Source organism: Cervus elaphus, chromosome 25 (assembly GCF_910594005.1).
Source record: "Cervus elaphus chromosome 25, mCerEla1.1, whole genome shotgun sequence".
Lineage (NCBI taxonomy): Eukaryota > Metazoa > Chordata > Mammalia > Artiodactyla > Cervidae > Cervus > Cervus elaphus.
The window spans coordinates 56,411,358-56,555,536 of NC_057839.1; the positions used below are offsets into that span (position 1 = coordinate 56,411,358).

A 144,179-nucleotide genomic window follows, 5' to 3' on the forward strand; every position below is an offset into this window, starting at 1 on the left:
TCATCTGGAAACTCATGAGAATTTCTTTCTCTTATAAATTTTCTAAATCACCACTTGTTTATGATTCATCTTGCCAATCATTTTGAATCCTTTTAGAGAAGACTTTGTCTCATACGTCTTGGCAAGCTCAACACTGTCTTACATCTGGGAGGATGACAAGATATACCTATTGCCTGATGGCTTGTTTATTTGTGGAAGAAGGAAAAGGAAAGAGATGTAAAAGTAAAGGTAATAGACACAAAGTATGTGCTCTCTGCCAGGTACTTATTCTTCATGCTACTGCTTGCATTTTATATCATTTAATCTTCTCAGTATCTCATAAGATCGATTCTCTTATGACCCCCATTTTAGGAAAAGGAGCACATTCTCCAAGGAGAATTTGCTTCTCTGCCTCACTGCCCCTTCCCACTCACCCCAGGTCGAGTTCAGCATTGCCCGGAGCTTCCAATGAATTCTGTCCTACCTGAAAATCTGGTTCAACGGAAAGTGATTTATCAGCCTGTGTCTAAGCCAAGGGGCAAACACAAATAATTTGGCCTTACCTGTTCCCATTTAAAGATTTGTGGTAAAGGACAATAAAGATATCAATGTTAACAACAGGTAGAGAAACAAATTCAACTTTGAAGAGAATAAGATAGTAGAACACATATAGCATTTTGCATAAGGCAAAATACTTGGACTTACTAAATGCAATTTGTAGGATGACCTCAACTTTAAAAAAAAAAAAAAGCAAACACTATTTGATTGACAAATACCTGTGTATTTCCTGCAATGACTGATTTAAATATCAAAAACCCCAAAGCAATCACAGGTTTTGTTCACCTTGCTTCAGGCTACAACCTAAAAATGCCACCAAGGCCCTGAAACTATTCCGAAAAGCATAGTAGTGATCATTAACTATTTCCATCTCAAAAGCAGAACTATTCTCGGCTCTAAAAACCCACACAAGAAAGTGAAACTTCCAGCCGTGTATATATATGTGGCCTAAGAAGAGACTCTAACAAACTGCTTTAAATGAATTGATCTCTCTAGCCCTCCTTTAGGGAATATTTAGGACATTCATAACTTTTAAGGAAATTAATTATGAAGCAATGCATCCAGGAGTCTCCCTGTATTCACATAAAAAATTAATATTAATAGCAGTGTGTTCCCTTCTACAGCACCTGCCCCTGACTGTCCCAGTTAATTAAAGCTTAACTGTGGCCTTAGCCTTGGGCAATCCTTTGAATCACATACCCTACCCATGTCCTCTGTACCCAGAGACGTTGTGCTGACAGTTTTATTTCCCTAATGAACTGAAGCGATTGAAGCGAAGAATGCAAAACAAGCACCCTCTCGATTTGTCCTTTGGTAAAGATATAACCACTGTCTCTGACTGGCTCCAAAAAAAATTAAGAACCAGTAAGAGGACAGTGTTTAACAGGAATATTGTTTGAAGTGGGAAAAGCGGTCTTGAAAAGTCATTTTGGAGTCAAAATTTTAAATTTTTGCTGAGTGATATATGATGTTGTTAGAGTTTCATAGATGGTTAAACTGATTGTAAAGCTGCCTGAGAAAGAAAGGAAAGAAAAGAGGGAGAGTAGGAGGGACAGAGAGCCACAAAGCAAGCATTGCTGATGACTACGACTAGAATTTTCTCAGACTTTGTTGTCATATGGCTACAGTCAGCCCATCAGGGTAGCAGTCTATCTACTACCAGACAAGGTCAAGTCTATCTCCAAAATTCAAGAAGAAAGTCAGAAAAGATCATATCTGCAATAAAATCTAAGAATAAAAAAATGGGTAGAGAGAGAGAAATGGATCAACCCTATCCCTAACAGGAACCAAGTTACAAATGCCTTGTAAGTATTGCACCAATGGGTTTAGTATCACTTCAAATTCTACTTGAGGAAATGAAATAATAACCAAGGTCAATGAGAGCATCAGCTATATGGTACCCAGACAGAGTGAACTGAAAAATCAGTTTGACTGATCACCTGTTACCAGGTTCCATTGGTCAAAATTGGGTAGTATTTGCAGTAATTTTTAGTACTATTTTACAAATATTTTACAAATATTTACAAGATGCCCTCCTCTGGGACACAAGGTAAAATTATACTTCCTGGCACTCACATGGAGGGATGAGTCATGTGATTAGTCCTGGCCAATGAAGTTTTTTTAATATTTATTGATTTGGGCTTCTCAGGTGGCGCTAACGGTAAATAACCTGCCTGCCAGTGCAGGAGATACAAGACATACGGCTTTGATCCCTGGGTCAGGAAGATCCCTTGGAGGAGGGCATGCAACCCACTCCAGTATTCTTACCTGGAGAATCCCCAAGGGCAGAGGAGCCTGGTGGGCTACAGTCCATGGGGTCACAGAGAGTCAAGCACAACTGAAATGATTGAGCATGCATGCACACATTTATTTATTTGGCTGCACCCGGTCTTAGCTGAGGCAGGTGGGATCTTTAGTTACAACACATGAGATCTAGTTCCCTAACCAGGGATCAAACTCAGACCCCCTGCAATGGAAGAGTAGAGTCTCAGCCACTGGACCACCAGGGAAGTCTACAGTTAATGAATTCTGAGGTGTCTTTTAATCACCAGTGTGATATCCATCAGAACTCTTTCACATACATACCACAAGCAGCAACGTTCCATCAGCCTGGGTTGTGAAATGAGCTCAGCCGTGATATAGAGCAGAGCCTCCAACCAACCCACAGGGACATGCAGTGTGAGCAAGAGATAGACCTTTGTTGTTTGAAGCCACAGCAAAACCCAGTTCAGAGGTTCTCAGTCACTCCCAACCAGCAGAAGCAGCATCACTTGGACCCTGAACGAAATGCAAATTCTCAACCCTCCACCCAAGACCTACTGACTCAGAGGCTGGGGCACAGCCACCTGTGTTTACACCAGCTCTCTGGGTGATGTCGGTGCTAATAAAGCTGGAAAACCAAGCACCTACTAATTCATCCTTCTGGACACACAGCTTTCCAAAAGATCAATACTAGGTGATAGACTACAAACAAAGCAAGTCTTAGTCCAATTTCCGAAAAATATAGGAGTATTTACTAACCAGCAGGTGTCAAAAAACCATGAGATATATTCTCAAAGTTCAGGAAAGTCCCCTCCCTGCCCCCAACTCTCTACAAGTACCTTACATGGAAGTTTCACTCTCAGGCCAGTAGAAAGCTCATTTGTAGGCTGGACCATCCAAGTCCTGGTGTGACATCAGCGTTCTCCACAAAGCAGAGTGATGGAGGAGTAAGATGGCTCTAGACCTTGACCTCCACACTGACCACGGCAGCCCACTGGACTTCCGGGATCTCACGTCTTGTTCACTAAAGGTACTAGGACCCAGCCAACATTTCACTTACCTTGCAAATCACTCATTGCACCGGTGAAAAATTATTTCCTACATCCCAGTTGCTAATTGTTGAATTTCTCAGCAGAAATTTCCAGAGATTTGAAATGGTAAGTAATGGAAGAGTTAGTTCCTTGTTATGACACTTCAGATGCTAACTATTCACCCTAGGATATGGGTTCTGACTAAGGCATTTCAACTGCCTGTAAGAGTGTTAATCACTCAGTCGTGTCTGACACCTTTCGACCCTGTGGACTATAGCCCACCAGGCTCTTCTATCCATGGGATTCTCCAGGCAAGAAGACTGGAGTAGGTTGCCATTTCCTTCTCCAGGAGATCTTTCCCACCCAGGGATTGAATCTGGGTCTCCCACATTGCAGGCAGATTCTTTACCATCTGAGCCACAAGGGAAGCCCAACTGCCTGTAAGGTGTAGATTAAAGACAAATTTAACACAGGTGCATTGTTTGTACACTAGGAAACATTATAACAACAATTATGGATTCTTTGTGAGAGAAAAAACAAGGAATCTGAGTGTCAGGGTATCAAGAACCACTTGTTAAAAAAAACCACTTCTAACAGACAGGACTGCCTCGCTGAGTAGAAATATTTGTGGAATACAAAGGGCAATTTGTCAAGCTACTGTCACTTTTTGGCAACATCCATTGGTGTAATTCTAAGCTCATCAAGCAAGCCCCTATTATTCAGTCTCTTCACATGACCAGCATCCTGTCAGAAGTGAGTGTCCTGTATAAAAAGATAATTTCACTTACCCTACCAGATATCTTAAGATTGTACATTATAAACTGCCATCTGGCTTTTAAATCAGCAGATTGTGGGTTTGCTAGTGTGGTAGGCTCACTAATGTTTCCCCCTCCCCTCACCAAAGATGCCCAAGTCCTAATTCCAGAACCGGTGAACAGGTTGCCCTATGTGGAAAGAGAGATTTTGCAGATGTGGTGAAATGAACAATCTCCAAGTGAGAAAATTACCCTGGGTTATATGGATGGGTTCAATGTAATCACAATGGTCCTTACAAGAGGGAGCTGGGAGGGCCAATGTCAGAGAAGTTGATGTAATGATGGAAGAAGAGGTCAGACAGTTAGAGAGCATTGAGCATGCCACGAGGCTGGCTTTGTAGAAGCAGGAAGGGGCCAGGAGCCAAGGAACACAGGCCGTCTCTGGAGTTGGAAAGAGCGAGGAAACAGATGCTCCCCCAAAGTCTCCAGAAGGAGGCAGTCCTGCAGACACTTTGACTTTAGCCTGAAGTAAAGTGAAAGTTGCTCAGTTGTGTCCAACTCCTTGCGACCCCATGGACTGTACTGTCCATGGAATTCTTCAGGCCAGAATTCTGGAGTGGGCAGCCTTTCCCTTCTCCAGGAGATCTTCCCAACCCAGGGATCAAACCTGGGTCTCCCACATTGCAGGCAGATTCTTAAACAGCTGAGTCATCTTACAGCCTGAAGGAAAAAAGAAAAAGAATGTAGCAATCAATTCTATAATTCTGTCCTTTGAGCAGTCAGACATTCAGATGTAATGAAAGAACATATCATTTCTACAGAGTTTTCCTATCTTCAATTACCTATAGCAGAAAAGAAGCCCAGAATTTTAAAAAATTAGCCAAATCAGATAGAACACATTCCATACAGTAAATTTCCTCTGTCTCACCCACTTTGGCCACCTCATGAGAAGAGTTGACTCATTTGAAAAGACCCTGATGCTGGGAGGGATTGCAGGCAGGAGGAGAAGGGGACGACAGAGGATGAGATGGCTGGATGGCATCACCAACTCGAGGGACATGAGTTTGAGTAAACTCTGGGAGTTGGTGATGGACAGGGAGGCCTGGCGTGCTGCGATTCATGGGTTTGCAAAGAGTCGGACATGACTGAGCAACTGAACTGAACTGAACACCCCTAGAAGAGTATCCCTGGGCCTAATTGCTCTTATGTAAGATTAAGCAAGCTTAGTGATCTGATTTTCTAGCCCATGGTAAAATCCGAAGCCACAGGCTCAAAATTTGGAATGGGAGTGGATTGCTAAGAGACCTTGTATTTGCAGAAAGGGAGACACCACAACCTGATAACACAAATGAGACATAAAAATTCTTTAAAAAGAGACTCTGGAATTTAGAAAGAAAACAAAAAATGGCCTGGACCCATTTATTGAAGGATCGGCTAGACCTAAGCCTCAACTGGGGCTCTGGACACATAAATGCATTAAATCTGGTGTTTTTAATGATGAAGCTAAGTTATCAGTATGTCGTTCCATCATGGCTTCTATACAATGCTCAGTAAGGTAGTTATAAGTTTTATATTATAATATAAGTTATAAGTTATATATAAGTTATATATTTACAGTTATAAATATAATTAATTATACATTGAATAGGGTAAGATCCCTTAATATAATAACTCACTTAGTAGGAAACATTTCGTTCCCCAACTATGCCAAGTAAGTAAAGTGTTAAAATATCCTTAAATTTATTCCATGATAATTAGTAATACTGAGAAATCAGAAGTCCTCTTACTCTCTCTCCCCTTTTTATTTTTGACTCAAGAGTTTTAAAGATTGAGGAAATTCTAACACCAAAAGCAAGCCACCGCCCCCACCACTGCCCACCCCACCCCGCACCCAAATCATCACCTTTGTGGTACTGCCAGCAGCTTCACAGGAGACAATTTGAAAGAGTGACTTCACAAGCCAGATTTTACTCACCCTAGAATCTGGAGAATTTACCTGTCACGCTCTGTGAAAGAGGTCTGATTCTGCCAATGAAAGATGGGGAAAAGGTATAGCACAAAGCACTTCCATCTTCAATTCACATTTTCTGAGACTCTCAAGACTTGGAACCCAAGACTGAATCATCAATGGGATGCAGAGATGTCATTTAAAGTCAAGTTTTTAAAAGTCACTTGAAAAAACTTCTACCCAAGTGTAACTTCCTTGAAAGTTGCTAGCTTTCAAGCAGCTTTCAACCTGCTAAGCTAGGTTTGCAGAGGACCTGAGCCCTTCCCATCAAGAAAATAGTCATATTTTGGTCATCAACAGATCTCCAACACCTCTAGCACTGAGTTTCCTTGGGTGAGGATTAAGCCCATGATTTGGTAACCATCAGCCAGGTAGCACAGTGGTAAAGAATCTGTCTGCCAATGCAGGAGATGCAGGAAAATAAGGTTCAATCCGTGGGCCAGGAAGACCCTCTGGAGAAGGAAATGGCTACCCACTCCAGTATGCTTGCCTGGAGAATCCCATGGACAGAGGAACTTGGAGGGCTATAGTCCATAAGGTTGCAAAGAGTTGGACCCCACTGAGCATGCATGCACACACTTTGCATATTGTAGCAAATGGTGCTTTAGGTAAGTGCTTACTATTCCCCCAGGGCTCTGTTGGAGGAAGAAAATGGGTCGTTAAAAGGCACCGCGATAAACCAGAGTGAAAAGACCCGTCAGACAACACTGTGGATGGCTCCACAGTTCAGAATCTATCTAGTTTCTTATCTCCAGGCTATCTTATCTCCTTGAGCAGCAACAGTAAACCTGAAGCTGGGGGGGAAAAAAATGCTATTTCTCAAGCTTCGGACTCAGAGGAGAGTATGAGTGAAAAATCAGATATCAACTTTGTGTGGATATATACAGGAATTTTATTACATCATTTCTATTCAGGTTTACAGACTTCACCATCGCATCATGTCATCCCCCAAGATGATCCCAGGAAAGAAAGAAAAGTGAAAATGAAAGTCGTTCAGTCGTGTCCAACTCTTTGTGACCCCATGGACTGTAGCTCACCAGGCTCCTCTGTCCATGGAATTCTCTAGGCAAGAATGCTGGAGTGAATTGCCTTTTACTTCTCCAGGGGATCTTCCTGACCCAGGGATCAAATCCAGGTCTCCTGCATTGCAGGTGGATTCTTTACTATCCTACCTACCAGGAAAGCCCTGGTTAAGATCTTGGAGCGCCCCTTATACATGATTTCATTTGACAAAACAGTAGGTCCTTGTTGGTTATCTATTTTCAATATAGCATTGAAATCTATCCAATCTATCCCTCCCCCCACTCAACCCTCCCTGCCTCTTAACCATAAGTTCATTTTCTAAGTCTTTTTGGATTCTTCTTTGCAACCAGAAGTTCTGGTCACTGATAATCCATCAGTGAATAAGTGCCATATAGCCCTTGTCCTCAAATTGCAAGGAAATTGAGCAAGAAAACAGGAAATTATAAAATGTGAAGTGTACCCTGACAAGAGTAGGATCCCATAGGATCCTATGGGAGCCAACTCATTGGAAAAGACCCTGATGCTGGGAAAGATTGAGGGCAAGTGGAGAAGCGGATGACAGAGGATGAGATGATTGGATGGCATCATCAACTCAGTGGACATGAGTTTGAGCAAACTCAGGGAGATAGTGAAGGACAGGGAAGCCTGGCATGCTGCAGTCCATGGGGTCACAAAGAATCAGACATAACTTAGCAACTGAACAACAACATGGGAGTTTATAGGAGGGGCGGCATCAAATACAAGCTGAGAAGGATAAGTGGGAGTTATCAGCTGAAAGTGGAAGCCCAAGGTGCAGGGGGCATCCTCCAGGAAGCTAAAATTGCAGGAGCAGAGAACCAGTGATGAGAGTGTGAGCTGAGCGTTGGTACCACTGAAACCAGCTCAGGTCAGTTCCCTTCATGGACCACGCTGGAACTTTTCAAGTCGATCCAAAGTGTAGTGAGGAGTCTCTGAAGGGTTTGCAGAGTGCCAATATCATCCACAGGGTTTCAAAAAATATACCTCTGGTTGCTGTCTAATGGGCCATGGAAAGCTTGAGAAAAGAAGGCTTATTAGAAGGCTGTGAAATCTCTCATAGAAGACTCTCATAGCAACAAAGTGATGGGGAAACAGCCTGAGTGATAGGCTGCCTTCTCCTGAATTAGGCTCAGTGATGAAGGATCTGGTGTACGCCTATCAGATGTGTCAATCTGGCGTCCCTGCAGGTCAAATCCAGTGATAAATAAATGTCTTGGCTGCACAGTGATTTTTTTCATTGAAATGTAGTTGATTTACAATGTGTTAATTTCTGCCATACAGCAAAGTGATTCAGTTATATACATACATATTCTTTTTTTTATTATGGTTTATCACAGAATATTGACTGTAGTTCCCTGTGCTATACAGTAGGACCTTGATGCCTATTCGTTCTATATATAAAAGTTTGCACCTGTTAACCCCCAGCTCCCAGTCCATCCCTCTCATACCCTCCCTTCCCCTTTGACAATTACAAGTCTGTTCTCTATGTCTGTGAGCCTGTTTCTGTTTCATAAAAGTTCATGTGTGGCATAGTTTAGATTCCACATATAAAGGGACATCATATGATATTTGTCTTTCTCTTTTTGACTTACTTCACTTAGTATGACAAGCTCTAATTCCATCCCTGTTGCTGCAAATGGCATTATTTTGTTCTTTTTTATGACTATGTAGTATTCCATTGTATATATCTACCACATCTTCTTGATCCATTCATCTGTCAATGGACATTTAGGTGGTTTTCATGTCTTGGCTATTGTTACCATGATTTTTTTTTAACAAACTTAAATGTTTTTTTACAATTTTATTTTATTTTTTAAATTGACTTATTTATTTTAATGGGAATATAATTTACAACACTGTGATGGTTTTAGCCATACCTTAATATGAATTGGCCATAGGTATACACGTGTCCCCTCCATCCTGAGCCCTGACTCCCTCCACACCCTATTCCTCCGGGTTTTCACAGAGCACTGGCTTTGGGTGCCCTGCGTCATACATCAAACTTGCACTGGTTATCTGTTTTGCATGTGGTAACATATATGTTTCAGTGCTATGCTCGCAATAGATGCCTTTTTAAAGTAAGGCTTGCTCTCTCCATCACTCTCCATTTTCCTATAGTCAGCCCAAATTGCCCGTTTATGTTACCAGCATGGTGACAGTGGGCACTTGAGTTTGTGAACCTCTGAGATAAAACATGAGATTTATTTTTCCCATTCACTCTGTAAAATCATCATCATTCTTTTGGACATTTGGACCACCATTATGTGAGTGACCCTATAATGTACCAGGCAGGCATTTGGGGTTCAAAGAAGTATAAATTATTGCTCCTATCTCCCGGAGGTTCACTTTTTTGGAAAAGGTATAAAAAGACAATCAGCAAAAGACTTGAATAAAACTTTCCCTGGTGAAAGTATATGTTGAAAACAGGCTCCACATCATCAGTCATTAGAGAAAAGCAAATGAAAACCACAATGAGATGTCACTTCACACCCACCAGGATGGTTATAATCCAAAAAAAAGCAATCACAAGTGTTGATGAGGAGGATGTGGAAAAACTGGAATCCTCACACATGGCTAATGAGATGTGACATAGTACAGCCCCTCTGGAAAACAGTGTGTCTGTCAAAAGTTAAACATGAAGTTGCCATATGACCCAGCAATTCCCTCTTTGGAAATTATTCAAGAGAAATAAAAATATATGTCTACATGAGTGTTCCTAGCAGTACTTGTATTTCATAACAGCCGAAACAGTGGAAACAATCCAAATGATCATGAATTGGTAAATGGAAAAGCAAAATGTAGGCTATTTGTACAGGATATCTGCATGTGTTGTCCTGAAACGTAAATGAATGAAGTATTAATACAAACTGCAACACGATGAACCTCAAAAACACATGGTAAGTGAAAGAAGCCAGTTACAAAAGAGCACATATCATATAATTCCGTTTATTTGCAGAGTCTAAAAAGGGCAGATCTACAGGGACAGAAAGATCGTTAGTTGCCTAGGGCTGAAGGTGGGGACAAGGAATGCCTGTGAACAGACACTCAGGAGCTTTCTGAGATCACACAAATGTGCTAAAATTGAGTGGTGCTGATGGTCTCATGATTGCAAGTAGGGTATATTATACCTCCATAAATTCGTTTAAAAAAAGATAATCACATATGGTGAAACATGATAAATGCCAAATCAATGGTTTGAAAAAAAATGGTCTCCAAACTTCTAATATCATCTGATCTTGCATCCCTCTCATTAAAAAAGTGTCCATCATCAATTTATATGCATTTGTGTGCTTAGTCACTCAGTCATGTCCAACTCTTTGTGACCCCATGGACTGTAGCCCACCAGGCTCCTCTGTCCATGGAGATTCTCCAGTCAAGAATACTGGAGTGGGTTGCCCTGCCCTCCTCCAGGGGATCTTCTCAACCTAAGGATCAAACCCAGGTCTCCCACATTGCAGGCGGATTCTTTACCTTCTGAGCCACCAGGGAAGGCCTTATGTGCATTTATTTCTTAACAAATGATGAAGTAATGTGTTGATATACTGTATATATGGTAGAATATACCCCGAAAATAAAGCTAAAATAAGAAGGATTGAAAACACATAACCAGGTAATGTTTTAATACAAAATTATTGATTTGATCACAAGATTTTTAAAAAGAAAGGAAACTAGGGGTTAGAATTAGTGAACAAAGTGAATTCTAGAGTAAAAGCATGTGAGTGCCGGAAGCTGCCAAAATTGACTGGGGATTCTATGATGGACAAGACCATACATGCATAATAAACTCTCAGAATGTTCATCAACTGAAAATCATGTCCAAAGTGATGCTGTGTTTGCATAATGAACAATGAAACATCCATCGAAATAAATCCAGCTGTTCTGAGGACGGCAAATATTTAGGAACGTGGGACAGCAGGAGTGTTAATAACAAAAGTCAAAGAGGAGAGTTCAAAAGAAAATAACAGAGAAAGGAAGCTGCAGGAAGGATTCGTATGAAGAAGAAACTCCCTATGCAGTGTAAACTTTTGCTTCCAGGTGGGATGGATTTAGTCACATCACTCTGTCTAAACCACCTATTGTGACCAAAGTACAAAAACGAATGTGCCAAGTTTCTGTTTCAGGAAATTCACATCCTTAAGTAAGTTTCCTCCATCCATTGGTGTGTTCCTTTAACCTTTTCCTCTGAGGTTTCACAATGCAAAAATAATGATCTTTGTTGGCTTTGATGTGTACGACGTGGTTCTCACAGGGAGTTATAAACAATACATGAATATAACCAAGATAGAGGCTTCTTATTAGTGAGTTGTAAGAGACAGCTAAAGCTGGATGAGGATGTGAGGGCCAGGTCCTGAAGGGATTTAAAACAAAATTATGGAGTTTAGACTTTTTCTGTGTACTCATCCATCATGGGGGCCACTGAATGTTCTTGAACACAGGGCAAGTTGAGTTGTGCTGGCCATATTGGACTTGACAGAGTGCCATACACACTGTGGACAGGTGTGGGGAGAGATGAGAGGTGGTATTTTAATGTGTTAGAATTTTAACAATAATCATTCCAGTGCAGGCTGGAAATGAGGATCTAGATCAAGATGATGGCACTGAGAACAGAAGGAAGAAAATGAAGAAGGAGAAAGTGAAGAATTCCTAGATGGCTGATGGTGATGTTTGTGACGGGTGATAGAAGCAAGCTCCGATGCTGTAAAGAGCAATATTGCATAGGAATCTGGGATGTTAGGTCCATGAATCAAGGCAAATTGGAAGTGGTCAAACAGGGGACAGCAAGAGTGGACGTTGGCATGTTAGGAATCAGCGAACTAAAATGGACTGGAATGGGTGAATTTAACTCAGATGACCATTATATCTACTACTGTGGGCAGGAAATCACTGCAGATGGTAATTGCAGCCATGAAATTAAAAGATGCTTACTCCTTGGAAGGAAAGTTATGACCAACCTAGACAGCATATTAAAAAGCAGAGACATTACTTTGCCAACAAAGTTCCATCTAGTCAAGGCTATGGTTTTTCCAGTGGTCAAGTATGGATGTGAGAGTTGGACTGTGAAGAAAGCTGAGCACCGAAGAATTGATGCTTCTGAACTATGGTGTTGGAGAGGACTCTTGAGAGTCCCTTGGATTGCAAGAAGTTTCAACCAGTCCATCCTAAAGGAGACCAATCTTAGGTGTTAATTGGAAGGACTGATATTAAAGCTGAAACTATAATACTTTGGCCACCTGATATGAAGGGCTGACTCATTGGAAAAGACCCTGATGCTGGGAAAGGTTGAAGGCGGGAGGAGAAGGGGACATCAGAGTATGAGACAGTTGGATGGCATCACTGACTCAATGGATATGAGTTTGGGTGAACTCCAGGATTTGGTACGGTTCATGGGGTTGCAAAGAGTCGGACACGACTGAGCGACCGAACTGAACTGAACTGATGGTGATGTTGGAGTTTATAAATCCTGGTGCCAAAAACCCTCCAACACCAGGCCAGAGGGCAAATTCAAATGAAGTACACAAAGATACTCTATGAGCTCAGGTTCCACTGGGCACCTCTGAACTGGCCGTGTGGCTCAGAGCACTTTGGAGCAGGCTCAAGAGCCAACGGTGCTCTATCTTGTCTGGTTCAAAATGTTCCCACCTCTTCAGGCCTGCTTCACTGCTTCGCAGTGGACTATTAAAGAGACAGAGGAAAGGATTGTCATCGATTTTTTTTTTAAGTACTAAATAAAATCATCTTACTTTGAAAAGGGGTACTTCCTCTACATCCATACTTGAGGAATTTTTTAAAGAAGACTCAAGTAAGAATTAAAAGAGCCATAAAGTCCTTATCCAGTTGACTTGGGTATGTTGTGGTTGACAACTAACTCCAGCCTCCCTGGGAGAAACAAGGCCGTGATTTTCAGGAACTTGCTATCTACATGTTCTGATGCGCCTTGGAGGCTATAATCAAGTGACCAAAAGAGACACAATAATTTGTACATCTTGAGGGAAAAAAAAGTTAATAGTTCATCCATGTATTTCTATCATCACTACGGAATCATTCTGAAGGAAATAGACTTGGAAGTTTGCCCTAATTTTCTATTTTCTTATTTGCATATGTACTTACCTCCAAGGGCTTCCCCAGTAGCTCAGCTGGTAAAGAATCTGCCTGAAATGCAGGAGATCCCAGTTCGATTCCTGGATCAGGAAGATCCACTGGAGAAGGGATAGGCTACGAATTCCAGCCTTCTTCTGCCTTCTAGGTGGCTCAGCGGGTGAAGAATCCGCCTGCAATGTGGGAGACCTGGGTTTGATCCCTGGGCTGGGAAGATCCCCTGGAGAAGGGAATGGCTACCCACTCCAGTATTCTGGCCTGGAGAATTCCATAGATAGAGGTGCCTGGCAGGCTACAGTCCATGGGGTTGCACTGAGAGTCCATGGGGTTGACTGAGAGACTTTCACTTTACTTCTGAACTCAAGGTTTGGATTTTATTAGAGAACCAAGCTGAAAGAAAAAAGCAATGGAAGAAAGATACTGTTTTCTATATCATCTGGCATCAAATTTTAAGATCAAATTATCTACCAGATTTATTTTTTCACTTTCCAACATTTTCAAATTTTCATGTTGGTTGATGGCGATGGTCACTCAAATTGTAGAACTTCATCTGAGTAGCTTACTTGCTAGACATTTGGCTTCTTAGAGAGTCTGTTCTAAAGATCACAGCCATCAAAGTCACCTTTTACTCTCACTTCCCTTATGGAATTGCCTCTTGAGGGTGTCTAAAAGAAACATTTTCCTGCTCTAAAGATTAAGAGTAGAAACCACATCTTCTTATTTAGTTTGCTCATTATTTGGTCATTATTTAGTTTCCCTGGTTTTAAATGGGCAAAGCATTCATTCTTAGTGTCACCCCCATTTGCTGCAGGAAATAAAAAACAAAACTGAGCATCTGGTACATGGTCAGATGAAGCTGATGGTTTGTTTAATGTTTTCTGTTTTGAATTTTATTTATTTATTTATTTTTGGCTGCACTGGGTCTTTGCTGTTGCACGGGCTTATCTCTAGTTGCTGCGAGCAGGGGCTACTCTCTAGTTCTGGGGTGCAGGCTTCTCCGCGTAGTGGAGCATGGGCTCTAGGACACACAGGCTTCAGTAGCTGTGGTGTGCGGGCTCCACAGTTGCAGCTCCCAGGCTCTAGAGCACAGACTCAATAGCTGTGGTGCACAGGCTTAGTTGCTCCATGGCATGTGGGATCTTCCCAGACCAGGGATTGAACCCGTCTCCCACACTAGCAGGTGGATTCTTTACCAGTGAACTACCAGGGAAGCCCTGTTTAATGTTTTTGTTTACAGTAAAATAAAAAACCTCATCACAAAGGTTTGTATACCATCAGTATTCTAGACTACTTCAAGATAAGACATTAAACTCATGTTGAAATTGTCTTTCCCTAGGAGAAACTCAATATGCCAGCAAATTTGGAAAACTCAGCAGTGGCTATGGGACTGGAAAAGGTCAGTTTTCATTCCAATCCCAAAGAAAAGCAATGCCAAAGAATGCTCAAACTACCACACAATTGCACTCATCTCACACTCTAGCAAAGTAATGCTCTAAATTCTCCAAGCCAGGTTTCAGCAATATGTGAACCGTGAACTTTGAGATGTTCAAGCTGGTTTTAGAAAAGGCAGAGGAACCAGAGATCAAATTGCCAACATCCGCTGGATCATCAAAAAAGCAAGAGAGTTCCGGAAAAACATCTATTTCTGCTCTATTGACTATGCCAAAGCCTTTGACTGTGTGGATCACAATAAACTGTGGAAAATTCTGAAAGAGATGGGAATACTAGATCACCTGACTTGCCTCTTGAGAAATCTGTATGCAGGTCAGGAAGCAACAGTTAGAACTGGACATGGAAGAACAGACTGGTTCCAAATAGGAAAAGGAGTACTTCAAGGCTGTATATTGTCACCCTGCTTATTTAACTTATATGCAGAGTACATCATGCAAAATGCTGGGCTGGATGAAGCACAAGCTGGAATCAAGTTGGCTGGGAGAAATATCGATAACCTTAGATATGCAGATGACACCACCCTTATGGCAGAAAGCAAAGATGAACTAGAGAGCCTCTTGATGAAAGTGAAAGAGGAGAGTGAAAAAGTTGGCTTTAAGCTCAACATTCAGAAAACTAAGACCATGGCATCCGGTCCCATCACTTCATGGCAAATAGATGGGGAAACAGTGGCTGGCTTTATTTTGGGGGGCTTCAAAATCACTGCAGATGGTGATTGCAGCCATGAAATTAAAAGATGCTTACTCCTTGTAAGGAAAGTTATGACCAACCTAGACAGCATATTAAAAAGCAGAGACATTACTTTGCCAACAAAGTTCCATCTAGTCAAGGCTATGGTTTTTCCAGTAGTCATGTATGGATGCGAGAGTTGCACTATAAAGAAAGTGAGCGCCGAAGAATTAATGCTTTTGAACAGTGGAGTTGGAAAAGATTCTTGAGAGTCCCTTGGACTGCAAAGAGGTCCAACCAGTCCATCCTAAAGGAGATCAGTCCTGGGTGTTCATTGGAAGGACTGATGTTGAAGCTGAAACTCCAATACTTTGGCCACCTGGTGCAAAGATCTGACTCATTAAAAAAGACCTTCATGCTGGGAGGGATTGGGTGCAGGAGGAGAAGGGGATGGCAGAGGATGAGATGGTTGGATGGCATCACCAACTCAATGGACGTGAGTTCGGGTAAACTCTGGGAGTTGGTGATGGACAGAGAGGCCCAGCGTGTTGCAGTCCATGGGGTCGTAAAGAGTCGGACACAACTGAGCGACTGAACTAAACTGAGGAGAAAGTCATATTTTTGAATATTCTTCCCTCTGATCTTAAGGAATAATTTACAGGACACCTCCTTCTGGAAGTATGATCACCATACTACTGAGTGTACCCCGAAAGGGGAACCTAAAAACCTAAAAAGCAAGCCAGTCCCAAACTGGCTCTATTCTGGGGGGGGCTGTGCTGAACCCTGGTAATATGATAAAGTCTAGGGACATCCAAGCTGAAATCTAACAGGAAAACCTTTATCTAAAGCTGAGACCCCCAAAGGGAAATAAATATATCATGCACAAAAGGAGACCAAAACCAAAATGAAACAAAACAAAAACTATACATCCATCTCAAAGCTGGTGTTGGATGAATGAAAAAGAAACTTCTTTAGGATTTTATGATGGTAGTCTGGCCTTTAAATGAGTTTTCAGTCTAAATGTACACTGGCCATATGATCTAAAACATCTCACCAGAGAGTTTCATTAAAGTAGTCTCAGTTTCATTGCGAACAGAGTCAAGATACATCGTCTCCCAAAGATTCCAGTTCAAACCAAATCTCAAAGAATTGCCACTAATAAACTCCCAGGGGAAATGAGCAGCTCTCATTCAAACTTCAGGGAACACACAAGAAGCAGACATCTCAATGAAATTCGGCAAAAAGAGGAAACATCTGAAACGGACATACTAAATTTTAGCTACTGAAATTATTAGGCACAATATAGATAACTAATAGTTTTTGAAGGACATTTTTTGAAAGAAGTTTTAATATACAAGGAGGAAAGAGGCAAATTTTTTTTAAAAATCTCAAAGTGATAAATATTAGTAACTGAAATAAAAACTCAGCAAACATAAATATTTTATAATCTGAAGGAATTATTTTTAATGATTATTAAGTGTGATAATAATATACTGGGGAATGTCCTTATTTTGAAGCAATGCATGCCAAAGTATTTACGAATCAAAGCTGATGATATCTGCCACTTATTTTCCAAAGGTTCTAGAAAGAGAGACAAATAGGAAGACATATCAGTGGGTGGGTGCTTGAATGGATGCATGGAATAGAGAAATGAGGAGATAGAGGGCCAAGTGTTAGCTGAACAGATAGATAAATTGATGGGTGAATAAAGCAAAAATAGGGACATGTGAACAATTTGTTTAATCTAGCTGGGTGGATATACAGGAGTTCACTATTTTTTCTACCCTTCTGCATCTTGAAATTTTTCAAAACAGAAACTACAGGAAAAAGCAATCTATATAAATAAAACAAAGACCTCCTTCTCAGTCCTGGAGTCTTTTCTCCTTCTAAAATTCCCCAAGCCTTTCCTTTTTTCTCTTCACCTGAGGCTGCCCTATTCTCTTCTTCCCAGACAGCAGAGAAGAAAAATGCAGTTTCCTACCTTCTCAGTGGGCACTTCTAGAAAGCTGTTCTTTACAGGGAAATAGAACAAGGTTGTCTAAAATAAAATTTTTGTTAATAATGAAATGTAGATCCTTTCGTATTTATTGCCTTTGGAAATTTCCATGATGATTCTCTTTTATTATTTTATTTTATTGATTCAGACATAGTTGACATCTAATGTTATATAAGTTATAGGTGCACCACATAGTGATTCACAAATTTTAAAGGTTATACTCCTTCATTCTTCAGTGCTAAGTCTAGAACTCAGTGTCTTTCCCTCCTTACAAGAGGGCACATATGTATGTATACACACACACACCTTTTCTGCTACATCAAATTAAAGTCCAGCTGGCCCTATGAGAATTGAACAGAGAGCTGATGAAGCAGACCACACAGTATAGTGAGACCGATCCCTGGAAGGAGTTGAGAATTCCTTGATGTCCCCCCAAGGAAAACTAAAGCAAAATCGTGTCATTCTCAGACATTCACATAATTAAAATCATATACAATTAAGGCCAAAATGAAATCTTCCTCTTTGTGTTAAAAGTAGTTTGTTTAAGTTGTCCATTGGCTGCTCCTGCTGCACATGAATAAGTGATTGAAAAGATAAATTTTAACAGAAATCACAGTTTCGGTAGTTATTAGGCTAGCATGAAGCAAAGCAGCATCCTGCCTCTGAAAGAAGCTGATGGCTGCCGGGCAGAGAGAAAGAACAAAATCACCTAGTTTGGCCACAGGCAGTACAATGGCGTTCATATTCCTCATTTCAGTTTGCAGCTTGCATACTTGCCTGTATGCAAGCCTTCCACTTGTGACTTATCAGGAGAGGACCCGTTTCAGGAAGTGAGAGTCTGAACTTGACATCTCATCTCATCTAGAATGACAACTGCCTGGTTCCTAAACCACAAGTATTCATTTCCACAATTTGCGACCATCAACCCTGCGCATGCCAAAGCATTCTGGACAGGACCAACAGTAGCGGGCTGGTCTTCTGGCCCACAGCCTTTTCTGCTAAAACCAGGGACCTAATCAAATAGTAAGAAAATATGTGCCCTAAACCCTGAAACAAAAATGTGAATGCAAATTATATGAAAGGAAGGTTCTCTGGGAGCAGAGACGTGTAAATCTAGTTTGCGTATGGAAATCGAGGTTGCTTTGCTAGGCACATCATGCTGAAACAAAGCTTAACAATTTCTTTGACCCTGACTGGGAGATAGGAGACTATTAGTGACCCCCAATGACACAAGTTGACCTCAGCCTTGGGGAGGACATAGGGTGGAAGGAAGAGAATAAAGGAACTAAGGGTTTAGAGCGGGGGTTTAGAGCAAACTCTTTCTGGGAAGGGTCAGAATAGTATATTTTTAGGCTGCGTGGGCCACTGCGTTTCTGTGGCAGCTCCCTACCTCTGCCCCTTAGAGTGTGAAAGCTGCCAGAAGTGATCTGTAAATGAATGGGTGTGACCATGTTCCAGTGGAACTATTTACGGACACTGAAACCTGAATTCTTCATTATTTTTACACATTATGAAACGGCATTCCCTTTTTGAAAAATCATTTTCAAGTGTAAAAACCATTTCTATTCCATCCTTGATCATTTGCCAGGTTATGGCACTTTGTTCTAACAGTCTGAAAAGAGTAAGATAATAGGTCTGGGTCCCAAGGGTGGAGAAACCACACCTAGCAGTGTGCAAACACTTAAATCTTCTTGAATGAATGAATGTATAAGTAATACTGATCTATTGCCAATAGAATTAGGCAGTAAGGAGTTCATGATCTGATTAGTTTGCTTAATTGTATTTTATAGAAGTAACAGCCCAGAATGGATTTGAAATTTTAAAAAAAAAAAGCAAACAGAAACACATTTCTTTCATAGATAATTATTAAAGCTCTAGCTTGAACAACTTAAAATGTAAGTTAATTTTTCTCCGTGTGTTCTAGGTTTCAATTCTATTAAAAAAGAAAATCTGTCCTATTCGATTATTGCATCTATGAAACAATCTATTCAAATTAAATGATACAGATAATTTCAACATGGAAACTCAATCTAAAGCCTTTTGAAATGAAAAAAATTATTAAATATCATTCCCAAAGTTTCTCCCCAACTCTTCATATTCCACTTGTTGTAAGTCTTTCCAGGCTTCTAGTGGTAAAAACACTAGTGGTGGCCCTAGCAGTAAGAACCTACCCACCAATGCAAGAGACATAAGAGACGCAGGTTTGAGAAGAGCCCCTGGAGGCGGGCAGGGCAACTCACTCCAGTATATTATTGCCTGGAGAATCCCATGGACAGAGGAGCCTGGCAGGCTATAGTCCATGGGGTCTCAAAGAGTCAGACAAGACTGAAGTGACTTAGCACGCATGTACACATAACTCTTTCCATACATGAAAGATCATCAATTGGCAATATTTTCAATTTCACGAAAAATAACGGTTTCATCTTTTTTGTCTACTCTGCCATCTACACTGAACTTGTTCTTCTCATTATTGAAATTTAAAACTACTAATTAGAGCAAATCATTAGTACATGATCTCATAGTTTCACTTGAAGCAGGGCTTCTCAGAATACCTGGAAAACTTGTTAAAACACAGACTGCTGGGCCCACCCCTGGAGATTCGGATCCATTTCTCACAGGCTCCCAGGAGGCGCTGATGCTGTGGCCCTGTCGACCATATTTGGAAGAAGGAGCAAAAACACCAGGCTACTTTGTGAACTCAGAGGAAATATTAGTTCATTCAATTATTTTTATTTGGTAAATATTGAAAAATAAAATGTAACATCTTAAGAATATTTTTAAACAAATTCAGATTAAAATCCAAGATAGTTGAGAACCATCCGCTTTTAAGATGACTCTTGTGGATGATAAACTTGACACACTTTCTAGTATGTAGCTTTTTATACACAGTAGGTGTTTCATGAACGTTTGCAGAAAAGAAAGGAAATCAGGAGTGACAGAGAGCGTGTGGGGCCTCACCCAGGTCAAGAGAACAATTAGGAATGGAACTACTGTTATTTCAGATCATGAATGCTTTAATCTATTCTAGTATAATCATGAGCACTTCACTAAACCAGATTTTGCCAAATATGCTATCCCTTTCATTTGACCCTACTTTCAATTTAAAAATACTCCCAAATAATATTCTCAGATGGTTTACAGTATCACAAAATTAGCAGAGAACTCTCATTCTGAACTTTCCTATACATGTTCCCCAGGAGCACACCCCAAATTCTCTGTCCTTATGTGTGTTGCTTGGTCTCCAATTCAGTCTCTAGTAGCAGACATCCTCTCTGTCAATCTCCCAAAAGATTTAGTGAAGCATTCTGGATTTGTCCCATTTGTCAGTCTATTGTTAGGGTGTATGCAACCTGGCAAGCTCATGTCTTTATCATCGTCATTTCTTGGTAATATGCAAAATACTTCCTAGTTGAATATTTTATCTTAGACTATCTCAGATTGATCGTTAATCTAAGACATCTATTACCATTCTTCAGCTACATCTTGCATGTCTGTGCAACTTAAATAAACATTTAGCGTATGCTAATATAGGGTCAGCTTAATAGCCTGCCACACAGTAGCCACCTGGGCCATATTGCCATCATTCTTCCTGACATCTATGAATTACAACTCAAGGTTTCCAGGGATGAATTGAAGAGATTACTTTTCCATATTTTACTGCCTGCATATTTTACAGAAAAGAAAATTGAGGCCTAGAGAATTTAACTAATTTGTATGATGGAACGATACTTAGAAGCATTATAACCCAGTTCTTACTCTCATTCTGTTTATTTCATCAAAGAACCATGTCAAGTATATTCAGCCAGAGTCCATATAGGCAGGAAATAGGGCAGAGAGAAGGAAGGAAACTCTAGTTTTAGGGAAAAAGGGGAAAAGTTAAATACATATATAAGCCATTCTCTTCTCCAGGGTATCTTCCTGACTCAGGGACTGAACCCAGGTCTCCTGCATTGCAGGCAGATTCTTCACCATCTGAGCCACCCGGTATGTACCTAAATATATGTACCTAAATATATGTCATTATAAGTAGTATGACCCTGGAGGAGGGCATGGCAGCCCACTCCAGTATTCTTGCCTGGAGAATCCCACGGACAGAGGAGTCTGGTGGGCTACAGTCATAGGCTTGCAAAGAGTTGGGCATAAATAGGAGGAAACAAAATAAAAGAACAAGTATGGTGAAAAATAATCAGGCATATTTCAAGGAATAGAGGAAAAAGAAAGTAAATTATATTCTACCTGAAATTAATGCAGAAATGTTCCCAAAAGGGAAAAAGAACTAAAAGCAAGAAATTAGTCATATATTGGGTCACATTTATACAACAACCTTTAGATTGTTAAAAAAAATTCAACCTTGTTTTTGTTTTCACTGCAAAACAGTATGTGTCCCAGAATAGGTACTCAATAACTATTTGCTAAATTGAATTTAAATTACTCTAGTTTAGCAAGATTATTTCTTTTTCATAGTGCTCTGAGGGGAAAATCATTAGATGGATTTTTAACCCACCTTTTATAAATGATTCTATAGTGCTGGCCCACTTGAGGATTTTCCTTTGTTAGATTGTAATATTTTGTTTTTGGTCTGTTGTAATTTCCTTCTCTATTCTGGCACTAAAACTGCAAATAAGACAGACTCTCACTTGCCAGGTCCCTCCTGTCAAATTTCAAAGATCCCAGCAAACATGTTAAGGGTCTTCAAGCCAACTCTATTCAAAGAGCCAGCTGCACCCTGATTTTTGCTTGTCTGATATTGCAGCCCTTGTTCCCTTTCAACCATCCCAGGCAGAGAAGAGCATTTTTGCTTGGACTTCAATTCCATGTTTGTGTTTATCTAGAGTTTGTGGATATATTATTATAAACAAGAAAAATGTCTGGGGAACTTTAGAACTTCAGTTGGAGAAATCATCGCAATCAGAGCTTTCTCTGGTGGGTAGCCTTAAAGATCCACTGAAGATCCTATCAACCTTTAAGAATTTCATTTTTCTGGTACAGTGATAAATCTCCCTGAGAAGTTGACATCATGAATAAGCCAAACTTCATGAATGTACCATTTTCCAAATAAGGATTGTTGTCTCAAAAGTCCTAGAATATAACTTAGAACTCATTCCCACTCACATTTCACAAAATTATATATATAAGCAACAAAATTTCACATTTGAAGGAAATTTTCTTCTTTAAACTTATCCCATGATGGGGGGGCGGGGTGGGGTGCTGGCGGAGGGAGAGTGACTGACCTGATAACTTTCCTATCTCGGGTGATTTTCCATTTATTTAAATGCATAGGACTCTTTTCCTTTGCCACGCACATGTGCATAATAATTATAGTTTAGAATGGGTCAGAGAGGCCATCTGGTCCTAAATTCACTGACGAGAAAATTGAGGCCCAGGAGATTAAAATCCTCTCTTGAGAGGAAGAAAAGAGCCAGAATTAGAAATGAAATCTAATGCCTCCCAGATGATTCTTTCCTTTGCTCTAACAACACGTTACCCTTTTGCATTGTCATTTAACTTTTTGTTTACTATCTACCTCTCAACTACCTCGCCAACTATATTGACCTTAGTTTAGTTCCAAAGCTACTCAAGGAGCATCATTTTGTTCTGGATGTCATCCTAGATCTTGGAAGTAAAAAGTAAGTGACACCTATCTTTCACCCAAGAATGTTTGCCTGTGATGATGAATATTGAAGAAAATCAGGACCCAGTACTGATGTTCATTCATGCACTCCTTCACCAAATATGTATGGAGCACCTGTACTGTGACAGGTATTCTTTTTATATACAACAGTGAATAAAAATAATAAAAATTCTTGCTCTTGTAGATTAATATTCAATTGGAAGGAGAGGCAGGAGATTAACAAATAAATACATATGCCTGTGGGTGAAAAGTGCTATAAAGACAAACAACGGATGAGGGGGCCAAATGATGAAGGCCCTGTTATAAATGGGCCAGAAAGTCCTTTCTGATAAGATGACCTTTGAGCCAAGATCTCAAGTAAGTTAAACAAATTCAGCAGTTTTGCTGGTTTCCATTGGGCCTATCAGAAGGGTTACAGTTGGGAAGGAAAAGGTGTGACCATAAGAGGTATAGAAAATTAGGGTCCTTTGGTTTTATTCTAGGTTTAATCTTTTTATTTTTTTTTTCATTTATTTTTATTAGTTGGAGGCTAATAACTTTACAATATTGTAGTGGGTTTTGTCATACACTGACATGAATCAGCCATGGATTTACATGTATTCCCCATCCCGATCCCCCCTCCCACCTCCCTCTCCACCCGATTCCTCTGGGTCTTCCCAGTGCACCAGGCCTGAGCACTTGTCTCATGCATCCAGCCTGGGCTGGTGATCTGTTCCACCCTAAGTCATTCATTGAGATGAAATCCACTTAACATAGAATGAACTATTTGATGTGTACAATCGGGTGGTATTTTATGTGTTCACACGTTGTACAACCATCACCTCCATTTCTGAAAGACTGTCATCACCACCAAAGAAAACTCCATTTGCATTAGCAGTCAGTCTCCACTCCCAGAAGCTCCAGGTAACCCCCTCCATCGACTTCTTGTTCCTCTAGATTTATCTTCTGGATACTTCATGCAAAGGGAGTCGTGCTGTCAACTACAAATTGGCACCTGCCATCCAGCCTCTACAAGGGTTAAATCATGGGCTGCTGCAGCTGCTGACCTTCACCACCCCCTGAAAGGAGTTCGGGGTGGAGAGCAGAAACGAGGCTCTCTGTGCTCAGGGTAGTGGCAGCAGGGACTGGCAGAACAAGTCTTCAGACAGTTAGATATTTTCCAGTGAACCAGTGAAGTTGCTCAGTCATGTCCAGCTCTTTGCGATCCCATGGACTGTAGCCTATCAGGCTCCTCCATCCATGGACTTTTCCAGGCAAATGTACTGGAGTGGGTTGTCATTTCCTTCTCCAGGGGACTTTCCCGACCCAGGGATAAAACCCAGGTCTCCCGCATTGCAGGCAGACGCTTTACCATCTGAGCTACCAGGGAAGCTTGGGAGCTGATTTTATGAGCATAATTCTTGTATCTCCTCATATCTAGAAAAGCACTAAAATCCTTCATGGTGATGACTGCTTCTCATGACTAGCAGAAACCTTCTAAAAAATATATATATATATGTATATATATATGAGCTTGACTGCATGTATTCCCCCTTCAACAAAATCACATATGTATTGACCTGTCCCCCTACATCTTTGGAGCAGTTTCTCAGAGCTATCTGAAATTCTGTGTCCCAGGCCGCAGTCCTCAATTTGCCCCCAAATAAAACTGAACTCGCAACTCTCACATTGTGCTTTTTTTAAGTCAACAGTACAATATGTGAAACATTTTGTCTTGGGCTTTTTCTCTGGGCAACATGTTTACAAAGTTCATCCACATGGTGGCACGTGTCAGTACTTCATCCTGTTATGGCTCAATAATTTTCCATTGATTGTATAAGCCACAGTTTATAGACTATCCACAGACCAGTATTGGGCTGTTTCTACCTTTGGGCTATTGTGAATAATGCTCCAAGGAAACTTTTGTACAAGTATTTGAGCACCTATTTTCCGATTCACTATTGCATTGCCCCTTTTTAATCCATTTCTGAATCTGTTCACAAATCATCTTTGAAACTGAAAAATGTTTAAAATGATGCCACAGTGGTGATGGAACAAGTATACTTGAAGCCTCTAAATGAATGCCTGGTATATACTGCTGCTGCTGCTAAGTCGCTTCAGTCGTGTCTGACTCTGTGTGACCCCATAGACGGCAGTCTGTCAGGCTCCCCTGTCCCTGGGATTCTCCAGGCAAGAACACTGGAGTGGGTTGCCATTTCCTTCTCCAATGCTTGAAAGTGAAAAGTGAAAGTGAAGTCACTCAGTTGTGCCCGACTCTTAGTAACCCCATGGACTGCAGCCCACTAGGCTCTTCCATCCATGGGATTTTCCAGGCAAGAGTACTGGAGTGGGGTGCCATTGCCTTCTCCGGCCTGGTATATAAGAGGACTTCAATAAATGGCAGTTGTTATAATTAAAATGGATAACGAACAGGGACCTACCATATAGCACATGGGACTCTGCTCCATGTTATGTGCAGCCTGGATGGGAGGGGAGTCTGGGGGATGAGGGATACATGTATATGTCTATGTATGGCTGAGTCCCTTCTCTGCTCACCTGAAGCTATCACAACATTGTTAATCGGCTATGCTGTGCTGTGCTTAGTCACTCAGTCGTGTCTGACTCTTTGCCACCCAGCAGACTGTAGCCCTCCAGGCTCCTCTGTCCATGGGGATTCTCCAGGCAAGAATACTGGAGTGGGTTGCCATGCACTCTTCCAGGGGATCTTCCCAACCCATGGATTGAACTCAGGTCTCTCGAATTACAGGCAGATTTTTTTTATCACCTGAGCCATTAGGGAAGCCCAAGAATACTGGAGTGGGTAGCTTATCCCTTCTCCCAGGGTCTTCCCAACCCAGGAATCAAACCAAGGTCTCCTACATTGCAGGTGGATTCTTTACTAGCTTGCATCTACACCCCAAAACAAAAGTTTGAAATATATATATATATATATATGGAAGATGTTATTTTCAATAGTAAGAATTAAAAGAACACAATGTTAAATAGCACACAGTGAGTGCAAATGTCCCAGAGAATTTTCCCAATCTGGAGGGTAGAAGTCACTAGAGAACCAGATTCTTGTGGAGAGTCAAGCTTTTTACAGCCTATCCCTACACTCTTCAGTGACCTCATCTACTTCTCAGTAGTTGGAGAAATGGGCTAGAATTTTTCTCAGCATTCAAGTCATTTATCTGCCATATTCTAAGCTGTTCACTAGTCTCCAGATTTGCCAGTGGACTTCCTCTGGGTTTTGCCCTGTAGTTACACAAACCTGGTTGTGAAAAACAAATGGAAAGAGATTGCTGTGTTTCTGATTGTGTTCCTTGGCATGAAGTGAATCTCTAATTTATTTATTTAACACGCTACTGCTGACATCATTGCCTAAAGCATATAAAGCGGGTCTGATTCCAGCTTGTTTGCCACCCACACTCAACACCATTTACATGAATTGTGACAATAGAAATTCCATTTTTATCTAGAGCACTGCTCAAATAGTCACTCAATCTTTTGAAGGGCTAGGACTTTGGAGATGCTCTAGAATTTAGGTGGTCTTGAGATATTCCTAGTCCTTCTGTGACTTGTTTTGACCACCAAGAACATAATCTTTTCTTTATTCTACTTCCTCATTATATTAAGGTTAGTTTATCTGATGCTATGTACTTCACCAAAGGTTGCAACACTGAGTCTATATTTTTGCTTACCTAGTCCAGTCAATTCCTTCAACATGGTTATGAATTGTACAAGTCATTTAACATCAATTTTTCCTTCTCTTTTTAAAATTTCATCTAAAGTTTCTTTTATATATTGTTGCTGTTTAGTTGCTAAGTTGTGTTCAACTCTTCCCAAACCCATGGACTGTAGCCAGCCAGGCTCCTCTGTCCATGCAGTTTTTCAGGCAAGAATACTGGAGCAAGTTGTCATTTCCTTCTCCAGGGGATCTTCCTGACCCGGAGATTGAACCTGCATCCCTTGCATTAGCAGGCAGATTCTTTACCACTGAGCCAACAGGTAAACCCAAAAAGGGCATGTTCTCTCCCCACTGGGGAATCAAACCTCAGTCTTGAGTGACAGGCTGGGATACTCACCACCATACTAACAAGGACAACCTTTTGCGCACTACAATGTTAATAATGTCAAATAACGAAAATTGTGACAATTGAACTGACTCTGTAATTTGTAGTTCCTGGCCAAAGTCAACTTAATATCCTCACAGGAGTGGCAATTTTAAGAAAACCAGGTCCTTCTTAAGCAAATAAAAGAGTCCTCTTTACAATAACCAAGATCCCTGTTCCTACATTTGTACTTAGAGCTCCTCTACTTACAGAAATCACTACTGGTTCTGTTTTCAGTCACTCTATAGCTGTCTACCTTTTCCAAGTACCATACTGCAGACAGAAGGAAGCTTTCAGAAAATTCTCTACAAACATTAAAAGAAAAACACAGCAACAAGATGCCTTCACTGTTTCAGGGCTGAGTGACCCAACAGACTTATCATCATAGCTGGGGCCAAACACCAAATAAAACAAATATCATTGTAAGCAAAATTTCTCTGCAAGAGAAATATTTTGCAACTTTGAAGCTCTCTTGTCATTGACTCAGTAAACTATACCAGGCAGACAGACAACGGTGCAAAATGAGTTTCTGATGCTACAATCTCCACCTTCCTGCTAGAATGTCTTTAAGAACAAGGATTTGTATCTCTGGTGCCTGGTGATTACTGTAGTGATGCTAAATGAATTTGGAAATGAATAGGTACTTAATTCATGTTAGTTGTTGGGCAAATAGGTTCAAAAAATTCCTCCTCCTATATGTACATGTATATGTATATCTGATTTATTTTGCTGTATACTTGAAGCTAACACAATATTGTAAATCAACTATATGCCAATACATTTTTCTTCTTAAAAAATAAATAAAATATAGTAATTTTCAGTAAGAGAAAAATCCTCTTCCTAGACCTTGAAAACTCAAGGAATAGACAGTGGGTAAGTATTGCCAATTCTGTTAGAAGTATATTAATCCTTTATTTGTAAGTATTGAATAAATTGTTCTGGAATAATAAACCCAATCATTTTATAAGAAAGAACCATTTTTATTTATTTTAAACTTGCCCCACTATCTGTCTTTCTCCTCCACTGGACAATAAATTGTTTCATGGAAAAAACTCTATCTTACTCATGTATATAACTATAGCAGCTAACATGGTACCTATCATTAGTTTCATAATAATTTCTAGGATTTCCAGTTCCATAATAATTTCTATTACTGTTAAATTGAATCCTTAAGAGGTTAATTATGGAATAAATCAGTAAGATGGGATGAATGCCCCACTCCTAAAAGCAATGACCCCTAGACTGAGGGTTCTGCCCAGAGGCAAACATGGTCCCATTGAACCTATTGTTGAGGAAACTCTCTTCCATCTAGTATTGATATAAGTGCAAGGGAGAGGGCCTGGGTTTTGGCCAGCAGCGGCCAGTGGATTTTGGCCACCCTGATTTAGAAATGCCGTAAGTCTTTCCCAAGTCCTGTCTCCGCGGTGCGCCAGCTCAGAGACATTATGCCCTGTGTTGATTTCTCTATGGAATTGAGGTTTCTAGATGAAATTCCACTGCTTTCCCTTGAAATGTAAATACATTTCCTTAAGTGCAAGAGCATCTGTTAGGAATCTTTCATCATAAGGTTAGGATTTCTGAGACAGAGGATGTTGCCTACAGAAAGGTTTTCTATACAAACCCACACCTTCCACCATTCCCAGCTTGCTGTTTTGGACCACTCTCAAGGCAGTCTAGTCCCTGTGGGAGTCCTGAAAGTGGTAAGGGCTTCAGAGAAAAAGGGTCCCCAAGATGTGGGGGAAATTCCTTTGGAAATGTGAATGAGTGAATTTTCCAAAAGTTGTGGTATAGTAGAAAGAACACTGGGAGAAAGAATGGAAGAAAGGGAGGACAGGAAAGAGGGGGAGAGTGCCCAGAAGTCTGATGCTCATGGAAACCTTATGAGCAAGGCAAGTCAGGGGGCTTATGTTCACTCTACTAGTGAGGTGACTGAGCCTCAGAAAGGCTGTTTGGTCTAACTCTCACAAGGACTGGAGCTGAGGCTTGAACTCAAGTCTCCTGATTCCTGGTTCTGTAGTCTTTCTGCTACAGAAACTACAGTATCTTCCTTCCTTCATCTTCCTTAGAGTTGTGCCTACTGAAAATTTCTGTGAAACATTGATTCACACCTGGATGAAAGGGCATGAGTACAAGGACTTGTGCCCTGAGGTGTCTGTGATCAAGAAGTTTGCCAGCTCATCAGGAGGAGAGTGATGAAATCAGTTATCCCAGGGGTTCCCTGAGCGTGTGAGACGACTTGATATGGCATCATCCCAAGACATATTGTTAAGTGTAAAATAAACCTGATTTTTTTTTTAATTGGAGTATAACTTGTTTACAATGTTAGTTTCTGCTATACAATGAAGTGAATCAGCTTTATACAAAAAACCCTTCCCTGTTAGGCCTCCCTCCCACCCACCTTCCATCCCACCCATCTAGGTCATCACAGAGCACTGTGCTATGTATCAGCCTGTACAGTGCCAACCCAAGGTTCCCCAGGGACAGGGCTTCTCAATCAAGAAAGGAAAAGTCCTATGGCCTCCCCTCTGCCCCACTGGAATCCACAGTCACTCGCCTGCCTCACCCTCCGGCTTAATTAAGGTGCAGGGCTATGAAAGCCAACTCCAGAGTGCTCCTAGAGCAGTTCTCTGCAGAACTCTGGGCTGTGTCTCCAGAGCGAGAAATCCTCTAGCTAGGACACCTGGGAGGAGCCCCAGAGGAGTCCGCTCCTCCAGGGAGCAATTTACTCCGGCTAGAAGCCACAGAGTAATAATAAGAAAAGAGGACCCGTCAGCAAGAAAACCTGGCGGCAGATAAACAACTCAGAGCTGTATGTAAGACGGAGCAAAGTAAGCGTCTGGCAGGCTTCAGCAGAAAGCCTGGGGGGCAGCAGCAGAAGTGGGGGGTGGGGGGTTTTCTGCAGAAGTGGGGGTCACAGAAATCATGTCTCAGCTGGAAAAAGTGACATTGCAATGGGGACCTTGAGCCAGTGGCTCAAGCAACTAATTGGCTGCTTAGCAGAGTGATGGTGGAGTCTTTGAAATCCTCAGAACTGCAAGGCTGGTGTGGATGTGACGATTCAAGGCTGAGAGAGGTCCAAAGAGAAGCCAGGTGAGTATACCCGTGGCGAACAAGGGCCCCCCTGGGGATGGCACTGCAAGCGCCAGGCAGTGGGACTCTGCGATGACCACCATCGTGGAGGTGATGAGCATCCTCAGGGACCCCTGAGAGTTCACACCAAGGGAATGAAATGTTTTGCTTTCCTCTCCTCCCTTCAACCTGTGTAATTCAACTAATTTGGCATGAAGCTTAGTGCCACAAAGTCATCTCAAAGCTGATAAAAGATCCCTGAATTAGCCTGAGAATTTTATTACCCAAGGCTAAATCGGGGGGATACAAAGCTAACATCTTTACGGCTGAGCCAGCAGGGAAGCCCTTGGTCACCTCCATACACATCAGATCTTTTTGTGTGCACTTCAAGGGTTCTTGAGAAATGTTGGCAGAGATTCCTAAAATTAATTTTCAATTCTTCTGCCCTTATCACTTCAGTAGAATATAATTTGTACAAACTTTTATTTTTTATCGAGGTATAATAGACAAAACATTATATACATTTCAGGTGTATAGCATAATTATTTGATATTTTATATATTGTGAAAAATTACCACAATGTCTAGTTAACATCCGTCACCACATATAGTTACAGAACTTTTGTGTGTGTGATGAGAACTAAACATATTTTAAACAAGAAAAAAAAAGGAGTTTTTCAAATTCAAAAAGATACATGCACCTCTATGTTCATAGCAGCACTAATTACAATAACCAAGACATGGAAACAACCTAAATGTCCACTGACAGATGAATGGATAAAGAAGTTATGGTATCTATATACAATAGGATACTACTCACCCATTAAAAAGAATGAAATAATGCCACTTTCAGCAACATTGATGGACCTAGAGATTATCATTCTAAGTGAAGCAAGTCAGACAAAGAAAACTATCACATATCACTTGTATGTGAAATCTAAAAAAGAATGATATGAATGAACTTATTTTACAAAACAGAAATAGACTCACAGACACAGTAAAATTACAGTTACCTAAGGGGAAAGGGGGGTATAAATAAGGAAGTATGAGATTAACAGATACACAATACTGTATATAAAAATAGATTTTCAAAAAGAAATTACATATATATATAGTATAACTGAATCATTTTGCTATTCACCTGAAACACTATAAATCAACCATATTTCAATTGTTTAGAGAAGATATGAGAAAATAGAACAGCAACAATTAAAAAAAAGAAAGAGTCCCTCTGACCTACGGCATCACTTGCCCCAGGCTTGATGGACTCAGACTGTGGTACTTCTGCCCAACTTTTACAGTTTCTCTGTCTCCTTTCTCTATAGACAACCATTATTATGTAATCTGTCATTTTTCTCATCCACTACCTTATATGCAGGCTACTATCTAAGCAAGAGACTGAGAACTTTTGGAGAGCAATGCCTAATAAGCTTCATAACAAGAATTTTCTTTGATTTCTGCTCATGGTTTTCGTTGGCTTATTTTTGGGTTTGCATCTCATGAGCTTCCATAAGGTAAGGTAAGAGGAAGGTCACAGCACTTATGTGTCCACAGACTGAACTTTTGGGTCTTCATAAAAAACACTTAAAATATTTCATTGGTTAAAAAAGTTCTATTTCTTTAAAACAAAAGCGCATTTGTATTGTTCTAAATGTGTATGGCTGTGCTTACCCAAGAGCTTCAGTTCTTAACTGTTTATGATTTTAACTCCAAATATCTACTCATGAAGGATGTTTCCCTAACTTATGAGTGACACAGATAACAAATAAACATTTCTCAAAGGCTAGAAAATGTATAATAAAAACAACTTTATGAGGTCCAATCTTTTTTCCATTCTCAGTTCTGCTCTGGTCTGACAGAAAAAAAAAAAAAAAAAGAACTAGTTCTTCTAGAAATTGCCCTTAATGCAGCAATAATTCTTAGATTCTGCAATCTCAGGAGAGTTATGGCAGTGATGTCACTCTTCCTATAACGCATGAGTATCAATAGTGCTTTGAAATGATCACTGGTGTTCTGTGATTATTATCTATTTCTTCAGTGTGTTCACTTTCCACCTGCTTAGAGGCACCTACATGCACATGCAAACATATATACACAGACACGCTTTCTACCAATTGTAACTTGTCCATGTCTAAACTCAAAATAACCAAAAAACTGTGTCTAAATCTGCAAAGTTTAGGTTTAATTTCTTTTTCCCTCTTTGTATCTCTAATAAATATGGTATGTCAACCACACCTTCATTTGAACCCACTATCTATAAGTAATAGCCCTTCTCAAACCATATTATACTTCTAGTGGTCTATTTAGCCAACAAGGCATGAAGCTCCAGCCTGATTTCCAACATGAAGAATAACTTTTGTTTTAAATCATGATTTTTCTCTGATGAAAATAGTGAATTTAACTTACAGTGACCAAAGCACAATGCCTCAAGACAACAGTCGAACAGCATCTCCTTTATTCTAGAAGTCAGGCTTTGGAGAAATCTAGCCATCTTGAACACAAATATGAATACAGAAGTAAGTTAGGCATGTGTGTGAAAAAAATCCAGATCATTAAATCATAAAGTATGCCTAACGTTGCATTTATTTAGCCAGCTGCTTGCTGAGTATGCACCAAGCATGTTTATTATGCCCTGTGCTCATTGCTTCCCCCTTGCAATAATTCAGATCAGAGAAAAAATTACTGTCAAATAAAATGGCAATTCAATCAAGAACAAGTAAGGCTTTAAGGCAGATTTAAACTAAGACACTAGCCATAAATCCACAGAAAGTCAGGATATTAGAAAATAGCGGTGTAAGAACATATGGATGCTGTCAAGCATGCATTTGAGATTGAGATTTCTATATAGTATAAAATTTTCCAAGGGCCTGACATTATTAACCCCATCCATCCCCACAAGAACCCCAAAGCATAGGTACCCATTTTACAGATGTGGCTGAGGGTAAGTCATCCAGCCAGCATTATCCTCAGTTAGAGTCAGAACTAGATATCAAGTCATGGGAGATGAAACCTCTGAGTCTGTTATTAACAAACTACGCTGGGCATCCCTGGTGGTCTAGTAGTTGGGAATCTGCCTGCAAACGCAGGGGACAAGGGTTGGATCCTTGGTTGGGGATGATCCCACCTGCCATGGAGCAGCTAAGCCCGCCATGCTCCACAACAGCTGAGCCCAAGCTCTGGAGCCCACAAGCCACAACTACTGAAGCCCTCGAGCTCTGGGGCCTGTGCTCTGTAATGACAGAGGCCATCGCAATGAGAAGCCCACTCACCGCAACAGAAGGTAGCCCCCACTTGACACAACTAGAGAAAGCCCACTCACTGCAACAAACACCTAGGGTGGCCAAAAATAAATAAATAACTCTTAAAAAAAAAACTACACCATCTATTACCATGGTACCAATGAACAAGAGAAATAAAACTTTTCTTTTGACCTGAGGATGTAGCATTTTGTAAGGACTTTGAAATGCTAAAACATGAAGTGTGGCTGTTGTTTAGCTGTGTGCTACTCCTTTGCGATGCTATGGACTGTAGCCTGCCTGGTTCCTCTGTCCATGGAATTATGCAGACAAGAATACTGGAGTGGGGTGCCATTTTCCTCTCCTGGGGATCTTCCCATCCCAGGGATCAAACCAAGTCTCCTGCATTGCAGGCAGATTCTTTACCAAGTGAGCCATCAAGAAAGCCCCAAGCCCCTCCCAATTTCCCCTAGTTGTCAAGGCAACACATACTAATGAGCCTTAATTTTCAGCCTTACACCGCAGGTGGAGGAGTATGGAGAGAAACCAAAGAAGAGAGATGAGAAAAAGTGGAGAACTTAGCACCCGGAAGCTGAAGGAAAAAATTATTTGAAGGGTGGGCTAGGGGCAGCTCCAAGCAAACCCTAGGGGGAAACCCCTCAAGGGCAGAGGCAGTGTAGAGACGTAGCAAATGATTTCCTTTTCTTAACTATTATTTATTAATACATATGAAGTGGCAATAAGCTAGTGACAGAGTTAGTTAAAGGAGCTCTTCAATACTATTTAAAAGAGGACTGTATTTGATCGGGTTCACCTTTCTCTTTTCAGCTGACAGTGTTAACAGCTTAGGTGCAATAGGAACTATGTTCAGAGCTGCAGGAAGATGGTTTCTGTTGAGCACAGGCACAGCTGGATCATTGATTTCCATGCAATGTGATGTCTCTCCTGGGGACTGGCAAGAAGATGTTAGGTGGTTCCAGGAACCAATATAAATAAATAAAAACACACAGTGGTTTCCTTTTCAGCCTTCTTCAGTCCTCACGAAAGCCAGGTTAAAGTCTCAGTTTGATCTACCAGGTCTTTATCTTCACCCTCGCACTGACTAATCTCCTCGCTGGAGTCAGGGTACCTCCCATCGAGAGGCTGTGGCAGCCCACGCCATCTGGCTAGCATTCAAGCCTTCAGGTATCTCCTATTCATGCCAAATGACAGTGGTTTTCCATTTTGGTGGTGAAATAAATGTTCCTATTTAAATAAATGTGACTCAATAGAAATAAACCAGTGAATAAATTTAAAGCAAACACTTAAGTAAACAAGTCCAGGTGTTACATAGGCTGAAGAAGAAAACACTAAGTTAGAGACATTTTTAATGTATGTGTATGTGTGTATGCATACCTATAAATTTATTACATATATATACCTCCTGATTAGTTTCAAATCTCCTTGTCTCACAAAGAATATCCTTAAAAAAATCTAAAAAGGAACTAAAAAGTATCTATGTAGTAGTATTAGTCACTCAGTCATGTCCAACTCTTTGCGATCCCATGGACTATAGCACACCAGGCTCCTCTGTCCATGGAATTCTCCAGGCAAGAATACTGCAATGAGTTGCCATTCCCTTCTCCAGGGGATCTTCCCAACGTGGGAATCAAGCGTGTGTCTCCTGCATTGCAGGCAGATTCTTTACCATCTGAACTGCCAGGGAAGCCCTGTGCCTATTTAAAAAAAATAAATAAGTTGTCAATTCCCAGTGATAGTACCAAGGGTAAACATTTATTTCACTAAAGAATGCTTTTCCCTAACTAACTGAGAGTTGGCATAGTAGGTAATCAATAAGTACTCTGTAATCATTTCTAGAGATAAAATGGTAAAGGAAGACAGTAAGCTTTATTCTTCATGGTAATGGAATATGAGTGGTTCATAGAGTCTGAGTTCCTGTCCAGAGATTAGGCAAAAAGACTCTTCCCCTAAACTTTCTGTAACACCTTTGTCTCAAAATTTGATCACATGGTTCTTCTATTGGATGACCACCACCAAACACTCAGAACCATCAGGAGCATCCACCCCTCTTGGTGCCCAGGTTTCATCTCAGGACATTGTCAGGCAAAGTCAGAGTCATTGTGGTGGAAAAATTAGACCAGAGGAGGTGGACCCAGAAATAGGTATGCCCCTTAATGTGGTGAATGTTCCAATTCCTGCCAGTTCAGGGGTAAAATTGAGAAAAACTCAGAATTCAGAGAATTTGGTAAATGTTTACCAGTCTAGGCAAATAGTCAGGGTTAGGATGTATAAAATGGAATAACAATATCAGGATTATCTGTACAGGTAAGAGGGTCAGGAAAGTGAAAGTGTTAGTCGCTCAGTCATGTCTGACTCTTAACAACCTCATGGACTGTAGCCCTCCAGGCGCCTCTGTCCACGAAATTCTCCAGGAAAGAATACTGGAGCCGGTTGCCATTTCCTCCTTCAGGGGATCTTTCCAATCCAGGAATCAAACCTGGATCTCCTGGGCTGCAGGCAGATTCTTTTCCATATGAGCCAGCAGAGAGTCATGGGATCCAGGTAAAAGGCAAAATTCAGAAATCCTGCAGGCAGCAGGACAGTTCACGAAGGCTGATCCTCTTATCCTGAGTAGGTCCACGGGTAGATTGGGTCCCACAGCCTGGGTCGTACGGCCATCATTTGCCTCAATGTTGGGCTAAGGCTTCCTAAGTCCCCTGACGGGACTGAGGTCAAGAAATGGTCCTCTATCTTGAAAGCAAAGATGAATCTTCATGTGCAAGTAAAGTCTTCCCAGAGGCAGGAAGAAGAGGAATTCAGAGGATGGGAATCAGGCAGGGGCTGTGCACATAATGGAAGGTGATGGTGTGATCTGTCTGTGATTACATGGAGCAATCATGACCTGTGAGCATCAGCAGTTCAGCCTTCTAAATTTGGTAGGTATGCTTCAAAGGTGACTCAATGGTAAAGAATCCGCCTGACAATGCAGGAGACTCCAGTTTGATCCTGGGGTCCAGAAGATCCCCTGGAGAAGGAAATGGCTCCCCACTCCAGTATTCTTGCCTGGAAAATCCCATGGACAGAGGAGCCTGGCAGGCTACAGTCCATGGGGTCGCAAAGAGTCGGATGCAACTTAGTGAAACGGCAACAATACTCTGAATCAGTGGTTCGTCCAGGGGCAGGGATGACATGAGTCCATTCTCTTTGAGAAGATCACTCAGTGATGAGAATTCTTACATGCCCCAGCATTCTATAAATCTCTGCTATGAACAAATCAAAGTTATGCAGGCTTAATTTAACTTAATTTAACTTTGTGGGGGGGGGTCACACAGCGTGGCTTGTGGGATCTTAGTTCCCTGACCAGGGATTGAACCCATGCCCTCAGCAGTGAAAGCATGGAGTCCTAACCACTGGCCCCCAGGGAAGTCCCAATTAAAACTTATTTCTATTTTAGTCCTCTGTGAATGTGGGGGTGGAGGGTATGCTGGGAAGCTTCTTCCTTGAGAAAAAGAAAACAAAACCTCTCCAAGTATTTAAAGACACAGAAACTGTCATTTAGCCGGTCTCGTGTTGGAGGCCGAGCAATGTCTGTTCAACATTTCATGAATTAAGTCTAGCAATCATTCAGATATAGACAGCAAAGCAGAGAGCCTAGGAATTTCTTTTTTTTTTTTCAGTACCAGACTGAAAAAAATTTTAGATACACACCTATGACATACATTTGAGAAATAGACAGTTTCCAATTGCATAGAATGAATATCAATAATTATTTGAAATCCCTTAAGACCTAGCTATTGATATGTGGAGCAAGGACCAGCAGTGTGGGCATCCCTTGGGAGCTTTTTAGAAATGATGAGCCTTTGCTTCGGCCTAGACCTACTGAATCAGAATCTTTGATTTAATAAGATTTCCAGATGATTCATATGCATGCTGTGTTTGAGAAATACTCTGAGATATTTACTAGTACCTTTACCTTTTCGGTATGTGCAATAAAGAAAATTTAGAAAATTACATTCATTTCTTATGCAGAAAACTCTCCAGCATAGTTACCATTTTTTGTTTGTGCTATTTGGTCAGTAAGTTGTGTCCGACTTTTTGAGAACCCATGCCAGGCTCCTCTGTCCATGAGATTTCCCAGGCAAGAATATTGGAGGGAGTTGTCATTTCCTTCTCCAGATTTCTTCCTGACCCAGGGATCAAACCCGCATCTCCTGAATTGGCAGGCAGAATCTTTACCGACTGAACCATCAGGGAAATGAAGTTACCATTTGTTACCTTTAAATATAGCTTTTAATTTGTGAAAATAAATATACTAAGGAACTACTTCCTATCTCCACCCTCCCCCTCAACCATTTCAAAATGGTGAAAACTCCCTTATACTCAGCAAACTTATGAGAAACACAAGTGGGATGAGGAATGGTGTGAGTAGCAAAAAGGAAGTCCACACATTCAGGAAAAGCCCTGAGAGGACTGGGAAGAAGACAAAAGGCTGAAGAGATAGACTGGGGAGAAATTGAAAGCATGGATCATCGATGGTAAATGCACACATGGTTTGATGTTTGGTTTCATAAGTCACAAAAATCTCCGATTTCTGACCTTGCCTCTTGACTGGATGCTCAAGTGGAGAACCAGCTTCTTCTTCATCTGACTTGCTAGTTCCCAGTTGATATGCTTATACCTGGGCCCTGTTGGTTTTCAGGTATCTATTCTGCCTGCAACTATTACTCCCACACCTTTATCTTTCTAAGTGATCATCTTCAAAGATCATACAAGCCTTTCTTCTAACTCTTCCATAAGCCAAGTTATCTCAAGGCAAATTGGAGAAACATAGTCTAGAACATTTTTTTTTAAAGGAGCCAAAATTCAAATGCAAAGTATCTTTTGGCTCAACTTAACAAAGCTTTCTCAATCAGGACCCATACTTTGGCTACCCCTTCCTTCTGGGCGTGGTGGTTGCTTGTAGCTGGTAGGAAATCTCTCATGAGAATGAGTTTGTGTTTGCTTCAGACAGTTGGAAGATGGGCAAAGTTTGAAGAATTCTGATTAGAACATCAGAAGGACCTTGTGGGAGTGACTTTGAGCTACGGAGTATAGACGATTGGGCAGCCGATAAAATGATGGCACTCAAAAAAGCAACAAGATTTGATCTAGCAACTTCTCAGTTGATAGACCCATTGATAGATCCAGATGTTTCTTCGAAGACCAAGCTTATAAGAAAGTATCAGCCAAAAAAGGTAGCGTGACTAGCCAGAATTTCTCCCTAAAATCAGATACCCAGGATAAACTACCATGTGAATGCAGTTTATAACAAATATAATAATCCATATGTCTATAACCTTATACAGACTTTCATTGTATTATAAATTGGATAACTGAACAAATTTAAGGAAAATAGTGGGATTTTTTTCTTTTTAAAGGTGCATCATGATTGCAGTATCTTTTGGTATGCTCTCTGTAAGTGAAGAATAATGTTATTTTTTAATTATTGAAATATAATGAGGATATAAGTCTTCCCTTGTAGCTCCTGCCTGCAATGCTGGAGACCCAAGTTCAATTCCTGGGTTGGGAAGATCCCCTGGAGAAGGAACTGGTAATCCGCTCCAGTATTCTTGTCTGGAGAATCCCATGGACAGAGGAACCTGGCAGGCCACTCTCCATGGGGTTACAAGAGTCAGATGTGACTTAGTGATTAAACCACCATCAATGAGGTTATAGGTATATGCATAGTAGCATGATATGCTTGATGGAAATCATGAACATATAATTTTTCCATAAGAAAAAGAAAATACCATGGTTCATAAAAAGAAAATCTAGAAGAGAATTATGTACATTTCCACTAGAAGTTACCAAACCATCATCCATTACATAGAGAAGATAACTTGTATGTTAGTTTACTGTAAGGGCTTTGCCAGAATAAATTCACTTTCTAGTTACTTAATAACTCTGATAGATTGATTATAGACTTAGTGTGTAAATGCCTAGTTTCTTGTTTTAAAAAGATAAAGCTATGCAACGATTATTAGTGGTCTTTAGAGAGACTTAGAGAATTAGGTAAATTAATACCAGCTCTTCTGACTGAACTTCTTATGGAACTTTCAGGAAAAGGCTGAAACTCCAAGACTATGCAACAGACTTCAGATTTCCAGAAATCTATGAAAAACTCAATAATAAATGTTACTTTCCCCAAAGAATATCAAGCAAAGCAGATTGTTACTCTAATTGCTTTCTAATTTCTTTTATTTTCTCCAAATTTAAGTTGAAAAATACAGCATTTTTAGCAAGACCACAGTAAGCTCATCTGCTCTTACCACCCAGTTCCATAGGAAAACTATTGGAGAGCCACTGGAATCTATTCTGAGATAGAAAGCATATGAAGAAATTTCATTCAACATCTTCATAAAATAAAAATGACTGGCTTCAATTTGTGATTCACGGATGCATGTTTTTGACTTAGAATATTTAATTTAGGACAAGCACTCACATCTCTTCTTTTCCAAACACTAGAGACTGTTATATTTTAAATTCCTTAATAAGATAACAAACTATGCTGTTTTCATATCATGTATTTGTAACAAATACCAGATACAGATTTGACTTTATTAGTTGAGAAAGTCAAAACCAGCCACCCATGATGCAATTTCATTAGTTCTAGGAAGATCTTCATCAATAATATTGTTTTGCCCACCCAATGTCACCTCAATCTTCCCCAAATAAACACCTCTCCTGTGCCTAACCATCTACCTGAAACTGGACAATTGAAAGTCATTTTTACTTAAACCTTTTGTCTTGTCTAATAAAGCAAATAAGTCTAGGAGAAGACATAAGAAATGATATTACATAAACTACTTACATCTCAACAAATATTTTAAAAATACTCAGTGTGAGACAACATTCAAAATACTAGAGATAAGAAAAGGAGAAGTTATATTTCTGTCCTCAATCACTCCCAGCTAATAAAAGACCTCTATGACAGAAAGGATTTGAAAAAGTCCAGTAAGGCTGGATATTAAGAAATATTTGGAGAAGTAGAGAGAGATAATCCCTCAGGTTTTCTTTAGTCTGTCATTGGACTCCAGGGAAAGTGAAAATTGGATTCCAGGTACTGTGCATCCGGTCCCTGATAGCACTGATCTTGGTGACAACCCTGCGAGTTGGGTGAGAGTATTATTCCCGTTTTACAGATAAGGAGGACAATGCATAAAGAGGTGAAGTAATTTGCCCAAGGTCGCTGAGCTCAGAAAGTCTCAGAGACAAGCTTTAAACCAGGGAACCTGCTAACATCTTCTCGGTGTAGGGAGTGAGAGAGGAAGGGTGCACGAGAATGGAGACATGGGAGGTCTTTGGAGAGATCCGAGGTGATCAGAGCAGTGAGTGCTGAGCCTAAGTGTAAAGCAGATTCACCAACATAGACATGTGCTTTGTCTGAGGTCCAGCCTGCAGGGTCCACTGAAGCAAAGTGGAGAATACATCTTTGCCCACTAGGGCCAGAATTCACTGTCCTCAAAGGGAGCATTAGAGCTTAATCTCCACGTCTCTCATCTCTGATTGCTATCGGCCAACACAAAAGTCTAAGTTACTGGGGTCACCTATTTGGTGCAAGACCATCATTCCCATAATGCACTGTTTCCCTGCTGGGCCTCTGCCCCGGAAGCACAGCGTCAGAGCAAGGAAATGCCTTTTACCCTCCATCCTCTTTATGAAACATCCCTTCCCGTCCTTGCCTTAACTGAAGCCATGAGGATGAGCTCCCCAGAGACCTCACATGTGAGGCTGGTGAACTTTTTGCCTCCTATGGCAAACTCCAGAAGTGTATTTGGCAATGGTTCTGTGAAAAATCTGCAGTGGAGGAGACTCGGATTCGATTCCTGGGTGGGAGAGATCCCCTGGAGAAGGGAATGGCAACTCACTCCAGAATTCTTGCCCGGAGAATTCCATGGACAGAAGAGCCTGGTGGATTGCAGTTCATGGGGTCACCAAGAGTCAGACATGACTGTGTGACTAACACATTCACTTTCTGTGAAAAAAAGCACTGTATGCTTTGAAGTTTATGCCCTTTGGCCACAGCATTCCCTCCTCCTCCTCACATTTTCATGCGTTCCTGTTTACGCCTTTTCTTTCCCCATGTCTTGGCCACTAGCCTTGTGTGTGGCGTCGCCTTTCACATGGAGAGCTTAACTCAAGTCCTGGCTCTCAATGGCTTCACTTCCTCTTATTCCATAACATATTCATCTCCTCAGCAATCTTCTTCCTCAGTCACAAGGAAAATTGTCACTGTGGAAAACTTCTCCACCTCCAAAACTTCCTATTCCAGTGTCCTCCTCCATTTCTCAGACATGCTTTTCCAGCCACTCTTATCACGACTGTGACTCAGCTTTCTCAGTGTGTTATCCGCTCCCTGCTTTCCTTTCTCCCCATCCACCAGTCTCCTGTTGTTCACACTCCCTTGGTCTTATTGTCATGTAATGGCCACCATATCAACAAAAATCTTGCCAGTTCTCTAGTTGGATTTTGAGGCCTGTATTTCTGTCATATGCACTGGAAAAGTCCAACCTTGGAGGCCCCAACTGTGGTCTTTTTATATGTTTGCACCCAAGTAGTCAAGGAACTCTGAGGAAGAACAAGCAACAGAGCATCATGACTCATTAGTTGAGATAAGCCATCTCGGATGGGCCCTCAAGTGTATCTTAAAAGAGTTAGCCGTTCAGTCGTGTCTGGCTCTTTGACTATAGCCTCACGAACTCCTTATTGCCAAATTAAAATATAAACTGAAGAAAGTAGGGAAAACCACTAGACCATTCAGGTATGACCTAAATCAAATCCCTTATGACTATACAGTGAAAGTGAGAAATAGATTTAAGGGACTAGATCTAATAGACAGAGTGCCTAAAGAACTATGGATGGAGGTTCCTGACATTATACAGGAGACAGGGATCAAGACCATCTCCATGGAAAAGGAATACAAAAAGGCAAAATGGTTGTCTGAGGAGGCCTTACAAATAGCTGTGAAAAGAAGAGAAATGAAAAGCAAAGGAGAAAAGGAAAGATATTCCCATTTGAATGCAGAGTTCCAAAGAATAGCCAGGAGAGATAAGAAAGCCTTCCTCAGCAATCAATGCAAAGAAATAGAGGAAAACAACAGAATGGGAAAGACTAGAGATCTCTTCAAGAAAATTAGAGATACCAAGGGAACATTCCATGCAAAGATGGGTTCAATAAAGGACAGAAACGGTATGGACCTAACAGAAGCAGAAGCACCTCTTTAAGAAGAGGTGGCAAGAATACACAGAACTGTACAAGAGAGATCTTCACGACCCAGATAATCACGATGGTGTGATCACGCACCTAGAGCCAGACATACTGGAATGTGAAGGCAAGTGGACCTTAGAAAGCATCACTATGAAAAAAGCTAGTGGAGGTGATAGAATTCCAGTTGAGCTATTTCAAGTCCTAAAAGATGATGCTGTGAAAGTGCTGCACTCAGTATGCCAGCAAATTTGGAAAACTCAGCAGGGACCACAGGACTGGAAAAGGTCAGCTTTCATTCCAATCCCAAAGAAAGGCAATCCCAAAGAATGTTCAAACTACTGCACAATTGCACTCATCTCACACACTAGTAAAGTAATGCACAAAATTCTCCAAGCCAGGCTTCAGCAAATACCGTGAACTTGCAGATGTTCAAGCTGGTTTTAGAAAAGGCAGAGGAACCAGAGATCAAATTGCCAACATCTGCTGGATCATCGAAAAAGCAAGAGACTTACAGAAAAACATCTATTTCTGCTTTACTGACTATGCCTAAGCCTTTGACTGTGTGGATCACAATAAACTGTGGAAAATTTTGAAAGAGATGGGCATACCAGACCACCTGACCTGCCTCTTGAGAAACCTATATGCAGGTCAGGAAGCAACAGTTAGAACCGGTCATGGAAAAACAGACTGGTTCCAAATAGGAAAAGGAGTATGTCAAGGCTGTATATTGTCACCCTGCTTATTTAACTTATATGCAGAGTACATCATGAGAAACCCTGGGCTAGAAGATGCACAAGCTGGAATCAAGATTGCTGGGAGAAATATCAATAACCTCAGATATGCAGATGACACCACCCTTATGGCAGAAAGTGAAGAGGAACTAAAGAGCCTCTTGATGAAAGTGAAAGAGGAGAGCAAAAAAGTTGGCTTAAAGCTCAACATTCAGAAGACTAAGATCATGGCATCTGGTCCCATCACTTCATGGGAAATAGATGGGGAAACAGTGGAAACAGTGTCAGACTTTATTTTGGGGGCCTCCAAAATCACTGCAGATGGTGATTGCAGTCATGAAATTAAAAGATGTTTGTTCCTTGGAAGGAAATTTATGACCAACCTAGACAGCATATTAAAAAGCAGAGACATTACTTTGCCAACAAAGGTCCGTCTAGTCAAGGCTATGGTTTTTCCAGTGGTCATGTATGGATGTGAGAGTTGGACCATAAAGAAAGCTGAGCACCAAAGAATTGATGCTTTTGAACTGTGGTGTTGGAGAAGACTCTTGAGAGTCCCTTGGACTGCAAGGAGATCCAACCAGTCCATCCTGAAGGAGATCAGTCCTGGGTGTCCATTGGAAGGACTGATGTTGAAGCTGAAACTCCAGTACTCTGGCCACCTGATGCAAAGAGCTGACTCACTGGAAAAGACCCTGATGCTGGGAGGGATTGGGGGCAGGAGGAGAAGTGGACAACAGAGGATGAGATGGCTAGATGGCATTACCGACTCGATGGACATGAGTCTGAGTAAACTCCGGGAGTTTGTGATGGACAGGGAGGCATGGCGTGCTGCAATTCATGGGGTCGTAAAGAGTCGGACATGACTGAGCAATTGAACTGAACTGAACTATAGCCTGTCAGGCTCCTCTGTCCCTGAAATTCTCTAGGCAAGAATACTGCAATGGGTTGCCAATTCTCTTCTCAAGTGTATCTTACCACCTTACTAAACTTGGAGGTCATCTTGCAGATATTCCTTCTTCCTCATCTTTAGGTTTCCTACCAAGCTATCTGCCCGGCACTCCAACTGGTCTGCCTCAGTCACAGTAAATACTCTTTCCCCAGAGGAATAGTCATGACTTATCTGAGAACAAGGGTGTGACTTTACCTGGAACCAATGCTACATTCATTTTCAGTAGTTATATGGGCTTTTCTGGTAACTCAGACAGTAAAGAATCTGCCTGCATTGCAGGAGACCTGGGTTTGATCCCTGGAAGGGGAAGATCCCCTGGAGAATTCAATGGCTACACACTACAGTATTCTTGCCTGGGAAATCCCATGGACAGAGGAGCCTGGATAGTTACAGTACATGGGGTCAAAAAGAGTTGGACACAACTGAGTGAATAACACTTGCACTTTTGGGGCTTTTCTGGCTGTTATGGCAATTAACAACTGTCATGGCCCTGGTGGGTGTGTCTTTAGCATTCTAATGTATTATCATGAGTGTATAAGGAGGTTCAAGGTCTACTGGAAGTCAAGACTTCCACCATCTTGGGCCTAGCAGGTTCTATCCAGTTCTTGCTTCGTTCTCTCTGCAGCTTCCTCCTGAAACTTAGATAAGAATAGATCGTTTCCGTCAGGGAGAGGCAGGGTTATGATTCTGGGGTAACAGTCTTGGTAACACTTATGCACTGTGCTAAACACATCCTTTGATTCTCTCCACAATCTCCCACACCCACCCAGAGACAGGCATGTTCTGTAATTTTCAGATTAGCATATTGATGCTCTAAGAAGTTAATGCTCTCCTCAGTTCACAAAGTTAACTACACAATAGAGGTAGGATTCCAAGGTCTTCACCTGCGATACACAAAGGGGATTCATTTTCCCTCATTGATTTATATCTTAGTTATCTCAGTAACTTAATATGAACATTCTCAGGAAAGCCATCTTGGGTTTTGACCTTCCCCACCTCCCCGCACCAAGTGGTTTCCATGCCTTGCATGTGTGTTTTATTTTTTTCCTACTGTTAAGTAGAATAGGAAAACAGAGTCCAAAATGGCGGTGGCTAAAAGACAGACAAAGAAAGGGAAAGGCCCGCAAAAAGGGAGCAAAGGAAATATCCTCGGACCTGAGTGAGAACCTCAGGTGAAACAAACATGCTCCCCTGCTGGCTGGCCCTAATTTTCATAGGGCAGGCTCAAGGGGGAGGAGATAAAAGGTGTAAAAAGAGGGAGCCAAGACTTTTTGAGGCTCCTCCTTTGTGGTTGGCCTCCCCTCATGCTTCTTGCTGCAGCAAGACAAAACCAAGGAAATGACACACTCTCCCAGCACTACAAACTAGGCTGTTTCGTCTAGGATAACTTGGGTCTCAAGTCCATAGTCATTGTCTTTGTATGTCCAAGAAAACATTAAGAAATGTCTTCCCATTACATTTTCCTTTGCAATTTAAATAGGATAGACAAGCCAGAGCTTACAATCTCAGTTTTTTTTTTTTTTAGAAACTGAAAGCCTTGCTGTGGTTCACTGAGTATACGTCAAGAGTTGGTTACTTCTGGCTCTTGCTAAAAATATTCACTGCAACTTATTATTATTCCCTTTTTTTCCTAATGAGGTAAGTGAGCCTCAGAGATGTTAAGTAATTTACTTAAGATCAAATTATCCTGAAAAACAGATTCTAACCCAAGTCTCTTTGAAAATTGTATGAAAGTCACACTATCTCAGTGAACTCCCAAAGAAGGGCTTTGTGAAAGTCTTCCCCTCCCTCTGCCTTCCATAGGTTCAAAGTCATGGCTTGGTGCCTGGATTCTGTTTATTTCACTATCCTAGAAGTTTTTAGGTAGTCAGGTTGTATGGCATTTCAGAACCACTGCCCTGCCTTCTGGAACAGTTTCTTGATGTGAAACCTTTAGTATTCACTTTTAATGAGCATTCCACATCAAAGACCATTTCAAATTATGTTAGATTCTGATTTAATCCTCCCTTAATCTCCCTGTTATTCTTATAGATAAATGGGGGGAGGGGGAAAGTAAATAAAGTACAGATGAATTCCAAGAAAAGTACATTGTTCTTCCTGAGCAAAGAACAAATGAATAATGTGTTGTGCAAAGTAGAAAACAAAACAGTACACTTAATGTGTAATTAGAAAGTACACACTTATGATGTGTATACTTTTTATAGTTTTTACCCAGGGTATGTATTTGCCTCAGTGTGAATTCAGTGAGAAGAAGGAAGGAAGGAAGGAAAGAGGGAATGAAGGAAGGAAGGAAAGGAGGAAGGAGAGAGACAGTGACAATATCTTTTTAGAATTTTATTAGCTGACCAAAAAAAAAAAAAAAAAAAATAGAAGTAGGAGACTTGATGGGAAAGACAAAATACAGAGGAAGAGAGGGAATAGGAAGAGAGGAAATATAAGATTAAAAAAAAGTTATAATGAAATTCTGGCTAGCATCAGAAATGTGAGCAACTCTTTTTTGTCTTCTAATTATGTTATTTTTGGTTTCGTTGTTTTTACTAGTGTGTGTGTGTCCGTGTGTGCATGTGTTATTTAGAAAACTTAGAATTTGCCCTGAATGTCAGGGTATTTTTCAGCCCCTGCTAGAGAAAGCAGATGAATAGGTAGCAAGCAAAATATAGGCTCTATTATACTCAGCTTAAATATATATGTGTGTGTGTGTGTGTGTGTGTGTGCGCGTATGTATTTTTCTTTATTTTTTTTTTAAGAAGAAGAAGAAGGAAAAGAACCCTTTGGGGAATTTGCATACTAGTCAGACTCTGGTGGCTGCGGTGGGTGGTTCCGGCTGAGAGGCAGCTCTATTCTTAGACGTCTGTGCTGAGGATGGAAATTGTTCACTGCTGCTACAGGACCTTCTTCAGTTAGTGCTTTAATGGGGTTCACCTGTCAGATCAAATTTCCCAAACCTGCGTAAAAGGAAGTTGTAATCAGACGTGTCATTCCCTTCTGCTCATGGCAAATCTCCAAACAGCGCTCTTTCTGTCAGTAAAGTACTGAAATGTAGTCTTTTCCTTCCATTAAGAGGATTGCTTTCATTTTAGGGGCTCAGGGATTTTTTTTTTTCTTTTGCAGTTTTTTTCACTGTTCTTTTTGTTAACAAAAATGTATTACAAGCGACTATAGTTTCCTCTAGTTTTTTTTTAAAAGTGCCTTTTTCCTTTGAGTAACAACATTGATGGGCCTGAGTTTCTGAATATGTGGCTCTTAAATACAAACCAATTGATATTAAGGATTAATTTAGTCAACAAGGCAAGAATAGTCTTTGGTGCCTATTTCACCATAGTTTCTACTTGAATAAATTCATAGCTTAAAAAGCCAAAAGATAGGTTGCCAGTAGTCTATCTAGTGATTGAAACTGAGTCTTTAAGATATACAATTTTAATGTATCAGAATATTTACATAAGTTTAAAATAGCAAATTTCATTTTAAGCTTTAGTAGACTTTCTGACATCCATGGCTTTGGGGAAGCCTGCAGCCTGTCTGGCTTTGTTTTCATTATCTGAAACCGCCTTAGAATTAGGGAAATGGATGTAAAGCCATATTCAAGATGAGAATTCCTCAATACAACTTCTTTGGACTCTTTTCTCTTACTCTTAAATCCTGGACTATATAATGAAAAACATATGTGAAGAAAGCAAATACGAAAGCTTTCTTGATTATTCTAAATCCGTGCTTATCGCACCATCATTTTGTCATTTGACCAGTAAAGACATGAATTTGGGGGAGCTAAAACAAAAGTAGCTACATTATAGAAGGCTTATTAATTTGTAAATGAATGATGTTAAATGTGAATTTTCCTAGACTCAGAGGGAAACTTGGGGGAAACATAAAACCGTCTTCAAAGGAAATGAAATGAGGAACAAATGTGATATTTGGACCTTAGGAAAATATGAAGGTCAAGTGTACATGAGATAGAGCTATACGATATTGCTATTTGATTTTCTATTTCAATGTGTACAGTTGTACCAAGTATCCTTTTTCAAGAGCGTAGTTCTTTTGCAAAAAGATTTTCCTCCCGGAGCTTAAATATGTAAGTGAATGGAAGTACACCGCTTTAGAAGAAAAATTGCCTTTAATAAAATGACTGAGAAAAGTTTGGAGAATTGTACTTAATCAATGGTTCATGGATTTTGAGATTTCATACACTAATAAAATTTCTATCCTTAAAAAGGCACAAGGCATATATGCTCATGAAAAGAAATAATTTTTTTATTTTTAATGAAGGACATATATCTTTATTTAAAACTGTACTCCTAATACAGGGGTCACAGGTTCGATCCTTGTTTGTGGAACTAAGATTCTGCAGGCTTCATGGCACAGTCAAAAAATAAATAAACTTTCAAAAAGACAAATACCTTTGTGAAAAACTCTCTGAATTACTCTCTTCACTTTCCCATGAGCAGGAAGGGTTAAAAACTCCTGGCCAAATAGTAGTAGTTGACTAAACATTTAAAACATGAGCTATCTGGCTGACCAAAACAATGTCAGTTATAAATGAGGAAAGTTTGGTCTCCTTTTATAAGGATGCATAGAAAAATTCATCTGATTAATCCCACAAATATTAGTGGCACTGCTATTTGGTATATTGTTTTTTTCTTTATCTTAGCATTTTTTTCTAATTGGAGGATAATTGCTTTACACTATTGTATTGGTTTCTGCCATATATCAACATGAATCAGCCACAAGTATGCATATGTCCCCTCCTTCTGGAATCCCTCTCCCATCTCCGTCTCCATCCCACCCCTCTGAGTTGTCATAGAGCAATGGGTTGAGCTGTGTCACACAGCAAATTCCCACTTGCTACTTATTTTATATATGGTAATGTGTATGTTTCCATGCTATTGTCTCAATTCATCCCACCCTCCCTTTCTCCCACTGTGTCCCTAAGTCTGTTCTCTAGGTTTGCATCTCCATTGCTGCCCTGCAAATAGGTTCCTCAGTACCATCTTTCTAGATTCCGTACACGTGTTAATATACAACATTTGTCTCTTTCTGACTTACTTCACTTTGTCTAATAGGCCCTAGGTTCATCCACCTCATTAGGACTGACTCAAATGCATTCTTTTTAACAGTTGAGTAATATTCCATTGTGTATATGTACCACAATTTCTGTATCCATTCATCTGTTAATGGGTGTCTGGTTGCTTCTGAGAGAGCCAATTCTTAGGCAGGTTGATAAGAAGTCTGGGGTCCTGGAGGAGTTGAAAGGGGTCTGGGGCTCTTGAGAAGGAGAAAAGGATAAACTTTTTTTCTACATTCCTTCATCTTAATCTCATAAAACGTTTTTTTCTTTAAGCCCAGAGCTGATGATTACAAAACAAATAACTCAGCTTAAACTCTGTACCAGTGATTATATAACAACAATGTATCCTGCTCCAGGACATGTTTCTACTTCTTAAGACCCTTCTGACTAATTCTGTCATCTTTAAATGTATATTATGGGAGTGGGTCTAGTAAGATCTTTCTATTGTTAGCTCTAATCCCTTTATCTTAAAATGTAAATCATGGGAGTGGGTCTGGTAAGACCTTTACAAAATTGAGACATTCTTTTTATTTACTGTAATAACCAATTGAAAAAGTACATAGCTCTCTTGCTAAGACTAGCAAAGGGGGCACTCTCCGTCCCCCTTCTGATGTCTACGTCAGAAGCGTCTTCTGTCCCTTTTTATACTTTAATAAAATTCTGCTATAGCAAGGAGAGACAAATCTCTTTAAGAAAATTAGAGATACCAGGGAAACATTTCTTGCAAAGATGGGTACTATAAAGACAGAGTGGTATAGACCTAATAGAAGCAAAAGATATGAAGAAGAGGTGGCAAGAATACACAGAACTATACAAAAATGATCTTCACAACCCAGATAATCACGATGGTGTGATCGCTCATCTAGAGCCAGACATCCTGGAGTCTGAAGTCAAGTCACTGTGAACAAAGCTAGTGGAAGTGATGGAATTCCAGCTGAGCTATTTCAAATTCTAAAAGATGATGCTGTGAAAGTGCTGCACTCAATTTGCCAGCAAATTTGGAAAACACAGCAGTGGCCACAGGACTGAAAATGTCAGTTTTCATTCCAATCCCCAAGAAAGGCAACACCAAAAATGTTCAAACCACCGCATAATTGCACTCATCTCACACCCTAGCAAAGAAATGCTCAAAATTCTCCAAACGAGGCTTCAACAGTACGTGAACCGAGAACATCCAGATGTTCAAGTTGGATTTAGAAAAAGCACAGAAACCAGAGATAAAATTGCTAACGTGCGTTCAATCATAAAAAAAGCAAGAGAGCTCCAGAAAAACATCTATTTCTGCTTTACTGACTATGCCAAAGCCTTTGACTGTGTGGATCACAACAAACTGTGGAAAATTCTTAAAGAGATGGGAATACCAGACCACCTGCCCTGTCTCCTGAGAAATGTTTATGCAAGTCAAGAAGCAACAGTTAGAACTGGACATGGAACAACAGACTGGTTCCAAATTGGGAAAGGAGTACGTTAAGGCTGTATATTGTCACCCTGATTATTTAACTTATATGCAGAAGACATCATGCATCATGTGAAATGCCAGGCTGGATGAAGCACAAGCTGGAATCAAGATTTCAAGGAGAAATATCAATAACTTCAGATATGCAGATAACACCACCCTTATGGCAGAAAGTGAAAAGGAACTAAAGAGCCTCTTGATGAAAGCAAAAGAGGAGCGTAAAAAGTTGGCTTAAAACTCAACATTCAAAAAACTAAGATCATAGCATCTGGTCCCATCACTTCATGCCAAATAGGTGGGGAAACAATGGATATAGTGACAGACTTTATTTTTTTGGTTTCTGAAATCACTGTAGATGGTGACTGCAGCCATGAAATTAAAAGACATTTGCTCCTTGGAAGAAAAGCTATGATCAACCTGGACAGCATACTAAAAAGCAGACATTACTTTGCCAACAAAGGTCCATCTAGTCAAAGCTATGGTTTTTCCAGTAGTCATGTATGGATGTGAGAGTTGAACCATAAAGAAAGCTGAGCGCCGAAGAATTGATGCTTTTGAACCATGGTATTGGAGAAGACTCTTGAGAGTCCCTTGGACTGCAAGAGATCCAACCAGTCCATCCTAAAGGAAATCAATCCTGAATACTCATTGAAAGGATTGATGCTGAAGCTGAAGCTCCAATACTTTGGCCATGTGATGCGAAGAACTGACTCATTGGAAAGACCCAGATGTTGGGAAAGATTGACAGCACGAGGATAAAGGGACAACAGAGGATGAGGTGAATGGATGGCATCACCGACTCAATGGACATGAGTTTGAGCAAGCTCTGGGAGGTGGTGATGAACAGGGACGCCTGGAGTGCTACAGTCCATGGGGTCACAAAGAGTCAGACATGACTGAGTCCCTTAACTGAACTAAACTGAAAACTGCTATACAAAACCTTTTGAGGGATCAAGCCTGGTCCCTGGTCCGGAAGCTAAATCTTCTTCTTTGGAGATCACGAATCTGACATCATTCACTGTAAGCTATCACTTCCATGCCCTAGCTATTGTTTAAAAGTGCTGCAACGAACATTGGGGTACATGTGTGCACACTCAGTCACATTGGTTTTGTCCAACTGTTCATGACCCTTTGGACTCTAGCCTGCCAGGCTCCTCTGTCCATAGGATTCTCCAGGCAAGGATACTGGAATGGGTTGCCATGCCCTCCTCAAGGTGATCTTCCTGACTCAGGGATACAACCCAAGCCTGCCTTGTGGGCAGATTCTTTACCACTGAGGAACCAGGGACACCCAGGGTACATGCGTATCTTTCACCTGTGCTTTTCTCAGGTTATATGCCCTGTAGTGGGATTGTTGGGTCATAATGTAGTTTTATTCCTAGCTTTTTAAGGAACCTCCATACTGTTCTCCACAATGGCTGTATCAATTTACATTGCCACCAAGGAAATAGTCACCCAAATCCAGGAAGCCCAGAGAGTCCGATACAGGATAAATTCAAAGAGAAATATACAAAGACACGTGTTAATCAAACTAACAAAAATCAAACACAAAGGAAAACTATCAAAAGCCACAAGGGAAAAGCAAAAAATAACATACAAAGGAATCCCCATAAGGCTAACAGATGATTTTTCAACAGAAACTCTGCAAGCCAGAAGTGAGTGGAAGGATATATTTAAAGTGATGAAAGAGGAAAACCTAAATCAAGGTTACTCTACCCAGCAAGGATTTCATTCAGATTTGATAGTAAGAAAATTATCTTCCAAGCATCTGATTTCCAATATTGTGTAAATTGGTTAAAAATAAAGACTAAAACGACTTTACTGTTATGCTGGAAAACAGAAATCAAAAGAATGAGGACTAATCGCATCAATCTTGAGGAAAGAATTTGGATTACAACAAAATAGTAAATTCTCTAAATAGTAGATTTTTTTTCCCATAAATAAGACTTGAGTGAAATTTACTGTATATCAAAGCCTTATGTCTGTAAAGAAACAATGTCAATTTGTGTTCCTAAGCCAGTTTTGACAGTGGATGGACATCAATTGATATGTTGAGTGTTACAATGAAGATAATGTGTTTCAATAGAGCATGGTATTTCATTTAATGAAAATTAAGATTTTGGGATGTTTTATGAGAACAAAGTGTGTAGCTGCTGCACCTAATAATTTTCCCAACTGAGGCAACTAAAGAATGTCTAGATTTTATCAGCACCAGGTGGTTGACAACCACTTGCCTAGTGTATACCGAACCTTGGCCTTGACTCCACTAAGAATGGCAAGTAGGGTTCCTGGATGGTAGCCAGGTGAGGCCTCTGCCTCAGTGACCACCGACAGGCTGAAGATGGCCTGCTCTTAGGGTTGAGGCCAGGTGGGATCACCATGGCACACACCAGCTCTTGAGGACTTGAGTCCATCCCTACCATGCAGAGGCAGTGTCAGCTACTGGACCGGACATTCAAGGTGAAGGGACAAAGCTGGTCACTGTGGAAAAGTTTATTTCACTCTCCGTTGGTTTTTGCTGTAGGTACTTAGGCACCCAATGAGTGTTAGCCCCTGGAACCCTTTCTTCTCCGGAAAGCAGATGTTAAACACGCATGAAGTGGTGAGCCAAATATGTGGTGAGTCCCCAGATAACTTGCCAGTGACGCACAAGTCTGTGCAGGACCTTCCCTTTATTTAAGACCATTCATGAGAAGGGAGCAATTGAGCTTCCTCCAGAGTGAAAATGGGCACTCAACATTTCCGGGCTGAGTGCATCACTCCCACACACAAAACACGTTCTGCTGAATACACAACTTCAAACCAAGGTTTTCTTCACTACAGTAAAATTAAATGTCATGAGCCATGGTTGGGTTGAAATTCTGATTTTGATATTTGGGGGACCACATTTCTGATAATTTTTCATTGCTGGAACACTGACTGGAGTTAGAAAAGAGGAAAATAACTCAAATTTTTAAATTCTCCAACACAACTTTAAGTGTAAACAAACTAAAACTAAGAAAAATGCCTCCTTGCCTTTGTTTATCCCTCGACAGCAATTTATAGCCATAAACGCTAATCCAGGAGACTGATTTGATTGTTCTAATCACCCAAAAGCCTAGTGAGTTTCTTATGAGAAAAGGATGAAGAGAGTGAATTTATATGACTTTCATCAACGAGCACGTCTATCTGCAAGAAGTGCATGGTACTTAATATTAGTAATCATTTAAATATCCTCCATGGTTCAAAGAATCTGTTACCGCTCTACCAATGCCACCAATCCACCCCCGAGCTATTTTACATAGGCCAGGACACACTGGTAATAATGTGGACATTTCTCTGCTATTTTTCTTACCTAAAACAGCTGCTTGGTGGTTAATGTGTTTACCCATTTCTTGCTGTCCTTTCAAGCATTAAGAATTTATTTCACTATAGAAACAACCCACATTGAACCCTAGTATCGTTTCACCATTTCTTCTTCTCCAGTATAACCCACTGGCAACATCTTAAGTATGGTACAGACTAGACTACTGAGATGATAATTGGAGGGGACTTCTCTCTCTTTTGAATCCTGTGTAATGTAACCCATAAAAACCAAATAAGGTCCCTCCTCATCCACTGTTCACTAGTGGATGAGGATGAACTAATTTTGGGAATTAATTCCAGTATACTGGCCCTTCACAAATCCTAAAGAAAATTTCCTAGGTTAGGGTCTATTTATTACTCTATTACTATTATTTATTACTCTATTACCACCCAACCCACTCTTCCCAAACCTGCCATTTGATGGACTCAATCATGATTCAATCATGAGAAATCTTTGTCTAGGATTAACTTCAGGGCTTCCCTGATAGCTCAGGTGGTAAAGAATCTGCCTGCAATGCAAGGAGACCCTGGTTGGATTCCTGGGTTGGGATGATCCCCTGCAGAAAGGATAAGCTACCACTCCAGTATTCTTGGGCTTCCCTTGTGGCTCAGCTGGTAAAGAATCCACCTGCCATGTGGGAGACCTGCGTTTGATCCATGGGTTGGTTAGATCCCCTGGAGAAAGGAAAGGTTACTACCCACTCCAGTATTCTGGCCTGGAGAATTCCATGGACTAACAGTCTGTGGGGTCACAGAGTCTGGCACGACTGAGTGACTTTCACTTTTCAGGATTCACTTCACTTTTAAGTGCTTTATATTTGAGATTTGGCTTTTAATAACCAATTGCAAAAGACCCAAACCACTATCAAGAGATTTGAGACAATTCCTTCTTGTCTTACGTTACAGGACTGATGTGCCTGCCTCGGTGCTCCATAAAAGCCACTGCTGATACCAATTTCCCAACCTCTTCCCCCTCTATGGAATATGGGCAAACTGAGGGTCGCCATTCCAGCCCTGGGGGAGAAATCGAGGAACAGAGGTGACATAGCTTCTGTTGGGACATACCTGTCCACCCCATAAAATCATCACCAGGCATATACACAAATTAGTATTTCAGAAGTGAAACAGATTCGCTTTAACCCTCTTACATGTAAGAGAGAAGCCTGCAATTAGAAGTGACTTAAAAGCCGTAAGTCATCAGTGCAAAACCGGAACAGCTATCCGGTCACTGTAAAGGTCGGTTTCAGGTTTGCTTTCCCTCCACAGCTACCATGAATATGGTACACAAACAGATAAAATGACCTTCAGTGGTTTCACAACTTACATGCATGTTATCTATCTATAAGACCTCATCATTCTCTTCTACCCAGCCTTCAAGTTCAAATCCATTTATTGTCTCACAATGTATTTGATTCAAAATGACTTTTAATTAATCACATCCTCATTTTTTATAGAGTTTATCTCCATAGACTGACACTGGTCTAGCTCATTGTTTAAACAAATAACCTTGAAGATCCTGCTTTCTTTTTCTATTCAATTATACCCAAGAAAACTCTCGATAATTGTTCTGTTCTCTACTGAGGCAATGACCCAGGAGCAGGGAAGGGTAATGGTGGTAAAAAGAAAACCAGGAGTCTTCTTGACTTCATTTTAATTGTTTAACTTTATTACTGTTGCACCATTTATACAATTACATATAATTTCAATGCATCCATTGTACATTTTTTTTGTTTTTTTTTTTTTAATTTTTATGTTTTTCCATTTTCCAATGAGTGGTGTGTTGGTGTCTGTGACACAGAATGGAAGAGAAAACTGGAACTGCAATGAACGCAGACTTTTTTAAATTTTTTTTTCATTTCCACTGACCAATAAACAGAACTACAGGTGCACCCAACCACGGACATGCATTAACTCGTCATGAGAAATCTAGGGAGGCTAAGTAGGATGAGAGAATGTTTGTTATTCCCAAAAAGACCGGGGGAGGAAAAATGGAGTATTGGCATCAAGATACATGTGGACAGGCTACGGTGGGCTGTCTGAAAGTTGGCATTCATCCACAACATTAAAAAAATATCAAAATAAGAAAGGCTGTAAATGAAAAAGAAAACACAGAAAATACTGCTTTCATAAACATCTGATTGCCTTGGCACAGCCCTGCGGGCAGAATCACTCCCCACCTCCCGCCCCTTGCAGAAAGACAAGATGTTCAGATCTTTAGTGGCAGGAGCGCATGTGATAGCAGTTCAGTTACAAAAGATGTACTGCACTTTCAGACATTGAGCTTGAAAATCCAGGGCTGATTGGTAGAGTTGACTGAAGGTATAATTAGATATTTCCCCACAAAAATACTATTTGGATTCTCCCCACCCCCTCCCTCCCTTTGATGGGACCACATCCTTATTCTTGGGCAATACATATGATTACTTCCGATTTGAAACAAGTTAGTATAGGAGAGAGAGAGACAGAGAGAGAGAGAGAGAGACAAGAGAGACAGGTCGTCGTTAAGCTGTATTCTTTTTTTTTTTTTTTTCCATAGGCTGTCCTTTGTTACTCTTTCACTGCTACGGTTTGATCGGAATTAGCTGCCGGGGTCTCGGCAGGTTTGACCTCGTCTGCGGGGGCTGCGGGGGCCTGAGCCTTGGGCGTGGAACTCGGCGCTTCCGTGGCTGCCGGCGTCTCCTTGGAGGATGGGGCAGCCTCAGTGCTGCTGGGTTTTGAGTCTGAAGCTGGGGCCCCGTCACTTTTCGTCTCCTGTGCGGCAGGAGCGGCGGGAGCCTCAGTCTTTGTGGGGTCCCCTCCCTCCTTGCTCTTGTCATCCTTGGTGGGGGCCGCGGGCTCCGCCGCCTCGGCTTCCGAAGCTTTGGGGGCGTCGCCGCCCGCGGAGGGGCCTGAGGCGGCAGCCGGCTCCTGCTCAGCATCTTTGGGGGGCTCTGGCTTGCCCTCAGCCCCCTCCGTCGGCTCAGGCTCTGCCTTCGGGGCGTCTTCCTTGGCCGCCTCTGCGTCTTTCTCGCCTTCCTTGTCTTCGGGCTTGTTGGCGTCCTGGGCATCCTTCTCTGGCTTCTCCTCTTTGCCTTCCTTCACCTCTGGGGTCTCGGCAGCCGCCTGGGTCTCATTCTCCTTCGGGGTTCCCTCCTCTTCTGTGCCGGCTCCCTCGGCCTTCTTGTCTTTGTCCTTGGCCTTCTCATCATTCACATTGTATCCCTTCTTCTTCTTGCTCAGTTTGCCTCCCATCTTGGAGTTCTGTAACAACAGGACACACACACAAAAAAAAAAAAACGAGAAGGAGTGACTCGAGGCTCTAGACAGAATGTCTGCATCCCCCCCACATTCATGGCTTGACATTCTAAACCCCAGGGTGACAGTATTAGGGGGCAGGGTGGGGTGGGTGGCCTTCCGGAAGTGATTAGGACATGCGGGTGGGGCCCTCATAGCAGCGACCCCGGCACAGACCTCTCTGGCCCCCTTCCCCATGTGCCCTGGAAGCCAGAAACCAGCCCCCTATAATCTCAAAGCAGGTCCTCACCAGATACCAAATCTGCCCACACCTTGATCGAGGACTTCCCACCCTAGCAGAACTGTGAGAAATCAATTGTTATTGTTTATAAGCCACTCTGCTGCTGCTGCTAAGTCGCTTCAGCCGTGGCTGACTCTGTGAGACCCCATAGACGGCAGCCCACCAGGCTCCCCCATCCCTGGGATTCTCCAGGCAAGAACACCAGAGTGGGTTGCCATTTCCTTCTCCAATGCATGAAAGTGAAAAGTGAAAGTGAAGTCGCTCAGTAGCCTGGGACTCTTAGCGACCCCAGGGACTGCAGCCCACCAGGCTCCTCCGTCCATGGGATTTTCCAGGCAGGAGTACTGGAGTGGGTTGCCACTGCCTTCTCTGACAAGCCACTCAATCTATGGTAATTAGCTACAGCAGCGCTAAGATGCTTGTCAAGCATCAAAACTGAAAGAGGCTTCTATTTACAAAGTAAAGGGTTCAGAACACTACTGAACCATGCACCTTAGAATGGTAAACGTGGTCAATCATATGCTACAAGTATTTCATCACAGTTAAAAATAAAATAAATTTAAACCATGAATCATTTAAAGTGTCTGATCAGTAGTAAGCCAAGGACATACCAAGCTAAAATCAAAGAACAGTGATTAAAAAGACTATCAACTGCATAGAGAAACAGAGCCACTATTTGTATATTTGCTTCCTCATGTCCAGCTCAAACACCAAGGACTGAACACAATGGCAGTGACAGCCATTTTAGATTTATAGGAGAGCTAGTGAAAGGTGTCATAATTTTAAAACACATTCCAGAGAAATGACACAGCTAGAAAAAAAATCACACAAATCTCAAATTTTGACAAAATAACCTCAAGCTTCAAGCTCCACTATTCATATATATGTTCACATATGCACTCACATCTTCAAAGACCAAAGGCAAGGAGGATTTGGTCTATCTCATTATTAAGAAGGACCCATTAAAGGAAAACTATTGCTCAGAAAAGGGTGTCACCAGTTAACATTTGGTTTGTTAGTTGTGCCAGACTTGTATTCATTGCTCTTCAAAGTATTTTTGGCTTAGAAGAAATAGTTTCATAGTAATATAACAATGTCCTTCATGATCAATTTCCTGATGAGAATTCAAACTAGATACTCAACTTTATTGGTCATTAATGGCCTTTTCACTCAAAGGTAAGTCTCCAACTTCCTTGAGGCTGACACTTCGACTCTGGCATAAGAACCTGAGAGTGTACTTGATCCTGAATTTTTCTCCTCTGGCACTAAAGTATTCATCGAAATCAATAATCAGGTATAAATTTAGTTCAAATGTATTTTTATGGCATCATATATCAGTGGGAATCCACTGGAAAGTTGCTCTTTAGAAGCAAATTGGTTGCTTTTCCTTGATAAAGCATGGCAAAAAGTACATGGCAATATCCTCTTTCACCCCCACAAATAAGTTCAGGAGAAAAAGAGAGAGAGAGAACGCACACTTTGCTTTGTGTTCCCACATACAGGTGACACCTCTGGTTCTGTTTCAGGTCAGAACTGACCCCTGGCAGAATTACACTGTACTCTGTGATGTCTTTTTTTTTTTCCAAGTATTTTCCATTTAGAATAGAAAATTTTCTGCTTATTCATTCCATCCCTTGGACTCATGATTCAGGACAGTGATAACCTACATTTATCTTATTTAAGAGCCAGGTGTTAGATACAAAAGTGCTATTCTTCAGTCAAAATTTGTCTCACCATGATGTACGTGAATTTCCTATCCAGAATGACTTTAATAGTTGGGGAGGAAAAAAAAGCAATAAACCAAAACATGATGAAAATACTGTTCTTGTTCTCAAAGAAGACCTTTATTATGTTATCAAAGTAAGAATTTCTCTTATACACATTTCTTTTTCAAGAGGGAGTGACTTTGGTCATAACCTACTTCAGACATCCGACAGGCTGTATTTGATTTAATTTTTGGTTATTTTCCCCTCAGAAGTGAAAGCAAGCATATATGGTAAAAATACTTTAAATGCACCTTTATCCTGTAAGCAATCACAAAACAATAAATGAAAATATGAAGAAATAAACTGGAGCAGTATTTTAAATTATAATTAAACTCTTTCACTGAATTCTAAATTACCCAGTATGTATGAATGGTGCATGTCAAAATGTCAACTCTGGTATTTCAAGATATTTTGGTACATTAGGTTAGAGCTAAGAAACCGAAAACCTGACAGGTCTGCCTGTAGGATCTTCTCCCAATTTCATAATAGAAACCCATGAACCAACTTAGAAAGTACAGAAGACCAAGTATAAATGTGGTGGGCGTATGACCATAACCAAGTGTCCTCTCTGAAATACAGAGCATGAAATTGTATACAGCTATCCCTAGAGACTTAAAGTCATGTTAGTTTACAAACCTAAAATCTACTTTACTAAAATTGGCATTCTGAAACACAATTAGGGCCAATTTCTATTCTTTGTTTCTGGGCAGGAAATGAACATACATACTCAAATTCTAAGTAAGAAAGTATGTCTCAATTCCTACTGGTCTCTGAAAGTTAACAAACACTATTACTTTTCGCAAATTTTCCTGTGTTAGTTATAGTGAGGTATCAGAGGAAGTCTTATAGAATTGTCTAGAACACTGGAAAAGCAGGACAGTCTGATTATTTCTTAAGAAAATATGGGTGAAAACCTTGCCAACAACCAGGGATAAATTAGAATTCTAATTTCAAGCCTATTAACTATTTCCAGGGGTCCAGGAACAACCTTAATCCCAAATATGTTATTAAAGTATTTTATTTAATCTTCTCAACAGCACCATGAGATCATAAGTATACCATTAGTATCTTCCTTTTATACCTATCCAAATTCTAACTAGCTGAGTTCATGGAGCAGTGTCATAAAAGAAAAAGGCCAAGTCCTACAAATTAGGTGAGGCAGGATGGCACTGTCTAGGTTGTCATAGGGAATTTCCACCAAGAAACTGGCAAGTGGGCAGAGTTCTCATCTCAGGAACAGTACCCATCCTGAGTCACCACACCCATGTGATACAGTACCTTCTGTGCCTTACCTTGTAAGGTAAGGCATTTTTTGGCCTCAGAAATAAATACATGAAGTAAATAATAAATGGCCTTGATATCAGATTTTAATCGTTTCCCCAAAACAAATATTTGGAGGATTTTGTCGCGTCTTCGAGCTAACAAGTATTTATTTTCTTGTAAAAGCAATTCCTGTTTATAAGGTAATGGTCAACTACCAAGTATATATACCATTAGTATATATACTAATAATATAGATCTATGAAGAGAAAAAAAATGTAATCCTACATATCACCACTACTGCAAACCTTAAAAAAATTTTCTTTGAGGCATTCAGGTGAAGAAATACTTTGAAATATTATATGCTAATAAAGATACTCTAATAGACAAAGATAGTCACTTCCAGAAAGCGCTTCAAATTCTTTGATCCTTTTGCTCCAGGAAGGCTGTCAGAGAACATGGAAGATGGTCCTTAGCCATTCAAATCATCTAAATTTGTGTTTATTTTGTACACACAATCCCAGGACAAGCTGGGCAAAATTACATCTGTATTAGATGAATTATCATGGGATTTCACTCAAGAACCACAATTCTTGCAAATTCTAATATGATCAACTCATCCAGGACTTTCCTAATATATTTTTAAAGAACTCGCCTACAATGTAGGAAACGTGGGTGGGAAAGATCCCTTGGAGGAAGGCATGGCAACCCACTCTGGTATTCTTGCCTGGAGAATCCCATGGACAGAGACTGGCAGGCTAAAGTGCATAGAGTCACAGAGAGTCAGACACGATTAAAACAACTGAGCATGCACATCAGCATAGCCTACCAAATTAAAACTTAGCTTTCATTTTGGGAAAATAAAAGTAGACAGGCAGAGGACCAAGTGTCGTTTTGGAAAAATTATAAATATTTTCTTTACAACTCATGTCAAAAACAAGCCACCTAGCACTCACTCACAGTATACCATTTCCTTTGAAAGAAATCATTTTTGCTTTGTTTTGCTTTGAACTGCATTAAGCCCAGAAAATGGAATATATTTCTTCTAAGAAGAAAAAAATTTTTTTCAGCACAGCTTCATTGTTACAGAACTATTTAGAATGCAATATTTTAGAAGATTTTGTTTGGAGTTTATCATAAGTTGGGAAACAGTTCCAGTCAGTTATAGATTTTTAATACCAACATTTTCGCTTTGGGAATATCAGCATGAGGTCATGGTGACTTTAATACAGTAAGGGCAAAGATTCACTGCATGCTAAGTTGCCTCAGTCACGATCCAACTCTGTGCAACTCCATGGACTGTAGCCCGCCAGGCTCCTCTGTCCATGTGATTCTCCAGGCAAGAATACTGGAGTGGGTTGCCATTCCCTTCTCCAGGGGATCTTCCCAACCCAGGGCGAACCCGAATCTCTTTTGTCTTCTGCACTGGCAAGTGGGCCACTTCTCCAGAGGATTGCAAATGCTCCTCTTTACACCTCTCTTTATTGCATATGAATATCTGCTCTTCCTCTGGATCCAGTCTTTCTCTGCACTTTAACTTATATAAACACTGAAGCCAAATATTCAATCCCACAAGCTTCTTGAGGAGGACAGACAGATAAAAGATCCAGCAGTAAAGGATTTAAATCTTGACTCCATCCTGCACCAAAGGTAAAGGGATGGTAGTAGGACTGGAAGCCCACTGGAGTAGTTTCCCTGTTCCCAGTGCCAAGAAAAGGAGCCAACTGGTAGACTCTGTGGGTGGAGTCTCTGACCCAACCTGGTCCTGGGTCGTCTCTATAGGAAGCAGTTCTGCCCCTTCCAGTGACTAAGGTTCTCAAATAACCCGGTTACCACGTGAAAACACACGGCTCAGCCACTCTGCCCATATAATCCTTTGCTTTCCACCACAACTGTTTGTGTCTTAAGACATAGGAGCTCAAAACCCTACCTACCAGGATAGGACCTAATCAATATTTTAGCCATTATGAAAGTGTTCTTATGGTTTTCCAAAAAGTTAAGATGTTTCTGGGCCTCCTATTTATTCTTTCCTTTCTTTAGTCTGAAATAAAGCACTAAGTAATCTGGTTGCGTTCAGTGAGAGAGAATGGGGTAAATACTGGATTGAAAGGAGTTTTAAGTTGGAGAAATAATAAAGAAGGTTGTCATCACCAACTTTAAAATTTCAGTTCTTAGAGGCAGGTCTAAGGAATAGCATGCCATTGGGCATTCTAGAAGAGTCCCTCTAGATAGCTGGGTCATCCAAAGAACTCTCAAGAACCATTCTGCATTCTGAAAGCAAAACTATTGGTGATTAAATGTAAAATACTTATCTCAGCCCGTGTACTGAATTTTAGATGTTCTGATATGCAGATGATCACCTAAATGATGATCACCATCATTTAGGTAGCACTTTGTTGGTTACATTCATTAGTTAGCTTCCCATATCTTCAGATGAAAAATGCAAGTCCCAATTATAGCAATGACTCGTCAGAAAATGCAACCTTGCATAATGACACAGTTTCTAGGCATTAACTACCTGGAAACCACAGGGATTATGTGTACTATATTCTTCCCACAATTAATACATACTTCAGGACATTTCCCAGTTCCATTTCTCCTTAGCATAAATCTGTATTTTTGTTACTTTGTCAATGAACAATGATGTAATGCTGTGACAATGAAAATCACTGGCATACATTAACTTGTGTATAAAACAAAACAAGAAAATGATTAATAGAGTATTTCTCCATATGGCCTGAAGGTTACAATATTATGACTTCAATGCTATTTCTATTTATATCTTCTCTCTCTGCACTATTATCTAGGCATTTTTCTATATAGGACAGCTTGAATCATACAAAGGTCCCATCCACTGCCAAGTTTCTACTTTGAAAATATGAATTTAGATTAATTAATCATTTCAACTAGAACCAGGAGACTATAAAGTTCTTAGGGATAATGTCAAACAGATTACAGTGAAAAAGATGACGCCAAGTCAATGGCAAAACCTAACATGAATATGCAACAGTATGTGTCAGAGACTGAAGTGTTATTTCTGGTTTGATTGCCGTTTCATGGTGTGATCAAGATGAGGAATAGTGTCTCCTTTTGATTCTGTTTCCATCTGTGAGGCAGATATATTTTCTGCTGATTATAAGATGGAAACAGAATCAAAAAAAGACTACTCGTCTGATCACGTCATGAGAACCAATCAAGATTTCTTGACAAATATGTGGTCATAGCAAATTAAACTGTGTCACTCTGCAAATTCAGGGCTACAAAATCTCAACAGGCTTAAATACAAGACAATCTAATTATTGGGTTTTTTTTTAAGGTAACATACAAAGTTAGAACTGACTCATAAAATGCATCAAACATCACCAGACATGCTGGTTTCATAATGATTCTGGCTGAAAGAATCCAAGTTGTTGATCAAACCTACTTGCATTTGCTTCAGGTAGGTTTGATCAACAACTTAGATTTTTTTTTTTTACCTTAAGGAAACAATTTAAAAAGTACGGAGAAACATAACAAATTCAAAATACATTTACAATAAGAGTAGTGGGGGAAAATCTAAAACATGATTGTTTATGTCCAAAAATTTCTGTTTTTAATAAATGACTGGCCCTTTCCTTTCAAATGCCAACACTTTTATTCTAGAAGAGGAAAATGAAATAAAGATAATATTGCCTACGTGTATTTTCACTATTCCTACCAGGACGCACTATGTCATAATGACTTGCTCTTAAGTGTTATCAATGCCTGGTGATAATGTCCATTATTGGAATTATTGTTGTTGGTATCTGATTCAATGAAAGCTTCCATTCAGAAACATCACCAACATTTAGGGATGGGAATGTCCTCCAGGGAGAGGGTACGACAGTAAGAATTGTCAACTCATGTCTAAATTTCTAAGGCAAACCTATTATATACGAATAAAATTTTAGAGAAACATTTTCAAAGTTAATTTATATCCCTGTCACAATAAAAATGTTCAACATGGTAAAAATGTACTGTAAAATGTGCAAATCTGTGGAAAGCACACAGATACACAAACACTCACCCTGCTACAACCCGATTTTCCTAGAGAGCTGGTTAAGATAAGTTGTAACTACAAAGTCAGGAAGCTCTCTTACAGAAAGGGAAATTAATCACAAATGACATTTCCATTCTCCTTTATGAAGTCCAGGCCCTATAGAGCATCCTCTAGTATCTTCAAGGATCTCTCATCAAAAATTCAACACGCACGCACTTCCCTGGTAGTCCAGTGGTTAAGGCTCCGTGCTTCCAATGTAGGGGGTGTGGGTTCAACCTCTGGTCAGAGAACTAAGGTCCCACATGCTCGGATTAAAAAAAAAAAAAATCCAATATGCAGAGTTGCCTTAAGAACTTAAAATCTTCAGAAATTATTCTAGATTTAAAAATAGACTTGCTCCTTAGTAGGAAAAGGAAAATTTTTTTCAAGTTAAGTAAGACACAGCAGAGACCACATGAGAGGAAAAAGTCTACTCTAGTCTAGCATGAGGGTTAGACATACAGAGTCAATTAAAATGAGAGTGAGCTAAGCCTCACGAGACAGCAAAAAATAAGTTTTCCCAGAAGAGATGACCTTTAGTTGAAGCTGGGAGATAAGAAAACTTTTACAGATGAGGTGGAGTTGGAAACAGTAGAAATATCCAAAGTATTTATACACTAGAACTCACTCTGTCTAGCACTGTCTTACTATTTAATTTTTACATATATTAACCCATTAGCCCATAATCTCATCCATCCTACAAGGAAGAAATTATTACCACTTCCACTTTATTACAAGGAACCTAAGCCAAAGAACCTACCCTACATGACACAACCAGTACTCTGGAGACAGTGGTGTGAACTCACACACTCTGGTCTGGAGTGAGGACTCTTAAACACTATGATAAACGCCCTGAAATGTGACTATGCTACCTTTAGATGAAAATAGGCAAGTGGAAAGCACTTCTGTCAGAGCAAACAAACAGGATGCTTTCAAACTGTGGTGCTGGAGAAGACGCTTGAGAGTCCCTTGGACTGCAAGATCAAACCAGTCCATCCTGAAGGAGATCAACCCTGAACATTCACTGGAAGGACGGATGCTGAAGCTGAAGCTCCAACCCTTTGGCCACCTGATGCGAACAGCCAACACACTGGAAAAGACCCTGATGCTGGGATAGATCGAGGGCAGGAGGAGAAGGCGGTAACAAAGGATGAGATGGTTGGATGGCAACATCAACTCAATGGACATGAATCTGAGCAAACTCTGGGCCACAATGGAGGACAGGGAGCCTGGCGATCTGCAGTCCATAGGACTGCAAACAGACACAACTTAGTGACTAAACAACAAACAACAACAACAAATTCTTGACTGGAAGAATCCAGTCAAGAGTGTATTTACACTTTGGAGCTAGGTGAGGACTCATCTACCTGGAGGGAGGGGTGATGGAACATACTCTATCAAGGTTGCCTAACAGAATGTTTATACCTACATGGCAGAAAGCAGAAAACCAGATTTTTCCAGAAAGGAGGAAAAAAAAAAAATGTGTCAGAAGTCAAGAAAGAATTTTAGGAAGCAGCTTGGAGGAGTTAAGATTCTGCTGCAAAATGATTAAAAAAAAAAAAAACAAACCAAGAACAGAAATTGTGCAATTTGATCTTGTGATGAGTTGTTTACTACTGACCCTGGAGTGACTCAGGTAGGAGTGAAGACATTCGCCTCTTTGGAAAAGGCTCAAAAAAGACATGAGCCAGAAAAGATATCTACAAAGGCCCACACTGAAGGGTTTTGGTGAAGTGAAAGCAATCTCAGGGCAACAATTTACAATTTTGTCAATATTGGGTTTTATTTGCTTATAAGAATTTGGAAGAACTGAAAATGCATATGGGAAGATGGGATGAGACAAAGAATAAAGAGAGAAACTAAAGTGGAAAGATAAAGAAGAAATAACAGACAGGGCACAGTTCTGAAAGACTCAGGTCAGTCAAGATTAAGTTTGGTAAGCAGGTACCCTTGCTATACAGACAGAGGAGGGAGAGAAGTTAAGTGAATTTCAAATCCAGTGGTTTTCCCAGACTGGCCATTGGCATAGCTCTCTTTCAGGTGCATGTAGTCAAATCTGAATCACTCCAGACCAAAGACTCAGTAAGGTCTCTCTAGAGTCAACATGAGATCATGTGTCTTGGAAACAGTCATTGACCTATGGTACTTTATCTTCTCAGTTCTTTCATGTAACAGTTAAGCGATTTCTCAAGTACTGGGAGGAAAAGGACTGATATTTCATCAACTAAAATGTTTGAAAATGCTAAAGAATGAATACAGTGACCACTAAACCATGAGAGGCCTTACTGTGAAACAATCTGATGTGCAAAAGGAGAGCAAATAGGCTTAATGCATTACAAAGGAGTTTAAGAGTTTCTTAGATAACGAATGCATAGTTGATATCTAGACCCATATTCATATGTAAATATAAAGGAAATTAATTTCCTTTTTGCTAAAGCCAAAATTTATTTTATTTTATTTTTAATTTTTACGTTGGAGTACAGTTGATCTACAATGTGTTAGTTTCTGGTATAAAGCAGTGATTCAGTTTTACATATACATGTATCTATTCTTTGAAGGCAGGAGGAGAAGCGAATGACAGAGGATGAGATGGTTGGATTGCATCATCAACTCGATGGACATGAGTTTGAGTAAGCTCTGGGAGTTGGTGATGGACAGGGAAGCCTGGCGTGCTGCAGTCCATGGGGTCGCAAAGAGTCGGACATAACTGTGCGACTGAACTGATTCTTTTTCAAATTATTTTCCCATTTAGGTTATTACACATATTGAGCAGAGTTCCCTGCGCTGTACAGTAGAACCTTCTTGGTTATCTATTTTAAATATAGCAGTGTATACAAGAAATGTTAATTCTTAAGAACCTAATTACTACCCTATTATTTCCTTATTATGCAATCTAGTCTTAGATAAACCTCTATCTTTGGTTATTTATCTATATCATCATTTCTTAGCCCTTTTACATTGTGTTGTATTGTGTTGGAAGTTTTAGGAGTAAGATAGACTGGACCCCATTTCAACATCAACCTGTAGTCTAACTTCAGATTTATTCAACGTAAATATAACAATACCAGAACAAAGATGCAGTTTTCAAGTTATAAGCTCAGAAGATGAAAGTCTAAACAACCATATAAATTGAGTCATATAAACTCAGCTTTCACTTAGCAGTAGCAATAAGGCTAAATTAAAACTGAAATGTCCATTCCATTAAATGGGACATGGCCAAGATCCAGGGATCATCCATGATGACAAACTCTAAAGCATTAGAAGCCATCCCATAATTAAAATGAGAATCACAGAAACTACTACACTAATATTGACAAGGCATTTTTCTTGTAGATCACTATGTGTATATTGTAGAGATCAATTTTTCAAAGTATATCTCCTAATTGAGACTGCAAGCTTTGAGCATAAAACTCTGAATTGATGCTGCCTTTATAAATATGCAGATGATGGTTAAGCTTGTCTTGGAATAACTAAATGCAGACCTCATGCAGAGGGTTTCTTATCCCCCCACTTTTAAAATATCCTACCACACAGAGCAAACACTATCAGAGAACATGTATTATTCATTCTCATCAATTGTCTAATATGCTTTTAGAGTCTGCTGTACACACACATCGTTATTTATTTGCACTTAACGGGTGAGGTGGTCCTTTCAAAAGCCATGCTTAACTGCATTCTAACATATGAGTTTAAATGAATCACCTGCTCTTTTAGTCAATAAAGCTGGTAAAGGAACAACAATCAGCCCAGGAAATGCAAGCCACTGAGATCACTTCTGAACCATTGGTCTCTTCCACAGACCCAGGAAACTATCATGTCTTATCACCACAGGCCATTTTGAACTCTCAAAACACACAGGGAAAAACTTACACACACAGGGAAAAAACTTACAGGAGCTAAGATGGATTAGACAGACCATCATGGGCTCTGGAGCTGTAACAGACTTGCTCAGTGAGGCTCACCCAACAAAAACAGGCTGGTGGCCAAGGAGACAGAGAGGCGGCCCACCTACACTAAGAACTGCAATTTCATCCCAGTAATTTCTACATCCAATCATAAAGGGAGGCCTACACTTTCTGTGAACACCTAAAGTTACCATATATTGACGTGTTTTTTTTTTTTTTTAATTTTTTTTTATTATTATTATTTTTTTTTCCCAGTGGGTTTTGTCATACATTGATATGAATCAGCCATGGATTTACATGTATTCCCAATCCCGATCCCCCCTCCCACCTCCCTCTCCACCCGATTCCTCTGGGTCTTCCCAGTGCACCAGGCCGGAGCACTTGTCTCATGCATCCCACCTGGGCTGGTGATCTGTTTCACCATAGATAGTATACATGCTGTTCTTTTGAAATATCCCACCCTCACATTCTCCCACAGAGTTCAAAAGTCTGTTCTGTATTTCTGTGTCTCTTTTTCTGTTTTGCATATAGGGTTATCGTTATCACCTTTCTAAATTCCATATATATGTGTTAGTATGCTGTAATGTTCTTTATCTTTCTGGCTTACTTCACTCTGTATAATGGGCTATATTGACGTTTTAATGTGTCTTTTTCTTCTCCCATGGCACCAACAGCAAATGCAGTATTTCCAGTCCTAACCATTTTTGATGAAAACCATTCCAAAATTCTCTATACGCATCCTTGACTTTATTTATTTTAATTGGAGGCTAATTACTTCACAATATTGTAGTGATTTTGCCATACATTGACATGAATCAGCCATGGGTGTATATGTGTTCCCCATCCTGAAACCCCCTCCCCCACCTCCCTCCCCATCCCATCCCTCAGGGTCGTCCCAGTGCACCGGCCCTGAGCGCCCTGTCTCATGCATCGAACCTGGACTGGCGATCTATTTCACCTATGATAATATACATGATTCACTGCTATTCTCTCAGATCATCCCACCCTCACCTTCTCCCAGAGTCCAAAAGTCTGTTCTTTACATCTGTGTCTCTTTTGCTGTCTCACATATAGGGTCATCGTTGCCATCTTTCTAACTCCATATATATACACACATATATACACACGCATCCTTGATTTTTAAACAAAGAATCTGCTTTTTTTCTTGGTATTGTGCTTAGCACAAATAAGGATTCAATAAACATATTCTGAATTAAGATACATTGCATTAAATCCACAGGCAAATAGTATGTGCTATATCTATCTTCAAGAGGCTACTGCAATAGAGTTTAAGCAAGAGTGTAACATTTAATGTCATATGTCCTCCAGCTTCTCCATACAAATCAAGTTTATTTCTCAAAACTTCTCAATCAAACATTCCAGCCCAAGCTGCCCATGTTCATACTACCTGTGAGGCTTTTGCCTGCCATCTTCAAAACTGAGCATCTTGGCTACTAAATGAAGCACTGAAGAGACATTAAAGGTTTGAGTCTCAGGGGGCTGTGAGATTTAAAAACACAACTGAGGGGTATTTCTTCCTAACCATGCAACTACTGAAAAGAAGAGACTGCCTTTTATTCCCAGACCAGGCATATGGCAAAAGCTCAATAGATATCTTTTCAGGTAATGAATCAATGGGAAAGAATTCTAATTAAAGCAACTAGAATTCAATACCAATTTGTTCCTTATTCATGATGTCATCTGAAGAAAAGTCACTCAAATTTTCTTTTTGGTTGATATTTCAATATGTGTCAAACAGTAGTAGTGAAATCTGTGTACATAGAAATCACCAGTGAGGAGCCTGTTAAAAATGTAGAACCAGGGTCTCATTACAGAGGTTAATTAGGGGGTCTAGAGTGGGTCCCAAGAATCTGTTTTTCAACACATTGAGCAGGTGGAGCCAAAGCTGGTGACTCAAGAGTCATTATTGAGAAATACTAATATATGGAGTTTGAAGAGACATTGAGTCAGTTAAGGGATTTTTCACCATCTATAAAAACTGAAACATGGAACCAGTGTGATTACTGGTGGTTACAAAGCTAAAATCAATCATGGCAGAACATCTAGTTGGGTCCAACCCAGAGATAAGGATGGAAAGAAAAGGTGGTATCAGCCTCAATGAATGAGCCATTTTGTCTTTGAGTTCTCTTTGCTACCAGAATTATCAGGGCTTATTCTCCTTCTCCCAAACGCCCCAGCATTCAATCATCCCCAGCTTCCCTGGTGGACTAGATGGTAAAGAATCTGCCTGCGATGTGGGAGACCCAGCTTTGATCCCTGAGTCGGGAAGATCCCCTAAAGGGCATGGCAACCCACTCCAGTATGCTTGCCTGGAGAGTTCCATAGACTTAGGAGCCTGGCAGTCTCTGGTCCATGGGGTTGCCAAGAGTCGGACACAGCTGAGCGGGTAACACACACACACCACCCCTCTACCACCCTCTCCCCACCACTCTCCTCCCTAGGCCCCTCATTTTAGCCATGTGGGACACCGTGAGCAGCCCACTTAGAAGAGCAAAGCTCCTTCCATTGTTACCCTAGCAACGCTGCCCATTGCAGGAGGGGAAACTCCCTTCTTACATAACGTGAGGCTTCCACTGCTGTTCAAGGTTTACAGTCCGCCCTGTGGAGACAATACCGTTTTCAGAAGCATCCATTTTATGTAATTAAGAGTTCACGTTTCAGAAAACAGGTTTTCCTTTTTTAGTTTCAAACGGAACTTTGATGGCTTGCCAATGAATTTTGAGACCTGATCCAACAATCTGTGGGGGAAAGTGTATGGGCAATGGGGTCAGCAGGCCAAGTTCAGCTATGTGAACTTGGGCATGAATGTTAACCGCAGCAAACGCAGCCTCAACCATAAAAGAAAAAAGAGGGAGAGGAGGTTATCAATAGCACTTAAATGGAGAATTTTCAGGAAAGGACACAGTTCAACTAAAGACACACGGTAGGTATTCAGTAAATTTTTTGTTTACTCTTTTACCTAAAACCATCTCTCAGTTGTGTTAATATATAATAAGGAGTAATCTTGAATTTCAAGATTAAGGAAAACAGACGTGAATACAAATTACTGTATTCAAAACAGGCAAACAAATGAAAATGGTCCAATTATAATCAAACTAGTAATCACTTCCGTTAATGTTTACATTCTATACTGAAGCCCACAATATCCATTCTATAATCTGTAGATTTTAAAAGCAAGTAAATGTTACTAAATGGAAAAAATCTTGAAATGATGAGAACAGATGTTGGTTCTTGGACATGAGCCCGCCTTCCCCCCAGGTTACTGGCCTCCTGAATAAAGCAACCTTTCCTTCCCCATCAACAGTCTCTAGTATAGACTTTCAAGCAGTGAGCAGCCAAACTTGAGTTAAGTAACACTGGGAAAAGATGAATGCCAAACTGGAACACCAAAGGACCAAGTGAGCCCAGCATACATGAGAAAATGCTACAGGAAAAATCAGAAGGGACAAAGGGTCTTAAGATATTCTTTAAAGCAACCTTGAGGGGAAGGGAGAGTCTCTTCCCGACTATTTTTCTATCTAACTTGCTTTAAATTGAGCAACTGTGGCGAAGGGCTATACAGAGTACCCTGTTTTGCCCACTTCACCTGTCTGGAGTTCACACCATAAGAAGGAATGAAGTTTGGGCATATGCTACCCCATAGATGAACCTTGATGACTTTACGAAATGAGCCAGGCATCAAAGGACAAACACTTTATCATTACACTTAAATGAGGTACCCAAAGGAGTTAAATTCATGGAGACAAGAAAACAGATGAGAGGCTACCAGGGGCTGGGGGATGCTGATGGTAAAGGGGAATTTTTACTTAATGGGTACAGAGTTTCTCCTTGAGATGATGAAAGTTTAGGAAATAGAAGTGGTGATGGGTGCACAGCGCTGTGAATGTAATTAATACCCTGAATTAACTGCACACTTAAAAATAGCTAAGATGGCAAATTTTATGTTATATGTATTTTCCTATAATTTAACGGAGTTTTAAATGAAATACACAAAAACTATGGCGTGTACACTTAAAACAGGTGGATGTATGGTATGTGAATCACATATCAATAAAGTGGCTATAAAATGATAATATCAATAAACTTTTTCCTTAGGGATATCTTATTCTTCACCTTCAGCTATAAAATAATATGTTTAAATACAAAGTAAAGGATGGAATTACCAGATATCCTTTCTAGGTCTCAGGGGAAAAATTCAGGCAAGAAGCCAGTCACTTCTCTATTTTTGTCTATAGACTTAGAAAAGCAAGCTAAGAAAATCCAATTGTCTGAATCCATGAGCATGTTTCTTAGGAGTTGAACAGGTCCTAGGGAATGTGGCATTGAGTTCTGAGCCACACCAGCATCACGCTAAGACTCAGTCTGTTGACCAAGTGTTAAATACCATCCCAACATGGGGAACTTAAAACAGGCCACCCATTTCATGCCTCAGTGGAGTCCTTCTGGGGCCGTTCAAGCCACACAAAAATTCACCTGAATCGCTCTCCCTCAAAAAAGAACTGACACCGCTCCTTGTGAACCTAAATCTTTACAAATATCTGTTAAGCCTGAGCTTGAGTCTCACCATAACCAATGTTGGCTGCTTATGTTAAACAAGCCATGTTACTCCCCAGGGCTTGGTTATTTCATTTGTAATATAAACAACTAGAACTATATCCCTTAGGTCTATAATCTTTCATCTTTACCCAAAGAAGCTGTAATAATGCACAAACTTAATGAGATGTTGCTGAGCACTCAAATCTGCTAATGCGTTTATTTCAAGAATGCCACTAACGTCCAGGCACTGTGCTGGATGGCCAATGGGAAACAAAATCAACTCGGACAGCCCCATCCTTTAAATCCAGGTCAGGAAAATTCTGCCCCTGAAAAAGGTCAAAGGTAACAGCAAATGCTAGTTTGTGGGCTGGATACTAATGGTATGGCTTAAACTATTTCATCAAAAACATTTCCACTCAATTTATTTTGCAAAAGTTAGAGCAGAAGTAGGGACCGAAATCTTTGCCAATGAGGCTTTCCCTGGGGTGTCCTTCAATTTTTTTCCACCGTATCTGAGATGCAGACCAAGGTGGGAGCTGAAAGGACCACGAAAAGCGCTGAAAGGCGGGGTGGGAAGGCATGCTGATACCAGACAAAGGAAGGACGAGGGACACCTCTGATGTCAATGACAGATACATCAGGAGTCACTCGCTCGGGCACAAATTCCTTCTGACTAGGAAACCAAGGGTCCCATCTGTATACTCAACCTGCGTCTCCTATGTGTGGGTACCTGAGTTCACAGCCTAATGTGCTCTGATCTGTAGGACGTTGCTAAATGGAATACACTGGTGACGGCCTGAGTCTTAAGCAACCCTGGAGTTGTGACAGATACATATGATGAGAGGTGTGCTGTCTTAATAAGAAAGTCAAAGGCAAACATAGTATCTGTTGAAAACAGAAGGTGGAGGTGATATAGAAGATGCATTCAACGTGACAAAGTTTACCTGATTTAGACAAGCAGGAAAAAGTAAGCCTCACTAAAGATCCTGAGGCTTCTACAACTCATCCCCACCACCAAGCTTGCACTCCCACAACTTCCTGCCTGGTAACACTTTCAAGGGCAGTGGGTAACAATTACCACATTTCCTGACTGACACTAGGCATCAGCATGGAGCAAGAGATTTCAAAAGACACAAGAGCCTTAGTCTGGCACAGGTACCACAGATGCTACACAACTCTTAAGATCCCTACATCCCAACAAGTTCTGTTCCAATCAGTTCAGTTCAGTTCAGTCGCTCAGTCGTGTCCGACTCCCTGAGACCCCATGAACCGCAGCATGCCTGGCCTCCCTGTCCATCACCAACGCCTGGAGTCCACCCAAACCCATGTCCATTGTTGAGTTGGTGATGCCATCCAACCATCTCATCCTCTGTCGTCCCCTTCTCCTCCTGCCCTCAATCTTTCCCAGCATCAGGGTCTCTTCCAATGAGTCAGCTCTTCGCATCAGGTGGCCAAAGTATTGGAGTTTTAGCTTCAACATCAGTCCTTCCAATGAACACCCAGGACTGATCTCCTTTAGGATGGGCTGGTTGGATGTCCTTGCAGTCCAAGGGACTCTCAAGAGTCTCTTCCGTTCCAATAGCACATTTTAAAGTCCAATTTGTTTGTAAGTCCCACAGAGTTAGCCTAGGTACCCAACTAACACAATCAGCTATACAGTATTGTACTGCAGTGGGTTTACAGTATTAACATTGGAGAAGGGGCACCCATTCCACTATTCATACCTAGAGAATTCCATGGACAGAAGACCCTGGCAGGTGACAGTCCATGGGGTCACAAAAGAGGCGGACATGACTGAGCAACTAACACTTTGACTTCACACAAATAATACATAAAAAACATGTGTACCTAAATACATAAAAAAACTTCTGTATACCTATGGCTGATCCACGCTGATGTATAGCAAAAACCAACACAACACTGTAAAGGAATTATCCTTCAATTGAAAATAAATACATTTATTAAAAGAAGTATATAAAAATAAAGAGAATATTTTTAACCTTACAATACAGACCCTTGAAAAGTACAGTGGCAGAGGACAACAGCTGGCACCGCGTGGACGGGCAAGTTACCGACTGGAAGAGGAAGGGGTAGGAGGTGGTGGAGATGAAGAGTCACAGCAACGGGGGACAGAGGACAAGCTGCACTTCACTCATGTCTGACCCTGATGGCAAAGGTCCCAGTTCCTTGCTGGAACCAGACGCATGTCCACATCTCTGAAAGTCTGCATGTAGGGCACTTACTGTGCAGAATCAAAGAGTGGAAGGTAACACTAGGCTATGACTCATGAATCTATGTTAATAGGAAAATCCGAGTGAACCTATTATAGTATGAAGTGGGTATATTATTCTACTCTGGCATTACCAGGAGCCCTAAAATAGATTAAGTTGAACCAAAGGGAAGGTTAGAATGGCATCCGCTTGCTTTTATCATGGTCCACCTGTTCCCCACCTCTCTAGACCTGTAATGTTTTTGTATAAAACAAAGGGACTGAGTTATTTCCTCTCTGAAATATCATGTGTCTAAATGATGATTACAATAAACACAAATATAGAGGAATTCACATGTCCCAAATTATTAACTTGTTTGCCAAGATGTGTCCAAATAAGTGAATAAGTAAATGTTGCTGGTTAGAATTATCATGTAATGTAAAGAAAAATCAAAGCTACACCTTCAGTCAGACAGAAGGCTAAAAGGGAGCACAAAGTGAATTAAAATTACCTAAGACCACCTACAAGAGATGGGAGCATCTATTAAGGGAAAGATCAGTGTCTGAACCTTGTTACTTCCTTTGGTGCCAACTGAAATAGGCCATCCAAGGTGCCATCTAGTGAAATAAGGACATTCAGCATAGACACTGCCTTAAGATTTACTCCCTCCATTTTAATATTGGATCACTTACTAATTTAAGCCGAAAATGTCTTAGGGATCATTACCAAGCATGGTGTAGAGTAAAAATTCCTTACGCTAAATCATGATTCAACTTTGTGATGACTCAAACATGGGATTTGCGATTCGTACCAAATTCTTCCCTGAGAAATGAACACAGTTATTCAAAGCTTATTGAATTCTTCATTAAATACAGACGATCTTTTGCAAATTAAACACTTCTAACAACTTACCTCACTTTACCTATTCACACAGATTTATTCCATTTATAACATAGCTGTCAAAGCAGACAACATTAAAATCCAAACCATCTTCTTTGGCAAAACTCTCTCTTTTTACTCGGAATTAGTGAAAATTCCAGACTGTCACAGGTGATTATAATAGAATCATTATAATAGACATCCAAACTCCACCTGGACTTCTCAATTCCCCCAGGCACTCAAATTTCAAAGACCTTCTGTGCAAGAATTGTATATTTCCTGTAAGTCATGAGGAGAGCCAAAGGGCAAACAGATAAGCGGGACTCAACAGTCACGAGGGGGCCATTCCCCAAAGGTGCATCCTGTATTACTATGATGCACGCAGCCAGCCTGGCCCGGGAGAGGAAGGGCTCTCTGAAATGAACACCCACGACGGATGACAATTATCTTAGCAAAGATTTGCTTTTTCAATTACAAATAAATGAGAACTGCTAAAGAGAATCAAGAAGCTGCTTATGATTCTTTTACAAATTCATTATGCTCATTTGTTATAATCAGCGCTTATTTGCAATATAAAGTCCTGGGAGTTTGTTCTTTCATGAGAAAAAGATAATTCCCTTAAAAACCCTGTGTAGCTCATATCACCCCCAATTCTCTACTATAATACAAAAGCAGATTTGCAATTTGAACCTACTGGAAAACTATCAACAGGCAAATCCCACTTAGAATGCTTTTCTAAGATATATATATATATATCTGCATAATACAAATTTAAAAAAAAAACAAAACAGGAGATAAAGTAACTGAGGTGCAGACGTTTTCTATTCCATAAAGTCCCCTAAATGTCATAGTGGTCTTTTCATTAGTAAGTAAAATGCATGAAACTTTGCTAATAATGCAAGTACCCAAACATTCAGATTCTAGTCAGTAACCCCACAGATGCTGGGATACATGCACATGGATGATGATCAAAGAACTCAATGTCTCAGTTAGGTAATCAAGGCTTTCGATGATTTAGGGACTGACTTGAAAGATATGGATTACTTTGAGAGATGTGGAGGGGCCTTCATAACTCAGAATTCCATCAAGACTACACAGGAGAAAATAAAATAGAGAACAAAGGAAATCCAATTTCATACTTTGCAGCTGCTCTTCCCAAACTGTCATTACACTTATAAAAGATCATTATAGAGGTAAGTTAATTTAAAAAACAAAATTGGCTAAATATTTTGAGTTCTGGAAATGAGAAAGAACAACTGCCTTTTTTTCACAATTTTGTCAGATGATTTTACTAGCAGCATTAAAAGCAGAAATTCTAGAACTTAGCTTTCTTCTAGATCAGGGGTCAGTAAACTGGGCCACCTGCTCGTTTTTGAAAATAAAGCTTAACTGGAACACAGCCATCCCATTCATTTACACATTACAGCTGCTTTCATGTCACGAAAGCAGAGTGGAGTAGCTATGGTAGAAACTGTAGGGTTGGCAAAGTCTCAAATATTTACTGTCTAGTCCTTTAAGAAGATGTTTGCTGACCCCTGTCTAGGCTAGAGACTTGGATGAACATACTTCACCAGTGACTCAGTTCCTACTATCAGATGAAAGTGTGATTCAAGCCTAAAAGATGCTACAAAGATTAATCAGGCTCTTTTGAGCCTGCAACAATATTATCAGTAAAGAAGAATGTCACATGGGAATGTTTTAAGATTGGGAAACAAGATAATTTTTTTTTAAAAAACCTCTTATCACATACTTTGTACTCTGCCTGCCTGAGAACAGAAAGACTTAGGTTTGATATCAACACACCACCTCCAGGTTAAAAACTCTGGACAAGCCAGTAGCAGAAAATTAGGTTGATTTTTCATACTTAAAGTCAATGCAGGTAATCTCACACACACACACACACACACACAATAGACAAGTTCACCAAAGAACACACTTTCTTAAAGGGCAAAGTTTTTATAAAGAACGAAGTGACTTTTTATAGTCAGGAAGATCATCCATCAACTGAAATAGGAGGTGCAGTTTAGTCAAGATGGATCAAACAGCATAAGCAAGCGTGACTCTTAGGTGTAAGAAAAAAGCAGAAAGGAGCTCTAAAAACACATGTTTAAGGGTGGACAAGAAAAAAGTTGTGGGTTGAAAAAAATTAAGTAGGAAGGAGCAAAGCAAGCAAAGATAGAGACGTGCTGCTATCAAAAAAAGAGCCCTTTATAGAAAACATGATAGAATCTATTTATTGGGTTGGCCAAAAAGTTCATTCAGTTAGTCAATCCGTTGTTCAATCAAGTTCTTGATGAAAACTGAAAGTATGTCTTATTTTCACTTAAAACCAAACGAACTTTTGGACCAACCCAAGAAAATGGCAACCCACTCCAGTATTCTTGCCTGGAGAATCCCATGGACAGAGGAGCCTGATGGGCTACAGTCCATGGAATCGCAAGAGTCAGACAGGACTTAGTGACTAAACCACCACCAATGAATTGATGATCAGAAAAAGAAAAGAGGCTGTGTTTAGCAAGTGACTTTAAATAGTTTGTGTGGTTTTTTTGTTTTTGTTTTTGTTTTTAATGTATGATGGGAAATACTGCCTTGGCACTGATTAAACAGGACTCCTAGGGTCTCATGGAACTAGTACCTGAATCTGGCTTGAAGAAGTACCCTGAAGAAGGACCTGAACACTGCAACTCAAGGAGATACAAGCTCAGAAGCTCAGATTTGTTGCTACAGGCTTAGAGGAGCAGATGTCTTCTCACCTGTGACCAAATTTTTTTCCGGGTGAAAAATAAAAGGCTTCAGGAAGACTGACATATACTGAATCCCTTGGATAGCAAGGAGATCAAACCAGTCGATCCTAAAGGAAATCAACCCTGAATATTCATTGGAAGGACGATGCTGAAGCTAAAGCTCCAATACTTTTGCCACCTGATGTGAAGAGCTGACTTACTGGAAAAGACCCTGATGCTGGGAAAGACTGAAGGCAGAAGGAGAAGAGGATGACAAAGGATGAGATGGTTGGATGGCATCACTGACTCAATGGACATGAGTTTGAGAAAACTACGGGAGATGGTGAAGCACAGGGAAGCCTGGCGTGCTACAGTCTGTGGGTCAATAAGAGTCAGACACAACGGAGCAACTGAACAACACAGGTCAGACCCACCCACCAAGAGCGAAATGCAGCAAGGCAGAGCCAGCAACAGGGATGGTTCCAAGTCAGGCCCTGCAGGTACAGGGTGAGGGTGTCTGAGCTCACAGGGGCCCCTGGAACGTATAAAATTTTGAGATCTCAAAGAAATTAAAGACAGCCTCCAAATGCAAAAAGACGACTTCCAGATTTTAATGAATAAGTATTTAACTGTTGCTACAGATTGAATGTTCCCTCCCCTCACCCAAAATCCACATGTTGAAATCTAATCCCCAAAGTGATGGTGTCTGGGGGTGGGGGTCTTTTCGAGGCATTAGGTCTTGGAGGCAGAGCCCTGATGAGTGGGATTAGCGCTCTTATAAAACAGGTCCCAAAGAGCTCCTTGTCCCTTCCAGACACAAGTCTGCTGGTGTCTTGATCCTGGACTTCCCAGCCTCCAAAGCAAAGTGAAATTAATCTTTATTTTTGAAGCCCAAATGGACTCAGACAACTGCATCTACAGTAATGCTTATACCAATGAGCGCCTACACCTCAACACGGCGAGATTTAGTTATGTAAATTATACTAATTTGGGATTCGAGTGTTTTCATGTTTAATATGACATGGAATAAGCCTTCCATAATTAAGAGATGCTAGAACTTGGTGGAATGGTGGTATGTGACTAGAAAAAGCCTAAAAGAAGTGCAACCATCGGTAAAAGTGCTCAAAAATGATGAAAAAGCACAACTGCCATGTGGCATGTGCTTATAAACAATGATATTTGTTATTGTTATAAACAAGATATTGTTATTGTTCTAACAATGATACTGTCTGATATTATGGTATCAGAGTCATCCAGTGCCCTCCTGTTTGACAGAGGCCCCCAAACATGCTTTATTTAGGACATCATGTTCTACCACAGACTGTGAACCACCCAGGACAACATACTGCTCCTTACTTCTGAGTTCAGAACACTTCCGTGACTGAACTTGGTTTTATTAATCCTCCGGTTTATGCAATGGGAATGTTCCATGGTAGACTAAACACTGGACAGTGTAATGGCCAACTCAAGCTAAAGCAGATCTTTTTTAACGGTTCTGCTGAAGGGACTACCCATTTAAATTCACATAGTCAACTAGAGCAGCAACAGGCACTGATGTTTGGAAATAAATTTGAGTTACAAAATCCTTATCTGGCACACACAGCAGCAGCACATGATGAAAACACCTTTTATTTTAAAGTATGATATAACTGTTTTCACACCAAATCAAGAAATTAAGGTCACAACAGAGGCTGCTCTGAAATGCACACTTGGTCACTTTCTCCAGGTAATAGACACCGGGTGTGAATGTGGTCCTTTCGCTGCATTAGTTTAAAAACAATAGCTATACTTAAGTGTGTGCAGAGAAAGTCACATCTATAGCTTAAATGAGAATTCTGACAATATGACTATAGTGACCATCTAAAATATATTTAATGGAATACTGACCAGCATGAAACCATCTGCTCACTATCCTAGATCTGGAATACTTAAATGTTTGAACTGAAAAAACTCATAAGCAACCAGCAACAAGACAGAGGAAGCCTCAAGACCGTGGGGCTATGGATCAGTCCATGCCTAAGATAGCTTCATGGTGGCCGAGATTCAAAGAGATTCACAATTTCTCTGATCACTAATGTTGCTTTTCCAGGCAACAGTGGGGCACTGCTAAAGAGGCCACAAAAATGCTAACTATTTCCCAAATCCTCTGCAATACATTTATCCCCTGCTTCTCATAACACAAACTCCACCGATTCTTTTAAGTTACATCTGGGCCATGTGAAGTGCCAAAGGATTTCTTCAGCCACACTCATGTACCTCATTCCTACCACTGTCTTATACACTGAAAGAGATACAATTTCAGACACATTGCTTAAATCTGACTGAGGGGCGATTCCATCAAAGGCAGGCTTAAGTGCCGGCCCAGGAAGTTCATGAGCCACATCAAAGCTGATTCCCAACCACAGATACCTTTGAAGGATAGGCATCCATGATACAGTTACAGCTTCACATCAGTCTCGAAAGCCTGACAGCACAGGGAACACACACCCACTGGACGATTCAAATAACTGCTTCTGTAGTTGAATGAAGACATGGTAGCATGTATGTTTTCCCAATCTCAGAACTAAATGAAAACATCTCAAAACCCCCCTGCATGTATGAAGTCAGGATCTGCATCCTTTAGAGCCCATTGGAGCCCCCTTTACACACAGTAGGCTCCTGGATCAACAGCCTCCCAGATCCAGTGACCAGTACTTTCTATTCTGCGAACTTTAATCCAAGTAAGAATCCAACCTTCAGAAATCCCGATGACTTTTATAAGGTGACACAAAATGACAGAGAAGACAGGGCAACTTTCCTCCACAGTCACAGAGTTCAAAAGCCCAGAGACTCAGAGGTAGAAAAATGCATTTTGAAAAAGATCCCTCTCTTCAGTATCTATACAAGTATCTATATAAGCTTGTATCTAGATGCAGGGATGTGAGTTGACCCAAAGCACAGTACCATTCCTTTCACAGTGAGCTGCATTTAACAAAATTTGAACTAAATCAGCCATTACTGAAATAACAACCCGGGTTGGAATCTAAACCTAGAACTCCTCTCTCTAGTTTACTAGTTTGTATGCAGGTTAGCCCCTGGCACATGAGTTTCTCTCTCTCCCTCCGAAGTAACACCTTTATGCATTGGAGAGCTGTGGATTTGGGAAACTTGGTGTATTCAGTTAGTTACCAGTCTAACTCCCCACTGCCAGCTTGCAGGCCCCAATTTTAGCCTATTAATATTAATTATTATTAATAATGGGATTCCCTGGTGGCTCAGACGGTAAAGAATCTGCCTGCAATGCAGGAGACCAGGGTTTGATCCCTGGGTCAGGAAGATGCCCAGGAGAAGGGAACGGTAACCCACTCCAGTATTCTTGCCTGGAGATTCCCATGAACAGAGGAGCCTGGCGGGCTACAGTCCATGGGGTTGCAACGAGTCAGACCCGACTGAGCGACTAATCATTATTATTAATTAATATTAATAGGGTTGTCTTCTGGTTCCTGGGATCTAGGCTCCCTCCCTTCCAAAGGTCTTTATGGGGAGTCTTTTGTTCTTGTCAACACAGTCGCGACTGTCCTCTGAAGGGGCTAATAAGTCTATACTCAATGCAGGGACAAATCTTGTTGATAAAGCCTGCTTCAAATACCTCTGGGGGGACTTCCCTGATGGTTCAGTATAAGACTCCATGCTTCCACTCTAGAGGACAGGGGTTGGATCCCTGATCCAGGAACTAAGATTCCACATGTTGTGCAAAAACAAACGAATGAACAAAAACCACACAAAAGCTTTGAGTATGATGGGGCTCGACTATGAAGCCTTTCCCAGTAATTCTAGAAAAGTCTAGGGAAAAAATTCTAGAAAAAGCTATTCCCTTTCCTTTTTGAGAGTGCTCTTCACACGTTTGTCTCTATCCGTACATTTACTGATATCATTCAACACATCAGTACCTTGATACTGCACCCCAGGTTTGTTCTGACTCCAGGAAAACAAGAGCAAGTTCAAGCTTTGCACACACCGTTCTGAATCCTGGTATTTCAGAGTTATTCTGAGCAACGTGTTTATTCACTCTGATCTCAGTTTCTCCTCCTCTCTCTCCTTATCTTCCCTCCCTTGCTCTTTTCTCTATTTTTACCTTTTCCCACCCGGCAAGTTTTCTCTCTCTTTTTTCCCAAGTGAGACAAACAGTAAAGACCAAGGAGATTCTCTTTCTAGAGGGGGAAAAAATGCTAACTTTCTATGTGCGTGCTCAGTTGTGTCCAACTCTTTGCAACCCCATGGACTTTAACTCACTAGGCTCCTCTGTCCACAGGATTCTCCAGGCAAGAATACTGGAGTGGGTCGCCATTTCCTATTCCAGGGGATTTTCCCTACCCAGGGATTGAACCCATGTCCCCTGCATTGGCAGGTGGATTCTTTTACCATTGAGACTCCTGGGGAGGCCCCAACTTTCAATGTAAAACCTACTAATTTTTAAAGGCCTATACAATTATAAGTTTATCCTTAATCTCAGGATCTCATATATTAAATTGCTGAGGTGAGAGTGTTTATAAAAGAAATAAAATTAATAAGGGAGGCAAGGTGGCATTTATAGATTTGTATTAGTTTATATGCAAATATTATGTAGTTGGCGTTTATATTTAGCATTTATAAAATGTCTGTTAACCATTAAAAGAGTGAAGCCAATCAGTGTTAATCAAATAGCTCCACTGAGACAAAACAGCATAAGGATAAAACGAATTCCATCTTCAAAATCAGTTAAAAAACTAATTTTTTTCATTTTAGTTTAAAAATAATTTTAATGTTAAAATACTAAAATTTAAAATAACTTATGTATAATGTATTTAACATCCACTAAAAGAAAAAAAAAGTTGTAACTACCTTTTTAAAAACTATAATGACAGTATTTTGCACATAAATGCAATTATATATATTCAGTGCCTAAACACCTATCAAGCCCCCTACACATTAAAACATAACTTTAGGATCTGACAGTATATATAACAGCAGTGTCTGTGGGTAACTCATAGACCCTTTGGTCATCAGTTCCTCACCCCTAAAAGGGAGAACTGAAAGACAAGGCTTCCAGGATTCAATGTCAGACCTCAACTCAGCAGAAGTTACTGGCTAGAATGTAGGTCCCCAGATATCCACGGATACCATACTCCCAAGTCATTATGTGTTTCCTGATACTGGACAGCTCTTTGATGTTTTATTCACGTTTGTGACTTGATACAATTTTTACCTGTCCTCACAAAGCAAATCAAACAAAACTGACATTATACAAAATTTGATCTGAAGTTAAAGCAAGATCACTCAGAAATATAAATCCAACTATAGTGGCATGAGTTACATTACTAGTTTGGAAGAAAAAAAAAGCATAACATTGGACCAGCCTTTCACCTAGTTATTCTGTCCTCCAGACCTTGCGATGTATAATACATATTGATACATTCTTACCCAAAGGGCATATATTGAAATATTTAACATAGAGATCCTCACTGAATAAAAAGTTATCATCCAATATTTGAGAGCCTGAACTATCAAAGAGAAACCTTCAACTCTGTGTTACAGTTTACAGTGTGAGGATATATCTGCAAGGAAATAATGTTACCTGATTTCACGTAATATGCAGCACGTATGGCCCTGGAGAAACTGTCTGATAAACACTTTGGAAAGAGCTCCAGTGCTTGGTTTTCTGCCGGCAGGGGATAATTATGCACTGAGGATGTGTAAGGGGCACAGCGCTGGAGACAGACCCGGGCTGGAGGCAGAGAGCTTACATCACTGCCTAGTAAGGACATAGACAGCACCACACACATTCAAGACAAGACCATCAACCATAAGATCCTACGACAGGATATAGTCCACAAATACATGTTATAACAAAGATCTGGATTAGAGCCAGGAGGGGAATAACAGTAACTATCACTCCTTCTTGAGGGACTACTCCAGGGCAGAGGAATCCTTATAGCAACATGAGGGAGATACAGTTCGCGTCAAATTAGACACAAAGTCACTGAAGCTAAGACGGATGGAGGAACTGACCCAAGTCAATGTAGATAGAAATAAGGCAAGATAACTAAATAAGGCAAAGATTTAGGTCCAGGTGGGTCTGTCACGACTCCCTCTTACCATCTGTTGTGGGACCCTGGTGAAGACAGTAGGGTACAGGTGTTCCAGAATGTTCTTTTTCCCTTCACATACAAGATCCAGCCTTATACTCAGATTTTACGGAAAAAGGCAAACTTCTGGGGATGGGAGGGCTTATGAACACATCATTTCATTGTGCTGGCCAAAAAGTGCATTCAGGTTTCACCCTATGATGTTGCTGCAAAATCTGAACAAAGTCTTCAGCCAACCCAATATTAGCACCCCTGGTGGTTCAGATGGTAAAGAATCTGCCTGCAATGCAGGAGACCCGAGGTTGATCCCTGGGTTGAGAAAATCCCCTGGAGAAAGAAATGGCAAACCCACTCAAGTATTCTTGCCTAGAGAATCCCATGAACAGAGGAGCCTGGTGGGCTACGGTCCATGGGGTCTCAAAGAGTCAGACATAACTGAGCACGCATACACATACGAACTACAAATTCAGTGTGCTGGTGGAGGTTTAGTCCCTCAGTCGTGTCCAACTTTTTGCAACCCCATGGACTGTAGCCCTCCAGGCTCCTCCATCCCTGTGATTCTCCAGGCAAGAACACTGGAGTGGGTTGCCACTTCCTTCTCCAACAAAATCAGTGTAACTCATTGTAATTGCCAAAACATCAAGACTCTTTCCACTCTAGGGAGCAGCCTGAGAAGCTAGCGCCTTACTGTGGTTTCACTCCTCTCTCTGCCACTCAAGAAACCACACAGAATGTAAGGGAATAGGGTATCTTCTCAGAGATAACCTTCCCGTAAAATACAGCACACCTTGTATTTTGTAGGGAGACCACAGTATGGTTCAATATTTCAGATAAGAGTCCTCTGATTTAATTCTTTAAGCTTAAATTTGAGTCTCAGGAATTGCAGAGTCTGCATGCTCAATCAGTGGACTAGCTTTGCAGCCTGGTGCCCAAGTCCCCATCTCCTGGTCGCCGAGAGGTCTGGGGTCTTGGTTTTCTTTTGGTAAATTGACCCACAGGATCAATTCCCACCACTGCAGCCAAAGGGGCTGGATGAGAGGCAACGAGACACTTGGGGGCCCTCAGTCTCACAGGCAGACACAGGGACCTCTGCGTACACTGGCTCCACTCCAGCCCTCCAACAGACATAGCTTCTGACTCCTGCTCTATTTCCAATATAGCTAATGCGTGGCACTTACTTAAAGAGGTCAAGAGAAGTGACCCAAATTGGAAGCAACAAATTAAGTTTTTCCATTGACTGGAATGCTTCTGGCAAGTGAAGAGCATGGATTGTGGCCCAGAAAGGGTTGGTCTCACAGGCTGTGTGACCTGGGATTTACTTCTCTGTGCATCAGTCTTCTCATCTGTACAATGGGAGGATAACAACACTCCCCCGCTCAGGTTGCTGTATCCTAAAACGTCGGCATCTGTGAAGCCTGCGGCACTGCCTGCTTGATCCCTGCTAAGCTTGTGTTCAACACACTATAAGGCTTTATTTTATAATAACACAATTTCAAAACATTATAAAATGCTGTGAAATGCCATTTGAAAACCATATCTTTGTATTGTTTTACCTTCCCTGTAATGGTGGTTAAATGTTATCAACTTAGAATCAGAACCATGACAACCTAGGCCTTTTATTTAGAAGAACCTTTGAAACTGCATCAACTATTAACAGTGTCGAATACAGGCCTACAGGTTGAAAGACTGAAAGAAAACGCAACCACCACCACACTACTGGGTGGCTTTCCCGAAGACTCCACTCTGCAGAGGTTACCAGTCAAGAGGATGTCACACACGGGGGTGGAAGGGGAGGGGAATCCAAACTGGAGCAGTTTCGCTTCCCTAAGGGAAGCTTCTGTTTTCAACCATTAAAGGTCATCAGCAGACGCATATACGCCAGACACATCTCAATTCCTAACTGGGTCCAAACTGGGATCAGTCTTACATTGCAAAGATCCTGGACAGAAGGTAACTGAAGCTATAACTAAGATGATGGCCCTGGCTATCTCAACACATCCTTCAGGACTCTGAGACCTAGGTTCCAGCTGAGTGTGAGGTCAATGGTTATCACCAAATACATGGCCCTTTGTGCAAGGACTATCATTGACCTTCTTATCTGGACCCGGGGTCTGGCAACTTAAAAAATGGTTTACCTGAAAATCACCTGAACTTCAATTAAAAAAAAAAAAAGAAAGAAAAAAAAAATTGAGTGAGACTTTTCATCTGTGCTACACTTTCTTTCAGAAGGAGCTAGAATAATGAATAATATTTGGTCGAAGAGAAAGGGCAAGTCACTCAGTCGTGTCCAGTTCTTTGCAACCCCATGGGTTGTAAACGCCAGGCTCCTCTGTCCACAGAATTCTCCAAGGAAGAATACTGGAGTGGGTTGCCATTCCCTTCTCCAGAGGATCTTCCTGGCCCAGGGATTGAACCCGGGTCTCCTGCATTGAAGGCAGATTCTTTACTGTCTGAGCCATCAGGGAAATCCAATATTCAGTCAAGTGCTGACTTATCACTCAGCTAAGAGTAAGGACTCATGTGGCTTTATTATCACTACTGTACACATTCCTTTGGTTCAAAGCAGCTGAACTGACTTCTTACTGGACTGAAATGAGCAAGCACCGGACCAGTCGTCCTTTTCTAGCCATTCACTAGAGAGCTGTGTAGTCTTCACCTGAGAAGCTGGGTCCTTAAAACATACTGAAGATAACCAAAGTTGGATAGAAGTAGATGATTAACAGTTTACACTCAGAAAGAAGTTTCCACATATTCTTTGGGAAACCATTGTGATATCAATATTTAAATATGATTCATAATGAATCACGTTTAAAGAGTCATATCCTTTACACCACACTTCAGGTATTTATGAGAAATTAGGTGCCAACGTGGTGCTGGAAAATGGGATGGCAAACTGGAGATGCCATGAGGCACAAGAAGAAAAGGAGATGAAAAAAGGTGGGATAAGTTCAGGTGGGAAATGACTGGGGCTACACATGGGTACATTTGGTTGGGGAGCCAGGCAAGCATTTTTACTCCAAGCTTTCATGGATTCCACAGAAACCCATGATCAGAGAGTATCAAATGCTCAACAAAAAATATTAAAGGTTTCTGCACACTGTTCTGAAGCTTGATATTAGTCTCTATTAACACTTGACTACATGTTTCATCAAATAAACCTCAAATTACTCCCAAGATAAACATTGGTAGGTGTTAGTTGAAAGGGAGAGAAGGGATGCTCAAGCTGCTTCAGCGTCTTTGAAGTTTTATTTTGCCTTCAATAAAAACTCAGATAGGCAGCTTCATGAAGTGAGGTGGCTGAAAATGGTGACCACTTTTCCTGGATGAAACTAAGATGCTGAGGAGAACCAAAGAAATCTGGAATGAGTTTAACGAGAAGAAGGTGCAGTGCTGTTCTGAAAAGAGAAAGCGGCTGAAACAGAGGGGGAAAAAAAGAAAGGCACCTAGACAATAGAATAAGTATAATTCACAAACATATTCCAAGTCACACAGCTAATAAAGTGTTAGGGGAAGTGTCTCAAACTGCTCAGAGCCATCAAGAGAATGTGAGAACTGAGGAAAGACAAGACTCCAAGTAAGCATTTGTAACATCAAACAGCCTCTTCACACACACGTTTGTACTGGTTTGGGGACACAGGTTACTGTCATTGTTCAGTCGTGTCTGACTCTTTGCAGCCTCATGGATGGCAGCACATCAGGCTTCCCTGTCCTTCACCATCTCCCAGAGTTTGCTCAGATTCATGTCTACCGAGCTGGTGAGGCTACCTAACCATCTCATCCTCTGCCACCCTCTTCTCCTTCTGCTCTGGCCAGGTTACAGAAGCCTCATTTAAACACCTGTCTCTAGAGGGCTACATGGTAATGCCTTCAACCCCAACCCCAGATTTAGGCAGTTTTCCTTCTTCAGAATGAAAAGTGTCCAATCAGTAACATTAAAAACAGATCTTTAATCTGTGCTTTAATTCAGAAACGCATTCCTGATGCGCTCAAGGAGGGTTCTTTGCTTCCCTCTCAGAAAGCCTTATCAGTCTTACTTACAACACCTCCAGAAAGAATTTGCAGTTGTTTACTGCAAGGTGAGCTGGAAAATTCCACTAACAAACTTCAAAAGGTATACAGAAAAATTCCAGCTCTTGAAAATTTCAGGATTTACACAGTGGCTTGTTTGATATGAAGATCTAATATAGTTACATCAAGACTTTCTGTTAAGAATTTTTTAAGATGGATCTAATTAGAAGTGTGCTTTACTCAGTACATTTGACTTACTCAACGTCTAGATATTAGGGTCTACAAAGATGATATAAATAACAATGACATGAAAACTAAACTCTTAGAACATGGTCTCAGGATATATTCCGTAGCCATTTAACTATTTAAGAGAATATCAACAAAGCACGAATACTATAATTCCCATCTATCAGCCAGGAAATTAGTTCTCTGAATGACTTGCCCAAGGGACTCACAAATGTATCACTGGTTTAAATTCATGTAATAACAAATTTTTAAAATGTAAAAAATAATCATTCTTGCATTTCTCCCTCAAGGTAGATAGTCTCTAAGACTAATATATTGATTTATGTTGAACAATATTTCTGAGACAACTGTTGCCTAAGCTGTAGAAAGAACAGCAGTCAGAGGACAGGGTTTCTATGTCCAGTGAGTTTCCCTGCGGGGTTGAAAAATAATCATTTGTCAGTCAGCTGGTACAGACGACAGGTAGCACAAATCAAACTAGAAGGTGAAGGTTAGAGGAACAGTATGAGACTGGTTACCAAACTTGCCATGAAGTCATTGAGATTTCTTTTTAAAGTCATGTTCACATATCTCTGTAAGCTATTTGCAACACAGGAATCAACAGAAACCAGCACTTTAGAGCACAAAGGATTAGACACTTAAGGAAATATAATTCCCATGACAAAACATGGAATATTAATGGGAAAATGATCTGTTATTAACTTTAGCACTGCAAACTTGCCCAATCCATAAACTCAAGATTTTCCAAAGCACCTTTTATCAAAATGAACTTTGTACAGAGATACTCCTTAGTCCCAGGTCAGAGTCATTTCAACACCCCTCCCATTGTGTTCCTAGAGGTTCCATCTCTCTCTAGAACAAAGGACAAGCATCATTCATTCCTGGATTCAGGGAGCAACTTCCCGAGAATAAAGATTTGAAGGATCCTACAAACCACGATGCTTTTCTGAGACTTTCGAAGAAAGAACAAGAGAAATTCTTCCCTCTTATTTCTCAGGCTGAGCAGCTATCTTAAAGTGGTCAGGGGGCACCAGTTGGGAACCCTTCCCCAATAGGTCCCTCAGGTACTGAAGAGGCTGCTCTGCTTGGGACCTAAAGCATATTCGTATGTGTTCTGAGAACTAACTAGGCTTGAAGGCTTTTTCCTAGTTTATAACCCCAAAGTACTATGTTCTTAATGAAAATGTAAGATATGTAAATTACTTCTCTACCGAGTGATTAACACCTTGGAATTAGATGAAACCAATGCTGGGTTCTATATTCTCAAAAGTGATAGTTACATAAAACTCTTTAAATAATAGCCTACTGAACTCAGAATATCCCACATGGATGGCTGAGTCAAGTGGAAGAGATGAATCTACCAACAGCAGAACAGAGAGAGGACAGAGGTAATGATTGATCCATGCTGCTAATTCAATAATTCTCTAAACTCTCTATGTGGATACAGACCAACACTTTTGTCTCACTGTAATTACTGGTGTACCTGTTTGCCTTCACCAACTGTAAACTCCTTAAAAACAAGGTTAACAGGTCTTTGCGTCTCTCAGCTCACTCAGTAAACAAACATTAACTCTACAAGATTTTAATGTGGTTTGTATTTTCCTACACTGCATTTAACAGAGTAGTAAACTCCCACGTCGGCTGCTCATTTGAACTGCTTTTAAAAAGCTTAGTCTTAAAAATATGCTTACCAAAACCACTGCCTTTTTTATTTTGTTTTTTAGAAAGCCACTGATATTAAAATAAAGACTGAATTCATCACCAAGCAATACCTGTACCTTTTAACTATATAAAATAAATTTTTAAGCTTACGTCTTCAAATGTGTGAGTGTACGTCATGTGCATCCAACCCAATAACGCATTTATAGAACAGAAATAGAATTGTCTTCACAAAAACTGAAGGGGAATGACGTAGGTATCCACAACAGCAGGAGGCCCACACAGAATGCTTCCTGGAGCTGGGGGATGGTGGGACCTGAATATCTAAGCCAACCATGCCCTGGGCTTCCTCACTGCATCCACAGCAAGTTTTCTGTTTATAGTCCTCAACTTCAAAACCAAAATGACATCTTTACCCTAGCAAGCCACATTAAGATGATTTTTTTTTTTTTAAATAAAGCAAGGAAAATATTGCTTAGTAAATTGCTTGGAAATACACATCCAAGGTCTATCAGTCATCCAGTTACTCATTTGTGTCATAAACCGCTGCTCAACCATCAATACCATGTCATTCCAGCTAATTACATATTCCAAGTACATAATCTACAACCTCAAGGCTTCAAAACAAGAAGTCTGGTATGTGAGAAGCCAGCTGTCAGTATGGTGAGTTAGGGATACTCAACAGCACATAAGATGGAAAATTAACTGCAAAGAGCCATCACTGCCCTTTTCATTCTACTAGTCAATTTAAATCCAACTCATGTGACCCTACAGAGTCGATGATCCCAGGCGGAGCTCTCCCTTCTGACAGCCAGTTTCCTTCAATCCATACAGAAGTGCCATCCTGTGTGTTAGTGGGGAGGGACATCAGAAAGGAAGGGGGAGATAAAGGAACCACAGCTGCAGAGAATGCCATTGGCTAATTCACAACCTGAACTCATTTAAAATAAGACCGTGCAAGTCTACAGCCATCTTGTAGAACGTGCCCCATTTCACCTAAAATGAGACCATTTTAAGACAAAGTATTGATTTACTAGTAAAAGTAGCACGTGTTTATGGTATTAATCATGTAGATGGCCGATAGCCCGATAGCCGGCCAGAAATCATTTCAACTATTCAACATTGAATATGTTTTTAAAAAGTAGACAATTAAAATAAATGCTGTAAATAAAATATCAATATCTAGAAACGTTTTAGAATAAGTCGTATTGCCAGATTAGACTTGCTTTAAACTGGAACCTTGCATTATTATTTCTTAACTACAGGTTATTTTAGAAATCAATTTCCTATGATTGTCACAAAGTACAAACTTTTTTTATTTAATAAGAATTCTAGCATTAAGAATCAGGTTTAGAGCACCAGACACTGTCCTATGAGAGATCTCAGGGCTGAGAAGAAAGTACTTACCTCTAAGAATCTTAGTTCACGCTGAAGCTAAAGACACTCAGGGATGAGACAATGAAAGCTGAATACTGACCATCAAAGAGTATGGGTAAATGGCAGGGGTGGGGTGAGGAGTAAATCACAAATGTCTAAATTGTGTTCACCCCAACCAACCCAAAGGAAACACTGTGATATTTGCTGAAAGTCTGCTACAAGCTGGATGTGAAAGTACAGCAAAGGTCAACGCTCTGAAATACGCCTTCATCTGCATAGCATGATGTCACATGGCTATAAAACATGACCTCTTATGCCTTCAGTTCTTACTGGACCATAGGTTTTGTGCTAGAAACTGACATCCAAAGATGAAAGAAATAAAGCCTTGGTCTGGAGAAACTCACCATTTAGAGTAAGTGGTCACAGCATAAAATCAGGGCTGTGTGCTCAGTCACATCTGATTCTTTGCAACCCCATGGACTGTAGCCTGCCAGGCTCCTCTGCCCATTAAATTCATATTTACTTCATTAGGTTTATAATCTACTAGTGTTAAAATCATTATGCTCATCTGGGGGCCTAATACTCCCGACCTCACAAAGACTGTTATAAAAATTCAATGGTTAAGATGCTTAATACGACCGATTCATGGCAGACCCATGACATTCAACCACTTGAAAGAATTCATGAGAAGTACAGCTACAATCTGCCCCGATGTTCACGTGCTGTTTCTGTCTGTAAAGACCTCACAGGGTAATACTGCTAGTTTCCCAAATAACAACACAATTTCATTCTTTGATACCCTACCTTAGGAGGAAGCCTGGATGCATGAGCCATTAGTACTAATTACTCCATAATGTCACAGGCCTGCAGAACAATTACCACTAAGGTTAGTGCTTGGAAACAGAATAATTACACTAATTGAAGTTCATCAGGTATTCATCTTCACAGTAAGCACAACTGATGAGGTGAAATTGCATGTCAGTACATGGAAGTTATCTCAGCCGCCAAAGGTGACTTTCAGAGGCTGTGCGCCCTCCATGAAATATATGGTCCTGTGGGCAACCTTGACACGGAGCAAATATGAAGCAAATATGGACGTAAGTCCCAGAACTGCTGGACAGCTCTGTCACGGATCAACAAAACTGACGCATCCCTGCCTCCTGGGTCTTTCCATCCAGAGGAATGGAGACATTAAATCATCACATCATGTTTTGACCAATTAAGAGCCAAAAATGCCAAGTACTCGGAGAGGTATGGGGACAGCCAGGAAAGGAACGTCTGAGAAAGTGGCACTTCTAGATTGAGGAGTACTTGGGACAATGGAACAGTATTCCAGGCAGAAGAACGACGGGAAACAGCTTGGAGCATTTGGAAGAACTGACAGGCAGGCCGCATGGGTGAGAGTGGGCATGAGAGGAGGCTGAAGAGGAAAACAGAAGGTGAACAGGAGGGAACTTACAGATCAGCAAAGGATTTTGGTAATTTTGTTCTACGTGTAACAAAAAGTCATGATAGAAAAGTGTTCAGCATAGGAATGCCATGCTTGCCTTTAGCAGAGTATGACCACAGTAATCGAGGAAAGGCGTAAAAACTTCAACTAGGATCACAACCTAGTGTAGAGGGGAATGGACGGATATGAGGGGCAATGAGCAGGGAGATGCCATAGACCTTTGTTCGCAGGAAGATCTCGTTTTCTGGAACGAATGGAAGAAGGTGCTATTGACCAGAAACTAAGCACTGACAGAAGACTACAGATGTGGGCTCAAAAACAGATATCGCATAAATTAAAGAGTTAAAAAAAATTCTACAGTAACTCACACTGCAGGTTTTATGAAGAAAATTATTCCTATAAAAGGTATTAAACAGTACCAACTTTCAATTAGTTTAGGGCCGGTGGTTCATCTAGTTTTGTCAAATTGAATTACTATATTCAATTAGACTGTGGCTTAGTGAGGTAATATTTTTATTGCTATAGTTAAACACAACATGACGTGACCCGCAGCTTGAAACAGAAAGGCAATGACTGAATCACTTGAGAGGGCACTTTCAAAAGTCGTAAAGTGTTTCTTGAAAAAGAGCTGCCAAAGTGTTACGTGAAGAGACAGTCACATCCACATTTGTTGAGAATGCCCCCTGAAAGAGTCCCTTCAGTATCGCTACTTGTTTTACTTCTTGGAAAGGCCCCAGAATTCATAAGCCTTGGTTTTTTGGTTATCAAAAACTTCATATATCCCTGACACTCACTTCCCTATCCTCACTGTCCCACTGTATAGAAACCTATCAAAAGTCCAACCATTCTTTCCACATTTGCTTTCTGTTAAAACCTGTATCTTCTAATGTCTTCAAGCTTCCATCCAATAAAACTTGCCCACAGTGAGATTCTTCTGTATCCTGAATCCCTACCAACAAGCATGGATGCTGGTATAGGATTTTAAACTAGCTTACACATCTGGTCAACCCTTCCATCTACATTAAGAAGGGCTCTTGATCAATGCCACTACTGGTAGTTACCTTTTTTCTTTTTATCCCTCCCAGAATATCTCTATTTTAATTTACCCAAGAATAGGTGTCCTTTACAAGACCTGGGCTATGTAAATCCTTCTCGCTTCCTTTATTTACTTGCTGTATTTAGAAATATGGATAACCAATGGAAAAGGCTTCATGCAGAGGAAAAGCATGATCATATAGTTCTGGAATGAAAACAGGCTTCACCACATATTAATGCCTACTGATTGGTGGCAACTGCCTAGAGCACTGTGTCAAGAAGGATTCTGAGGCCTCATCCCACATCTATCCTGAGTACAACAGAGAGAACAGTACCTGCATACACCCTTTGCCATCCCCAGCCCGAGGGAGCCATAGAAGCAGGCTTTGAATTCCACATAGGTTCCACCTTTCCTAGTGATGTGAATCTCAGGGAAATTAACTCCTCTGCATCTCATCTTGTCAAAAGAGAACACTACTCAGGCTTGCCTCACATGGATTTGCAAGGGTTAAACCACAGGCATTGGAAGGACTGATGCTGAAGCTCCAATACTTTCGCCACCTAACGCGAAGAGCTGACTCTCTGGAAAAGACCCTGATGCTGGGAAAGACTGAAGGCGGGAGAAGGGGATGACAGAGGATGAGATGGTTGGATGGCATCACCGACTCAATGGACATGAGTTTGAGCAAACTCCGGGAGATGGTGAAGCACAGGGAAGCCTGGCGTGCTGTAGTCCCTGAGGTCACAAAGAATCAGACTTAGTGACTGAACAACAACAAAACCAGAGGCTCCAGGGTAGCTGATTCTCCCCACCTCCTACATCTTGAGGGCAGGGAACGGGGCACTTTCCTCACTCTAAACCACCTTTCCTGATATGAAATGTTATGAGCTGTGCCTTGCTCTCATTCATATGCTAAAGTTCTAACTTTCTGTACCTCAAAACTTAAGAGGTAAATTATGAGGCCATGGAGGTGGGCCTAAATCCAAGAGAACTGGTGTGTCCTTATACAAAGAGATTGGGACATAGAGAGAGAGAGACACCCGCGGTGCACGCTCAGATAGAAGACCCTATGAGGACACAGCAAGAAGGCAGCCATCCGCAAGACAGGGAGAGACATCTCAAGAGGAAACTGAACTGGTCCACACCTTGACTTTGGCACTGTTGCCTCCAGTCCGGGGCATTCCGTCACGGCGGCCCTAGCAGAGGAACCCAGGAACAAAGTGTCCCAAGGATCTCCAGCGCTCCTCCCCTGCCCCTGCACTGCCTCCTCTCCCCCTCCGGTCTCCTTTTCTCCCTGGAAAACACTAGAAAGAGGGGGCTGGGGCTTAGAAACGAGGTCACCAACTGCTGATCTAGAACAATGCAGTTTTGCTTCCTGTATTGTACTTACCAGAAATCCCGCCCACACAAGGGGAATCCAGACACTCTCAGGAACAGAAAGGAATGGTGTTCCCCTCTCTCCATCCAGAAAACACAGCTGCAAAAATACCCCGTGGAAACTTCCCTCAAGCATAGCCATTTCCTTCTTTTCAGAAGGATTTTCACAAACCTCAGTATTTAATAAGAAATGCTATTTCTCCCAAAGGCCTCTCCCTCTCTCAAGACGGGATGGTTTAGTTAGGGTAGTAGTCAAATGTGTTATCAGAATCAGAATTCAATGGTCATTCTTCTGCAGCCAACTTACACCTCACACTAACTACGGAGCATGTTAGCGATCTAAAACATTTGTTCTAGCAGGTATATCTTCTCTGCCAGGTAAACTACGCAAACAATTGCTAACATGTCAGGGCTTGCTGGTTCGCCATGCTGTGTGCTGCTAACAGTAATTTTATTATATGATGCTAGCTAAATACCCTTAGGGTTTAGGAAATTGAGGAGGTTGGTTTTTAGATATCATCTGCCCCAGATGACACCCTCTTCCAACAGAAATCATGCTCAACTCTATTGGGTTGAGCTTTTCTTCATTCCACTTGTAACAGCAGTAACATTTTTTGCATATTACATCATTCTGGACTTCTTTACCCTTTATCTGGGATCCTTGGCTATCTCATTACAGATATGACAAAGGATACTCCTTAAGTAGTATGCCTAGCAAAAGGGATCACTAACAGGAAAGACACATGCAAGTGGTCACTCTTGGACATAAAGAAGGCAAGTTAAAGGTGGCAGCGTGTGGACAAATCCTAATTTAACTGGGGACAAACCCTAGTTTGCCAACTGATCCCTCTAACCACCATGTCTCCCCTTGACATGGAAATATTTGTTGCTGGAAATAAGGATACGGTCATAGAATGTATTACTACTGACAACGTTAACGTAAAACCATGTGATACTTTTCAGGCAGGAAAGGACCAATTAACATGGTTGGGTGAGGCAGAGACATGAGAAGCTTGGTGACCTTCAGACTTCAGTAGTCAATTAAACATCATAGCTTAGAAACATTACAAAACTCCTTTCCCATTTAGAACTACAACTCTTACCTTAGTGAAAATATGTGTCATAACCCCATCATGCAGTTGTTTCTCTCTGCATTGTAGCCAGTTGAGTTCTCCTAGGAGGACCTCGTACCCACCCACCCAGGAGACTTTAGTATAAATGAAATGAAAGCTAAGCTCTCTGGAATGCAGAAGCAAAGCCAGTTAGAACAGAAAGGGTGGAGGCTAAGTGGAGTGAGCTATTGGTTCTGTCTCTTATACCAATGAAACTTTCAATGAGACTTTTCCTTAGTCGACCACTGGATTAGGTAATGGAGAAGGGTGATACTCAGATGTGAGTCACATGTAGAAACACAAATGGAGGAAACCATCAACCTTGTGTTAACAACCTGTGGGAGACCATTGCTACAAACACTTGTTACTATTTGTCTGAAAACCACACAGGAGAAATTCTGCAACCAGGTTTCTGAAGTCCAGCTGGGTGAGCCCTGGGAATTCAAAGCTTGAAGTCTCAACAAAAGATGACCAGGGTTACTGAGAAACTCTAGCGCTGTAACAACCTCTGGTCAATTGTATTCACTGAGGCTGGGCGATCACAAGACTCTGTAAGAGCTATTGTCACCACTAATTGTTAATCGAAACTCTTTTTTTCTTCCTTAGGAAAATGAGTCATGCGAATTAGATTCCAGAACACCTCATTTAATCAATCTTTAGTGAATACCCAAGTGGTCATATAATCTCACCCTGCCTTCTGGATGGAATACAGGATAAAGGAGGAAAGCCATCTCAAATCTCTCCATCTGTAAGTCACTGATTTCTCTAGATTTTCCTTTTTCCCAATAGTCTTAAACATGCCTAATGCAAACTCAGATGCTCTTATCCCATGTTGAAACAGCTGAGAATATTCATAAAGGTCAGAGTCAGCAAATATTCTACAGCCCTATAGTTTCCAAGACAAGCTCAGAGAGGCTTAAAACAGGACTGTGGGAAGATCCAGTGATTCCAAGGAAATCTGGATGTCCTCAGAGGCACTGTATGGTTGTTATTGCTTTCTCTTTTGATATACTATTTCCCCAAGTAGATCCTGTTACTGTTTAACTTGGCTATTATATTAGTCTATTGGCAATGGTGTTTTGACTGGCCACCATCAGGTAAATGATGTGGGTCTTTTCAAAATTAGTTGGCCAAGCAATCTAGGATATTCATAATTTAGAAAGCTTAACCAGGAGAAGCTGTTCTCTGATATCCTTTGCTTCAAAAACTTTAAAAAAAAAAGGTTTTAATTTGGCTTTATTTAAGAAATATGTCCATTTCTGAACCTGCAAAACTATAATAATTTAAAAGCATTATCAAAATTGCAAAGTCACTTGTTTATTGCAGGGCTCCCTGGGGAAAAAATATAAATTTATCTAAGACTCATTCTCTACTTACTGAAATGTCTAAACAGATTGTTTTAAATATGAATTTGAACTCTCTTATCTAAAAATAAACTTATCATAGCTTCTCCAAATACAAATGCACAGTTTACATTGCTGAAATTCATTTCAAACATCTGAATATTAAGCTTTACCAACTGTTTTAACAACTTAAGTACTTCAGTTTCATATTTTAATGACTACTTCAGAAAGTTACTGCCCTTTTAAATCCTATAAATCATCCCAAATACCACAAATGATCATTCTGATCATTCTAAAGAAAAAGATCAAACCTCATGTTTCATGCAGCTCTTGAGCCAGTAAACCAGACCAGACTATGTCTGTGTGTGCTAAGCCGCTTTGTCCAACTCTTTGCGACCCTATTGACTGTAGCCTACCAGGCTCCTCTGTCCACGGAATTCTCCAAGTAAGAATACTGGGCTGGGTTGTCATGCCCTCCTCCAGGGAATCTTCCTGACCCAGAGATCAAACCCACTGTCTTCTATGTATCTTGCATCGGCAGGCAGGTTCAGTACCATTAGCGCCACCTGGGAAGCCCAGATAACTCTAGGAATGGACAGAAAAACTCATGTCCATCTCTACAATACTGTGCAAAATGGATCTTCCAAGAGATTCTGGAGCATTTCTAGGGCTTAATGCTTCACTGCTCTGCTCACTCCACAGCCCCCAAATTAGTCTAAAACCAACTGGCTTTCTTTTCAAACTCCTACCCTCCATCTGCAGGCTCCAAACCCTGCAACATTTGTTTATTTTAGGAGAGAAACAAAGATACGACACAAAAATTTAGTCTTCTGGGCAAAATTATTTTAACGCATGCCATAAATTCTTCAGTCTCTGAAGGAAACCACACGCCTATAATAAGAAGAAAGTGGAGAAGATGGCATGTAGAAAAAGCAGCAGCAGGCAGTAAGCACATGTGGTGTTACTGAGAAGGCAGAACTGGTTCTCTGCTGGAGAGAACACCGGATCAGGACCGGATTTTCAAGAACTGTTATCAGGGACTTCCCTGGTGGTCCAGTGGTTAAGACTCCCCCTTTCAATGCACAAGGTGTGGGTTCCATCCCTGGTTGGGGAACTAAGATCCCTTGAGGGTCAAAAACCCAAAACATAAAAAAACAGAAGTAATACTGCTAACAAATTCAATAAAGACTTAAAAAAAAAAAAACAAAACCCCAAAACTGGTATCAGAGTCAAAGAAAGGAAGGAGTTTTTTTCTTAAGTTGAAGACAGTAAGAGTTTGACTCAATTAGACTGAAAGGAGGGCTGGTAGGAATGGAGCTTTAGCGGGAAATAACCTGGGTTTCCACTTGGCCACTAACCAGCTCATGGGACTGTGACTAAGTCACTTACATTTCTAAGGTCCTCTGAGTTCCAAAAGAAGTGTTTTAGTGATGAGCTTACAATTCTTCTGTTAGGATGACACAAGAATTTACAAAAGACTGAGGTTGCATTGATAATTAGGAGAGTATTTAAATCCAGCCACCGACTTTGTGTAAATGAATCCTGCATGTAGGCAGAGTGAAAATGGGGTCATGAATTTAGGACTTGGTTTATTTCTAATCAGCCAACTACAGAGCTGAAAGAGGGCTGACTAGTGTCTCTGATTAGTATTTCAAAAGTAGAATTACAGCTAAGATATTTGAGTGATTACTTCCACCTGTAAAGTGCCACAAGGCCATTTCTCTATAGTCCTCAAAAGCGGCCTTTATCATCGTCATCCCAGAAAAAGAGATGACTTAAAAGACATCAGCCCATATTCACACAACAGGAAGCATTTCTAATCTAGAGGCCACTAAATGTATTTATCGATTAAATATTTATTAGACAGTGTATCTCTTCTAAGATAATTTTTCAAAGAAGCTAGCGCAACTCTCTCTAAATGAATATTGAAGAGGTTAATGTGTTATAATATATTATCCATTTTATCCCAAGTGTCCACATTATATGAGATAAAATAGCCAAGGCTTATGGGAAAAAGCAGCATTGGCCAGCAGAATAGGACTATTAGACATGGGCCAAATTCTATTAATTTCTGTTAGCCCTAGGATCTTATGTACATTATTTAACCCTCTATTTTTTTTTTCATTTATTCATAGGTAAAATGCCTCTTACAATTTGTTTGAGGGGATAAATTTCAGTTAGAGCATAAGACACATAATAGTCAATAGATGTCCAATTTCATCCCTTAACTTCTCCAGATTTATAAGGAAAAAAAAAAAAACACCTTTGATGGAGGAAATTTCTTCTATGTTACACTTACCATACCCAAAACCACTTTCCCACAGTGGATACCTGACAAATTAATTTCCCTCCTGATTCCATAAGATTCAAAATCCTGTTTAAAGAAACTATTAGAAAAATAATTTAACCAAAATGAAAATGATTTTACCTTCACTCAACAGCAAAGCCCAGTGTCCAGAAGGCCAAAGATGAATCACTTAGGCAGATCCCTGAATTAAATGCCTGAAAACTCAAATTCCAGGATGAACCATCTCAAATACCCGAAAGGCCAAAGAACTTCCTTTTTTTGTTTTTTTGTCAGTGATTAAGGTTGCCAGGGGGATAATTATTTCCAGAGATTTTGTCAACAGGTAACAATACCTTCACATCCCTGAATAAGACAAGCTTTGGTTCTACTCCCGGTGTGGGTGGTGGGGATGTGGAACTGTGTCCTCAGGATTTTAAATATCTACATTGGTTTTTACCAATCTTTGTACTAATGACTAAGGCACTCCTTTCAGATGCTAATGAATGCCCCTTGATTCAGGACACCACAAAGCCAAGTCTTTTCAGGTTATGAATGAATTGTGTCTACACCCCAGGTCATCCAGTGGAGTCCAGATCAAAACAGAGAGCCTTTCTCTGAAGATCTCCAATGGAGTGGGTTGTCACATCTTTCTTCAGGGGATCTTCCTGACCCAGGGATCAAACCTGGGTCTTCTGCATTACAGGCAGACTCTTTACCATCTGAGTCACCAGGGCCTTTAAGTTCCAAGGACTTCCACAGTATTGTTTTCCATTGTAATACTCATCAATATGGGGGCTGGGCTCGTATGAATCGACCCACTCTGGACTTTTAAAACTAGTACAAGTGTCTTGGCAACAACTACAAGGTATCAGAGCTGCATTTGGAGGCTTTTCTAAACCAGATTTCTATGTTCTACCAACTCCTGTCCAAGGTACCCTCACCAGACCTTCTTGCAATAATAACCTTTGAAATAAGAATACAGAGGATGAAATAAAGAAAGCTGGTCCTCTCACCACTTCACAGTGAATGTGCATTATAAAGGTACACAGTATGTGTGAGGCATTCTCCTGTTTGGTTACTTGATCTTTACAGAAACTTTATATTGTAACCTTCATTTTACAGATGAGAATTGAAGCACAGAGAAGTTAAGCAATTTGACAAATGTCACACAGCTAGTAAATGGCTGAAATGAAATTCTTACGTCATCCAAAATGATTAAGAAAATAAACCAATTCAAAAACAAGTTTAGAAAGTGTCTTAAGTGATAAGAAGGAAATGTGGAACTACTTGGCCTTCCCTACTGAACACCATTTTCTTATATAATCTTGAAATGTGTCCTTATGACCTGGGTCCCTGTGGTGCTTGCAGATGGCTTCCATTTCAAAGACTCTAAAGCTTTCAGGAATTTATTCCTAGACTTCGAGGCATGCTCAATTACAACCTCCCCTATCTGACTTTCTTGGCTAGTCAAAAAAACTCTGCTTTCCCTGTTTTTGTTCAAAAACATCTACTGCCTTTGGAAAGGCTGATTTTTAATGTTACTTAAACCCTTAAACCCTTAGGGTGCAGAAGAAGAAAAATATACTATGAGATTCTGCATCCACGTCATCCCATTTCTGAGTTCCAGAACAAAGAAGAGAATGCCGTTTAATCACTTTGCTTCCTAGGCTTGTGTCTTTTCAAAATTACAATTTAACTATCCACTGGTATGGCTCAGAGGTTAAAGCAGCTGCCTGCAATGCGGGAGACCCGGGTTGGATCCCTGGGTCGGGAAGATCCCCTGGAGAAGGAAATGGCAACCCACTCCAGTATTCTTGCCTGAAGAATCCCATGGACAGAGGAGCCTGGCAGGCTACAGTCCACGGGGTCGCAAAGAGTCGACACAACTGAGCCACTTCACTTCACTTCACTTCAAGATCTATATGATTATCATTTACTTCTGATAAGGTTTACTGGACATTTTCTTCTTACGTAACACTTACCTAGATGTCTGTCTTGATAGCAGGGGAGGGGATGGTATTTAACAAAATCTTTTGGCAGGCTGGGAACTTCTGTGGTTTTAAGGCCACCCCTGTATTTTCTCAAAAGAATTGAAATGCCATGTCTTGAGTTATGTAGGCAGCCGTGGGAAATTCAGTGAGGGTGGCCATTCTGGCGTCATTCATCCCACATGGGAGCAAACTCCCATACGGTGTCTCACAGAGTTTCAAATATGTATCTCCATGAGGTCTGAAATATCCTATTTCTCACTGAATATACTGAAACCCTCAGGTCTTAATCAGCATGGAACAAAAACATAGCTCAATATACAGAAATCAGTTACTGATATCAATCACACCAATAACTGTGTTGAAAATGCAGACTGAGAGGTCCAGGGGCCCGGAAGAGCCAGCCACTGTACTTACACCCTTTTCAGACACGTGTGATCCTTTTTATAGCCTAAAATTAAGAATTATTACTCCAGTTTTACAATTGGATAAAATGAAATTCAGAGCAGTTTGAAGCAATTTGGTCAAAGCGGCCCAGCAAGTGCCTAGAGATTTTTCAAACTGACTCTCCTTTCGACTACACCCTAGAAAAACCCCCCCATTAAGAGTATTTTCTCTCTAAAAAACATTCGGGCTATTCACAGCCTGGCTTATTTCCTGATACTAATCCACCAGACTTAAGCTGCAAAGTAAAGTTCCCATTGCATTGTATTACCCAAAGTCTTAAGAGTCAGAATAAATGGAAAAGATTCAACGAGTTAGGAAAACTTGATAAAACAACAGATTCCGCTCCCACCCCCCCCACCTACCTCCAGAACTTCAACTCATATACAAGCTCAGTTTTACCTCCACAGTACCTGGCTTCCAGTTTACCAACTAAAATAATCATCAAGATGTTAATCTTTTGATAGAGGACATAAAGTAGTAGGTTAAAACTACATATTAGAAAGATAAAGACCTAAGCAATTCAGAACATCTCTTTCAACAGAATCAGACACCAAAGGAAATCAATTGCTTTTGATGAACAATAGTGAGCAGGCCTCTTTTTAAATATTTTCGAAACAAAATTTTACAAACAATAACAAAAATAAGGCAGAGCAACTTGATAAATCTTTTGTCTAGTATAAGCATTTGTTTATTACAGCTTTTAAAATGCTTTCATGTGAATGTTTAAGACCCTAAATGAACACGCTAATTTAAGATGCTCAATGCAACCTATTTATTTCAGGGGTACACTGGTAAAAATTGGAAATGAGCATCTTAGTAGACTAGCTAGGCTCTCCCTTCAATATACATACTGAGAAAAACAGAAAACTGATTATTTTCCAAAGACCAACATGAAGCACCATAAAATGATATTCTGTACCAACTATTTTGTTTCATATCAGTATTAAAATTTATTTTGTAACATGAGTATATATATATATATACAAATTGTGTGTGTGTGATATACACACGTATATACCTGGCACTTTACTTTCCTTAAAAATGGTTTTGGATTTTGGTGATTTTTTACAAAATTACAGTGAATATTGCAGACATCTATTTAACAGTGACCAAATCTAAGTTTTTCATACTCCCCTTATCTTGACCGTGAAATGAAAATGGTTTGAAATTGTCCTTAATATGAAAAAATTTAAAAGACAAAAATTAACAAGACAGAATACGTCACACCTTAGATTATAATACGGTTTGTTCTAGTAAATCCAGGAAGACTGCAAGGGATGCCTCCACAGATAAGGACCCAGAGCCCTGTATGACTCTTCCATTCAAATTAATGTTCAAATTAGGGTGGTCTGTGGGGAGAAAAGGTTCTCTTCTGCCTGCATAATGAGAGCAAGTGCATCAGTTAAGGCGAGATAGGCCACTGGCGCCACTGATAACACAGTCATTGTTGGCGCATTTTGTCAAAAGGCTCAGCTCCCTTTCTCCACCTGCTAAAGCTTGCCAAAAAGCTAGCCGGGTAAAAGAATAAGGTAACCGATCATTTATAATTCAATTTAAAAACTGTCTTGCTCAAAAACCTGAGACTCATCGAATTGGGGGCATATTGGTATATATTTGTTATTGCATGTGATCTATTCTCCGACTCACCCGTTCCTCAAAAACATAACCTAAAGAAAAAAATCCCTACCTCTAGCCCTCTAAACCCTAAAAAATCCACCCAATACTATGGAGGACAGTGGATAGCAGGCGGCTACCCTCCATATCAAATAAAGGTCCTGATACATTCAACTTGATCAATATCAAGTTTTATTAACAGGAACAAAAGAGATAATTTCCATTTTCCTGCCACGTGTTGTTTTACCAGGGTGTACTGAGAATACTAAAGCATAAAATTCTTTCAAGTGTAATGTACCACGGCAAAAATATAATTATTTAGCTCCTTTTTATACACAACAGTTAAGTCTCTTTTTAGTTGGTAGAACAAACTGGCCCAAAAAGAGGCCATAGTCTGCATCACTGGGAAGAAAATCAGTCATCAACCATCAAATGTGTGTGTGTATGCCCATATATATGTATATGGCGACATATCGATATACATGGAAAAGAAAAATTAAGAACTTAATAGACCATCTTCACCCCAGCAGCCCCATCTGCCTTCTTCCTCCCCTACCAGTGGTTTCCATCTCCATGGAGTTCTTCTTGGATTTTCCTAATGAAACAATGAGGTAGGAATCAAAAGAAAATAGCGTTAGGATCCTGACAAAGTAACCATTTTCTCAGCTCTGGGTTTTGTAGGCCCTCTTATTCGAATAAATGCCAAATGTCTTAATTTTTCCCCAGTAGTGACACTAGGGGCAAGACCCACTGTCATTTTCGAGACCAATGTCCCTTCATCAAATGGCCAGCAGCAAAAATCTTTCAGACAAATGGTTAACTGATGCAAATTAATAGGGCCACCATCACTGCAGTGCGATATGTTACAGGAAAAAGAACAATGAACCGCAGGAGAAAGGAAAAGAGCAGTGTTCGGTTACAAAAACATTAAACCCCAGTTTGCCCTCAGCATCAAGGCTAATATTTTTCATCAATTGAAACAGCTAAGAAGGCAAAAGATGAGATTGCCTGGGAGAGAAATATACGCACGGGGTGGGGGGAAACTGTCATCTGTATCCAAGGGTTTCACGCAACATTTAGGGCAAACGCCTTTGTTCCTGGGCTTGGGAAGGGAGTGGGTGGGTGGGTGATGGAGGGATCAGATGGGTCGGCCCGGGCCCTCCACACCCTGCTCTCCGGCGCATGCGCGAGGCCAAGACAAAGGAATAGGTAATTACAGTCCGGATTCATTCATTTTGCCCGCAGTACTGAGGTCGGTGAGCTCAGGTTGTAATCCCTGCGAGGCTGATCCACACCCCTAGAGCAGGAAGACCACCTCTATGCCAGTGTTTGATTTTAACCTGCCGCAGATATGCTAGTGGCCTCGCGGCAGACCGAGGCGTGGTTGTCAATCCTGTTCTAGGTACTAAAAAATGTACCCGTGTGCGCTGCGTTATTTTAAGCAGGGTGAAAATTACACAGGCAAAGACTGTTCACGGAGTTCGTTTCAAGGCGGAAATGTCTCTTGAGGAAGCAGATAAGGAGCCCAGCCAAGCGTTCGATGAATATTCATGAAAAGAATGCGGTTTGTAGCCACGCATTCTGTGTGCGCTCGGATCCAAGGATTCTGCAATTTTTATTCTTTGGGGAAGCGGGGAGGAGGCGATTGGGCGAAGAAGGGGGAACAGGGGCCAGGCGTCGGGTTTCAGTGTTAGCGCTTTAGGCAAAACCTACTAAACCCCAAATCTTCGCCCCCGGCCGGGCTGGGCGGCAAGGGCCGCGGGCTGTCAGGTTCAAGCTCACACCCTCCGGGCCAGGGCCGCCAGTGAAGGCGCCCAGCGCATTCTCCGAATTGAGTGCCGGAGACAAGGAAACGTTCAGATGCAGCCCACAGGTTAATGGCAAGGCAGCTCGGCCCGGTCCGGGGCTGAGGCTCTGATCGGCTCAGTGGTGCTTCGGAAGGCACGCTGTCGTGTGAACCTCGCATTCCTCGGCCACCCCAAGCCAAGATTCAGGAGTCCCAGCGGCCAAGGAAGCCCATTTGCTGAACCAAAAAGCCACCTCCTTCCTTCTGATCACACCACGTCCCCCCGTATCCCTTCTCCCCCTTACACTCCCGCCCCACCCCACCCCCACCCTTCGTCTTCTGCCGCTGCGACCCCCGCACCCAGCGCCTTCTTCCAGGCGGTGAGCCGCGAGGGTGACAGCCTCTCCCACCAGACTCACAAAACCGTCTCTTCGGGACTCAGTGCACCGCAAGGGCTTCACGTTCGGCAATCTCCTGCTGCATTAGCAGCTTTCCTCCCGCTACCCACCACCAACTCCGCTTAGCAGGCTCACCAGCCCCCATCCCCCCAGCCTCCCCACCCTGCGAGTGGCTGCAGCCATCCACCTCGGGGGGCCGCCCCCCCCATCTCCCCAGTTCCCCGCGACGCGACGGAGCCCTCCCCGAGGGATCACCCCCACGACCAGCGCCGTCTAATCGGGGGCCCCGCAACACTCCCCCTCCCCACACCCCCCATCCCCGGCCGCGGCGCCGAGAGAGAACAAAGGGCCTCGGGGGCGGGTGCAGAGGGGGAAAGAAGGGGGGTGGCGGTGGGGGGAGAAGGAAGCGGAGGCCCCCGGGGTGGCCGGCACCCTGGGTCCGCGGCGGCTGCGGGGGCCACCGGGGTGCGCCTCCTTACCGGGTCTGGGTGCCTGTGGCCGCCCCGAGGTGATCGCGGTGCCGCGGAGGGGCCCGGGTCGCTGGGCGTCGTCCGGCCGGGTGCCTGGCCGCTAGGCGGGAGGCTCTCTCCGCGGCTCGACGGCGGGGAGCCCGGAGAGAGGAGCGAGCTGTCGCGCTGCTGCCGCCGCCGCCCTCGCCGCTGCCGCTACTGCCCTCGCCGCCGCCGCCGCAGCCTCTGCATTTCTCGCGCGCGCGCTCCCCCTCCCCTTCCTGCCCTGCGCCCTCCCCCCGCGCGCCCGCCTGCCCCGCCCCCGCGCGCCCCGCCCCCCGCTCGCCCCGCCCCGCCCCTCCCTCTGGGGGCCCCGCCCGCCTTCCATCCGCTCCCCTCGGTCCCCCAGCCCCGCCGTCCCGGGTACCCCCGCCTCCCTTCTCCTTCAAAGGGCTGGTTCCCCTCCTCGCCCCCTCCCCTTCCCTCCATCCCCGGGCCCCTCCTGCCTTCCTAGCCCACTCCCAACCCACCTCCCCTCCACTCCTCTCCAGTCGCTGGCCCCCCACCCCCGTCGGCTCCCCTGCCCCCGCAGCGCCGGCGATGTTTGGGGCACACACACACAGTCTCGCTCTCCAATGCGCCCCCCTCTCTCTCTGTCTATTCTGTTTGGAACGGTTGGGTAAGAAGGGCTCGGGCTCTCGCTCAGACCTTGAGGGGTCGCCTCGAGGTGGTCCTGACGCCCCCTGCCCCTTGCTACCCTTTCTCAGCATCCCACCCGAACGCTCGCGACGTCCGGCTGAAATTCTGATACTCGGGCGGGCAGTGAGGTTCGGGGAGGGAGTTGACCTGGTGGCTCCCTTCAGCCCATCAGGACCGACGCCCGAGGGTGGACAGTGTTCTCCCGGGGCAGGCGCGTCTGGGCGGCGCCCGGGTGCCCCGAGTGTGCTGCGCCCCGGCAGGCTGCGGCTTTGGACCAGCGCGGCGCGGAGGTCCAGGCGGCCAGGCTCGCGGCATCGCCCCTGCGAGGATGGTCTCAGGACTTGGGAGAAGAAGGAGGGAAGACCAGAGTCCTAGGCACGGAGCCGTCGGGTTTTTGTTTTTGTTTTGTTTTGTTTTTTGATGTCTGTGCTTTAACGGAGGCACCAGTTCTCAGGAAGAACGAGTTAGCCGAGACAAGCCGCACAGTGCCAGCTCAGAAACGCACAGGTCAAAACCATGGCCAACTGCGGAGTGTGGGGTGTCCCGGCGGGGGCGGGCGGGTGCTGCCACTTTATCACAGGAATACAAAATAACCACCAGGGTGGGGATATGTGCTCACCTTGCTTATCAGTTGGTCAGAAGCAAATGAGAAAAATAACGTAACACGACATCGCTTAGAACGGTATAGCTCTTTTCATTAGACAAAAGACAATTTTACCCTTCCTGCAAAACCCTTCTGAGGCTTTGGAACTTTCATTTGCGGCATTTGCGCGCCCTCTGGCGGTATCTGGATTGCTTTCCGGCTCGCCCACATCGCAGCAAAGAAAACCAAAGTATGCTGCTGCTGCTTCTCCAGGATGGTTCTGCCCTCTTGACCTGGGCGAGGATTCGAGGATAGGAATGTTATCCAAAGCCGGAATGACATAGTGTAACCATATGTTACAAGGAGGCAGACGCCAAAGGCAAGTGCATCCGCATTCAAGTGGGAAAAGGTAAGTCCATTTTCGATTAACAAAGAAAAAACTTACCAGAATTTAATTGCTATATTTAAATTAAGCTGGGTGACAGTAGGAACCCCATACAAGCCTCGAAGTTTTGCAGTGGAACAAGGCTCCCCGACTGTACTGATATTTACAGTTTATACGGGCCACGCCAAATTGGACAAAGGCGTGAAAGCTGGAAATGTTCACCTATGAAAGCCAAAGGGGCAAGGGAATTTTGCTGTCTTTTTCATTTTTTTCTTTTGTCTGTTTCCCATTTAAATGAAATAACGAAGTGTGTGTGTGCGCGCTCAGTCGCTAAGTCGTGTCCAACTCTTTTCGACCCTTGGACTGTAGCCTACCAGGCTCCTCTGTCCACGGAGTATTCCAGGCAAGAATACTGGAGTGGGTTGTCATTTCCTCCTCCTAGGGGATCTTCCTGACCCAGGGATCGAACCCACATCTCCTGCAGCTTCCGTATTCACAGGAGGATTCTTTATCACTGAGCCAAAGAAGTAAAATATAGTACAAAAACAGGGAAGCAAATTACAAATAAAAGCATTTTATTTATTTGAACATAAGTGTTCAATAATTTTCTATGTTCAGTGTATGGCCCTCATTCCAGCACATTGTTTATGAAGTTAGATGTAGGGTTACTCAGTCTCCTGTTTTGGACAGATAATTTTCTGATGGAGGTGGGTATTGGGTGGATCTGTCCAGTGTACTGTAGGTTGTTCATCATCACTATTGACCTCTATCCATCCACTAGTTACCAGTAACACACACACATATCACTCCCCCCGCCCCCTCCGCCCCACCACCACTTGTGACAGGCAAAATGTCTCCAGACATTGCCAAACGTCCCCTGGGAGGCAAAAACCCCTCCAGGCTGAAAACTATTAGGCTATAATTTTTTTTGAACTGTTATGAGCAAGTCTTTAAGTTTTAACCCTATTCAATTAAATGAGCATTTACAATTTTATGCTCAAAACATGTACTGAATATATTTGTTAGGGTATCTGCAGAGTTATTTCATTTAGCATTCAGTTTTTATCCCTGTGATCTTCCAGTCATGTAAACTCATCCCAAAATGAGTAAATATACATTCCTATTGTGTTTGCGTGGTGAGTCTTTGAGTGTTATCTTCTATCTTTTCCTTTTTCAATTAAAAAAAAAAAAACCCCTAACAATTAATGTTTGGTACTTTCAGTGCTCCTAGCTAAATTTTCATGCTGAAGAAAACAAGCCTTTCAAAGGTGTGGTTAGAATATAGATCACAGGTTACCATAGAAACGGGAGGCAAAAGCTTACATCAATGAGACTTCAGGTCTCCTCAGTTTTGTCTTCCATCAGATTTGTTTATTTAAAAGATTTTTAAAGGAATTCTTCTTTAATGAATTAATGATGTAACTGGCTGATAGGGCTATTAATCTCAAGAATGAATATTTTCCAGTATTTATAGATATGCACCATGTAGTACCCAACATGCTATATCTGTTATATACCCATACATTATAAAATCCAATTTGTTGATGTTTTTAGTCTCATTTTTAGTTGTTTATCTAACATCTTACATTTTTAAGATGCATGCTCTTGAAAAGTTGTTTTTATTTTTTTTTAAACCCACACTTAGGGAATTAATGACTAAGCAATTTAAAGCTCTGCAGTTCAGAAAATTGTTAATGTAAAGTACTATGGATGCCACTAGCTGTTTAGATTATAGACGAATTAACTTGGAAGTAGATGTTAAAGGTGCAGTTTATGACAAAAGTAATTAATTTTCAACATTATATTCATGAAACTAAAAATTGCTTAACTCTCTAAAAGGAGTGAATAATTTTTAATAAAGCTAGGCTTCCTGGGATGTAAAATGAATTTCACTGTCATTTTCAATTGCCTACATATTTTGCTTCAGTGAGGCATAACCTGCATTATGGAAATATTCATCAAAAAGATAAATGATTCAGTGACTACTGATTTTTACTAAAGGATTTGCTGTAGAATTGCTTGCAGTGAAATGGACTCATGTCACCTAAATTAGTAGGCTTACAAAACCTCAATGTGTGTTCAGCTTTTCAAATCATATCTATTGTCATTGAGACATATAGGGTAGTTTATTATGTAGACCTCATCTCACCTCCAAAGCTCACCCACAACTCCCCTCTCGGTACCTCTCATGTCACCCACCGAGGCCAAGCACCTTCCCAGTTCCCCAGCCTTTCCTCCTAAACAGTGAAAAGAGAATTACGACCCCAGATAATACCTGTGGACCAACATGAATGAAGCAAAAGCATGGTGACAGTCATGTCACCCCACTGTTCCCCTAGCCCCCTTTGCCTGACATCTTTTTGACTAGCTCTTGTTCAGGACTACTGAATTAATGCAAACCCACAGAAACTTCTATAGAGAATTTGATCAATTCAACAGGACAGCTAAGTATTGGGCGAAGGACTGAATTGCTGCAATTTGTTGACAAGATCTCTTCTATGAATTGCAAGCTAAAGGTTAGACAGGCAATATTACATATGAAAGTAGATAGCTTTTCTTTCTTAAATAATTAATAATTTTTAATGAAAGGAAAATGTTGACATTTGCATATTTACCTCCTCTTTCTGCCCCACTCCCCACACACACCCCCACCACCATTATTACAATCTCAGCCTTCACATAGCCAAGAAAGGATTTTGTTTCAGTTAGTGGTTCTCAAGCGAGGGCTCTTCTGAGTCCCAGAAGACATGTGGCAATATCTCCAGGCTTTGGGGAAAACTCATAATGGGGGAAGTGCTACTAATAGATAAAGATCAGGCATCTTTAGATTTAACTAATTCAACTAATAGATAAAGATCAGGGTTACTGCTAAACCTCCTACAATGCACATAGAACAGCCCCCATAACAGGCAGTTGCCCATCCTAAAATGTCAGTAACAGCGAGTGGAGAAACCTTGGTTTAACACCTGATGTTTCTGAAGAGCACATGCTGCCTGAGGAACTGTCTCCTGCTGTGGTTCAAGGTGTCAGTAGAGGCAGCAGGTCTGGAGGTGCGAAGACTTAACAGATTTTCCTTTGAGCAGGGGCTGCATTGCGCCCTGAACCCCTTCATCACACCTTTCTTGGCTAGATCACAGATCTAGGTGGTGACTTCCAGAGCCATGGCAAAGATTTCTAATTCCACTGTATTACTACTGAATAAATGGAAGAAAACAACTTCCCTGGGTCCCCTGTTTCATGCGCCTCTTTATGTCCTGTACGAGGAGAGCTGGAAACCTGAGCCAACGTGTGTTTACCACCAAACAGTGGACCTGAAATGCAAGGAGCAACCTGGCCTTGGCACCACACTGGGAACATTTTTGCCCAAGATAAAAGACGGATAAAAAACAAGTCTTATCCTCTACCTGAATAGTTCTCATTCCCAACTCCCTCCTCCCTTTCACAGACAGGAATTTCCCCACCTATCCTGTAAATCCCAAAGCACTTTATCTACTCACTAGCATTTTCTATGAAGAAAATACACAAAACTAGACATAGAAAATGTCAACTACAAATCGGCACTTGCCAAGAGCATTGACAATGACTGAACAGCAAGGGCATTTGCCATTTGCCTCTGCAGAGATGGGCTTCCCTGGTGGCTCAGAGGGGAAAGCGTCTGCCTGCAATGTGGGATAGCTGGGTTCGATCCCTGGGTTGGGAAGATGCCCTGGAGAAGGGAATGGCTACCCACTCCAGTATCCTGGCCTAGAGAATTCCATGGACTGTATAGTTGATGGGGTCGCAAAGAGTCAGATACGACTGAGCGACTTTCACTTTCACATTTTGATCTCAATCCTTGCATCTCCTTATATTTAGAAAAGCACTAAATCCCTTCATGGTGATTTCAGATCCTCACTACTAGCAGAAAACCTTTTGTTAAATGAGTGCTTAATGGTTCTGAACTTCGCCTTCTCCAAAACCTTATATATTGATCTTCCCCCGCTACCTCTTTGGAGCAGTCTCTCAGAGCTATCTGAGGTGCTGCCTCCCAGGCTGCAGTCCTCATTTTGCCCCCAGATAAAACATTTAACTCACAACGCTCAAGTTGTGCATCTTTTTTCGTTGACAAAAACAAACCTGTGGTCACCAGAGGGGAAAGATGGTGGAGGTTTAGTCACTCAGTCGTGTCTGACTCTGCAACTGTGGCCCGCCAGGCTCCTCTGTCCGTTAAAGTCTCCAGGCAAGAATACTGGAGTGAGGGAAGATTCCCTTCCGCAGGGGATCTTCCCCACCCAGGGATTGAACCTGGGTCTCCTGTATTGCAGGCAGATTCTTTACCACTGAGCCACCAGGGAAACTCCAAAGCGGAAAGGGGGAAGGGATAAATTAGGAGGTTAGGATTAATGGATACCTACTACTGTTTATAAATATGACCTGTATAAACAAGGACCTACTGTATAGCACAGGGAACTATACTCAAGAGTTTGTAATAACCTATAAGGGAAAAGACTTTGAAAAAGAATGTGTGTATATATAACTGAATCTGCATACTGTATGCTTGAAACTAACATGATACTGTAAATCAACTTACTTCAATATAAATAAGTGAAAGAAATACATAAAGCCAGTGATCAAAGGATGTTTGCCTCCCTAACCAGTGAGGGCTTTTTTCAAGCACTGCTTACCTGTTTCTGCAGACACAGGGCAGGGGATTAGAACAGAGGGACCTTGGTCTTGGGGAAATAGTCCTTCATTCTTTGGCTGCCCTTCCTCCATAATCACCCATTAAGCTCTTCAAATAACAAGTGACTTTACAATGGCATAAAGAATGTTGTAGAACACTTTTTCACATGGTTTCCCTTTTGAGTGAAAGAGACTATAGAGGTTCCAACATTAATTATTGTGAAGCTTAAGACCAGCCCCGTTTCTTGTTACCACCTGCTTCTCTCTCAGATCAAATACCCTACTGGCATTTTTACTTTTAACTTCAATGCAAGAAATAGTGCCCCAAATAAATTGGTTTTAAGTGCAAAGTAAGTTGCCAAGCAGAAGGCAGAGAATGCACTTTTTTTTTTTTTTTTTTGCTGTAAATTAGTAAAGCGATGCTGCTTTGCCTACTCCTCCAAGTGCAAATACTGTCAAATTCCAACATCTCCCCAACTCTGCTCTTTGGAAAGACTCCCCAAGACTTCCAAGCAGAGACCATAACCCTCTTGCTTCTTAAGCCTAGAAATCTCCTACTCAACAAAGTTCAACGTAATGTCAAAAAGAATGATTCCTCCCCAAACAGAAAAGCAAAATAGTAAGAAATAAGAAAACCAAATTGCAAATGTATTCAAGAAAGAGCTGGCGAAAATGGTTGAGGGTGTCTAAAAACCAACCAACCACAAAAACAGCTATTGTATCAGTAGTTTTAACGGGACCTGAAAGTCATCTGTGAAAATGAGTGATGGGCCAGGAAATTGGACAAGCAAGAAAAGCATGGTTCCTGTCTTAGAGCATCAGCATTTCTGGAGGATTTGGAACAAAAAAGAAAAGCAGTCTCATTGTAGTAATTAAGAGACTCATGTGATCAAAATCAAACGCAAGGAAAGATGTCAAAAAACAACTTCTTAGGTGCCTAAAGTAAGTCCCTGAATTATATAGAAAGTATTACTGTTCGTATATTATGCTATACATACACACACAGGGAAGAGCTGCAGGATTTCAGCCCAAACTGTTCACTGCAGCTCTCAGTGGGAGTCGGTGTCGTTTCAGAGGTGGGGCAGAAGGTTACTCAGCTTTCTAATATCATGTTCTCAAGTTCCAAATTGAATGACTGTTTTTGCAGTGACCACTCATTACTTTGGGAATCACAGTGTATAATTTTGTACACTGCTTGGGAGACCTGGGCTAAGAAATCACTACTTGGAAACTGCCTTCTCATCAGCATCCCTGGCACTCTGTATTTTAACACCATACTACTGCTTCTTGCATCTCTCTGCTTCTTCACCTTGAAATTAGTGGCTCAGTTTGGATGAAGAACGTGGCCGCAGCTTTGGCACTCTCCTTTGGGCTGCTGGCCGAGGTCCCTGGGGTGCCCTAATCCAGTCCACTTCTAATGCAGAGAACTGCCTCCCACTCCCAGATTCTGAGATGGGGATTTCATTAATAGGAGGAACAAGATTTTAGTCTATAGTTAGTTCCTGCCACTCCATCTATGTAGTAACTTAATTTTTGTATTCGCATAATCAAAACAGTTCTGTTTTCTTTATCACGTGGTTTGTTATGTCTTCCTCAGTGTATCAGTGAACTTCTAGTACACAGTATTGTTGCTGAATCAAAACCACCTGAGCATTTTATCTTCTATCAAAGACTAGTTATCTCCTTTCTGCTAAAAATGCTGCGGTGACAGTTTTGAACACACGGTTCTCATCTTTTAAAGTATTTCCTCAGTTCCAGTTTCTAGAAAGAGGACCCATAAATTGATGCTATGCTGATTTTTATGGTTTTGTTCTCCGGTAAGATTAAACAAATTTGCTGCAACCAAAAGAACCTAAGAGAACCTACCTCTCCAGAGCTCCAATGCCAAAACATTTTATAATGGTTTTAAGTTGCATATTAATTACAGACAAGATTAGACTCTTTTCCCAATGTCGATTCATTGCTTGGATTTCATTTGATGTCACAGTCTCAGTCTCTTGTGAAGAGGTTAATATCAATTCTATGGATAAAAGTCTTCTATTAGTAATTGTTCATCCTATTAATCATTTTTTTCCAATGGAAAAATTGATTGCATTTTTACAGAGCCAGTCTCTTTGGCATCTGTTGAAACCCAGCAGAATGTGACTGGGTAAGACTGTCCTCTCAGTGATTGAGTTGACGAGGTTGGCTTTTAGGTGATAAATGGTATCAAATCCTAACTTTGCCTTCACTTTCTAGCCTTACAATCCTTCTTGGCTTGTAGCCTTAGTCTTTTCATCCAGAAGATGGGAAAATTACCAATTTCATTGGACTGTTCTGAAAATTATATGAGAAAATGAATGTAAAACTCTTAGCCAATTCATAAAACATACTCAGAAAAATGTGTTCTAAGGAAGCTAATTTTGCAGCCCCACCAAGATGACCTTTGAGGACGGGATAAAATAACAAAACCTGAGTAATGAATCAGGGAAGACAGGAGGGTTCAGAAAACCATAACGGAAGGCCTGAAGTTTGTTGCTATGTTTGCACAAAGAATTTAGCTCCAAGTTTCTTGGAAGCCACGAGAAAAAAAATCAAAATATTATGGACTACTAATTTTTCTGATAAGGGAAAGCATTTCAAGTATGTCAGAAGGAACAACTCTTCCTAGCAACCAGCTTTAAGAAGAATCTATCTCTATATCCCTTTCTGTAAAAGAGAATTTCTTAAAGGAAAAATTTTCAGTAATGACTTTTACTGGAGATACGGCAGTTTTCTCATGAGGGCATTTATTGTATCAATCTGCAAATGCAGAAACCATCTTAGTATAATTCTGTGAAAACGTTTTTATCAAAAAAGGAAAAGTAATGAGGTCCAGACCAGCAACTGTGGCTGGAGCACATAGACAGATTCTCCATGTGGGTGGAGGGCACAGGAAGGGAGCAGGGAGCGTCTCCTTGGACTGGGCATGGTGTCCACTGTGGGAGCAAGGTCGAATCCAAACATGTGTCCGCTCTCACCCCCAGGCCCTGGCGCTGCCTCTCCCCTTCAGTCTCAGGCAGAAGGTTTCAACCCGGGACTCCAGGCTCCCAGGGGACTAAGGAGTGGCCATCCGGGAGCTCCTCGCCCTCACTCTTGGCTCAGTCCAGTTCAGTTCAGTCGCCCAGTCCTGTCCCACTATTTGCGACCCCATGGACTGCAGCACTCCAGGCCTCCCTGTCCATCACCAACTCCTGGAGCTTGCTCAAACTCATGTCCATTGAGTCAGTGATGCCATCCCACCATCTCATCCTCTGTCATCTCCTTCTCCTCCTGCCTTCAATCTTTCCCAGCATCAGGGTCTTTTCCAATGAGTCAGTTCTCCCCATCAGGTGGCCAAAGTAGTGGAGTTTCAGCTTCAGCATCAGTCCTTCCAATGAACACCCAGGACTGATCTCCTTTAGGATGGACTGGTTGGATCTCCTTGCAGTCCAAGGGACTCTCAAGAGTCTTCTCCAACACCACAGTTCAAAAGCATCAATTCTTCGGTGCTCAGCTTTCTTTATGGTCCAACTCTCACATCCATACATGACTACTGGAAAAACCATAGCTTTGACTAGATGGACCTTTGTTGGCAAAGTAATGTCTCTGCTTTTTAATATGCTGTCTAGGTTGGTCATAGCTTTTCTCCCAGGAACAAACATCTTTTAATTTCATGGCTGCAGTCACCATCTGCAGTGATTTTGGAGCCCAAGAAAATAGTTTGTCACTGTTTCCACTGTTTCTGCATCTATTTGCATGAAGTGATGGGACTAGATGCCTTGATCTTAGTTTTTTAAATGTTGAGTTTTAAGCCAGCTTTTCCACTCTCTTTCACTTTCATCAAGAGGCTCTCTAGTTTCTCTTCACTTTCTGCCATAAGGGTGGTGTTATCTGCATATCCGAGGTTATTGATATTTCTCCCTGCAATCTTGATTCCAGCTTGTGCTTCATCAGCGCAGCATTTTGCATGATGTACTCTGCATATATGTTAAATAAGCAGGGTATACAGCCTTGAGGTACTCCTTTCCCAATTTGGAACCAGTCCATTGTTCCATGTCCAGTTCTAACTGTCCCTTCTTGACCTGCATATAGGTTTCTCAAGAGGCAGGTCAGGTGGTCTGGTATTCCCATCTCGAAGAATTTTCCAGTTTGTTGTGATCCACACAGTCAAAGGCTTTGGCATAGTCAATAAAGCAGAACTAGATGTTTTTCTGGACTTCTCTTGCTTTTTCGATGATCCAGCGGATGTTGGCAATTTGATCTCTGGTTCCTCTGCCTTTTCTAAATCCAGCTTGAACATCTAGAAGTTCTCAGTTCACGTACTATTGAAGCCTAGCTTGGAGAATTTTGAGCATTACTTTGCTAGCGTGTAAAATGAGTGCAATTGTGAGGTAGTTTGAACATTCTTTGGCCTAGCCTTTCTTTGGGATTGGAATGAAAACTGACTTTTTCCAGTCCTGTGGCCATTGCTGAGTTTTCCAAATTTGCTGACATATAGAGTGCAGCAGTTTCACAGCGTCATCTTTTAGGATTTGAAATAGCTCAGCTGGAATTCCATCACCTCCACTTTGGCTGCTTCTTACTAAATGCCAGATATGTTGGAGTAAAGGTGGTTCAGATGGTAAAGAGTCCACCTGCAATACAGGAGACCCGGGTTCCATCCCTGGGTTGGGAAGATTCCCTGGAGAAGGAAATGACAACCCATTCCAGTATTCTTGCCTGAGAAATACCACAGACAGAGGAGCCTGCCAGGCTATAGCCCAGGGGGTCGCAAAGAGCTGGACATGACTGAGCAACTGACACACTTTCACACTTAAGTAAAAGCTGAGGTGCAAAAATCAGCTTCTCAACTATTGTATTGACTGAAAAATGATTAAAAAATATATATATATTTGTATTTTAAAGTTTTCTTTTTCTTCTTTTAAATTTAAGACTCTGGCTTGTATTTTGGCCCAGGGAGGGGTCCCCCAGGTCTGCCTGAAGGGGTGCTATGGGAGTCTGGTGATGGACACCCTTCCAGTGAGGCTTGCTGCAGACCCTAGCAGAGTGCAGAGATTGGGGGGCAGGGTAGAGCCCTGAGGGCTGAGAAAAACAGGGTTGGCCTAAAGGACATGTGTAACTACTGCTAGAAAATACCACCCACTGCTTAAATGTGTATGCTATATGATGTTTCTTAGAGTTATTAACTGATCATCTCAAAGGGATTGATAGTTTTTTAAAGGTAAATTTAAAAACTGAAGTTAAACCTAGAATCCCTGTCTTCAAAAATAAGCAATCTAGGGAATTCCCTGGTGGTCCAGAGGTTAAGACTCCATGCTTCCACTGCAGGGACTCAATCCCTGCTCAGGGATTAAGATCCTGCATGCTACATGGTGTGGCCAGAAAAACTAAGCAAATAAATTAAAAGGCATAATAAAACTACTTTAAACAATTAAATGTTTTATTTTTTTTAATTAAATGTTTTAAAAACCAAAAATAATCTAATGGAGAAGCTTATAAGGCCCTCCTAGAAAGGGCCAAAATACTAAATATTTTAGGTTTTGCAAGCCATGAGATTTCTGTCTGCCACTGGGACTCCGCCATATCAAAGGAAAGCAGCCATACAGACCATAAAGCCAAATGGACATGACTGTGGCCCAATAAAACTTTATTTGCGAAAACACATTGGCAGGTCAGCTTTGACATAAGATCAGCAGTTTGTCCCACTCTGGTATACATCATTAATAATTTCCTTCCACTAAAATCGCCAATCTCTATCCTTTCTTTTCACTGAGATAAACCCACCCATTCTTTTAAGTCTCCATGTCCATACAGGTGTTTTTTAATCCACTCAAAACATTTATGAGTGACTGGGTGACCTATGAAGTGATGAAAATTTGCATATAATCTTGATTTTCATTAAAAGGGGCTTGCACTCCCTTCTGGGGTCCATTTGATCTTAATCTCATTAATTTCACATTTCTTATTCCCATAATAGAAATAAAGCTTGAAATATTTGTCAGTCTAGTCTGGAATTATCTCCTTGTAAAGAAGCAAAGTGGAAGAAAAGAAAGCAAATGAAGCCAGCCAACTAGAAGAAAAGATAACACATCTAGGGAAATAAAATAATAGACATAATAAATGCCAGACAGTGCAGGACATTTTTCTGAAAGGAACATTTTTAATATACAATAAAATGCTTTTCTTTCAAGATATAGGGTATCAAATGAATTCTAGTTAAATAAATAGATGCAGATCCCTTTCAATTCATCTTAAATTTATTCCTGGAGATGGCAGTTTATAATTTTGAGTCTGAATTGAAATCTTACTCTATCATTAAATGTTGAGAACTGCTCAAAGGTTTAAATCTAGTTCAAATCTAAAATGCAGTTGAAACAACAATTTTTTGGGAATCTGTCTTTTTAAATCACTTCACATTTAGAGCTGAAGGAAGCCATGTAACCCAGGAATGCCCAGCCAACACCGCCTTCCACATCCAGTTGGGGACTGCTAATCCGTCAATATCAATCAATCACAGCATTCTTTCCCTGGGCAAAAAATTCTTTGTTATACTATACCCAAGGTGCCAATTAGATCTTACCCCAAGGCTGATATGTAATCGTCATCTCCAATGTATTCCAGGCCCTCACTTTACAAATTAAGAAGCCATAAGATTAAAGCATCTTTCCAAGTGCTAAGCACAATTCTTATCAATGTAGTGCCTTTTCTGGGACTTCCCGGTGGCTCAGACAGTAAAGAATCTGCCTGAAATGCTGGAGACCCAGGTTCGATCCCTGGGTTGGGAAGATCCCCTGGAGAAGGGAACAGCAACCTACTCCGCTATTCTTGCCTGAAGAATTCCGTGGACAGAGGAGGCTGGCGGGCCACAGTCCATGGGGTCGTACAGAGTTGGACATGACTGAGCCACTAACACTTTCACTTTCTCGTGCCTTTTCTGCTTCTGTCTTCCAAATGCCAGATTACCCAGAGACCAGGGTTGGGTGGGAGTTGCCATTCTTGCAATATGAATTCATGTGTAAACTAAACATTTATCAAGCACCTACTAAATGCCAGGAACTCTGCCAGAGTGCTGAGAATTTAGTAATAAAGAAGGCTGGCCAGGTCCTTTTGGGCACAAAAGATACAAACAAAACCTTGAGGAGTTTTATTGTGATGGGAAGCAGAGAAAGGAAGCATTAGCTAAAGAGAATTTGGAACAAAGGGAAGTTTTTTTCTGTGTTTTTTTTTTTTTCTTAATGACAGCCATTGGAGCCAGAGAAGCTCTATACAGTCAGCAAAAACAAGACCGGGAGCTGACTGTGGCTCGGATCATGAACTCCTTATTGCTGAATTCAGACTTAAATTGAAGACAGTAGGGAAAACCACTAGACCATTTAGTTATGACCTAAATCAAATCCCTTATGACTATACAGTGGAAGTGAGAAATAGATTTAAGGGACTAGATATGATAGACAGAGTGCCTGATGAACTATGGACAGAGGTTCGTGACCTTGTACAGGAGACAGGGATCAAGACCATCCCCATGGAAAAGAAATGCAAAAAGGCAAAATGGCTGTCTGAGGAGGCCTTACAAATAGCTGTGAAAAGAAGAGAAGCGAAAAGCAAAGGAGAAAAGGAAAGATACTCCCATTTGAGTGCAGAGTTCCAAAGAATAGCCAAGAGAGATAAGAAAGCCTTCCTCAGTGATCAATGCAAAGAAATAGAGGAAAACAACAGAATGGGAAAGACTAGAGATCTCTTCAAGAAAACTAGAGATACCAAGGGAACATTTCATGCAAAGATGGGCACAATAAAGGACAGAAATGGTATGGATCTAATAGAAGGAGAAGATATTAAGAAGAAGTGGCAAGAATACACAGAAGAACTGTACAGAAAAGATCTTCACAACCCAGATAATCACGATGATGTGATCACTCACCTAGAGCCAGACATCCTGGAATGTGAAGTCAAGTGGGCCTTAGGAAGCATCACTATGAACAAAGCTAGTGGATGTGATGGAATTCCAGTTGAGCTATTTCAAATCCTGAAAGATGATGCTGTGAAAGTGCTGCACTCAATATGCCAGCAAATTTGGAAAACTCAGCAGGAGCCACAGGACTGGAAAAGATCAGTTTTCATTTCAATCCCAAAGAAAGGCAATGCCAAAGAATGTTCAAACTACTGCACAATTGCACTCATTTCACACGCTAGTAAAGTAATGCTCAAAATTTTCCAAGCCAGGCTTCAGCAACACGTGAACTGTGAACTTGCAGATGTTCAAGCTGGTTTTAGAAAAGGCAGAGGAACCAGAGATCAAATTGCTAACATCCGCTGGATCATTGAAAAAGCAAGAGAGTTCCAGAAAAACATCTAATTCTGCTTAATTGACTATGCCAAAGCCTTTGACTGTGTGGATCACAATAAACTGTGGAAAATTCTGAAAGCGATGGGAATACCAGACCAGCTGACCTGCCTCTTGAGAAACCTGTATGCAGGTCAGGAAGCAACAGTTAAAACTGGACATGGAACAATAGACTGGTTCCAAATAGGAAAAGGAGTATGTCAAGGCTGTATATTGTCACCCTGCTTTTTTAACTTATTAGCAGAGTACATCATGAGAAATGCTGGACTGGATGAATGGCAAGCTGGAATCAAGATTGCCAGGAGAAATATCAATAACCTCAGATATGCAGATGACACCACCCTTATGGCAGAAAGTGAGGAGGAACTAAAAAGCCTCTTGATGAAAGTGAAAGAGGAGAGTGAAAAAGTTGGCTTAAAGCCCAACATTCAGAAAACTAAGATCATGGCATCCGGTCCCATCACTTCATGGGAAATAGATGAGGAAACAGTGGAAACAGTGTCAGACTTTATTTTGGGGGGCTCCGAAATCACTGCAGATGGTGACTGCAGCCATGAAATTAAAAGATGTTCCTTGGAAGAAAAGCTATGACCAACCTAGACACCATATTGAAAAGCAGAGACATTACTTTGCCAACAAAGGTCCGTCTAGTCAAGGCTATGGTTTTTCCAGTGGTCATGTACGCATGTGATAGTTGGACCATAAAGAAAGCTGAGCACCAAAGAATTGATGCTTTTGAACTGTGGTGTTGGAGAAGACTCTTGAGAGTCCCTTGAACTGCAAGGAGATCCAACCAGTCCATCCTAAAGGACATCAGTCCTGGGTGTTCATTGGAAGGACTGATGCTGAAGCTGAAACTCCAATACTTTGGCCACCTGATGCAAAGAGTTGACTCATTGGAAAAGACCCCGATGCTGGGAGGGATTGGGGGCAGGAGGAGAAGTGGACAACAGAGGATGAGATGGCTAGATGGCATCACCGACTTGATGGACATGAGTTTGAGTAAACTCCGGAAATTGGTGATGGACAGGGAGGCCTGGCATGCTGCGATTCATGCGGTTACAGAGTCAGACACAACTGAGCGACTGAACTGAACCGAGCTGACTGATTGGAGCATGTGTGTGTGTTGAAGGGAATGTACAAAGACTGAAAATGTAGAGAAATGAGGGGTTAATTATAGTTGCTAAGTCCTTGGGAGGGCAAGAGGTATTTGGATTTGGAGAATAAAAAGGGGATGAGCTGACCTTTATAGGAAGAGGTTATTTTGCTTAAACATAGCAGGAAGAATGGTAAAGAACATGGGGGTCACATTTCCAAATTTAAACTTATATATGAAAGTCTTTCCGCTTTCAAACTTAAGTTACAGGAGGGTGGAGATTCTTGTCCATTTCACTCAGTGTTATAAGCCTAGTCTGTAGGACATTGTTTGGTACACATTATGTGTGTGCTCAGTCACTTGGTCTTGTCCCTGACTCTTTGGACTATAGCTTGCCAGGTTCCTCTGTCCATGGAAACTTCCCAGGCCAAGAATACTGGAGCGGGTCACCATTTCCTCCTCCAGGGATCTTCCTGACCCAGGGATCAAACCTGAGTCTCTTGCGTCTCCTACATTGGCAGGCGTATTCTTCACCACTGCGCCATCTGGCATTGTCACTGTTGTTCAGTTGCTAAGTCATGTCCAACTCTTTGCAACCCCATGGACTGCAATATGCCAAGCTCCTCTGTCCTTCACTATCTCCTGGAGTTTGCTCAAATTCGTGTCCATTGAGTCAGTGATACTATCTATTTCATCCTCTAATACCCTTTTCTCCTCTGTCCTTCAGTCCTTCCCAGCATCAGGATCTTTTCCAATGAGTCAGCTCTGCGTATCAGGTGGCCAAAGTATTGGAGCTTCAGCTTCAGCATCAGTCCTTTCAATGAATATTTAGGACTGATTTCCTTTAAGATTGACTGGTTTGATCTCCTTGCTGCCCAAGAGACTCTCAAGAGTCTTCTCCAACACCACAGTTTAAAAGCATCAATTCTTTGGCGCTCAGCCTTCTCCATGGTCCAACTCTCACATCCATACATGACTACTAGAAAAACCACGAGCTTTGACTAGACAGATATTTGTCTGCAAAGTGATGTCTCTGCTTTTTAATATGCTGTCTAGATTTGCCATAGCTTCCCTTTCAAGGAGCAAAGGTCTTTTAATATCATGGCTTCAGTCACTCTCCACAGTGATTTTGGAGACCAAGGAAATAAAATTTGTCACTGCTTCCACTTCTTCCTTTTCTATTTGCCATGAAGCCACCTGGCATTAGGAGGTCAAAGAATACTAATCCAAGGAAAAGCACTGCAGAACACTTGTTTTACCAAATCTGATTTTCCAAATGACCACAAGATGGCAGGCTTATACCAAAAAAACACTGTCACCTGGCTGGCTAATTTCCATAATGTGATAAATGCTAAACCCAGGGAAATGGTGGCTTTTTAATGAATATTTGAATAAACTGGAAAACAGTTTCCAGTAGTGAGACATGTATGAACTTGTCTTCACAAGTACTTACTTGACAGACAAGACTTTATGTAACAATTAGAAAGGAAATAAAATGCAAAGATTGACTAGGTACCCATGAGTTTAATATACACTCTGGTGATGGGAAACTATTTCCTCTTAAGATTACGTCCCCTTAAAATAATAACACTTAACTGCCCCAGCTATTCCTCACATTTGGCAAATTTAGAGTCACATGGTAAATGTAAAACACTACAGAATCCCCAAAGGGAAACAGGATCCTCTTTGAGACCACCTAAGCTGTCTGAAATCTAGATTTTAGAATCTGAGTTTAATTTGTAGAAATAACATTAGATTGGTCCTTTTGTAAAGAAATCTCTTGGTGTTATTCCTCGTAGATAATACCTTAACGTTTTCTTTTTCTTTCTCAACTACCTCCTAGAATAATAACGTACAAGGGAAAATTGTTTCTTTTTTGAAAAAGTTGCATACAGGCTTTGATTCTCACATTTCTGCATTATGAGGTCCTCCACGTTGTGTTTTTGTCTTGTTTTGCTGATTTTGTTTTGTCTGCGGTGGGTTGTATTCCTCAAAATATCTGCTGCTCTCCCTGAAGAACAACTGGACTTCTCCACCCACAGGGAGCAGGCATGGACATGTGATTTGAGATGTGTTTCCATGAAATAGGACTTCCCAGGTGGCACAGTGGTAAAGAATCCCCCTGCCGGTGCAGGAAATGCAAGAGACACAGGTTCAGTCCCTGGGTTGGGAAGAGCCCCTGGAGCAGGAAGTGGCCACCCCATTCCAGTATTCTTGCCTGGAAATCCCATGGACAGAGGAGCCTGGTGGGTTACAGTCCACAGGGTTGCAAAGAGTTGGACATGACTGACTGAGCAACTGAGCACGCGCACACACACACACATTCCACGAAACAGAATAAAACCTCCCTGACACATGCAGGTCAGGAGTGACCATGTGACTAGCTTTGGGCATTCAACGGAGGGAAGAAATGACATGTGTCATTGAATAGGAATTTTGAGAACTAGCTCCTTGTTTACCAGCTCTCCTCTTTCATCACCTGAAACTACCCATATCCACCACCCAGGAGCTGTCCTACTGTGGGTCCCTAATGAAACAGTCCCACGATGGACACGTCATGTGAATAAAAAACAAATGTATGTTGTCATAATCCTTTGAGATCTATTTTTATCTGGGGGTTATTTTTTTTTTAACCACAGCGTAACTTAATCTAAATTGAATGATACAATATCTTATATGGTAGCTCTAAAAATAAGTCAACAAATACCTAAAAAATGCTTAGCCTTGTGTGTGGTGGATATTAAGTAATGAATAAATGTTAAGTCATTCATTAGTATCATTGATCATTTCCATTCATCCACTTTACATACCACATTCATGATAAAAACACCCTTAGGTCTTATCTAAGTTGCATTAGAAGGTTTTGGCATCGTTGTGAGATTTAAAATGAGATTTAGAGTCCAGTAAAAAGACTTGGGCTTCCCTAATGGGTCAGACGGTAAAGAAGCTGCCTGCAATGCAGGAGACCCAGGTTCCATCCCTGGGTCAGGAAGAGCCCCTGGAGAAGGGAATGGCTAGCCCATTTCAGTATTCTTGCCTGGGAGATCCCATGGACAGAGGAGCCTGGTGTGCTACAGTCCATGGGGTTGCAGAGTCAGATATGACTGAAACATTTTTTATGTAGAGAGTGATGGAAAGTATGAGCCATTCTTGGCTCCATGGAAGGCACATACTCAAGAATATTTATTGAACAACTAGTGTTCATTTCCCTGGTGTTGCTACTCTGCCTTTACATCCTGTTAATCAGAAAGTACTCATTTCTCTCTCTCTCTTTTTTTAATTAAAATGTATTTTATTTGTTACCATTCATTGAACACTTTTTATCATTGTTGAGAATCTACTGCTATACTAGATAAATTCTGTGAATACAGAAATAATGTTTTTTTAAAATGTAGTTTCTACCCTCATGTCCTCTTAGGGTTCACAGTCTGGTGAAGGGGATGAAAAGTACCTGAATATCTTAGTCAGCTCAAGCTGACTATAGACCAAATGGTAAAATAACAGATATTTATTTTCTCACAGGTCTAGAGGCTGGAAAGTCCAATATCAAGCCAGCAAATTCAGTATCTAGTGAGGACCGTCTTCCTGACTTGCAAATGGCTAACAAGGTACACATTTCTTTGACTGCCAGGTACATTCAATGAAAACAAATTACTCAACCTAAGATATTCTGATTTTAAAATTCCATTTTATTAAATAATTTTGTTCTCTTCCCTTCTGTTCTTGGCATCAAGGAAGGGACATCTCCCCTACTGGCCTCAGGGCACAGTAACAAAGCAACATCTATTTGGTGCCAAATTAAAATTATTTTTACATCCCCTTGATGTTTCTGCAAGAACACATTCTAATGTCCAAAGAAAACAAATTTACTTTCCAGTTGGTGACAACTTAGTGTTCTTAATACAGCTTTCAGTGTGTGCCTCTTAACAGCCAACTTGCTGAGTCATTTAGATTCTAACCTGCAGTTTCTGCTAATTCTTTCAACCCAGATGGAGCACCACAAATTCCGCCCCGTCACACAATTCACAACAATACTTCTTCAACTAGTCCTTTTAATGAAAAACAACATGGTTTAAACTATAATTCTCTCCCAGAAGTACTGGAAAGTCAGCTTACCCTATAGAGCTTTGAGATCCAGGACTTCAAGGTGGAAGATAACCCAAAGGCAGTGGACTCTGCAAGGGTTTGGTTGACAGTCTCTGCATAGAACAAATGTACCCCAACTTCCCTCCCAACTATTCAACAGAGGCAACCATCTCCAAGCTCCCTGTCCCCAGCCTTCACTGGAAACTTGCCCTAGAGAAACTGACTCCAAGCTGGACAGACTTAAGAACGTGTCATACAGAGTGACATGAGTCAGAGAAAAATAAATATTGTATATTAACACATGTATGTAAAATTTAGAAAAAATGGTACAAATGAACCTATTTCCAAAGCAAGGACTAGAGAGGCAGACACTGAGAATGGATGGATGGACCCAGAGTGGAAGAAGGGGGATGAGATGAGTTGGGAGATTTTGACTGACATATACACACTACCGTATATAAACAGATAGCTATCAGGAAGCTGTTACATAATACAGGGAGCTCAGCCTGATGCTCTGTGATGACCTGCATGGGTGGGAATGGGGGTGTGGGGGTGGAGAGGTCCAAGAGGGGGGAATAATTGTACACATATAACTGATTTACTTCTTATATAGCAAGAACCAACACAACATTGTAAGTCAAAATGAAACAATCATGTCCAACTTTTTGCAACCCACCAGGCTCCTCTATAGCCTACCAGGCTCCTCTGTCCGTTAAATTCTCCAGGCAAAAACACTGGGGTGAGTAACCATTCCCTTCTCCAGGGGGTCTTCTCGACCCAGGGATTAAACCCAGGCGTCCTGCACTGCAGGCAGATTCTTTACTGTTTGAGCGATCAGGGAAACCCCACTATACCCCAATTTAAAAAGGAAAGAAGCACCAGTCTAATGGTTAATGATGAGCACCAGAAAGAGGATGAGGCACAGGCCTGCAAATAGAGGAATTAACTAACAGTCAGCCTAATCATGGTAGAATACTCAGTCCACTTCCTCACAACTTGATGCAAGAAACATTTCTCAGAATGTGGTTCCTGCTGTATTTTCCTGTAACCAGAAAATAACATCTCTCCACCACCACGCAGTAGGAGACTGGAGCCTTCTCTGGAGAAATGGCTCTGTAATGAAAAGACCAGTTGGCCCTCTAGCCAAAATTTTAGTTAGACATAATTGTGAAGCCCACAGCTCTAACCACACAGAGAGCTTGCAAATTGTTTTCAAGTCTCTTAGTCTTAACTACAAAAGGACAGCCAAAGATTGCCAGGTATTTAAGAAAATTTGTACATGAGTTAGAGGAGAGGGTAGAAAGGATTCCGGGGAATATAGAGACGATCCAGGAAACAGATGTGTGTGTGTATGTATGTGTGTGTGTGTGTATACCATCAGAGCTATTAGAGAAGAGAGTTTGTTCATAAAATAACAAAGAGCAAAAGAGATTTCTTGAGAATTAAAAAAAATTTAACTAAGATATAAATTTCAATAAGAAGGTTACAATATAATATGGAGCAAATTCTAGAAAGTAAAGCAAAAATATTAAGAAATAGAAAGACAGGTCTGGAACAAAAGGACCAACATTTCTGAAATTTGAGAAAGAGAACTAAAAGGAAGAAATTGTCAGAGTGTTTATAGAACGTTTTCCCCAGGCCTAGGATCACAAGCCTTCAAATGAAAAAGTTACACAAAAGATCACAACAAAGCAGACTCTTGAAATTCTCCAAGGATGAAGAAAAGATGCTAAAGCCATCCAGAGAGGAAAGACACCAATGGAATCGGGAATAAGAATGAAAACACCAGAAGGAAAAGCTAAAAAACTTTAAATTCTGAAGGAAAATTGTTCTCAATCTAGGATTTTATATCCAGCCAATCTAGCTTCTAAAAGTAAGAGCAGAATAGACATTTTCAAACTTTAAGGATCCCAGCAGAATGAGGGCAAATACCAAAGAGAAATGGGACATGGAACCAAAGGAAGAAAATGTTCAGCATAGGAAAGAAAGGGAGGTCCCAGTGGAACAACAGTGCTGCCGTTTCAGTCAACAACTGGCCCAGACCAGACCCAGGTGAACAGAATCTGTGGGAGGAAGATTTCCTAGCAAAACCTGAACTGAAAGATTATATGTTGCATTTGAGAATTTGGAAAATAATACTGACAAACATGTTAGTTTTATGAGAGCATTTGGAAATAAAATGAATGATAGTTTCAGAGACAACAAAATGAAAGTTTAGGGAAAAAATAAGCTCATATATTCTGGCTCAGTGATAAACCATATTATATAGTCACAATTACATAAATTCTGACTAAAAATTTAACAACAAACATTGTGATTTATTAGGAAAATGTAAGTTGAAAAGTGGGGGGATGATGGGAGGAAGAACACCCTATGTTTATATTCCTTAGCAGAAATTCAATAGATAGCCTATAAGGGACGATTCAAGAACCAGAGAAAGAAAAATAATACATGGAGGAATTCGCCAGGAAAACAAACTAAGAATTGAAAGGGAATTCCTGTAAGGAATGTGAAAAGAAAGATGGGAAGGAAAGAATAGGGAAATGGTATTTTTCATTGTAAGTCTTTTCATACTGATGGCATTTTAAATTGTGTACACATATCATCTTGATTTTTTTAAGTTAACTAAAATTAAAACTTATCATCAAAGAGTTACAGTTTAGTTGGGAAAATAAGCACAAGATGTTAAACTAGATTACTAATAATAGAAGTTTCAATAACAATTAAAGACAGTAATAGAAAATAACTCAGCAAGTAGCTTGACTAATTTCCAAAAGACTATTTTCAGAGTCAGAGAGAGGAACACTCAATGAAGACTTAAGGTTGTAAGGAAAGACTTTTGTGAAGAGATGAGATTTGGCCTGAGTTTTCTTGGAAAGGTAGAATTGTCTACTTGATTATGGTGAGGGTAATTCAAGGACTTTAGAGGCAAAAATGAGGACTACTTGGAGAGGATAGTGAGCAATCCATTTGTACCAAAGTCTAACTCTGTATCTTCAGTTTGGCCCCAGGTATATGACCGTCTGAGCAAGAAAAGCCGGCAGAGGCCAGGTTCTGGAGAGTCTAGGAAGTAGGGCTAAACAGTTTGGACTTTATCTGAAGAAAATGGTCCCCAAAGAGATGATTCAGTTATATGTAACTGAGCCACTTTGCTGTACCACAGAAATTAACACAACATTGTAAATCAATATATATATATATATATATATTTAGCTCAGCTGGTAAAGAATCTTCCTGCAATGCAGGAGATGCCAGTTCTATTCCTGGGTCAGGAAGATTCCCCTGGAGAAGGGATAGGCTACCCACTCCAGTATTCTTAGGCTTCCCAGGTGACTCAGCTGGTAAAGAATCTGCCTGCAATGCTGGAGACCCCGGTTCAATCCCTGAATTGGGAAGAAGCCCTGGAGGAGGGCATGGCAACCCACTCCAGTACTCTTGCCCAGAGAATTCCCATGGACAGAGGAGCCTGGCGGGCTGCAGTTCATGGGATCGCAAAGAGTCAGACATGACTGAGTGACTAAGCACAGCATATATATATATATATATATATTCCTTTTCATATTCTTTTCCATTACTGTTTATGACAGGATACTGAATATAGTTGCCTGTACAGCAGGACCCTATTATTTATCCATTCTATTATAATATAATCCTGCTGATCCCAAACTCCCAATCCTTCTGTCTCCCACTCCCCTACCTCTCTTGGCAACCGCAAGTTTGTTCTCTATGTATGTAGGAGCACTTTCTTGATGCTTTTAGCCTAAAGGAATAATTTAAGGTCATGAACACTCAGTCCTTCCCCATTTTTAAGGTACTTTCACACCAATTGTATATGTGGGGTGAAAATGCATTAGTAATAGTTACGATTTCTGTGGCACTCAGCTTTCCCCAGATGGTTTTCTAGGCACTTTACACATGATAACTCATTTAATCATTAACTCACTTAATCCTCACCAAAAGCCCTATGAGTCAGTATCCATTTTGTACTTATTATCATACCCACTTCCCAGATGAGGCAGTTGAGACCCAGAGAAGATGAATAAGTTGCCCACCATCAATTGGTAAAGCTGAATTCCAACCCAACAAGTCTAGTTCCAAACTACACGCTAAACTGCTACAAAGTGTAATCAGTGAAATTGTTCATAAATACCTTCATGTGATGCATATTTCCTTTTGAGTTGCCAAACCACCTACCCCTCTAAGTTTCTCAGACTTCTGCTCCAAAATTTGTGAATTAGAAAATAAGCCAATTTATTTTTGTTGACTGCTAGAGAGTAACCGAAGCCTCCGCCAATTCTATGCATTGCACAGCTCATAAATTGACACATAAAAAGTAACGATTAGAATACACAAAGGACTGAGATCAGTGTCCCAAACGGGGCAGTAAGATGTTGACAGTTGGAAAATAGCATTAAATAAGGGAATAGTGGATGACTAGTGCTGCATTGCATATGTGTTGAATGTAGCCTTAGAATATTGGAGACTATAACAGTTTTCTGTGGCTAACTTAACAAGTGATGACAAACCTGGTGGATTAAAACAACAGAGAGAGGAATTTCTGGCAGCCCAGTGGTTAGGACTCATGTTTCCACTGCAGGAGGAATGGGTTCAATCCCTGGTTGGGGAACAAGATCCTATAAGCCATGGAGTATGGCCAAAATATATATATTTTTAAAAGTCCATACAAATAAATAAAGCACAAGTAAATAAAATAGAATGGTATTCTTCCCCAGTTCTGTAGGCCAGAAGTCCATAATCAAAGTGTTGGCAGGGCCACATGCCCTCTGCAGACTCTAGGAAAGAATCCTGTCCTCACCTGTTCCAGTTTCTGAGAGACGCCAGGATTCCCTGGCCTATGGCCACATCCCTCTAATCACTGCTCTCATCATCACATCACCTTCTCTGTATGCCTTTCCCATGTGTGTCTTTCATAATGACACTTGCCACTGGATTTAGAACCCATGGAGATAATCCAAGATGATCTTCCTATTCGAAGATCCTAAACTTAATTAGATCTGTAAAGTTACTATTTCAAATAACAACATTCCCAGATTCCAGGGATTCAAATGTGAACTAGAGGATGGGATGTGATTCAGCTCATCATGACAGAGACATCATCAAAACCAAAAAACTCAGTCAACTGGCTGAAATATACAACTGATTCAAAGTTTGGCAATATAAGACAAGGCAAATGGAAAGATACACAGTCAAGAAAAATATGGGGATAAGAAACAAGATGGTGGGGAAGTGGGTGGATGTGTAGTGTATCTGTCTTCATGGATGCTTCAGGAATACATCTTTAGGTGCAGAAGACCTCCCAGAGCACCAGCTGAGAAGTGGCAGGAGTCCCTGACCACCAGAAAGGAGTCTATAGATTCACACAAAACTTGGTAGGAAGAAGGAAGGAAGGGGGAAAGAGAAGAGTGAGCAGACTGGACCTGCACGCAGGGGTTGGGAGAGCTGAAACAGCGGTGAGATCGCCACATTGGGGCAATCAGTTGGTATGAAGGGGAAGCGTTTGAGGCTGTTGGAGCATGAAGCAGTTGATCTGTGACAATCTGCATGGAGTGAGAACCACACAATCTGTGCCACAGCCCTGTGTATCCCAGAGAGGGACGCAAGTCCACTGGAACGCGCAGCAGCTGGGAGCTCGGGGTTGGAGAGCAATCCCAGGGCAAGGACTACTGTCAACTGTGGGAGGTAGTCTGAGGGAACAGGAAGGAGAAGATTGTGGCAGAGAGTGCATTTGGAGGGAAGACAGGCAGCTGTGGAGGCAGGGTGCTACTGCTGAGTCACATGCATGGGGTGGAGCCATCTATGTAGCGTCTTTCTCCCCATGTTAGCACCGGCAGCTAGCCCATAGAGGAAGCCCTCAGAGAGGGTGGCATTCTGAGTGCCTGCTGCACCGAACAATAGAGAAGGACCAGCTAGGGAGGCCCTTTGAACGCCAGCCCCCAGAGGCTATCCAAAGATTCTAATAGCGCCATATCTTCTGTGCCCTTGGCCACTGGTTTCCCCATGTACCCAGCACTGCCAGAGTCCCTGCAGTCTAAGCAGCTGTGCCCCCTCCACCTGTCCTCACTGGGGCGGACCCAAGTCCTCCAGGGAGGTCTCAGGAGCAAACGCGTATGGATGACCCACAAGTCGAGGTAGGGATAAAACCACAACTGAGCTCCAAGAATGGAGTGGCTAGGGAAGAGGATCAAAAACCTCCCTGCTAGCTGTATCAGCTGCACATTAAATCCACAGGGTCAGCTGGATAGCCTCTGTGTCTGTGGAATATGTGAAAGGACAATGAGTGTTCCCACAAAGGAAAGTGCCCTAGCCCCAACAGCCGGACACTGGGGGCAAGAACTCTGCGAAGTAGGGCCAGATTAGAGTCTGAACCGTCCCCAGGGCAGGTCAAGAGATCAGCCTCCTCAGCGTTGGAGGGCCTCCTAGCAAGATGAAGCTTGGGCTGTGAATCAAAGCAAGGGAGAGGATGCCGACAGCTGAGACCCAAGAAAAGCATTTATTATTGTTCTTATATTTTGACTTATTCTGTCGTTGATTCTGAAGTTTTCTTTCTCTCTTTTTTTTTTCCTTTTCTCTGTTACTGTGATTGTTGTTATTATTATTATGTCCATTATAAGTTTTTGAGGATTTTTGTTTTAACTACATTTTTTATTTCCTTTGTATACTTCAACCTCTACATTGACTTTTTGTGGCTCTATGGGATTTGCTGTTGCTGCTGTTGTTTTCTACTCCCCCCTCTTTTTTTTTTTTTCATTTGTTTTGTTGCTCTTATTGTTCTTTTCTTGGTGTAGTTTTTCTCTTTTATATCTATATATAAATCATTTTTGTATACTTCTATTTTTTTCCTTCTTTTTGTCACCATGTTGCTTAGTTACTTTTTTTTCTCTTTGCTTTCTTCTTCAGTAGGCTCTAGGGCTTTGGTCTTGTTTTCTGTTCTGTGTTTCAGCTATTGTTGTTTTTACTTTGTTGATATCAGGTTTGGTTTTGTCTGGTTCACTAGGTCACTCTCTTGTGCTTTGTTTTCTTTGGACTGTTTTGGTTTTGTTTGTGTGTGTGTGTGTTCCTTTGCGTTTGTTACTATTTACCTAATATTACATTGACCAGTTACCTGGGATTCTTTTTTTTTTTTTTTCTAGTTCTTTTTGTTGTTGTTCTCACTGCATTCAGACTATTAAGAAAACAAAAATATTGTCCATTAAGACAGTTAAGAAAATGTAAATAGAAACATACAGATCAATAATTACTTTAAATGTAATAGGTTAAATGTTCCAACCAAAAGACACAGACTGGATGAATAGATATATAATATAACAAGACCCATATGTATATGCTGTCCATTATAGACCTGCTTCAGACCTAGAGACACATACAGATTAAAGGTACAGGATGGAAAAAGATATTCCATGCGAATGGAAATCAAAAGAAAGCTGGAGTAGCAATTCTTATGTCAGAAAAAGTAAACCTTAAAATAAAGAATATTACAAGAGATAAGGAAGGACACTACATAATGATTGAGGGCTCAATCCAAGAAGACATAATAATTGTAAATATTTATACATCCAACATTGGAACACCTCAATAGATAAGGCAAACGTTAACAGACGTAACAGGGGAAATCAACAGTAGCACAATAATAGTAGAGGACTTTAACACCCCACGTACACCAGAGGACAAATCATCAAAACAGAAAGTAAGAAGGCACAAGCCTTAGATGACACAGTATATCCGATAGACCTAATTGATATCTTCAAGACATACCATCCAAATGCAGAAGAATAGAGTTTATTCTCAAGTGTACAAAGAAGACTTTCCAGGATAGATCACATCTTGGATCACAAATCAAGCCTTGGTATATTTAAGAAAATTGAAATTCTGTCAATCATCTTTCTGACCACTGTGCTGTGAGACTAGATATCAATTACAGGAATGAAAAAAGAAAAAGAAAACCTGTAAAAAACACAAACACGTGGAGGCTAAACAACATGCTTCTAAATAGCCAATAGGTCACTGAAGACTTCAAAAAGGAAATTTTTTTCCTGGAAAAAAATGACAATGAAAACACAATGACCCAAAACCTATGGGACGCAGCAAAAGCAGTTCTGAGAGGGAAGTTTATAGCAATACAAGCCTGCCTCAAGAAACAAGAAAAACCTCAAATAAACAACTTGACTTTACACCTAAAGCAACTAGAAAAGGAAGCACAAAAAACTCCAAAGTTAGCAGAAGGCAAGAAATCATAGAGATCATAGCAGAAGAAAATGAAGAAAATGATAGTAAAGATCAATAAAACTAAAAGTTAGTTCTTTGAGAAGATAAAAGTACCAAATCGTTAGCCAGACTCATCAAGAAAAAAAGGGAGAAGACTCAAATCAGCAAAATTAGAAATTGAAAAGGAAAGGTTACAATAGACAATGTGGAAATGCAAAGGATCATAAGAGATTATTATTATGCCAATGAAATGAACAACCTGGAAGAAATGGGAAAATTATTAGAAAAGTTCAATCTTCCAAGACTGAACCAGGAAAAAAATAGAAATTTTGAACAAACCAGTCACACTTGAAGCCATGATCAAAAATCTCCCCAAAAACAAAAAGCCTAGGGTCGGATGGCTTCACAGGTGAATTATGTCAAATGTTTAGAGAAGAAATAATGCCTATCCTTCTCAAACTCTTTCAAAAAATTTCAGAGGAAAGAACGCTCCCAACTCATTCTGTGAAGCCAACCTCACCCTGAAAACCAAAGCCAGACATAGGCATCATAAAACAAGAAAATTATAGACCAATATCACTAATGAACATAGATGCAAAAATTCTCAACCAAATTCTAGCAAACAGGATCCAACAACACATTAAAAGGGTCATACACCATGATCAAGTTGGATTTATCCAAGGGATGCCCAAATTCTTCAGTACATGCAACTGAATCAATTTGACACACCATATTAATAAGTTAAAAGATGAAAATCATGGTAATCTCAATAGATGCAGAAAACGCTTTTTGACAAAGTTCAAACCCATTCATGATAAAACTCTCCAGAAAATCAGCTAGAAGGAAGCTAGCTTTATTAAGGTAAGCTACATTACCTTAATGTAATAAAGGCCATATATGATAAACCCACAGCAAACATTATTTTCAGTGGTGAAAACCTGAATTTCTACTAAGATCAGGAATAAGACATGGGTGCCCACTCTCACCACTATTATTCAACATAGGTTTGGAAGCCCTGGCCACAGCAATCAGAGAAGAAAAAGAAATAAAAGGAATCCAGATTGGAAAAGAAGAAGTAAAACTCTGTTTGCAGGTGACATGATACTATATATAGAAAACCCTAAAGATACTCTCAGAAAATTACTAAGCGCTAATCAGTGAATTTAGAAAAGTTGCAGGATACAAAATCAATACACAGAAATCACTTGCATTCCTTTACACTAACAATGAAAAATCAGAAAGAGAAATGAAGGAATCAATCCCATTCACCATTGCGACAAAAATAATAAAATACCTAGAAATAAACCTACCCAAAGACAAAAGAGCTATATATAGAAAATTATAAGACATTGATGAAAGAAATCAAAGATGACATAAACAAATGGAGAGATACACCAAGTAATTGGATTGGAAGAATCAATATTGTGAAAATGACTATACTACCCAATCTTAATGCAATCCCTATCAAATTACCAATGACATTTTCACAAAATTAGAACAAAAGCTTCATAATTCGTATGGAAACATAAAAGACTCAAAAGAGTCAAAGCAATCTTGAGAAAGAAGAATGGTGATGGGGTAATCAACCTTCCTGACTTCAGACTATACTGCAAAGCTACAGTCATCAAGACAGTATGGTACTGGCACAAAGCTCTGTGCTCTGCGGCTGCTTCCCATTAGCTCCTTTACTGGCACGGTTCATCTCTCCTTATACAACAGTGGGCCCTGCATCTCAATTCCAAAGAAATCACATAGTGGAGGTGCACTCCAAAGTCCAAGTTCAGAGTCGGAGTTCACCAAAGTCAGTCCACAGACAGTTGCCAATTCAGGACAAACTTTTCCTTGTTCCATGGTGAAATGAAAGACAAGGAAGGACAACTGTGTGCATGTGTGTGTACACAAACACATATGTATTATATATATATAAAACACACAACTTCCTCTGGAAGAAAGGTCCATTTATAATTACGTCTCATCTTTTGTAATAAATTGTTCTCTCTCTTATGAACTAATGTGGATAGTAGTTGTGTAATTACTGCTTTTAATGCCATTCATTGGAGAAAACATTTTTTAATTAGCAATCATTTTTTAATCCCCCGTTTAGAACTTTCTTTCCTTTTTGGCTCGTTTGCAAAATCTCAAGTCTGGGGATCTATGCGATAGCTTCAGAGAGGACTTGAGAACCCCCCACTCACACCCCAATCTGTTTCCCGTACAAGATAATACCCTTGAATCCCTAGACTTTGCACCGCACAGTCTTCTGGAAGCTACAGAGCCAGGAAGTGAGGCCAGGGCCTTCACCTCCACCCTAATTGTGGGCCAGAAGGAGCCAGAGCCCGCAGGACTGCTGGAGATCCCAGGAGTTGCTGATTAAAATGGGGATAAAGTTCAGGGCAGATCATCTTTATGCAAAGCAGCAAGAAAGTGGCCTTTATCTACGAACCCACTGTTTCCTCCCCATGTACTTGTCACAAGCCCTCAGGCAGAAAATAGAGGTCAGACTCTGGCTGCAGAAATTCATATCCTTATCCTGTTTTCAAAATTGTTTAGTCATGTTAATCTCAGTTTTAAAGCATCACTATACCGCATTTCCAGCGTTTTTGTTTTCTAGACACATACATCAAGTTACCAAGCACAGTTCTAAAGTCCTCATGGTCATTTCCTTCTTTGCCTGTTTCATTACATCTCCCTTCCTTCTCCCTTCTTTCCTGAAACTAGCAGGGGATGTGCAGAGAATTTCATGTGAACAATCCGAGGATTATACATATACCTAATTTGGTCATATATTGATGTGAACTTTCGTTGGAATAAAAAAGAAAAAAATACAGACCTACTTTTGAAAATGTTTGTTAAAATGGATTCTTCTATTTCTGGCAAGTGACCAACCATGAGAACCGTTAGAAAAGTATCCACTAGGGGGCACTGCAGTCAAAGCAGACAGGCGTGAACAGCCAAAGGTTTCATCAATTTGGATAAACTCGAGTCATTTCATTAATATTGTCAAAAGCATATTGTTTTTGCAAAAATGAGGGGCCACCATGTTCAAATTTTGTTGAAAGGAAAATAATCCATTTTCTGGCAGCAGAAGCTAAAAAGTAGCTGACTCCAGTCATTCAGAATTGACCCTGTACTAAGATTAATGTACATGAACCTGCATGAGAATATGAACCAAGACTGTCAGGCTGGAGGGGACAGCGAGTCTTGGAATTGTCCCCGCTGGCTCAGCGGTAAAGAAGCTGCCTGCAATGCAGGAGATGCGGGTTCGATCCCTGGGCTGGGAAGATTCCCTGGAAATGACAACCCACTCCAGTATTCTTGCCTGGAGAATCCCATGGACAGAGGAGCCAGGCGGACTGCAGTCCATGGGGTTGCAAAGAGCTGGACGCGACTGAGCACACAGGCGTGCATGCACTCTGCTGGAAATATCCTCCCCTGTCTTTCCTGCTCTCCTCCTACCCCATCACCCCTGATGATAATCATACACGAGAAAATGTAGGAGACTCAGAGAAGCTTTAAAATAAGATTTAGCAGTAGAAGGCATTTAATTTTGTAATGCATCTGACATCACCAACTGCTTCCAGCTGAGCGATGGCATCCTCTCGGGGGCGGGGGTGGGGCATGGTCTTTTTGCTGCAGAAGGTCAAGAGAACTCCTCTGTGACTGTGGCAAATGGAGCCGAGGAAAATGAAGTAGAATGCAAGAGGTCAGGAGTGCATGTTCTGACCCTTTTTTAAAAAAATACATTTGGCCTTTTTATTTAACTAACTCCGTTTTCTTTAATGGGAGTATAATTGCTTTACAAAGTTGTGTTTTGTTTCTGCTGAACAACAAAGTGAATCAGCTGTATTGTATACATAGGTCCCCCCTTCCAACTAACTCTCATTTTAAAGTATTTGATTTATCTGTTAAACTAAAAATAAATGTCTTGGACAGAGAGCGGAAGGACAGTTGAGGCAGGGTGGGCAGTGGCTAGTTGAGGGCACTGTGGTACCCAGGGAAAAGTTGCACAAAGGCACGCACAGCACAATTCATATCTCTGCAGTTCAGTCCCTAGGCTTCCTGACTGCCCTGGAAGGTGCCCCCAAGATGCCTCACCCACACAGAGAGTTGCCTTCATCACCCAGGCAAAGTGAAGATTTAGTTTTAAGTTGGTCACTATTGTAGGTTGAATTGTGTCCTCTCCTCAGAATGTGTTGAAGTTCTAGCCGCCCCCAACACATGTGAATGTGACTTTATTTGGAAATTAGTTCTTTGCAAATGTGACCAAATTAGGATGAGGTCGTTAGGGTGGACTGTAATCCAGTATGACTGTTGTCCTTATAAGAGAAGGGGGTTTTGATGCTGAGAGTCACAGAGAGAAGGCCTTGTGATGAAAGAAGCAGAACTGGTCATCCAACACTCACAGACTCAGAGAATAAACTTACAGTTGCTGGTGAGGGAAGGTTGGGGGAAACAGATAGATTGGCACTTTGAGATGGACATGTATGCACCACTGTATCTGAAATGGATAGCCAACAAGGACGTACTGTCTAGCACAGTGAACTCTGCTCGGTGTTACGTGGCAGCCTGGATGGGAGGGGAGTTTGGGGGAGAATGGATACAAGAATACGTATGGATGAGTCCCTTTGCTGTTCACTAAAACTCTCTAATAACATTGTTAGTTGGCTACACTCCAATTGTTCAGTCACTCAGTCCTGTCCAACTCTTTGCAACCCCATGGACTGCAGCATGCCAGGCTTCCCTGTCCTTCACCATCTTCCAGAGCTTGCTCAAACTCATGTCCATTGAGTCAGTGATGCCATCCAACCATCTCATCCTCTGTCCTCCCCTTCTCCTCCTGCTTCCAATGTTCCAATATAAAATAAAATTTTTTAAAAAAAGTTAAGGTCATCTGTCTGCAAGAGAGGAACACCAAGAATCGCAGACAATGTCTAGGAAGGACCAGATTCTCCATCAGGGCCCATAGAAGGAACCATCCCCACTCAGACTTCCAGCATTCACCATTGTGAGAAAGTTAATTTTTGTTATTTTAAGCCTCCTACTTTGTTACTGTGTCCCTAGGAAGCTAATTATTTCTGTGAACTCAAAAACAGTAGGATGGAATTCTGGGAATGGCAATGAAAAGAGAGTTAATTGAGCATAAGGTTTTAAAGAATTTTTTTTCTATCACTTCCTTTTTTCCTTTCTACCCAATGCCAATACTCCACTTCCTTATTAAACATAGATATTGTTTTTAGTTTATTTTAAATGCACAGCTCAATGATTTCTAGAGATGTGTGCACATTTTTCCTGCTGCATTTTATAGTTCTTCTCAAATACCTAAAAACTTCACAGACCAGATGGCATTTTTAAAGCACTTTGCTCCCCGGAGTTACTCAAAGTATGACATGAATATTCCCTTATTCTTCATGACATCTTAAAGGAGATTTTTCTTTTTTTTTAATCAACAGTTATTTTAAACCTCAGAAAATGTAGAGCCAAGTTAAGCATCTTGTCCTAAATCACATGGCCTTTCATTGGATGAACAGAGTTTGGGAGGCAGACCTCCCAGCTCTTTGTATACAGTAGTTCCCACTTATCCAAGGTTTCATTTTGCATGGTTTCAGTTAACCAAGGTCAACCGCAGTCCAAAAATGTTATAAGGAAAATTCCAGAAACGAACAATTCATAAATTTTAAATTGCACACTACTCTAGGTTGCATGATGAAATCTCATGCTGTCCCTCTGTGTCCCACCAGGGAAGTGAATCATCCTTTTGTCCAGAATACCTGCCCACTAGTATAGGGAAAAACATAATATACAGGATTTGTCATTATCTGTGGTCTCAAGCATCCACTGAGAGTCTTGGAATGATCCCTGTGGATAAGTGAGTGGGGGGGGGGGTTGCTGCTTCTCTGGTCTCTTTTAAATATTGTACAGTTCTATTTTATACTTAATTATCCACCTATAAGAGAAGAGTGAAGACGTCCTCCAGAATCGCAGTCAATCAGTAATTACCTTTTGGGTACCTTTTCCGTGTTTTGGATAGAACTGTTGTCTGTTACTTTGGGAATTCATAAAACCTCAAGCCATGTGGATACAAGTACATTATCATGTTCTCATCTCCCAGTATCTGCAAGAATTTCTTCTCCCTTCCTCCCCATTCCATCCTGAGAAAGGGCCATGCCACCTCTCAGAATATAGGCAAGATCAAACACAAGCCAGGTTAAACCTTCTCCCCATCTTTCCTGGCTCCCCACGTCCAAAGGAGGGTCATTAGCTGCCTGGCTCTGTGTGCCAAGATCATTCCAAATGCCTTAGGAAGCCCTCCATTCAATTCCCTCTGTTGTCCCCATTCCTCCTCCCAAAGAGCCATCTTCCTAGTCTGGCTCACACTCGGACAGAATTCCTTATCCTTGTTGTGACTCAGCAGGGTTGAGACAGACTGGAATTTCCAAAAGTCCCAGTTTAAGAGAAATCGAAGAAAGTCAAGGAAGCACAGAAGCACAGCTGGGTTTGTCCCAGGACTCCAAGGTCCTGTCCCACTCCTTGTCTGGGCTCAGACACTGAATTCAGGTGGTGAAGGTCACCTCCTGGTTTCCTAGCTACGGGATCATTCCCATGTGAGAGTGCCACCCTGCCTCCCTGCCAAGAGTGTCCTAGACGATCACCCCCTGGGATCAAGGCCACTCCTGGCCCAGGGCCCAATCTCCAGATGAGAGGTAGAGGGTAAGATTCTTCCCACAGGGAGTAGTTTAGTCCCATGTTCATCCTTACAGTGGAAGAATTATGAAAATATAGCCTTAGAACAAGCCTGACATTTATATGAGATAATTACCTATACAGCACAGCCTGGGTAGGTTTAAGGAAAGTAAGTCATCTGACCAAGGCTGAAGGGTTCCACCTGGTGATACAAAAAGACAAGGACAGGACTTCCCTGGCAGTCCAGTGGTTAAGACTCTGGGCTCCCAATGCTGGGGGCATGGGTTCAAGTCCTGGTCAGGGAGCTAGGATCCCCCAGGCCACATGGGGAAATAAAAATTTAAAAAATAGACAAAAGAAAGAGGCAAGGATATGATGGATAAGAAGACAGTGACCCTGGCAGTGAAGTGTGGACTAGGACATTGTCATAAAGAAGTGGGATGGGGGCACGGCAGAGATGCCCCCATTCAAAGAAGGCAGGGATCCCTGGTGGGGAACAGCTTCAGTCATTCCAAAGAACACTGAAGTTTCCCCAGATGCTGGTGGGATTTGGGAAGGAAAACAAGCAGCCCAGTGTGATCATAGTTAACAATTCTCGACTTATACCGGAACCGTGCCAATCGCCTTATATGGGTCTTTTCACTTCATCCTTGCAACTACTGCATGCTAGAAGAACTACTGTTATCTATCTGCATTTTCCAGAAGAGTTAACAACCTTAAAAACATTCAGGCACTTGGCCAAAGTCACACAAACAAATGCATACAAAGCAGAAATTAGAATTCAAGTCATTAGATGTTGCAGCCGGGGTCTTGACAGTATATAGGTACACACACACACACACACACACACACACACACACACGAGTCACATCTTAATTGAACTGGGGAAGTGGGAGGGAGCAATCACCAGGACATCCCAGAGGGAGACAAAAAGGAGGAAAGAGAGGAATTACACAGTGTCAAGGAGTCAACAGATGGGGGATTATTTTCCAAAAGGAAGAAGAGTGATGGATTGCAGGTGATTGGGTTGGGGGGACGGGTTGGGGAGGAGAGGACTAACATCCTAAATCCCCAACCCGGCTGATGGAAAATAGAAAAGGAGAAAGAAAGCCAGGTTTCAGTTAAGGTTTGCATCCTTGGAAAACTCTGAGGATGCAAAAGGGATTATCCACCTCGTCGCCAGGACCCAGACAGCCCAATGGGACCATTTGGCATGGGAGCAGAAGAGGAGTCAGAAGCCTATGGATGGGAAAGACCCACGGAGCGGCAGGGAGCAAAGGAGACGGGTTACCGGGGGGCTGGCACTTGGGTGATCCCTGGAGATGGCAGAGTGGCCGGCAGGATGAGACTCGCCAGCCTCCAGAAGCCCCGCAAGCAGCCAGTCCAGTTGTTTCCAGTCCTCTGAGCCTCCAGGGCACTGGAGCGCTCAATCAGCTGGCCACCGCCCCAGGTGGAAGGGGCGTCTTTGGGGCCACAGGTGCCTCGGAGAAGGAAGGAATTCTGCCCCACCAGCTGACGGCTGGAAGCTGCCAGTCCTACAGGAGGAGAATTAGCTGCTCTAGGAAGCTTACCCTGGCATGACAGAGGGAAGGTACAGTAATCTGCCTAACATACATTCCTTTTTCCACTGGAAAATCTGAAACAGAGAACAATTTGCCTTAAAGCATGACTGTTCCTTCTGCTTGTCTGGAAGGGGTGGGACGCAG

The 144,179-nt window shown here is 41.3% G+C and overlaps 1 protein-coding gene across 1 annotated transcript; it reads right to left on the reverse strand.

Moving 5' to 3' along the window:
- Nucleotides 1-55,809: 55,809 nt before the first annotated feature.
- Nucleotides 55,810-107,990, reverse strand: BASP1 (brain abundant membrane attached signal protein 1). Its single transcript, XM_043887297.1, has 2 exons — nt 107,748-107,990; nt 55,810-57,405 (listed from the first exon to the last, which is right to left on the reverse strand). Exon 2 carries the CDS (start codon nt 57,394-57,396, stop codon nt 56,713-56,715), a length of 684 nt encoding a protein of 227 aa, XP_043743232.1. The 5' UTR covers nt 57,397-57,405; nt 107,748-107,990; the 3' UTR covers nt 55,810-56,712.
- Nucleotides 107,991-144,179: the final 36,189 nt, after the last annotated feature.

Excerpts from the sequence above, each read along its gene's own strand:
- BASP1 (XM_043887297.1), bottom strand. The coding sequence starts at position 57,396 with ATGGGAGGCAAACTGAGCAAGAAGAAGAAGGGATACAATGTGAATGAT.